Source organism: Populus trichocarpa, chromosome 1, assembly GCF_000002775.5.
Source record: "Populus trichocarpa isolate Nisqually-1 chromosome 1, P.trichocarpa_v4.1, whole genome shotgun sequence".
NCBI classification, from domain to species: Eukaryota; Viridiplantae; Streptophyta; class Magnoliopsida; order Malpighiales; family Salicaceae; genus Populus; species Populus trichocarpa.
The window spans coordinates 21,878,089-22,020,054 of NC_037285.2; the positions used below are offsets into that span (position 1 = coordinate 21,878,089).

A 141,966-nucleotide genomic window follows, 5' to 3' on the forward strand; every position below is an offset into this window, starting at 1 on the left:
CTTCAATATTAAGATGATTTTAAATCGAACTTCATAATTTTTTTTGATTTACTTTTTGTTAAGGTACTCTAGTCAAGTTACTCTAGTCTCATAACCCTGGTCATGAGTTTGACAAATTAACATGAGTTGTCCTGAGTTGATCTACTATGCAATCTTCTTGATATTTTTTTTAAAAAAAGATGTTCAACATTTCTCCATCTCAATATTTACAAAAAGGTGTCACCCTAAGGTTTTTTTTTTTTTGTCATACTATGTTTTTAACGATCATTTTTGTTGTCTTTGGACTTTTTAAGTTGATCGAGTTATATCGAGTCAACCCTTCACGGTTTAATTTAAGAATCGAGCTTCATGATTTGTTCTTTATGAGGTTATCATGGTCTCAAAAAAATATCTTGATGTTGGGTTGATGCTCCATTTATTCAAACACAGGTCTAAGAAAAAAAACCCAAACAGTCAACCACTCCTTGTTAACCAAATCGTATGCAATTAAAGAATCAATGCCATCCCTACAGGCTGACAATAAAAGATGTCATCAGCGAAATAAAAAGGGAGATGAAATCATAACCACAATTAGTTTTTATGTTGTATATGTAAAAGCATTAAGTCAATTTCATCCATACCCTGACTTGTTTAATTTAGTTGTAATGAGGCAAATAAATAACATATAATTAAATAGGCATTCTATATATGTAAGTTTCTTTGCTTAGACATTCCCAGGAGAAGTGTATGGTTCAAATTCCTAAGTCTTTATTTTGTGGCTGATTATCCAAAAAACTAATCTCTCTAACGATATTATTGTGTCCTAAAACACAAATTACTATTTATTATAATAGTGAATTACTATATTGTCCCTTGATTATTTTATCTTTTATCTTTGCTTTGAGGGTAAGGTGATCTTTTCACTATAACATAAAATATCTTTTGAGGATTGTGCGAGGTTATTTTGGTAATTGTGTTTTTAAAACACGGTAAAATTACCAATGTAACCCTTAAATAAAATAATAACAAACAAACCGTGATAAAATTACAACCAAACCCTCAAAGCTAAGGCTATAAAATTTGAATGGTAAGGGTAATGTAATAATTCTATTATTCAATCAAATATGAAAATACAAAAAAGTCATTGTGCAGAAGACATTTGATTATTTTATTCAAGGTTCACAAACAAACTTATCCTTTAAATAACTCAATCAGAGTTCAACGCAACAGTAACAACAAAACTAACTTCATAATATAATTTGATTATCTTAATACAAGAGTTAATAGAAATTCATAGTTATGGAGCACTAACTAGACATAAATAAAAAGTACAAATTACAACCAAAAGAGCAGGTTCTGAAGATCTAACAAAAGTGACATGCTAACAAGTTATAAGCATGAAAAGATAAATAATGAGTAGGTGAGTTCAACAACTCAGTGAGTAGATAATGTTTAATATACATACACGAGGTAATACAACAATAAGGTGTGTGTGTGTGTGTGTGTGTATGTGTGTGTGTATATATATGGCTTTAGGTTTCCATAGGAAAGTTTTTCAAATAGATCATAACAATAATATCATAAGGTAAAGCTCATCAAAAAATCAAAACGCAATGAGTATGAGGCTCCGTGTTGTGAGATGATCAGTTCACACAGGTTGGTGACTCCCCCGACCACCTAGAGTTCAGATACGATGTGCACAAAGACTAACATTACCCTGTTAGCATAAGTATTCTGACTCGCATACCATAGGTTCATATCATAATCAAACATATAGATTCATATCTCAAGGTTCAACTCATGACATCAATCAAATGAAGAGCTATCAATTCAGAAATAAATTAAAAAGTATGTATTGGCTCACATCAAGAATTCAGATTTAATAATTGATCATATTTTATCGTAACAAAGATAATAATCAACATATATATTATCAAGAAGCATGATCCAATCCATATTAACAATTCAAATATTTATACTATTTCTCATGTATATAGAAAATTATCCACTCACTTGACTCAAAAGCGAACATAACTCAAAGGCAAATACCGAAGAAAATCCTAATGATGTCCCGCGGGTAGAATTTCAGGATTATCTGAATACAAAAGGAGACATACTAAAAAACAACTCGAAAAGAACATATAACCTATTTAATACACTTAACTAAGGGTCTAACTTATAACCCTATATGTTTATGAACCAAACTAGTTATTTTTTTCAAAAACCAAAAAATTAAACGGTTTTTCCAAAATTTAATTCATAAGGAAATAAATTATAAAACTTGATAATAATTTCAAACAACCCTTGATTATTCATCAAACCAATCTGAAAAGGCTAATATTACAGCTAGGGACCAATCTTGAATTTTATCATATTTTTAGGGGTTAAATTGGAGGACCAAATTAAAAATATCATAAATTCATGACTATACTGGAATTTTTCCCATGATCCATCCTCAATTTTGTCCAGAATCTCGAATTTTCTCTAGGGACCATTCTAGAATTTTATCAAATTTTTAGGGGTCAAATTGTAATTTTGTCAAATTGGAGGGCCAAACCGAAAATATCAAAAATTCATAACTATACTAGAATTTTAGCCATAATTCATCCTCAATTCTATCCAGAATCTCGAATTATGCTCCAAGGACCATTATGTAATTTTTTCAAAGTTTGGAGACTAAACTGTAATTTTCCCAAATTAAGGGACCAAACTGAAATTTCATCATCTTCAACTTCAACCTCAAACTCAGATTTTTCCATAGATTATTTAAACATTAGTTTCCCAACCTACTGTTTTATCAAAATCTCTAACTCAAATTCATTATTTAAACAAACCATAACTCAAATCATCATCCTTACCTACAATCTTTCAAAATCAACTAAATAACTCATTATCCATAAGAATTAACCTATAATATTCAAATTAATTCACCAATTAAACCCAAAACAAAATCTTCAAAACCCTAATCTTCAACAAAACAGAAAATCAAAGGGAAAAAAAACACATTTATACACATCAAAATATAAATCTTACCATTTAAATTTATTTTCTCTAACTCTCTTCTCCTCCCTTTATCTTCTCCTTTTTTCTCTTCTTTTTCTTCCCCTTTTTCTTCTCTCCCGTTTCTCACTCTCAATTTTAGATCCCTCTTTCCTTTCCTTTTATCCTATTTATACTTATCAAGTTTATTCAATTATTACAATACCCCTTATTTATTTATATCTACTTTAAGCATTCAAGGGCCTTGTTGCCTTTTCCTATTTATTTTTCAAAACATCATAAATTTGTCTCAGCATCCTCTTCCTCTTTAGGTGGCACGTGTGTGGTGGTTCAACATAGTTTAGTCCAAAATTGTTTTTTTCTTTCTTTCTTTTCCTTCTTTTTTGTAATATCCCTATAATTATGGCATATTTTTTTAAAAAAAATAGCAGAGTTTCCCTGTATTTTTAGATATCAAGTTATCAACTTTTCATCCACATTTTTCATTTATCAAATATCACATAAGTCTTATCATCGATGACTTTCTTATCTTATCACAATACCATTCCTCAATAATCAATTCACATACACACATATAAAGTTAGGTAATTTAATATTACACATTATATTTAAATGTAATCAATGAACTACTCTACTAATTACAATTTAATTACATTACACAATCAAGAGTTTTGCAAATAGGAACAATGAAAGAAATCATTAATAAAATAAATACATAATTAAAGAAAAATTCATAATTTAAAATTTTGTTACAACATTAGAATTCCATAAACTATTAAAACATTGAATTTGAAATTTATTTTACATAACAAAATAACAAATCCATTAATTACAAGATGGTTTCCAAAAAAATGTAAAGAACTATTCTACTGCTCAACCTGGTGCAGAAATGTGTCGGAAAGTTTGTTTAACGCATAATTCAATTAGTCTAATAAAACATAATATCAATTAATTCTTTCTTTCCTTTTTATTATAAATGCTCATAAAACCATTAAATTAATTCATCCATCTCACAGCATATCTTAATTAAAACTTTGATATAATACTCAATAAAAAATAATCAAGATATCAATTTTCAAGTAAGAAGAAATTATATTCTAAACGTTACACATTAATAAAAAACATAATTATTTTTAATACTCATTAACCACGACACTAATTTCACTCATAAAAAATATTTGCATACGCACCCATTCAACAGAACACTAATTTCATTAACCTAGGAATTAGCCTATCAACTTGCCCATTCACTCATATAAAAAATATTTTCATACCCACTCATTCAACAGAGCACTAATTTCATTAATCCAGAAATAAGTTTCTCCTTGTGCTTATTCAACAGGGTACTAATTCCACTAATTTAGGAATTAGTTCATCACATCGCATATTTGTTTTCCTCAAGAAACAATATAAATAATTGTTAATTAATTAACCACAACTCATAAAAATTAAAATAAAAATACAACTTAACCATTAATAAATTCAAGGCTTCACGTATATATCTGATACCTGAGCTCGTGCTGAAGTCTCCTATTGCAGTAACGGTCTGGCAATCTTTCCTACATCCGCATGAACATCACATCATTTCTTCTTCTTCTTTTACAAGAAATCTCTAATTTAACTTTTTTTTATTCAAGTTCAACTTTTATTATCGTTATTTTCAAATCACAATTCTCCACGAACCTATTTTATATACATTAAATTTCCAATTTCCTTATTTACTCTTCATTTTACCGAGAATAAAAACTAAATAGATAACATAGAAGTTTCTTATTCCAATCATCAATTTAATATTATTTCATTACTTTTCTATCAATTTCCTTTCATTACATCAAAATTCCTAATTTCCTAATTTTCCCTCTCTTGATCGAAATTATTTAATAAATGGAGGGAAAAATTGTATTTTTCTTTCATTCTCTAATTAATCATTTCTTCAATTAACCAATATTAATGCAACCTCGTGCTTATGAATTCATCATTTAACAACATTTATTCACAAATAAATTCCCTAAAATCTCCCATCATTGGCCGACCACCAACTCTATTTAATTATCAACATTTTTACTTTAATTACAACAATTTAATAACTTTTCTCTAGTTTCCACATTATAACCAAAACAAATTACAATAATTTTTATTTTCCTCAAATTTGTTTAAGAACCCTAACAAGTAATTAAATCAATTAAGGACTTTAAGCCATCAAAAATTAGATCAAGACTATTTAGAATGCCTTGCCAAGCAAGTAATTAAACTCTAAACACTTTCCAAATCAAAGCTTCCAACTCCTATTCTTCTTGGCCAAACTTCTTCTCTCCCTCTCTACTCACCCACACTTCCTTCCAATTAATGCCTCATAAGCTTGTTTAATATTCCCTCAAGATATCTTCTTAAGATTTTATGTTTCCCTTAAAATTTTCCACCTCTTTCACATGTAAATGGTAGGTTTTTTTTTTCTTGTTGCTCGGGCACACATATACACACTTACACACACACACACAAAAACTTTTTACCAAATTCCTTCCGTATCCTAAATAGTAAATCTCATATTTTTGGATAAAATTCTTGGATGTCGACCCTACCTATATGAAATTTTTTACTAATAATTCTCGGATCCCAGATTCTGATGAATTCAAATTTCATTAAGTTACATACTGATAATTTTATTAACAGGTAATTCACTCCCAATAAAATTTTATTTACATTTATTTTTTTCGAGTATTTTATGTATTTTATTTTGACACTTCCACAAAACATTTTACTTTGAATTCTCAATCCATCATCATTCTTGTAATTTAATTATCATTTCCCCCATTTTTCATAATATTTTCTTCTATTATCATCAAAGATTTTACTCAGGGTTTTACATCTTTTTTCTTGGATTGCGTGTTGGCCATACAATAAATCATACCTACCATTCAATTTATTTATTTTCACTTGATTCAGTTTTTCTTCTCGTATTTGTAATTGTTTAATTTACATTTATTATTTCTAATTAAATTTTATTTTTGATTTCATCCCTTGTCATTTGATTTTTTTAATTTGTTTTCAAATCTAGTCGTTATTCTTTAAATTGCTATTTGTTTTGTTTTGAATCATTTTCCTTGATTGATATGTTTTTTTTATTTTCAATTCCACCCCTAGGTATTCATTTTCATTTAATTTTTATGACAGATTTGGTCCTAATTCTTTTAATTACTATTTGTTTTTTTTTATCATTTTCTTAATGTATTTATTTTTTTACAATTTCATCCATAAACATTTAATTTCATTTAATTTTTAAGTTGAATTTAGTTCTAATCCCTTTAATTGCTATTTCTTTTTTTTTTCTTTTTTTTTATTTATTTGTTTCTCAATTTCATCCCTTAATATTTGTTTGATTAAGAATCTTGCTTTTTTGTTTTTTCAGGTTTGTCTTTAATGGAGTCACTCTGGTCTCATGACTCGGGTAATGGATATGAAGGATTACCCCCAAGTCGACTTCCGTCTTTTTTAAAGTATTTTTTCGCTTTTCTATTTATAGGGTCATCCCATTTTTTGTCCTAGGTCATGTGTTTGATTTTCTTACTCAAGTTGGTTGCCGGGTTCGCTAGAGGCTTTTTTTGTTATTTTTTTTGTTTATTTGACGAGTTTTTAAAATTTATATTTTTAAATTGGCTTATAATAAACCTCTTGATAGGACCTGGATCCAGGTTTTTATAGGTTATAAGCTTTTTAAGATTTGATCATGTTTAAGATATTTGTCCGGGTTTGCTTGATTTTTACAGATGTTTTTAATTTTACCCCTTATGATTTTTTTAATCTTTAAAATTTAGTCTTTATTCTTTTAATTAATATTAATTTTATTTGGGATTATTTTTTTTATTTTTTTCATTAAATTGCATCCTCCTTAGCTTTTTTTCTATCAGATTTTACCTCAATTCTTTTTGTTGCTTTTGCAGGATCTTTTATTAATATTTTTCTACCAATCTCATTCTTCAAAATTAAATTGGTTGATAATTATGCTTCTTGATTGAATTTGGGTCAAAACTTTCACGGGATACGAGTTTCAAAGATTATACTATGTTTTTGTTGCTTTTGCTGGTTTTTTTATTAGTATTTTTCTACCAATCTCATCTTTCAAAATTAAATTGGTTGATAATTATGCTTTTTAATTGAATATGGATAAAAGATTTCACAGTGATGCACGGGCAACATATCTATTATTTAATTATTTTTGTTCCTGTAATTAGATGACTTCCTTGAACTGAAAAAATTTTGTTTTATAATTTTGGTGAATTATTGTAACTATTTTGGGGTATGATTCTTTAGCAGTATGGTACTTGTAGTGGAAAATAAACCAGAGATTGTTCTCTTATATTATGATTCTAAAGCTTACTTGAATATTTTAGTTGCTACTATTTAAATAAGTGTAAAATTGTGTGGAATGATGTTGCCACTATCAATATCATTTTTTGATTACTAGTTTATTTGTCCGCGCTCCACCGCGGGCTAAACTATGTTCTTAAGAACATAAAAAATATCAAGAGCGCGGAAATTTTTTTGCAATGCTATAAATCTGAGCAAGAGGATAAATCTTTAAATCTCTTATCTTAGATCTTTGCCTAGTGCAAGTTTCTAATAAAATATATAAGAGAAACCTAGATGACTATTTTTTATTTAAAAAAACTAATGTTGGACAATAAAATCATTTTAAAAAAAATAATAAGGCAAAAAATAAAAGAGAATGTCAAGCCACGTAAACTTTTTAAACTAATAACCTGGGATATTAGATTGGAAATACAATACATAAAAAAGTAATGAAACTTAATTCCCAATAAATCTAACATTGAATGATGAATTATCACTATTATTATTCTAACTACTATTACTAACACCACTATTACAACTATCACAACTACTACCACCATCACCACCACCACTACTACCAATACCATCACCACTACAATTACTACCAATATTACCCCCCACCACCACCACTATTGAAATAACAAAAATCATAAACTTGTTATTAGTATGACTTGCTATTGTGAGGAGAGCTGGTCAGAGGGCTGGCGGTTGTTTAAGAGAGACGAGAAGAAGATGAAAAATAATGGGAGCTAGGTTTTTTTTTTGTTTATATGATACTATATTGTGTTTTGAAAATAAAATTATTTTTAGTTATTATTTCAAATATAATATCAGTCTTGTAAATGAATATATATTTTTGTTGACCTTTTTTTCTAGCGTCAACTTCTAAGAATGTAAAGTTTTATCTGCTTTTAAATTTCAGATTGTAAAGTGAAAAAATGACCAAACTAAAGGATGCTCAGAGTAATTTACCAAAAAAAAAAATGATTGAGAATTGAGTTTCATAACTTGTTTAATTTTTTTTATAGGGTTATTATGGTCTAAAAAAATCCTAATATTAGGTTGATGCTTGATTTTACAAAAAGAAATTTTATTTTATTTTTTTGTAGGTGCTCTTTGAGGTCCTTAATTTTTTTTTTCATTTTCATCCTTCAACATCGCATTGATTGGAGATTGGATTTCATAATTTATCTCAATTTGCTTTTGATGCGGTTATTGCAATCTCAAAATAATATTTTTTAAAGTGTGGTAACGATTGTTTTTTAAAGTGTTTTTTACTCAGAAATGCATTAAAATAATATTTTTATTTATTTTAAAAAAATTATTTTAACATCAGTATATTAAAACGATCTAAAAATATAAAAAAAATAATTTATATTTTTTAAATACTTTTAAATACAAAAACAAACAAGTTTAAAAAGAGGAGGATTGAAAACAAACTCGACTACCCCTTTCGCTTACTGCCATTGAAATTCTCCCAAATAAATCAAACAAGGCTTTGCATCCAATATAGGCACGGGTGATAGGTATTTTTCTTTTCTTCAATTCTTATAGACATTACAACCTTAAGAACGAACCATGACTCGGGTGGCAGTCATGATAGAGGTAGAGGGACAACACCAGGTTCAGCCTCCTATCTATCTGGACTTCGATGACCTTAAGTTTTGGATGAAATGAAATTCCTTGGATTTGGCTACTATTTAGGGTTTTATTTTAGTCTATTTATGATCAATTTATTTCAACCATAACTAGATAGGTTCTCTGGTTTATATTTTTTTTTTATCACGCGAGTATTTAAAAATCATTTTGGCAAAATAATCTACGAATGGTAAAAGGTGTTAATCAATTTTAATACATATTTGGTATTACAATTCTACTTTTTAAAATGTTTTTTATTTAAAAATATATTAAAATAATATTTTTTTAATTTTTAATATCAACAAATAAAATTATTAAAAAATACTTTTAAAAAATATATAAAAACAAAATCAACTTCACTCCTAAACATAATATGATATACACTTAACTTAAACTTATTACTATATGCAAATTACACAATTGATTTGGATGACCGGACATGAAAATCTTGTTTGAATGACAAATTAACATCTTGTTTGGCATGTAATCCATCCGTGTTTTTGAAAATTTATTTTTTAACTTTAAATTATTTTTTTAATAATTTTTTATTATTTTGATTTGTTGATATCAAAAATAAATTTAAAAAATAAAAAAATTATTATTTTAATATATTTTCAAATAAAAATATTTTTAAAAAACAACCTACTTCCAACCCTAAGAACTTAATTAATATATAATATTAAAATAACTCAATTAGGAATATAAGGACATGTTGGAAAAATACCCATCATATGACAATAAATCAAGCCATTAACCCGAGGGTTAATAAAAAATAATTTATTCTAAAAGCGTATTAAACAAAGACCAATTTAATTAGTATCAGTTTGACATGATTTATAAAAAAGTAACTCTTGACTTTAAGTTTTAATTTAAGAGTTCTTTTTATTTAGAAATAGCTTATAATAAAAACAGGTTAAAAATAATTTAACTTGGAAGTATACCAGGTAAAAACGAATCAAATCCAGTTTTTTTTAAGAAAAAGATATAGTATAAATTATTAAAATTTATTTTTAATTAAATATATTTATAAATCAAAACATATTAGAAATTTTTATAAATAAAAAGTTAAAAACACTTTAACAAAACATATTTATGAATTCTGTACAAGTCAAAACTAAAACAAATAAATTAAATCAATTTATAAAATTCATATCAAATGTAACTTCAATTAACTCTCGCACAACCAAGCAAATTAAAGAAAAACCCCAAATAAATCATGATTCAATGGTAGAAGTTTAAGATTAAGGAGTTTATTTTTCTGTAGTCTCAGATTCGAGCCCTGTGATTGCTAATATAATAGCCACTAGAAACTTATATGGTCATTAACTTCAGAACTCATGAGATTAATTAAGATTCATACAACCTAGTTAAAACACCTATATTATTAATAATAATAATAATAATATAAGAAATCCGCGAAGGAATATTTTTATTCCAAACAGAAACGACCCTAGTCCGAGCTGAGTTGATAAAAAAGTAAAACAATAGACAGGTGGCATCCATAAGTCGTCATCACTTTTTTGTTGCCTTGTCAATTAATAATTAAACTAGAGTAAATTATAACCTAGTCTTTTAGTTTTATTAAACTAACAATTTAGTCCTTCTAGTTTTAAAAGTAATTGATCAGTCATTTGACTATGTTTGACTTCAAGCTAGGATGTAGGAAAGGAAAACGGTGCCAAACTCGGTATTTCCAGTGTTTGTTTTTAAAATAGCTATTTTTATTATGGTTTAATTTTTTTTTTAAATATAGTTATGTGTGGTTAGTTAAATTTAGATACGTGTTTGGTAAAAATTATGGTTGATGTTTATGTACAGTAAAAAACATATATAAAATGTTTGGTTGTGGTTGCTTTTCAAAAGTGTTTTTTACTTGGAAATACATCAAAATAATTTTTTTTATTTTTAAAAATTATTTTTTATATCAGCGAATCAAAATGATCTGAAAATACAAAAAAAATAATTTGAAGTAAAGAAAAATAAAAAGTTTTAAAATTTTAAAAAAAGTGCTTTTGAAACGCAAAAATAAACAGAGTTTTACGAAACTCAGTTAAAAAACGTGTAAAAACTGCTTCATAAAAACTGCGTTTCAAACTCAATTTTTTGATGAATTCCACAGTATAAAATGCAGTTTAGTGTATTGTCAAATACCTAATTGTGTTTTTTACACCGCAAATACAAAAACTAAGACTAAACAAAAACACTAGAGGTACAAAGAGTCATATGTTTTCAAAAAATAATTTCTCATATTTAACAAGTTTTGCAAAAAATAGTCAATATAAAATCACTTATAATCGAACTATAACAATCATCATGCTCCAACATTTTACAAGGACTGCATCAATAAACTAATTAAAAAATACTTTTTAGTAATTTTTTAGCATTTTATATCTAAATAAAAAAAACATAGCAAAATTTATATTTAAAGAACTCAAAACCAAAATATATTTATCATATAATTATAATTATTATTCCTTCGTAGTATCTAATATAATCTTGTGTTGATTTTTAATTTAAATTTGTTTGTATTTTTATTTAATATTTGAAAAAGATTAGATATTAAACACTTGATAACTTCCATCTACATATCATTTTATAGAAAATTATTTTCCAAATAAAGGTTAATTAATCAAGGGATATATTAATTACTTGTTAAAATAAAGGGACTAATTATCTGTGTTTCAAGAGTTTAGTGACTATGTTAAATTCACCTCTCAAACTCCAACTGTTATAACCAAAAAGATAAACAGCATCACCATCTTCGACACAACGCAAACACACAGATCTCTATCTCAATCATTGCTTCTTTCCTTTCTTTTCTCTTCAACACCAGCCCTAAAATCCTCCAAATGACTCCAATTACGTCGGAGAATGGTGTCGATGGCGACGACGAGCGAGAAGAAGAAGAGGAAGATGATGATGATGAAGAAGAAGAAGAAGAAGAAGAAGAAGAAGAGGAGGAGGAGGAGGAACCAAGACTCAAGTACCAAAGAATGGGAGGTAGCATACCTTCTCTTTTATCCAATGATGCGGCGTCGTGTATTGCTGTAGCCGAACGCATGATTGCACTCGGCACTCTAGACGGCACCGTTCACATCCTCGATTTCCTCGGCAACCAGGTCAGACCTCACTCCCGCCCTCTCTCCCTTGCTCTCTCTCGATTATTCATTAATTCTCAAATTTTTGCGTTTCAGGTTAAGGAATTTGCGGCGCATACAGCGGCGGTTAATGATCTTAGCTTTGATATAGAAGGAGAATATATAGGAAGTTGTTCAGACGATGGCACTGTTGTAATTAATAGTCTTTTCACCGACGAGAAAGTTTTGAAGTTTGAATATCATCGGCCGATGAAGGCAATTGCTTTAGACCCTGAATATTCTAGAAAAATGTCTAAAAGATTTGTTGCTGGTGGTTTAGCTGGTCAATTGTATTTTAACTCCAAGAAATGGCTAGGTTACCGTGACCAGGTATGTACTAGAATGGGTATGGTGTAGGTGCTTGAGTTCCCGGATTTTGTTATTGAATGCTGTAAATTATTTTGTTTGATTAGGTTTTGCACTCTGGGGAAGGTCCGATACATGCTGTGAAGTGGAGAACGAGTCTCATTGCGTGGGCTAATGATGCGGGTGTGAAAGTTTATGATGCTGCTAATGATCGAAGAATAACTTTTATTGAAAGACCGCGAGGGAGTCCGCGTCCGGAGCTTTTGCTCCCGCATTTAGTTTGGCAGGTTAGTTAAAGAGTTGATCCCATCATTTGATTGAATAGCTTCAACTGTCATTTTTGTCATTGTTATTAGATTTTTTAATGTTGCTGTCTTTGAAATCTATGGCTTTGTAACATTCCATCACGTTCAGGATGATACTCTCTTGGTTATTGGGTGGGGAATGTCTGTAAAAATAGCATCGATAAGAGCAAATCAGCAAAAGGGAGCTAATGGGACATATAGGGATGTTCCGGTGTCTAGTATGAACCAGGTGGATATTGTGGCTTCTTTTCAAACCAGCTATTATATTTCAGGAATTGCTCCATTTGGTGATTCTTTGGTTGTTCTAGCTTATATTCCTGTGGAAGAAGATGGAGAGAAGGAATTCAGTAGCACCATTTCATCAAGACTGGTATCTTCTCTTTCATACTATCCGGACTTTGTTGAAATATAAACTTTTGACCTGCCTCTTGCTACTTTTGAAGTTAATCTGATTTGAATTGAAAATGAATTTTTATATATATTTATTATGAAATTAGGTGTTCACCTGTTCAGTGCCATGATAACAGGAAAAACATTTATTAGAGGAGTAAATTCGAAGTTAGTATTCTATTTGTTGAAAATGCTAGCAATAGCCCTTTTTTATGTCATAGAATTCTTTTCTTCCATGGGCTCAAGGGTTATGCTCTTTTTGGATCCTTCCTTTTTTCTTCTGAAAAATATTTGTTTTCAGGAAGAGACTTATTGTGTTTTCTACAGATATTTTATCACTTGAACAAGTTTTTTTTTTTTTTGAATTGATCTTGTTCTCCTCTGCTCCTAACGTTTGCTTTTCTGTGCCTGTCTCCATTTTTGTTACATTTCATTTATGTTTTCAGCATGCTTATGATTGGATGTTGATTAAAACATGGTTCTTCTCAGTGTGATCGAGCTGCTTTCTGCCAATATTTTTATTTTTAAAAGATGAAAACATGCTTGCAAGTCTCTTTAGTGGAAATAAATAGATACTGTAGTTGCTGAATTATCTATTTTAATCAGGGCAATGCACAGAGACCAGAAGTACGAGTAGTTACATGGAATAATGATGAACTTGCAACAGATGCCCTACCTGTGCATGGTTTTGAGCATTACAAGGCGAAAGACTATTCCCTTGCGCATGCTCCTTTCTCAGGTTAACATGTTGGATTATTTGAAATTCATGGTCTTTTGGACTTGAGAACTACATTTAAATAGCTTGATACTTTTTCCATGTGAATACAGGTAGCAGCTATGCTGGTGGTCAATGGGCTGCTGGTGATGAACCATTATACTATATCGTTTCCCCGAAGGATGTGGTGATTGCAAAGCCTAGGTTATTATTGATTCTTACTTGTATTTTAGCTTTTAAATAGAGTCGTTTTATTTCTTTGCTTGCATTATGAACTCCCCGATATTGGTGGTTCGGATGATGTTCTGAATTAATTTTAGAGCACCTTCTAGTTTGAAGCTTGAAACATTATTTTTTTTAAAAAGGGCTGCTTGAAGAATAATTCTCTTCTCTAATGTATCAACACTGTTTAAGTGCCTACTTCGTTCATTTAACACTGCAAACTCAGTCACCCCTCCAAGTTGACACCTTATGACATGAGAACTTCAAAAGCACGAACTTATCATGGACATTATGTATTAAGCATCTGATTTTGCATGTATCAAAACAATTAAAGTTTTACATCTCTCCCCTGTTCACCAGCCTGGGCATGCACTTGTTTATGTATTCTCTATTGGTTTTCCAGAGAAATTAATGTAGTGGGCATGCGTTTGTTTATGTATTCTCCATTGGTTTTCCAGAGAAATTAATGTATTTATCTCTGTTAGGGATGCTGAAGATCATATTGCGTGGCTTCTAGAACATGGTTGGCATGAAAAAGCGTTGGCAGCAGTTGAAGCAGGCCAGGGTAGGAGTGAACTCGTTGATGAGGTATTTTGGTTTGTTTATCTGGTATACAGCTTTAAAAGATGCAGAGGTGTGCCATGTCTCGCACAACAACTGCAACATTGAACTTCTGTTATACTTAAATAATGACAATGTTCTGTCTGAACATGATTGTTGAGGAACATGTTTTTGCTACAGTAAAGAAGCTAAATTTTTTCCAGGTTCCTTTTCGTTAAGTATTCCTTTATGAATTAGTAATTTCTGCATATAATTTGGTGTTTCTTTTTAAAAATACTGCTCCCCCCCCCCCCACTCCTTTTCTCCCTTGTCAGCGTACAAATGATCAAATGAGTTTTGTTTCATTTATCTAGTATATAAAGACTTAAGCATTGTTGTGCTCCTGTCTTACTCATCCAATTCTTTTCCTCAATGTGTTATTTCAATTTATGGCTATGAAGTTTCATGCTGCAGTTACATATAATGATCATTTTCCATTTTAGCAAAAAAGAAAAAGTATGCTTAAGTGGTCCTCCTTTGAGATCCATGTTATTTTAAATTAAGTAACGGCTTAACTTTTTATGCTATAACCACAGGTGGGATCCAGATATCTTGATCATTTGATCGTGGAAAGGAAATATGCTGAAGCTGCATCTTTGTGTTCCAAATTGCTGCGAGGGTCTGCTCCAGCATGGGAAAGGTAAGAAAAGCAACTATTTTGATATCTTCTCTGCATTCCTTGTTAATACTGACCAGATGCTTTCTTTTGCAGATGGGTTTTCCATTTTGCTCATTTGCGTCAGCTTCCTGTGTTGGTCCCTTACATGCCAACAGAAAACCCTAGACTTCGTGATACTGCTTATGAGGTTAGCGGATTGAAAATGTTTTCATGCAGTTTTCCTTTCATAACTTTTCTATTGTAGTGGCTCATGATCAAGGCATCTTGTTTGTTTTTGATTCACAGGTTGCTCTTGTAGCTCTGGCAACAAATCCATCTTTTCATAAAGATCTCTTGTCAACTGTTAAATCTTGGCCACCTTTGATTTATTCTGCATTGCCTGTTATATCTGCTATAGAACCTCAGCTAAATACTTCTTCTATGACGGATGCACTCAAGGAGGTTAGTCAAAGAACTGGTGTGTGCTGTTTGATTTCTGAAATTTGATGGCACATGTCACTAATCGGAACTCCTTTCTATATCAGGCACTAGCAGAGTTATATGTAATTGATGGGCAATATGAGAAAGCCTTTTCACTTTTTGCTGATGTGAGTATTTTCTGGTACACCATGTTCAAGTGAATCTGCACACAAAGAAAAGCACTGTTTGTTTAAAATGATTCAGGAAACAAGTTGCTGTATTAATTTTATTTGACATATCTTTCTTATTTGTTTTCGTTGTTGGTTTTTACCTTTCAGCTCATGAAGCCAGAGATATTTGATTTCATTGAAAAGCACAGCTTACATGATACCATACGTGAAAAGGTATGACTGCAGGATAAGGTGAAATAGTTGTATGTTAGTTGCCTTTTTGTGGTTTTCTTTCTCTTTTGCCATTGTTACTTAAGATCAGATTTGTATCTCCATTTGAAATGTTAAGTTTCAACCGAAATTTGGTCTTTGAAAACAACATTTTAGATATTTGCTATTTTCCAGTAGTTCTGCTGACATTTAGACACTCTCACGAATATGTATTGCAAGTAAATTGACCTCAAAGGATCCCCAGTATTGATATTTGGAATCTGAAATTTCATGCTTTGTGCATATTATTGCAAAATATAGATGGTTTTTCTTTTTGCTTCAAGGTTCTGTACTATTTAGGCAGTTCCATTTCATCATATGATTGGCCCACTCTTAATTCTGTTGCTTGTGCTTGTTCAATTACAGGTTGTCCAACTGATGTTGCTTGATTGCAAACGCACAGTTCCTCTATTGATCCAGAACAAAGACTTAATTTCTCCACCTGAAGTTGTCTCGCAACTGTTGACTGCCAGCAATAAGTGTGATTCAAGATATTTCCTACACTTGTATCTTCATGCATTATTTGAAGCAAATCCACATGCAGGAAAGGATTTTCATGATATGCAAGTATGGAGAAGGCTGACTACATATTTTTTTTCTCTGTTTCTTTTTCTATCTACAATTTGTTAAATTCACGGGCAGTTCCTTCTGTAAAGGTTTTGGTTTCCTTTGCTAGTAGTAGTAGATAAGGACATAATTACACTGTGACCTGGAGTGTCAAAATTGAAGTGACATGAACATAGATTTACTTTTACTCTCATTAAAGTGGTTTTTACATCCAACATGCCAAGAAAATGTGTTTTGGATGCCATGGATGCATGTAAGCTGCACACACCCATTTTCACAATATCATTGCTGTCTTAGCTGTTTTTGTCAACTAATTTGAATTTACCTGCCATCATGATCAAGTCACTCATCTAAAAGGAGCCACTTGTTATGCCTATTGTTTCGAAGCTTCAGTTTAGTAAAGGTTATATTTTATTCTTTCTACTATAAGATCCATTTTTAACTGCTGAGAGGAACCATAACCGGGGTTTCTCCCCAATGATCCATCCTGTTCACCTTGCTGACAATTATTTTGGTCGCAAGCTGCTCAATAGCTCATGTCTGGTTTTTGCCTGTGTGCATGTCTCTGCAGTCTTCAATATATAATGATTGCTGTGAGCTTTATTTTCATTGAGACAGGTAGAGCTTTATGCAGATTATGATCTGAAAATGCTACTACCTTTTCTCCGGAGCAGCCAACATTACACCCTTGAGAAGGTTTGAACAGTCAATAAATGGTCAATTATGACGTTTCAAGTCAATGTATGTCAACTCTTCCTTCAGTAATTCACTAATGAATTGATCAGTTGAACTCTTACATCTCAGGCATATGACATTTGTGTCAAAAGAGATCTTTTAAGAGAGCAAGTCTTCATACTTGGAAGAATGGGAAACTCAAAAAAGGCGCTAGCTATCATCATAAATAAATTAGGGGACATTGAAGAGGTATTTATCATATTTGGTTGAAACCATCAGATTTATTTTTTATTTATTTTTATGTTGGGAGTATTGGCAGAAATAAGAAAAGTTTTATTGTGGGTGCAGGCTGTTGAATTTGTAACCATGCAGCATGATGATGAGCTATGGGAAGAATTAATTAAGCAATGTCTTCACAAACCTGAAATGGTACATTTTGGACTCGTTCTACTGATTGCTGTTCTTCTTCAAACATCCTGTGATTCAACATATCCATATGTTCATTGAGTTTCCTTCTCTTTTCTGCAACATGGCAGGTGGGGGTATTGTTGGAGCACACTGTTGGCAATCTTGATCCTTTATACATTGTAAATATGGTGCCCAATGGCTTGGAAATACCCCGGTTAGTATGTCTGATAACTTGTTTTGTTTAATTCCTTATTAATCCTCCCCTGTTCTTAAATGAAGGTTTTGCAATCTAGTTGTTTTGAAAAACACAACGACAACATTTAATAATCCAAGGTATTTGAAAGTAATTTATCCATGGCTTAGAATCCATGAGATTAGTTTGCAAATAACCTTGTTAGGAAGAAATAAGAAGGGGTATAATTGAAGTCCGAATTTTTTTTGTCTGAAGTTGGTCACCAAAAACATATTTTACAGTATGTGGGATACATGACTAAACTGCAAACATGTTATTACTGTGTCTCCTAGTGAAAACCGATTCCAATAGACCTTCCTAATAAAATCCAATGTGAAACAGCCCACCCCAAGATTGCCAGTTCTCTTAAGTAGAATTTAAGGAACCACAGTCCTAATCAAATTAGAATACTATCTATTCTCCTTTTTTGGATGCGAAATTCGTTATAATTTAATCAGTGTTACATATGAAGTAGCCTAGATACATTCTAGACCGCAATGTTTTTTTTTTTAGCATTAACCACCAAGCTCTGAGTGACTACCAATAAGTAAGATATACTACTTCCTAGCTTCCTTATAGTCTGTCCTGGTATGGAGATGCTACTTTTTCTGTAAATGCTAATTAGATTATGCTTCAAGATGACATTTTCCCTGAGTTGCAGAAAAGTTGCAAATGTAACTTATGAATTGGTTATTGTTCGTTGTGTAATTTCTTACCTTTATACAATGTTATTTCAGACTTAGGGATCGACTAGTAAAAATTATCACCGATTACAGAACTGAAACATCTCTGAGACATGGGTGCAATGATATTCTTAAGGTATCATGCTTCATGTGCCCTTTCTTTTCATCTAAATAGAGACAATATTTGCTAGTTGTTAACATTCTGATGCTGTTTTGAGACACACAGGCTGATTGTGTAAATCTCTTGGTCAAATACTACAAAGAAGCGAGAAGGGCAATTTGCTTAAGCAACGAAGAAGATGCTCGAGCAAAAAGGGATGGCAGTAGGGATTCACAAGCAGCTGGGAGAACAGCAAGTGCAAGAACCATGGAGGTTAAGTCAAAAACCAGGGGAGAAACAAGATGTTGCATGTGTTTTGATCCCTTCTCTATACGAGATGTATCAGTTGTCGCATTCTTTTGCTGTCATGCTTATCACATGTCTTGTCTTATGGATTCTATGCACACTGTTAGTAGCGGAAAAGGGAGTGGAGCCACTTCTGGGATATCGGAATACGATAGCAATGACGAGGATGAGGAAACCGTTTCTGGTGTTCCTCGGCTGAGATGTATCTTATGTACTACTGCTGCTAGTTGAGATAGTGATTTTTCCTTTTCTCAATATATTTTTTTTTCTCTCGGTGGGTGGTGGGGGGCTGGGGTGTTTTGATGATATTGTGCGAGTCTTAGCTTTCTTTTTTCGAGGCGGTTGTTTCTTGTTTTATTTTCTCTTGTTCATTCATTTATCATATAATGTGGCTGTTCATCAATTTTTCATTTTTGGCTGAGCTTCGTTTGTCAACAGATGTATCATATGGATCACAATTATATCGGAAAAGGTTAAATTATTTTTTTGGCCGTTTTGTGGAGATTTGCTTCTTCCTTTTCCAAGTACATTATTATTATTATTATTATTATTATTATTATTATTGAACTTACATACAAAAATGAAATCGGATAAATTCATTTGTTCTTTAAAATTTTATCAGCAATTTTACTCCATCATGTTTGAAAATCCTCTAGTTATGCTTAACTTTTATTGTAATCTGTGAATTGTTGATGAAAGATTCTGTGGGGGTGGCAGGGAAAATTATAGCATTAATGCTAAATATTTTTTTTAAAAAATATACAACCTTTTTTAAACTTTTCGATCATATGAATTAAAGAGTGAGATTTATTATTAACTCTACTAATATATTTTTGATTTTTTTTTTCATATTTTATTGATATTTAATACTACTATTTTTATAGAACTAGCAAAGGCCTGTTTTACTCTCTCTCTCTCTCTCTCTCATTTTAGACAGATCTTGTTGGTGTGATAGCAAAATAAAAAATCAATTAACTAATTTTTCTTAAAACTCTAACCTGATAAGGTGTGATTGACGTTGTTTTTTTTTTATTTTTTTTGGGATGAATCATTGCACGATTTTACTTCTACTGCAGGTTTTAAAAGAAGAGAGAAAAAAAAAAGAGGAATTGTATCCTTGACCTTGGTTAGAATTAGAATTCTGATTTGAGTAGTTCTTATTTTAATCTTCATTTGGGAAATTTTTGTTAAACAGATGATTGGTGTATATTAACTTTGGGTGCTTTTGAAGCATGGCTGTTTTAGCCGGCTGCCTTGTAACACAATCTCCTACCTGTTTCAACATCGCTATTATGGAGAATCATTTTCATTTGGATCTGAAGATCAAGCATTCCAAAATGCTTGTGCCCTGGGATATCTGAGTTCGGAACAAGCTTTGGCAGATTATGCACAGTTGATCACAAATATCAAGAAGAACCCGTCGGCAGAAAACTGCCCAGTTATTGTGGTTGGAGAATCTTATGGTGGGAGTAAGTCAAACTTCAAGGTTAACATTAAAACAATGTTGAATTCTTACTAACCTTTTCCTGATAATTTTTTTGGTGCTTGCCTCGTGGTTTCGTCTAAAATATCCTCATGTTACCATCGGTGCTCTGGCATCGTCGGCTCCACAGATGCATACCATGTTGTGGTGACCAGAGATTTTCAGGTAAGAATTGCTTAGAGTTTAATTTTTTTTTTTTTGGTCTGATCACTTGAAGAACGTAGTTTAATGCTACCCTGGTGGTGCAGGAAACTAGTGAGAGTTGTTACAATACTATAAGAAATTCTTGGTCAGAAATTAATAGAATTGCATCTGAAACCAATGGTCTTGTTTCCCTTGGCAATATCTTCAGTTCTTGCAAGTAATTCACTATAACAGCTTCTTTATTCTTTCAAACTTCAATTTCCCAGCTTTACATGTCCCATGCATAACAAATTGTTTTTGTTTCTGGTCTCTTTCGATGATTAGGCCCTTTGAACTCATCGCAAGAGCTTAAGGACTACCTAGAATTGATGTTTATGATCTCAGCTCAATTCGACAATCCTCCAGATTTTTTTTTCGAAAATATGTGCAATGCCATTGATGGAGCCCCTGAAGGAACCAGTATTCTTGTCAGAACTGCTGCTGGTCTCAATGCCAGTATTTTTGGAAATCAGTCATGTCATGATGTACATCAATTTTAAAAAGGGAAACTAGCATGGCCACGGCAGGTATTCTTAAAGCATAGTGTTCTCTTATGTAAATGGATTCTTCATCACCATGTTCAAGTTTATTAACCATTCAATTTCGATGTCTTCTCTAAAATGCATTAGCTTTTAAGTTACAATAATGTCTTATTTTGGAGGATAATTTCTTGTCGTGAATATGGCCAGTATGTCTTTCAGACACGCACAGAGATTGTAATACCAATGGGGACTGGCGGTAATGATACAATGTTTCAAGCATCTCCTTTTAATCTCACTGAATATACGGAAACATGCATAGAAGTTTTTGGTGGCCATGTAAGTTCCCCTTAATATTTGTTCTTTCTGTCTTTTCTTTTTGGATAAACTCTTTGTTCCTTCTTCCTGTCATTCAGAGAAGAACTATGGCTGATTCAAGATATGCAACCTATTTGGTTTGTTATCTTTACTTTTTCGAAGAGAAAGCTTATGTTCTATTATGCAGGACAAAAATCTGCACTCAGAAATTTTGCAAGCAACATCATCTTCTCCAATGGACTTCGGGATCCATACGGTGCTGGAGGTTAAAGACCATGATTTCCGGATCTCTTTTACTGATGTTAATTTCCTCATATGAACATTTTATTTTTCTACTTCATTAATTTTCTTTCTTGTATTTCCTCGACTTGCAGTGTTTTGGAGGACATATCAGACACTGTTGTTGCTGTACATACCGAACAAGGTACTTCTGTTGATTGAAATCGTTCGAATTCTAAGCTTAGTTTTTCAAGATTCTAAGGTAATTAAGTGCCCATTTCTTGGATCTTGTAACTGCAACACCAAATGATCCTGACTGGTTGGTTGCACAGCGAGACAAAGAGATAAAAATCATTGCCTCTTGGATCGCCGAGTACAATGCTAAACTGGCCACTAGAACTGGCAACAGCATTGGCTAACAGTCTAAATTTTGATTTTTCTTCAAGGGACCAATATATAGATGAACCAACACATTGGAACTGTAATAATACAAATAACAGAATCAAAATTCACAGTTACTTCAAACTCCATGAGTTCTACTGGGACGTTCCTAAACTCAGTTGGCGCAAAACAGTAGCCTAAAACTAGATGCTTTTCTTCTGTTGTTGAAAGTGGAAACTATATTACACGTTCCTAAACTCTGGGACGTTTTGTCTAAGACTTAATTACACGTTGCGTTTCAGTGTTTGCTTTGTTTTTCTTTAATTCTGTTTAGTTGACACGTGTGGCCAAGACACATTAGCTGAGATGTATTCTCTGGAAACTGTGCTGCTAGTATTTAACTTGGCAGAGTAACAAAATGCAAAAAACATGAGAGAATAATGATTGTCTAATGAGGAGGTAGTTAGAAGAGATGCTCATCACGCCTTGTTACTTCTTAATGTTCATTGTCTATTAAGTTGTTGTTCATGAATTTTTGGAAATTCTTCTCTTTCTCTACTGGCTTTTCTGTGTGTGGGAGCTTTACAAATTGATCTTGTATCACATTCTTTCAACAAATCAGCAGACAATCATCTGTTCCCTCTATTTTAATCGACTGCAGAGTTCTAGAGGACATATCAGACAGTGTCGTTGCTTTATATACTGAACAAGGTACTCATTCCGTTTCTTGGAAAGCGTTTGAATTTCGAAGCTAGTTTGATAGAGTAATTTTATTAGCAATTCTTTTGGTAATTAGGAGCCCACTTCTTGGATCTTTATCCTTCCAGTTTGAGCGGTCCTGACTGGCTGGTTGCTTTGCGAGAAAAAGACAAACAAATCTTGCATATTGGCTTGCTGAGTAGTATGCCAAACATGATTAATAACAGCTAGGCCTGGCGATAAAGGTGGCCAAAAAGATATGCGTTTAACTGTTTTGTTTTGTTTTTTTTTCCCCTTAAAAATCCATCGATCACTATGCTAAATTGTGCTTGAATTCTCCGAAGTTTGTAGCGAGAAGATTTATATCTTGGTGATATATGATTAGTCCTTAATGAAAAGTAACCTTTTGCCATAATAATTAATTTGGATAGGTTGTTTAAATTCCAAGTCTTCTTCATCCATATACATAATTGGATATTATTCATTAATCACTGTTCTAATCTGCACAATTATTTATACTATTAGGATTTGGCTCCTAACTGTGATTCCATCTATCCTTTAGCTTCCTGCATTGCTGAGTGCACCATGAGAGGTTGTTATGTTAAGAATCTACAGAAACAGGATTCTGGGTCTTCAATCCAAACGAATTCTCGAATAATTTGTGGGCATATGGACCCAGGAGCCATGAAATTGGCCATCTTTTCATAGACATTGTATAAAGTATATGATTTTTGTATAATAACTTTTTAATCCTTAGAGAATAGTTTTTTGATTTTTTTTTGATTCACGTGGGATGTTCGGGTCAGCTTGCACACACCTCGATTAATCCCCACAGACCCTGAAGTTAACGACCAGGTAAGCTTTCAGTGGCCATTAATATTAGCAATCTTAGAGCTCGAACCTGAGATTACAGGGGGATAAACTTTTTGGTTCAAAGTTCTTACCACTGAGCCACCTATTAGATGGTTAATTTTATGATTTTTATGTTTAGATTATAGATGTAATGATGCAAGAAAATCCTAGAATTTTCAATTGTATATCATTATTTAGAATGGAGAATAATATATAATTTGATATTTTTTATATATATCTTTTTTATTATCGGGGAAGAAAACTTATTTTCAAGCGCTTACAGTTTTTTCCATTATAGCAAAAGTTCTTAAGTTTTTAATTGATAGTTAATATGTTATCGAGAAATTAGGAAAAGAGATTGAATTTTTATGGAATGAAAAGTGTAAAGATGAACTTGTTGGTAAAAAAAAAAAATAATAATAATTCATTAAGACTTATTTGATTATTTTTCTTATTTCTCATATTGGATTTTGAAATAATAATAATTTTATTAAAATATTTTAAAAACATTAAATTGATATAACGGAGGAATTTGATTTTGATTAACACACAAACTAATTAAAACATACCACTAACTATTGAATCAAGAAAAAACATTTTCTCTGAACTAAGAGGTTTGCTTTTTCTATGATCTCAGCTTCGAGTCCTGTGGTTGCTAATATGATGGCCACTGGAAGGTTACATGGTCGTTAACTTTTGGGCCCGTGGAATTAGTCGAGGAGCGCGCAAACTGGCCCGGACACCCACATTAATAATAATAAAAAAAGAAAAAACAATTCCTAGGATAATTGAATAAGGAGATGCTAGAAAGGGTCCCGATTCAAATTCAATCACCCATGGTATACATATTTCGACTCTTTTTTATAAATCTTTTCCCCCAAAAACTTACTATAAAAGAGTAAAAATTGATTTGATGATTAAGAAAACATGTTTTTTTTTCTCAGTTTTCAAATTTTGAAATTAAAAGAAATTCCTGTGAATATATAAATAACGTGATGAGAAAATTTGATTCCAATTAAAACACAAAAAATCACCTCTAACTATTGAATCCAGAAAAATAAAAGTCTCCACGATAATTGAATAAGTTAATATTAGAGATGGTTTATGTTAAATTCAAGTGATAATAATTATTTTTATTTAAAAATATATTAAAATGAATTTTTTTATTTTTTAAAATTTATTATTGCTATCATCGTAACAATTCAATCTAAAAACAAATAAAAATTTAATTTAAAACAAAAATAATTAACCTTTTCCAGAAGCCACCAAAACAATCATTTCCTCGTGCAACCATGGTTACAGATGGCGTCCTTCTTTAATGAAAAGCTAAATTGGTCAATATTTATTATTATATATTGTGTATCGAATTGAAGACAACTTGGGTCCTTAGCTCAGTGGTAGAGCATTTGACTGCAGATCAAGAGGTCACCGGTTCGAACCCGGTAGGGCCCTTTTTTCTCTCCCCCTTTTTGATGAAAATGTTTTGAACCCCAATTTAGTCCTTGTATTTGTGTCAATAAATATGTTAAGTCATCCCCTGTAAAATATTTTTATTATCAAATTCACCCCATATTACTAACATCTCTTCAATTCAACCCAATTTAACTAAATTGTAAATAAGCTATGAAGAATTTACCCCGTATAGTAATCTGGTAACTTTCCTTTATTTATTTATTCATTTAATTTTTTGTTCCTTGCAGCCACAAACCTAACGAAACAGCTAGTGCCATATGAACATTTCGATCTTCACATATAGCCTTGGATTACGAGAGAAGTTGATTTTCATCTCTCTAGAATTCATGATAATTATTGTACGCTTGAAAAATAATTATTTGCTGCACATGTGATCCTCATATTTGCTGCACGAGTTTTTGCTGCATATGTTTTTGCTGCACATGTGGTCCTCATATTTGCTGCACATGTGGTCCTCATATTTGCTGTACCTGTTTTTGCTGCACATGTGGCCGTCCTCATATTTGCTGCACATGTTTTTGCTGCACATGTGGTCCTCAATAAAAAAAAGGAAAAGAATTATTTTCTGCACATGTTTTTGCTGAATTCGTAGATATAGTTTGTTTTTATGTTTTAAAAAAAATTTTAAAATTTTTTATTTGTTATAAATTAATATTTTTTAGTATTTTTAGATCATTTTGAAGTGCTGATGTCAAAAATAATTTTTAAAAAATAAAAAAAATATTATTTTAATATATTTCCGAGTGATAATCATTTTAAAAATCAATCACAACTATATTTTCAAACAAGCTCGTGATCCTCATATTTGCTGCACATGTTTTTGCTGCACGTGTGGTCCTCAATTAAAAAGGAAAAGAATTATTTGCTGCACATGTTTTTAAGGTATTAATGCAGTGGAAGAATATCATTTGTAGCTTATCCTTAAATATCTGGATAAGAGGTGCTTGTGTCTTTGGAATGGAATACATTGATTTACAATAAGCTTTATTTATTTTGGACCACACTTGAATTATGAGTGTGGATGTGCTGTAGCTCTTCCAGAAGGACTTGTAGTGCACACAGCCGAATAAAGCCATCATAATTTATGTGATTGACGACGAGAGTTCTTCCATACATATCATATGGTCCACAATTGCTATCATAATTCTTGGAAGAATTATTGATGCCATTCTTCATATGTAATTGAAATTAAAGAATTTATAAAAATCTACCAAATACTTCAACGAAGACTAAATTATTGCTTTAACAATTTTTTTTTATATATAAAAACACCCTTGTATTTATTTGGTGCATTTACAGAAATTAAATAAATTCTCTTATTACCATTATATATATATAACCAAAGAATAATAATTATGCTGCCTTCTATGACATATAACTAGATTTTTAGCATGTGCTACATTATGGTCCAATTAATTTTTTTTTAAAATATTTTTAAAAAGCATTCAAACATTGTTAACGTTTTTCTAATAATAATAAAATTTTAAACCATATACTGGTCAACCTGATATGACTCAATTAACTTGATGAGTCAAAAATCAACACGAATGACAGGTAAAAACATAGTTAGACTAATAAAAATTCAAAAAAACATATATTTTTTTTAAAAATATTGAAATGACCACACATTAGATATACTCGGGTCAACCGGGATTAACCTGTCAAATTTACAATCTGGATCATGATAACCCCAAATAAAGCAAATCGAAACAAATTATGAGTTCAATTCCCAATCAATTCGATTTTGAAAAATTAAATTAAAAAAATAACAAAACAAATGACATGAGTTAACCTACTCATGACTCGGGTCATAAGACCGGAATAACCCCATAGAAAGTAAACAAAAAAAAATGACCCGAGTCAACCCGAGTTAACTTGCCAAAACCGCGACCAAGATCATGAGACTGAGATGACGTCATATATAAAAAATAAAAATAAATTATGATGCTCAACTTTCAATAAACCCAGTGTTGAAGGATGAAATAAAAAAAAAATCAATCTAAAAACAGGACATAATAAAACGAATCAAGTTTTCCTGGCTTAACCCACAAAACACATGACCCGAGTTATGAGACCGAGATAACCTTATAGAAAACAAATTGAAAAAAATCATGAAACATAATTCCTAATCAATCCAATATTAAATGATGAAATTGAAAAAAAATATCAATTAAAAAAAAATCTCGAGTCAACCAGGTTAATCCTCCAAACTCGTGACACGGGTCATGTGACCGAGTTATCCACATAACAAACAAATTAAAATAAATTATGAAGCCCGATCTCTAAAACAACCATCATAAGACTCTTTTCACATAGTGGAACATGTTGACACCAATTTTAACCATTTTGTGGTCGGAATAGGTGTCTATGACGAACTTTCTCTCTTTATGCTGGAATCTGATGAATTCTCTCTCTCTCTCTAAAAAATAAAATTGAAAATGATGAAAATAAAATTTAGCATCAAAATTGATTTTTAGAAAATCTAAGGAACTGATCACCTATTAAGTTAAAAAGATGGAGGACTACACTAAATTTTTTTGATGACATTAGAATCTTCCACCTTTTTTGCTTGTGTTTTTCACTTTGATCCTTTATTTTTCAATTTCATTATCTCTTCAAAAAGGGAAACTGATTGGCTATTAATTTGGGCTTAAAAGGGTTTAATTGTGCAAAACAAAAGATTGAAGATCAAATTAAAAATTTTAAAAGATCACTATTTCAATCCACAATGATTTGTGAGAGAGTGAATAGTAAATAAGTGCACAGTAAAATTACCACCCCTTTTAGTTTCAAAAAATGTTTATTTTTTTCCATCCCGCCCTCTTTTCCATCATTCTTCTTTCATTTTCATTATTTAACATTTGATTGATTTTGAATTTGTTTTTATAAAATGTTTCGGTTTGCTTTCTATTATCATAGTTTCAAACATATATCCTGATATTTGGTTTGTGTTTGATTTTACAAGTATTTTAATTTTATTATTTTATAATTAAATAAAAAAGTTTTTAAAATCAGTGGATTTCATTATTCAGATCATGAATTTAACATGTTAAGACTCAAAACTCGGATCGATCTAATATGTCGGCGTTTCAATATTAAAAAAATATCTTCATTTTATTTTTTTAAAGCCAAACCACGCTTTTTTACTTGTTGTCCGAGTTACCTTTAAACTTGTCAAATCAATTGAGTTATATCAGAGCAACTCTCATATAATTTAATTTTAAACTCGAGATAAAAAAAAATTAAATCAAAAGATTTCAAGTTCTTAAATAAAATATAATAATAATATCAAATAATTTTTTTTATAATCTAAATAATTTTGTTATTTATGTTAAAAAACTTTGATTAGCACGACCAGTAAAATCAGCCGCCGGGTCTGCCTTGCGATAAGTTTAATTCAAAATTTTGTGAAAACAGAGAGAGGAGAAAGGCAAGGAGTAGAGTTCTGGAAAATATATCATATCCTTAATTGAATTCAACCGGCTATATAAATAGCCATTACAAATAACAAAAATAAAACAACTTAATACAATTAATTGCTGCAGAATGGAACTGTCGCTGGAGAATAGGAACCTCTTCATAACTGAAACAATTCCTCTGTATTATTGAATGAAAGTAACTAAAATGCTAATTGAATGAAAATAACTGAAATGCAATTAATCTGTGCCCTTGTCTGCACCCACGTTCAGTGCACCTCTGCCATGCATGCGTTGCATGCATGCATTGAGTGAAGAACGTAACAATCCTGCCCACTCACACTGTCCTTGTCCTCAAGGAAGAAAATGGGGGTAGGACTTGAAAAACCGCCACTCATTTTCTCAAGTGGCATCATCATCTAATGCACCAACCCATTTCACTAACACTTCTGCCTTGGGACGATATTTTCCCTTCTGAATTTCACGCCTGGCCAATATGGAAGCAAGTTGGGGAAGAATGGAAGAATCGTCTGCGAGAGGAGGAAGTTGGGCTGATAGAGGCGTGATTGATCCCAAATGTTTCCGTAACAAACTGACATGGAAAACAATATGAATTTGGCAGTCTTTGGGGAGGTCCAACTGGTATGCCACAATACCGACTTTGCTCAGTATCTGGAATGGTCCATAGAACTGAGGGGAGAGCTTTAAGGACCTTCTGAATGCAACTGTAGTCTGACGATAAGGTTGTAACTTCAAGTATACATAATCATCGACCTCAAATGAAACCTCTCGCCTCCGCTGATTAGCATGGCTCGTCATTCTCTCTTGAGCAAGACGAAGATTTCTACAAAGATCACGTAAGAGGGAGTCCCGGTCTTGGAGGTATTCCTCGACAGCTTGGACCTTGGCAGTTCCTGGAACATAGGTGAGCGGGTGTGGCGGTGGAATTCCATAGACAGCCTCAAAGGGAGTGATTTTGGTTGACGAATGGGTCGACGTATTGTAGCTAAACTCTGCCCAAGGTATCCAGTCCATCCATGTCTTTGGTTGTAGGCCGACAAAGCAGCGAAGGTATTGCTCCAAGATGCGATTGACGACCTCTGTCTGTCCATCGATCTGGGGATGATAGCTGGAACTCATACATAACTGTATCCCTTGTAACTGAAAGAGGGTCTGCCAGAAGGAGCTAATGAAGACCTTATATCTGTCACTCACAATGGAGGTGGGAATACCATGTAAACGAACTATATTTGCCACAAATATCTTAGCAACCGAAGCAGCTGTAAAGGGATGCTTCAGGGGAATAAAGTGAACATACCTACCATAATGACAGAATGACCGTTTGAAATGGGAAGGCCTTCAATGAAATCCATTGAAATATCTGTCTAGATTTGCGTGAGAATAGGTAGGGGCTGAAGCAACCCCGCAGGTTTCATGCAATCTGATTTGCATTGTTGGCAGACCGCACACATTTGCAGGTATTCCTTCACTGTCTGTCGTAGCTTTGGCCAAAAGAAGCTGTGGCTAATCCGAGAAAGGGTCTTATGGAACCCGAAATGTCCCCCCACAGGAGATGAGTGACTATCAGCTAGAATCAACGGAATTAGAGAGGAAGTAGGACTTAGAAAAACTCTATCATTGTGGAACCAAACCCCATCACGTAGGGTCATCAGTTGGGAGGTATTCTTGCTGGTATACGAAGCATAAAAGGGATCCTGTTTCACCTTCATTTGTAGTTGGGGCCACCAATCTGCGTGGGGAACTGAAATGGAGAGGAAGTACACCTCTCCTATACGTGATAAGGAGTCAGCAGCCTGATTCTCAACCCCCTTCTTATACTCAATAGTGTAATCGTATCCCAGAAGCTTGGGAAGCCACCGTGTCTGGGCAGGAGTGGCAATGCGCTGCTCTAGTAAGTACTTAAGGCTTTTATGGTCTGTACGCACGATAAATGGTTTCCCAAGTAGGTAATGTCGCCACTTCCAGATTGCTTTGACAATGGCTAGCATCTCCTTTTCATATGTAGAAAGAGTGAGGGACGTTCCTTTAAGGGCTGCACTAAAATAAGCCACGAGGTGGCTGTTTTGAGTAAGGACGACACCTATTCCCAACCTACTGGCATCACATTCAACTACAAAGGGCTGAGAAAAATCCGGAAGGCATAAGGTGGGTAGAGTCATGAGGGCCTGCTTGAGTTGATTGAATGCTGCCTCCGTTGTGTCAGTCCAATGGAACTTTTCTTTAGTCAAAAGTTTGGTTATAGGAGCTGCCATGCTGCCAAAGTGACGAATGAATTTCCTGTAATATCCGGCTAAGCCTAGGAATCCTCGAACTTCCCTGGCTGTAGTGGGTGTGGGCCAAGCCACCACTGTTTGTATTTTATCGGGGTCTATAGATACGCCATCTTTGTTGATCGAATGCCCCAAATACTTAACCTGTTGAACTCCAAAATGACATTTTGACTCTTTGGCAAACAACTGGTTAGCAACTAAAATTATAAGGACAAGTTGCAAGTGAGTTAGGTGATCTTCCCATGACTTGGAATAAACTAGGATGTAATCGAAGAATACCAAAATAAATTGCCGAATGTAGGGTCGAAAAAGGTCATTCATGAGGCTTTGGAAGGTTGCTGGGGCATTAGTTAGCCCAAAAGGCATGACAATGCACTTATAGTGTCTCTCGTGTGTTCGAAATGCCGTCTTCGGAATATCATCCTCCTTCACACGAATTTGGTGATAGCCCGACCGTAAATCCAATTTTGAAAAGAACTTAGCTCCATGGAGCTCATCTAATAACTCATCAATCACTGGTATATGATACATATCTTTTATGGTGATCTTGTTGAGAGCCCAGTAGTCAATGCAAAATCGTCAAGTGCCATCGTTTTTTTTCACTAACAAAACTGGTGAGGAAAAAGGGCTATTGCTTGGTCGTATGAGTCCCGATTCTAACAGCTCCTTCACCATGCGTTCAATCTCTGCCTTCTGATAGTATGGATATCTGTAAAGGTGCATGCTTACTGGACCTGTGCTAGGCTGGAGTGGAATCTTATGGTCATGTTGGCATTGAGGAGGGAGACTGGGGTTAGGGGTGAAGACCTCTGCAAACTCCTCCAAGAGACATTGGATCGTTGGAGGGTATGTATTTGTTGAAAACATGTTTTTAAGTGGTTGAATTTGAAAGAAGAACCCCACATTTGCAGACCCGAACACTCTTTATTGTGCAGAACCTCAATGCTGGATGCTTCAGCCTCCCGTCCAAGACCCTGCAAAGTATGCCTGACTCCGCCGATTCTGAAGGTCATGGTGAGCTGTTTGTAGTCTGTTTCCACTGGTCCCAGGGTCTCTAACCATTGCACCCCTAAAACGACCTGACAGGCTGCCACAGGCAGAACATAATAATCAGCCGTGATGGTAATTCCCTGGATGGATAACATGATTCCTTGGCAATGGCCTGCACATTCTACTCGTTCCCGATTAGCAACCACCACCTGAAGTTTCCTGTCTTTGACGATCGGCAGGCCAAACCGAGTTGCAATGGCTTGGTCAATGAAATTATGAGTGCTGCCCCCATCTATCAACACTATCAAGCTTTTGTTCTGTAGTTTTCCCAAGACTCGAATTGTTTGGGGATGCTCAGCACCAGTAATAGCATGGAAGGAAATCTCAGGTGTCATCTCTATAAGCTCTGCCTCCAGCTGGTCTTCCTCAGAGTTCTCATCGCAGGGAGAGTCCTTTATCATGAACAATTGTGGCCGTTTACAACGATGGCCTATAGAGTATTTCTCATCACAGTAATAACAAAGTCCCTTCCCTCGTCGTTCCTTAGCTTCCTGATTTGTAATTCTTCGGAACGGAGTAGTTGAAGGTGAGGATTCAATATTTGCTCATTGATTAGGAGATGAGCCTAGAATCCCAGGAGAAGGATTGGAGTGCCCTCTCTGAAATGTCGTTACTGATAGTAAACGATTATTCGAAAAAGGCTTGCGCTGCAATTGGTTGCGCTCTTCTACCAGTCGTGCCACTCCAATTGTGTCTGCCAAGGTTTTGGGTTGTTTAATCTTGACATCTAATCGAATTTCATCCCGTAATCCTGCAATAAAACAACCAATTAGGAATGTTTTGGGGAGGCCATCAACTCTATGGGTGAGCCTTTCAAAGGCTTCCTGGTACACAGCAACAATTGATGTTTGTTTCAATCGGGTTAAAGCTTCAAAGGGATCTTCATATTCGGTTGGACCAAATCTTAGTGAGATGGCCTGTGTAAGTTCATCCCAAGTGAGTGGCCCACGGAACTTTGTTAGCCAACGAAACCATTGTAACGCAATGCCTTCCAGGTGGAATGCAGCTAACTGTACGCGTTGTGCAGCTCTAATGTTCTGAAACTCAAAGTATTGTTCAGCTCTATAAAGCCAACCAATTGGGTCTTCTCCGTTGAACTTTGGGAAATGCAGCTTGAGTTGTAGTGGATGTGGGTGATCAAAACTAGCAACAGAAGGGGGGCCGGTTGCTCGATGGGAAGAAGATTCCTGTGCGAATGGGTTGATGTCAGGAGGAACGACTTGCGTACGTTGGGTGGTACGAATGGCCTGTAATTCAGTGAGAATAGTTTGTAAGGCTGCATTGAGTTGATCAAAGCTGGCCTCGTGCCTAACCAAAGTCTCATTGACTTTGTTGCGGAATTCAACATTAGTTTTCCCACGGGTGTCCATGGACCGAAACTGCTCTGATACCAAATGATAAGTTTAATTCAGAATTTTATGAAAACAGAGAGAGGAGAAAGGCAAGGAGTAGAGTTCTGGAAAATATATCATATCCTTAATTGAATTCAACCGGCTATATAAATAGCCATTACAAATAACAAAAATAAAACAACTTAATACAATTAATTGCTGCAGAATGGAACTGCCGCTGGAGAATAGGAACCTCTTCCTAACTGAAACAATTCCTCTGTATTATTGAATGAAAGTAACTAAAATGCTAATTGAATGAAAATAACTGAAATGCAGTTAATCTGTGTCCTTGTCTGCATTCACGTTCAATGCACCTCTGTCATGCATGCGTTGCATGCATGCATTGAGTGAAGCCTGGAACACCATGTTATGATGTTATCAAAGGTACTGAATAGTGATCACAAAATACCTTCATTGATGTGATACATCGATTTTCCAAAACGCTATCCATACTATCTTTGAACAAAAACACAGTTTTTTCGAAACATTTTTATTTTATTTTTCCAAACAAAATCCTGGCAACTCATTATTTATCAACGTGATGCTTGATTAATAATTCTTAGCCATGACCTGGTGTTGCTCAATATCTACAGCCATCCATCCATGGCCGCAAAATTAATGCCTTCTACAGCCATCCATCCTGTTATTGACTCTTCCAGAACGCATCAAGACCCCGTTAACATGTTTTACAAGTTCCTGCCAGGCGGGTCTAGCTGTGACTTGGTCAGGGTAAGTTTGTAAAAAAAACTTGTATGATGTAGACAATGGCATTCGGACTAGCGTGTTAAATGTGTCAAATAAATTTAATGATGTAGACAGACATCAATACAACAATGATATCCGATTAGTTGGTAACATTAAATATTAACAAAATATGATAAAAATAAACTTTAAAAATAGATATATATCATTGGATCAATGGGACCGATTTGTAGATCCACACTAATCCAACAATATACAAGAATGACTTGGGAATTAATTAATTAATTAGTAAAACTCGAAAGCAAACCTGGATTTTCATAAAGATATTGCGCCACACCCCTGAAGCCAGATTCTTGCAATTATTGTGATCCTCAAGTGCAATAAAGTGTGGGGGTGTAAAAGTCAAAGTCCTCCCAAAGTAAAGGGGGATCTTATTATTTAAGGATGGCTCTGACACAGGCTTTGGATCACCAGAGAAACCTCAAAACAACAACCTTGCTAGCCGCTGGACACATCTTGCCATGATGTTTCAAAGGCTATTTCTTCTCCAGTCTTTCTTACTGTTTTCCTTAACCACTGCCACTGCAACTGCAAAACGTCTTAATACTATTCCAAGGCATAGTCCAATAGGGCCAAGAGTTTGGCGAGACCAGCCTGATAAAACTACTTCGTGTGAAGTTGATGAAGAAGGTTTTGAAACCTGTTTTTACAACCAAACACTTGATCACTTCAACTATAGGCCTGAAAGCTATGACACATTTCCGCAACGATATGTGATCAATTCTAAGTATTGGGGTGGTGCGAATGCATCAATCTTAGTATATCTTGGTGCAGAAGCATCGATTGATGGATATCGTGACGCTGCTGGATTTCTAGATGATAACGCTGTTCAGTTTAAGTCTCTCTTGGTATTTATTGAGGTACGGATACAATTAGTTCACTTAATTTAATTAGGCTTGCCTATGCTTGTATTTGTATATATGTTGTTTTTGGTACGTTGAAAAAGAACCTAATGATTGGTGAAAATAATTTTATATATATATATTTATGTCATCGATCAGCACAGATATTATGGACACTCATTCCCACCTGGAGCATGGGGGAAACGAGGGTATTTCAGCTCAGCCCAGGCTTTAGCAGACTATGCAGCCATTATCATTGACATAAAGGAGAATCGAAGTGCTCAATATTCTCCAGTTATCGTCATTGGAGGATCATATGGTGGAAGTAGGTGGATACGTACTATAACGTTCTGCATGAATATTATTGATGAAGACTTTGATTCCTTAATTCTTTTTCTCTCCATGTTTGTTAGTGCTGGCTTCGTGGTTTCGGCTCAAGTACCCTCACATTGCCCTCGGAGCCTTGGCCTCATCAGCACCAATTCTTTATTTCGATGATATCACACCACAGGATGCATACTATTCTGTAGTCACCAAGGAATTTAGAGTAATATATAGAGTTTTCACCTTTAATTTTCTCATTTTAAATTAGTTTTCTTAATCGATCCAAAGTATATATATAAGATAAATAATATTGTTTTATACGTGGGAATCTTGCGAGTGCAGGAAGCTAGTGAGACTTGCTACCAGACTATAAAAACGTCATGGTCAGAAATTGATGAACTTGCTTCTAAACCCGATGGTCTCTCAATGCTTAGCACGAAATTCAATACTTGCAAGTAATATATATATTTTCATTTTCTTTAACATTGCTTGTTCAACTGAATATATATTCAATATAATCTTACATGCTAATATATAGCCTTGGTATATATTTTGATCTATTAACTATACTAAATTTTCCTTGCTGCAGAAACTTGACTGATGCCAGTGAGCTCAAGGATTACTTAAGGTTAATGTATGCTTATGCTGCCCAGAACAACAGTCCACCAACATATCCAGTTAACGAGGTCTGTAAGGGCATAGATGATGATGCTTCTGGAGATGATATTCTAAGCAGAATATTTCGTGGTGTTGTTGCTTATTATGGAAACCAGACGTCGTGCTATGTCAATAAAGTTGCCTACCAATCTGAAGCAACTCTGGGGTGGAGTTGGCAGGTAAAATAATTACTCTTTTGGTAAATTAATCCGCATGACAATTATTTCATTCTTCCCTCCATGATTTTTATTCTAATATATTACTCTATTATTATAAATGTTCATGAGACCTTTTCATGTTCTTTGTTTCTTCGCAAAACACAATCAACATACAATTAATAGCTTTTATTTAGTTACATAATTGCTTGAGGTTTTTCTTACAATTTAAGATAACGTAATATTTGATTTGTATTATATGTAGTTTGCTAAATTCTTCATTAAAATTGGGAACCACTATTCTTCACGCTGGTAGTATATAGCAACCACTATTTTTGCATCACCACCACCATCTATTTGCCGTAGTCCATCATTATTGCCAGTAATTAATCATTATAACCACTCTTCTACCACCACCACACCTTATGAACACCATTGCAATTACTATCTTGCCACTATTATAACCTATCATTATTATTATCATAGCAATCTTCATCACCCAACACAGCATTATTATCACTATAAATATTATGATTTATATATTCATACCAATATTCACAATCATAATTATTATCACTTTTCAGCTATTGTTATTATCATGAGTAACATCACTTATCTCATCTATTATTATTATTATTATTATTATTCCAACAACTATAAATGGAAATAAATATTTTGTTTTCTAAGAAAATATTTTCCTTATCATTTTCAAAAAAGTGTAAAAATAACTTATTTATTAAGAAAATGTTTTAAAAAATAGTTTTTTAGAAAAATATTTTCTTATAAAACAAACACAGCTCTAGATAATAAAAAAATAATTTTAATTAATATGGTTCATTTTTAATTAATATCAATTAGTGTTAGGACATTAATATTTTTTTTTGTTATTTTATTTATCATTTTTAATCATCGTGTCTTCAATTTATTCTTCTTATTTTATTGATAATAATTGAATATCTATTTTTATTCCATGATTAATTAATAATTAGTGTTGAAGATAGATATATATATATATATATATATATATATATATATATATATATATATATATATATAAAATGAATCGATGAGACCCTCTTAATTTATATACTCTTACAAGTTTAATCTTAAAAATTAAATGTTGTGTGTTTAGAGATGCAGTGAGATGGTGATACCTCTTGGTGTTGGGGATAATTCCATGTTCCAACCAAATCCATTTAATTTGACAGACCATATAGAGCGTTGCAAGAGTTTGTATGGTGTCCGACCTCGTCCTCATTGGGTCACTACCTATTACGGAGGTCATGTATGTTCTCTTTAATTTCTCCTTTTAACTCCTTTATCTTCTATTAATGCATTTTTTCACTTCCTTTTTTATTTTTTCTTTCATTGTATATTTATTTATTTTGTTGATCTTGATCTCGATTTGATATTTATGTACTTATTATGGAGGACATGTATGTGTTTCTATTTGATATTTTGTCCCTTTTTTTTTTTATCACAGGATTCAGTGTATCTTGAACTATATAATAAAGGGCCGTGCTCTTTTATTACATGATTATTAAATAAATTTAAATTATTAGAATTGGGGTTTGTTTTATATATTAAAGAAACCTACTATATACACACAACTGTTAAACTTAGGCTGTTCAACATTATGTTTTTGGTCTTCTTGGTTTGTTTTCTGTTTTGCTAAGTGCTATGCTGATTTTAATTTCAAGCAGTTGATGAAGTTAAGAATTGTGGCAGGATATAAAATTGATTCTTCAAAGGTTTGGTAGCAACATTATCTTCTCAAATGGGCTGAGAGATCCTTACAGTAGTGGCGGGTAAAGAAAGAGAAAATCTTTTGTTTAATTTGTTCTTTTAGTAATCAGGAGGATGTTCATCTAATTTTATAATCATCTTCCTTCTTTCATTGCAGGGTATTGAATAACATATCAGATAGTATTGTTGCGGTTACTACAGTGAACGGTATTCATGATTAATTTAATTAACTGCATACCATGCAGGCATAAATAGAAAAACTTATTAAACCTGGTATAAATGGTTAAATTGAAACTCGACTGACCTACTAATCAAGTGTTTTAAAAAAAAACTAACACTTATATTTTGATAAAAAAGTATTAAAAAAAACAAAATTTAATTTCGATCAAGTTATCATGTTGTGGATTGACATATCGAGCCAATCGAATCAAGTAAGATTAACTTATTGTTTCCATCTTTTTAAAAATAAATAAATAATAAAACAATGTTATTTTAAATTGACCTAGATATATATAACCTATCTAATCTATGATCTGAAATTTAAACTAGATCATAAACTAAACCGGTTTAATAACTTCATACTAGCTAAATTTTGTTGGAATATCTGATTTAATAAAATGTCCTTAATTATTTTCTTGGATGTCCCTATCGACAGGATCTCATTGCTTGGACATACAACGAGCGAATCCAAGTACTGATCCCGATTGGCTGGTGATGCAACGTAAAAAAGAGGTGGAGATAATTGAAGGGTGGATTACCCAATATTACGAAGATCTTTATGAGTTCAAAGATCCCTTTTTAATCATAAGAGGGGGAACAAAAGTAGATGCTGCTGTTTCAGGTTAATTATAAAATTAACTGCAGTTGAATAAGAAATTATTGCAAGTATATATGATTGCTGGGCCACTTTGCCAGCTTTAAATAAGGAACTTGATATGTATGGTTATGTGTACTCCTTCTACAATTCCACTACGTTTCATGTAATAATAAGATGGCCAATTCCTCTTCAATTCTAGTTTTTATTTTATTTTTTTGATAATAAAGATTTATGAGTTTTGAATTACATAAGATGGGTAGCCATGGTAAGTCTAATACACAGTAAGGGGTATTTGAGAGTGTGATAGTGATTGTGGAAATACATCAAAATAATATTTTTTTACTTTTTAAAAATTATTTTTGACATCAGTACCATCAAAACGATATATAAAAACATAAAAAAATAATTTTAAAACAAAAAAAAATTTGAATTTTTTTAAAAACACAGTTTCAACCGCGTTCCCGAACACTGCTTAACATAAATCAAGATTCTTGACCATTGGTGCTTATTTTTTAGAAAAACATTTTACTTGATTTCCTTTGGAAAAGTTTCGTATTGCCATCTGCATGAACTAACACTAAAATCTAACATGACTCGACTTCGTATTATAGTGGGTGAAAGTTGAAGATGAAGAACATGGAATCCAATTAATTTGTTGAGTGGTGTCATAACCTATTTTTGGGTTATTTCTCGATTCACATTTTTTCTCTCTTAAAAAAAAATATACAAAAAAATAAAAAATATTATCAAAAAAATATAACAGTGAAAAGAGGATGCAGAACGCACATAAAATGGTCAAAAATTGGTTAAGGAGGTTCAAAAATACAAAGATTGAAATTTGACAGTTTATCTTTGACCGATGAGAGCCCTATTGATGAAGAAAATTCAATTTAAGAAAGAAAAGTCTAAAATCAGATGTTTATGGACTCAATTAAATTTTATTGAAGGTTTAATTGAATTTATGGAGGGTTTGATTGCAAGAAAAATTGATTTTGGAGTTAATTTGGGCTTTAATTGGAAGAAATTTAAGTTCTGGGGTCAATTTATAATTTTTGAGAGTTAATTTGGTCAACTCAGGGGCTTAATTGCATAAATATTGAAGTTTGATGGCCAATTAGGGACTTAATTGAAGAAATTTGAAACTAAGGACCAAACTAGAAAAGGCACATAAATAGAGGGGCTGTAATTAAAACCGAATCAGGGGCCAAATTAAAGAAATTAAAAGTTTATTGATCAATTCAGGGTCAAATTGTATAAATCAGAGACCAAGGATCAATTTGGAAAAGGCGTCCAACTTTAGGGCTGAGGATTAAATTTGGCAGGGATGCAATTGAATTGATATTTAAAATCAAAATTGCAACTGAGGACTTGATTGAACAAATCACAAATTGAAGACTGATTTGGATTTTGACACGTTTTTGCAGCCCTTTTCTTTAAATGAAACGGCGCGTTTTGTCCAAAACAGCGCCGTTTCATCCACTGTTCATTAAAAAAAAAGACCCAAAACGGTGCCGTTTTGAACGACACCGTACGTCTTCTTCTTCCCCTGGACGTGCAGAAAACAGGGGAGGGAGCTTTTGTTCCCCTGTTTTCATCGACTTCTTTCCACCGCCATCTCTCTCTCAAAAAGACGCCGACCAACCTTGCCCAAAGCTTTCCACGTGTTGGAGAAAAGGGAGAAGATGTGTTCCTCGGGTAGTTTTTGGGGCGACAACACAGTGGCCGCCCCTGCCTTTCTCTCCCCTATTTTACCTATAAATACAGAGGGGGAGAGCACAACAAGAAGAGACGAAGGGAGTAGAGAAGGGAGAGGCAAGAGGACCGAAAGAAAAGAAAAAAAGAAGAAGAAGAGGGAGAATGGTCTGAAGACTAAAACAATAAAGAAAAAAAACAGAGAGAGAGAGAAGAGGTTGCAGCCACCGCGAACCACCAGCGCTGCCGCTTGTCGCCTCCAACAGTACAGCCAATGGTTGCAGCCACCGCAGGTCAGCCCTTCCCTCTTCCTTTTTTTTTCTTTTGCTTCGTCTCACCTCCTTGCTCTCTTGCTCTCCACTGTTCACGTAGTCTGTGAATAGTGGAGAGCACTGTTCATGGCTGGGCCAATTATGGCCCAGCCGAATATTTGGGCCTAGCCAAGTCCAAAGAAAATAATTGGGTCGGGTCCGGCCCAATTCAAAATTTTTTTCTCAAAAATGCTTTTGAAAAATTGTAATTTTTTCGTGTATTTTTGTACTTTGTTTTGTTTAATCTCAATCTGTTTTTTGGCATTTCAAAAAATATGAATCCAGTATTAAAATACCAGGTTTTTGTCAAAACTTTCAAAAAAATACAAAAAAAATTAAAATTTTGAAAAACTGTTTTTGTGCATACGGTCAAGTGTCTCAAAGCTAAAAAATCATAGTGTTTTTTATACACCAAAAAACAATGTTTTAACATGCATTTTTTACTTTAATAACCTGTTTATTGAAGTAAAGAGAACATTGGCCAAAATATCAAAAACAATTTTTTTTTTTTATTTTGTGTTGTTTTAGTATCAGGGATTACGAATTTATACGTAAAATGTATTCCCGATATTAAAAAAGTATTTTCTTTTGACGACATAGAACAATTAGGTTTTTACCCGATAAGAAAAGGATCTCCTTACAGAGGAGGACTTTTCTTAAACCGTAGATAGACCGACAATTAGAAACCACTACAAGACTTTAGATTTTATCAGACAACAAAACAATGCAGCTTACCTTAGGTAGGACGTAGTTGGGGTGCTAATACCTTCCCTTTACGCAACCAGTTTCCGTACCCGATCTTTAAGACCAGTTAGGGTTCCTAGTGACCAGAATACTAGGTGGCGACTCCTAATCAAATTTTTCACTTATAAAAGACAAGAATTCCTTGTCTCCTCATATTTGCCAGATAGACCATTTCATTTTCCTTGAATAGTGGACGATCGCCGCGACGCCGTACACGTGCGACAAGTGGCATGCCACCCCATTAGCCGACCGCTTTCAATTTGGGAGGCCATTAAAAAACACCTATATATATATAGTATTTTGTTTCTGAGTGTCGCACCCGACATCGCGGCGGCCCTAAAACATTTACAAGGAAAGAACTTTTTTCTGGCATCTTGTTCTTTTAGGGGAAAATGTCTTGTTTAAGGAGTCGCCACCTAGTATTATGGTCACTAGGAACCCTGACTGGTCAACATAGATTTTATGGTACGGGACTGGTTATGTAAAAGAGAAGATATTATCAACCCTTAAACGTTCTGCCTGAGGCAGACTGCATTGCTGATTTTGTTTTAAATTGCTAAAAATTTATTAGTTTATGCTATGATGATTTGCTTATAATATTCCTGACTCTGACGTCAGTGAATATTCAACTACGGATACTTCCAACTCTGGCGTTGGTAAGTATTACCTAACCCAAAACAAAAATGAATGGTGTTGCTGACTCTAACTCTTTAAATAAACCAATAAAAATAAATTTAAATATATGCATGTATATTTTTTTATTTTTTTATTATTTTTTTTTGGGCTATGCAAAACGAAAAGCACGCGTGAAGTGGCTTCACGCGTGCATGAGCAGTGCGAAGGTAATTAAATTACCTTCGCACATCTCTTGTAACAATTCAATTTGAAATGAAGATGCAAAATGGGATGAAGGGCGTACCTGCTTCTGGAAACGGCGAAGATGGTTGCAGCGTGATGGTGCCTATTGTCTGTGTTGTAACCCATTTTTGGGTCCCCGCACAAAATACAAAAAAAAAAAATTCAAAATATTATAAAAAATCATAGCAGTGAAAAGAGGATGTCAAAGCGCCCAGAAAATGGTCAAAAATTAGTTGAGGAGGTTCAAAAATACAAAGATTGAAATTTGACAGTATATCATTGACCGGTGAGAGTCCTATTGATAAAGAAAATTTTATTTGAGGAAGAAATGTACAAAATTAGATGTTTATGGACTCAATTAAATTTTATTGAAGGTTTAATTGAATTTATGGAGGGTTTGATCGCAAGAAAATTGATTTTTAAGTCAATTTGGGTTTTAATTGGAAGAAATTAAAGTTCTGGGGTCAAATTATAATTTTTGAGAGTTGATTTGGTCAAATCAGGGGCTTAATTGCATATATATTGAAGTCTGGTGGCCAATTAGGGACTCGATTGAAGAAATCCAAAACCAAGGACCATAGTGAAAAAGCGCGCAAAGTGAAGGGCTGATTTGAAATTGAACCCTTTTTAGGCGCCATTTTTCGTTTAAATGAAACGGCGCGTTTTGGTCAAAACGGCGCCGTTTCATGCGTTTCAATGAAAAAAGAAAACGAAAAAGAAAAAGAAGAGGAAGCAAACGGTGTCGTTTTGAACGGCACCATAAGCCTTCTTCTTCCCCTGGACACGCAGAGAACAGGGAAGAAGAAGCATTTTCCCTCCCATTTTTTTATCCTTTCTCTGTCTCCCAAAACCCAAAAAAACCAACGCCCCGACTTGTCCCTTTACTGACACCATCACGCCCTCACGCCAAAAGACCCATGCCCTACAGAGGTAGGGGCGGTTGTGCAGTAGCCGCCCCCATGCCACCATGCCCTGCACCATGGTAGGACAGGGCATGGTGGCCCTCTCTCCCTCTGCCTATAAATACAGAGGGAGTGCAGGAGGTTAGGGGGGTTTGTCATTTGAAAGAGAAAGTGAGGAAGACCGAGAGAGAGACCGACAGTTATTAGAGAGAAAGAGAGGTGAGACCAAAGGAGTGAAACACCATGGAAGAGCAAGGGACCGAAAGTAGAAACTAGAGGAAAGAAAAAACAGAGGAGATGTTGAGAGGGAAGAAAGGTTTAGAGAGAAACAATCGCCACCACCAGCAAACTTAAACAGAAAAAAAACGAAAAGGAAGCACGGGAGAATAGAGGAAGGAAGGGAAGGAGAAGAGGGGAGCTGAAAGTTAACGGGAAAACTGAGACCAGAAGAGGAAGACACAGACGTTAGTGTCTCTGCACCGCGGAGAGGAAGCACAGCCGCAGTCATCGGGCTTCCCAGTAGCTGCCACCGCCATCAACGCTGCCCAACGCCAGCAGAACTGAAGAGGAAGAAAAGGAGCATAACCGAGAGAGGGAACAACGGAAGACAGAGAAGGGATTGAGGAGAGAAACAGAGGAGAGAAGGAAAGAGAACAGCCGCCGCCTACACCACCACCCCTGCCGCATCCGCTGCCACCGCCATCCTGCCACCATCAACGCTGCCCAACGCCAGCAGAACTGAAGAGGAAGAAGAGGAGCAGAACCGAGAGAGGAAACAACGGAAGACAGAGAAGGGATTGAGGAGAGAAACAGAGGAGAGAAGGAAAGAGAACAGCCGCCGCCTACACCACCACCCCTGCCGCATCCGCTGCAACCAGCATCGCCACCGCTCCAGGTAACTTTCTCCCCTCCCCTGTCGTTTTTCGCTTCAGCTTCATTTGCATGCAGAACGTTTAAGTTCTGCAGCAAATGAAGATTAATTAGCTAGTTACTGTGCTGTGCACAGTAACTAGCTAATTATATTTTGCTGGTTACTGTGCGCAGCACAGTAACCAGCCCCTTTTATTGGTTACGGGCTGGAACATCAGCCCAGCCCACGTGGCTGGGCTGAGTCCAGCCCATAGTATATGGGCCGGGTCAGGCCCAGCCCAGGATGGTTGGGCCAGATCCGGCCCAGTTTTTTTTGTTTTTTTTTTACTTTTTTTTTGTTAAAAGAAAAATTCAAAAATATTTGTTTGTAATTTTACAAGTTTCCCGCGTATTTTTTTTATGTCATTTTGATTAATATCAAGCAATATTTTTTATGTTGCTAAAAATACAAAATTCGATATTAAAATACCTGGTTTTCGTCAAAACTTCTAAAAAATACAAAAAAATTATAAAAAAAGAAAAAATGTTTTTGTGCATACGACCAAGTGTCTCAAAGTTAAAAAATCATATTGTGTTTTTTTTATACACCAAAAAAACAATGTTTTAGCATGCATTTTGGCTTTAATAACTAGTTTATTAAAGTCAAGAGAACATTGGCCAAAATTTCAAAAACAACAAAAATTTTATTTTGTTTATCTTTTAGTATCCGGGATACGATATTACATGTAATACGTATTCCTGATCTTAAAACAATAGTGCTTTTATAGATATTAGAACGGTTAGGTTTTACCCCTTAAAGATAAGAACCTCCTTATTGAGGAGGGCTTTTCTTGAATCTTAGATAAACAAGACCAACAAGTAGAAAACACGACCAAACCTTAGATTTTGATCGGACAAATAAAACAATGCAGCTTACCTTAGGTAGGGCGTATTTGGGGTGCTAATACCTTCCCTTTACGCAACCAGTCTTCGTACCTGATCTCTGAGACCAGTTAGGGTTCCTAGTGACCATAATACTAGGTGGCGACTCCCATTCCATCTTTTTACCGCTAAGAGACAAAGAATTCCTTGTCTCCCCACATTTACCAGATATATATCCATACATGAGGGTGGACGATCGCCGCGACGCCGCACACGTGCGACAGTCTGCTTAAGACCTTTCCTCCTGCTTTCTTTTGCTTTCTCTCCTGGTTCTGGAAACGCCGAAGGCAGTAGCAACGATCTCGGTGACTTTCCTCTGCTTCTTTGCGTTCTGTCTCCTCTAGTTTTGAGATGAAGGAAAGTAAACAATGGTGATGCCGGTTGTCAATAGTCTTTGGTTCAGTGTCGTTTTTTTATTTTTTTGCAGGGACGAAGACAATGGCAGAGCTGATCTGTGAATCTCCTCTGCCTTTCCTTTTTTTTTTTCTGGGTCTCTTCTCTGTGTTCCCGCGGTTCCCCCTCTGTTTTTTTTTCTCTCCGTCTCCCTCCCTGTTCAGCCTCGGTTCTGCCTTTTTTCTCCCCCTGGCTTTTTTTCGGGCATGGCCTTTCTCTAGCTTTTATAGAGCCAGAGAATGCCATGCGGTCACCTCTAAATAATGAGGTGACCGACCGTTTGCAGGAGTAATGAGGGACTGAGGATCGTGCAGTGTCCGTTTCTAGTTTGAAGAAGATGAATAGTGTCCCTTGAAACGGCGCCGTTTTGAGATGTGAAATGACCATTTGCATTTTGGCCCTTGAATTTTTGAAAGTTTTGCAACTAAGCCCCTAGTTAAATTGTAATTGAACCCCTGCATTTTGGCGCCTTTTACAAGCTAGTCCTTGGACTCTAATCTGTTGCAATTTGGCGCCCAATTAACCCCAAACTTTGATATTTCTTCAATTAAGTCCCTGATTTCATTAATTAAATTAATTCCAAGCTCAATTAAGTCTCAAAACTTATCAATTCTCCAATTAAACCCTTGATTTGATTAATTAAACTAGTCAAGAGTTTAATTAATCTCTAAACTTCCAATCATGCTGTCCTTAACTCAAATTTTAATTTATTCTTCATTTATTTCATTTTTTATTTGTTTTTCATCATCATTTTTCATCATTTCTTTTAATTATCATTTTTCATTCATTTTTTTCGTTCTTCATTTTTCAGTAAATAAAATAATAGTAATAATAGTAATAATAATAAAAATAAAAGGGTTAAAATTTGGGTTATGACAGTTGCCCCCTCTTTATAATATTTACTATGCAAAGATATTAAAATTTTTTATTTTCTTTTAGCTTTGTGTAGTAAATTTATAAAGAAAAGTAGATACAGAAAGAACTTTTGCTTCTCTTTGTTTTTTGTTAGAGTCTTGAAAACTTCGAAAATAGTAGATTGACATATGACTTTTACAGGGAGATGTAGAAATCAAGAAACAAGTCATTTGAAAGACGAACCACTTTTTTTTTTTGTTTTGTTTTTGTTTTTATTTTTTTTTTAAATAGATCAAATTGTTTTGGGCAACCTGCACAATGATAAAAGAACGCGAAAAGGGTTTAGCCACTTTTTTGTTTTTTTTTTGTTTTTGTTTTTTTTTTGAAATGGATCAAATTGTTTTGGGCAACCTGCCCAATGATAAAAGAACGCGAAAAGGGTTTCACGAGTGGTCTAATTGTTCCAGACGACCTGCCCGATAGGAAGAATAAAACGCGAAAAGGGTTTCGCGAGTGGTCTAATTGTTCTAGGCGACCTGCCCGATAGCAAGAAGAAACGCGAAAAGGATTTCACGAGTGGTCTAATTGTTCCAGGCGACCTGCCCCGATGAAGAATAAAACGCGAAAAGGGTTTCGCGAGTGGTCTAATTGTTCCAGGCAACCTGCCCGATAGGAAGAATAAAACACGAAAAGGGTTTCGCGAGTGGTCTAATTGTTCCAGGCGACCTGCCCGATAGAAAGAAGAAACGCGAAGGATTTTGCAAGTGGTCAAATTGTTCCAGGCGACCTGCCCGATGTTGAAAATACAGAGAGAGATTTTTTTTTTTAGAAGTGGTCTCATTGTAATGGGTGACCTATCCAAGTAAAAAAAGAAAGGGTTTCATTGTGATGGGTGACCTACCCAAGTAAAAAAAAGAAAGGAAAATGAGGGCTCGAAGGCGCACTCAAAAGGATGGTCGAGGGCTCGAAGGGAAGCGAGGGCTCAAAGGCGCTCGAAGAGGAAGCGAGGGCTCAAAGGCGCGCTCGAGAAGAAATGAGGGCTCAAAGGCGCGCTCGAAAAAGAAGCGAGAGCTCAAAGGCGCTCGAAGAGAAGCGAGGGCTCAAAGGCGCTTGAAGAGAAAGCGAGGGCTCAAAGGCGCGCACGAAAAAAGAAAGCGAGGGCTCAAAGGTACTCGAAGAGGAGGCGAGGGCTCAAAGGCGCGTTCGAAAGGAAAGCGAGGGCTCAAAGGCGTGTTTGAAGGGAAGCGAGGGCTCAAAGGCGCGCTCGAAAAGGAAATAAGGGCTTGAAAGCACCTTAAAAATGATGATCAAAGGCTCGAGGGCGCATTTGAAGGGAGGTAAGGCTCGAAGGTGTTCTCGAAAAGGGAGGTAGGGTTAGGAAACGCAATACCTTGGATGGTCAAGGGCTCGAAGGCGCACTTGAAAGGAGATAAGGGCTTGAAAGCACCCTAAAAATGATGATAAAAGGCTTGAAGGCGCATTTGAAGGGAGATGAGGCTCGAACGCGCACTTGAAAGGAGATAAGGGCTTGAAAGCGCCCTAAAAATGATGATCAAACGCTCGAAGGCGCATTCGAAGGAGGTGGAAAAACATAGAGATTTTTCAAATGGCCTATTTCTCATGGGCGGCTGGCCCAGGTTGAAAAATTCTCAAAAATGAAAAAATTTTCAACATCAATTTCGATCTTTGGCCATTTCAAATTGGCCTTCCACTTGATGGATTCCGTTGGAATTTTCTCATATGAAATTTACAAAACTCATTGTCCAATGTCTCAAAGTTTAGATGATATGCATGCATCTTTACCTGATTTGAAATATAGGCCCCCATTTCTTCTTAGTCTTCTTGTTGCTTGATTGATGAGGACTTGCTACCTCTGATTTGGGTCCTCTTTGTCGCTTGGCTTTTAGCCCAGTCGTGTTGGGCCATGTAAGTCTATTTCCAGATTTGTTTGCACAACTCAGCCTTTGTGGTGCCCATCGTGACCCACTTGCTTGCTAGAGATTTTTTGTCTCATCAAATAATTAGAGAGGATCATTCCTTACTCCTCGTCTCAATGCTAAAAACATTCGGTGTCATTTGCTGAAAGGATCAAACTGTCTTTCATAAACCAAAATGCCCCCTTGTCTTGTTGAAGGAAATTACCATTTTTTTTCTAGAATTTTTCTTTCTAAACACAATGTTGCCCCTTGTATTGGTCATTGCCCCTAAGTGTGCTCTGTCAGAGACTTAGACAAATAATGTTTTTAAGAGACCAATCTCTCATTTCTCTTCTTTTCATTTTGGTGAAGGAATATGGGTCGAGAATAAAGCTTTGAAATCTTGATCTTGCATTTTGAAAACAAAAATTGTTTCGATGTGAGCCTAAAACAATTTGCTTTTGAAATCTTGCAACTCCTTGGTTATTTTCTTTCTTGGAAAATAGATTATATGCTTTTATGTTTGGCAATGAGGTCTTCGGTGAAAATACATCATGAGGTGACCTTTTGTTGCTTTTTTTTTTTAAGTTTTCAAAGTGAAGGGCTCGAGAAAAAGCTTGAGGTTTTATTTAAGAAAAACTTGTCTTTTTTTTAACACCCATTTTTATCAACATGAATAATAATGAGTAGTTTGTTCTTGATGTCATGAATCTTATGAAAAAGTATTCTTTGCATTTTGAAAGCATTGTTTATTGTTCTAGATTGCTTGCTTGCTTGATTAGAAAGGACTTCTACAGGCACGTAACGTAGGCTGTGGTTTTTGGCTATGAAAGAAAAGAATTCATAAGGCTCAAAGAGTGTTTCAGGGTTTCAAAAATTGAGGATCACTATCAGCAGTTCGACTCTTGACGTCATTCATATTTTTTTTGCCGCTCTTCTTTGATTTGCTGCTTCTTCTTTTTTATTGCTTTGCTAGGGCATACTCATTTTATCTTGGATGTCACTTTTTTTTCTAGTGATTTGGGCATGCCCCCTAGCATTTGAGTTTCTTGAGCTTTTATGCCTTTTTTGGCTTTCTCACGGCTTTTTCTCTTTTCTCATTGAAATTTTCTTTTGCCCCCCAGTGTGGGGTGTGATTCTAGTCGGGATTTTTTTCATGAAAGAAAAATTATTTAAGCTCAAAAAAGGATCGCAAGGGATGTACGTATTTCAGAACGTGAAAGGAATAACAAAGATCGGCTTTCCTCATTTCAAGCACCAGCAGCTATGATCAATAAACTTTGACCTCATCCAGTGTAATGGTTTGGTCTTTGCAAAGATGCATTTTATGAGTCATGAGCAATGAGTTCACTACATATCATTATTCATACATTTAAAAACACATGTTTCAAGAGTCATAAGGTAAGGGTGTTTATTCAATTTTTTTTCTTCTTTTTTTTTATCCAATATTCCTTGGTTTATAATTTAGTCACCTCAATGATGGAGTTGCTTGATTCATGCGTCATTCTACAAGTAGAATGTCAAAATTATTGTTTTGAACAAATATCAAATTATTTTTGAAATCAAAATGCAAGTTCAATTTTTCAAAACTCCAATAGGAAAAGAGATGAATGGCGTCTATGAGATCACACAAGGCTTCAAATGTGTATTTGTGAGTTCTTATAAGAAAACTCTCTCAGGAAAATGAATAATGCTTGGTCGTAAATACGATTGAATGACAAACTCATTATTTCATTGAAGTTTTGGAAGAGAAGTTCAACAACAAAGAACTTATGAGAACATCTTGGGCTATGAATACTGGCATGGTAACACATAAAGAGGCTAAACATTTAATGATCATTGATTGGAATTTCCAGAATTTTTCAATCACTCACTTTTCTCGACAATGGCATTTTTTCAACAGTTTGTTAAAGTCATATACAGACCATTCTTGGCCTAATATCACCATAACTTTTTCTTCAAGGTAGTTGATTTTTGGGAGTCAGTGTGAAGAAATTAGCTACAGGAAGGGTAGGTGCCTTCACAACCAACTTCAGTGTCCTTCCCTTTTCCAACCAAAACCGTTCTTCTCAGTCAGGTAAGTAATTTTACCTAACCCAATAGCTTGTTCAATCCTCTCGGCTATAACAACCAGGTCAGTGAAATGTTGCGCAGAGCTTCAACCAGTTATTCAAAGTACGGGGCCTTGAAAGTGATGACAAACAAGTTGATCATCTCCTTTTCCAACAAAGAAGGGTTAACAAACTGCGGCAGCCTCACACCACCTTTGAATGTATTCTCTTATGGACTCCTTGTTGTCCTTTTCCATAGCTTGCAAGCTTGACCGATCAGGGCCTACGTCTATATTGAACTTATATTGCCTCATGAAGGCATCAACTAAATCCTTCCATTTTATAACCTTGGTATTGTCCAACCACATATACCAAGTGAGGGTAGCGTCACTCAAACTGTCTTGAAAGAAATGAATTAATAGTTTCTCATCATCAACCACCTCAGCCATTTTGTTGCAATATGCTTTGAGATGAGTTATAGGGCATTGAGTTCCCGTATATTTGACAAATTCTGGCACTCTAAACTTTTTAGGAATGACAACGTTGGGCACCAAACACATCTCACTAGCCTTTATAGGATCATATAGGCGAATTCCCTCCACTGCCCTCAACCGTTGCTCTAGGGCAACTAATTTGTTCAGACCATCTTCTTTTACCATCTTGCCTTTTTTAGATTCCTTCTCTATAGAATCAATGGTAAACGATATTCTCGTGGGGTATGCTGGTTGAAAATACATGGTTTGTTGAAAGTCAGATGACAACCTATTTGCCCCCAGATTATATGGATTGAAGGGATTTACGAGCATAGGTTCAGTCTGAGCTATATGTGTTGCTTTTCCGGATTTGTCTCTCAAGGCCTGTTCGAGTAGACTAGTAAGCCTTACGACTTCTTCTTTAAGATTGTCCACCTCTTTTTGGTGTTGGGCTTCCAACTGGGCTCTTTCTTCGTTTTCCATTTGTCTTTTTCTTGAACGAGTGTTATAGATGGGTTTCAATGGGGAACTTATATTTCAACTTGCTAAATGTAAATCATGCTATTATGCAAAAATATTGATTCAATTAAAAGTATGAAATACAAACTTGCCCTTCACGGGGTGACAACCTAGTAGGAAAATCCTAATTGTTGAGTGCATCAACGGGTTGGTCATTATCTAGTTTTAAAGGGTCTCTCGCATGCTCAGTGATAATCCTTGAAAGGTCGATATGAGGCTTACAAGTAGTGTGAAGATAGAGGCCCTGAGTAATATCAGTTTGGCATATCAACCACTTTCAAGTAAACAATCAAGCGAGAGTTGGATGGTTTCACGAGTCTTTCCCAGGCTAAAGTCATTGGGGTACCGTTACTCCCCCACTTATTCTAGGTTGTAAAGTGTGTGCTCTCAAAGTGATGCATGACAACATAAACAAGGATGCATGCTAAAGCAGTAAATGCAGGAAAAATAAACAAATAAACACAACAAACAAAATAGCAATAATAAGACAAAATACAAAGCTTAATCCTAAAGTCCCTAGTGGAGTCACCATTCTGTCGCACCCGACAACGCGGCGGCCCTAAAAAATTTACAAGGAAAGAACTTTTTTCTGGCATCTTGTTCTTTTAGGGGAAAATGTCTTGTTTAAGGAGTCGCCACCTAGTATTATGATTACTAGGAACCCTTACTGGTCAACAGAGATTCTATGGTACGGGACTGGTTATGTAAAAGAGAAGATATTATCACCCTTAAACGTTCTGCCTGAGGCAGACTGCATTGCTGGTTTTGTCTTAAATTGCTAAACGTTTATTAGTTTAGGCTATGATGATTTGTTTATAATATTCATGACTCTGACATCAGTGAATATTCGACTACAGATACTTCCAACTCTGGCGTCGGTAAGTATTACGTAACCCGAAACAAAAATGAATGGTGTTGCTGACTCTAACTCTTTAAATAAACCAATAAAAATAAATTTAAATATATGCATGCATATTTTTTTATTTTTTATATATATATTTTTTTATTATTTTTTATTTTTTGGACTAGGCAAAACGAAAAGCACGCGTGAAGTGGCTTCACGCGTGCATGAGCAGTGCGAAGGTAATTAAATTACCTTCGCACAGCTCTTGTAACAATTCAATTTGAAATGAAGATGCAAAATGGGATGAAGGGCGTACCTGCTTCTGGAAACGGCGAAGATGGTTGCAGCGTGATGGTGCCTGTTGTCTGCTTACGACCTTTCCTCCTGCTTTCTTTTGCTTTCTCTCCTGGTTCTGGAAACGCCGAAGGCAGTAGCAACGATCTCGGTGACTTTCCTCTGCTTCTTTGCGTTCTGTCTCCTCTAGTTTTGAGATGAAGGAAAGTAAACAATGGTGATGCCGGTTGTCAATAGTCTTTGGTTCAGTGTCGTTCTTTTATTTTTTTGCAGGGACGAAGACAATGGCAGAGCTGATCTGTGACTCTCCTCTGCCTTTCCTTTTTTTTTTTTTTTCTGGGTCTCTTCTCTGTGTTCCCGCGGTTCCCCTCTTTTTTTTTTCCATAAATATTAAGTAACTATAAAAATAAAATAAAATTTTTTTATATTACACATATTATTTAATTATTTTTTTATTTTTTTTATAACTGAACCCAACTAAGCTCATATAAATTGGGCTAAACCCAATCAATCCAACCCGGTCAATTGCTAAAGCCAGTGACCTGAGCAAGTAGCAGGCGTGAAAGCGCACGCCTGCTACAGGAACAAATGACTTATAAAGTGAATTATAATTCACAGCTACAGTAACAAGTGAATTATAATGTTGCGGAAAGCGGGGAATGAGAAAGAACTTACCTGATGTGGGGAGACGAAGTCGAAGACGATGGTAATGGCGTGCTCTGGACAACGCTTCTGTTTTTCTTCTCGGTCTGTCTGCGTGTTACTGGGTTTTTCTGTTCTCTCTAGTTTTCTTGCTTTTTTGTTCGCTCGTTCTTGGCGTTGTCCTCTGTCTTGTGTGATTCTTGGTTCCGTGGCCTTTCTCTCTGTATTCTTTCTTGTCACCCTTTTTTTTCTTTTCTCCCTCTTTGTTATTCATTCTTCCCCCTTTTTCTCGTGGCCTTCTCTGGATTTTATAAAGACAGAGAATGGCTTCTGTTCGTGCATTCGTGCCTCACGATCATGAGGCACGTTCATCTCTGTTTCTTTGAGAAGAAACAGAAGAGCATCAGTCCTGCAATCAGCTTCGTGGCCCCGGAAATAGCAACGTGGGGATAGTGGGCAGTGATCAAAACAGTTTTGGTCCATTTCCTGTTGAATCGGTCTCTGGTCTGGAGACAAAGTGGCGAAGATGATGAATAGTATTCCTAGAAACGGCGTCGTTTTCCTGAAAAATGGCTATTTTCAACTTGGCCCTTGAACTTCTGACATTTAACAATTGGGTCCCTGATTTCATTAATTAAACAATTCCAAGTTCAATTAAGTCCCCAAACTTCCAATTTATGTTGTCTTGGCCCACATTTCAATTTATTCCTATTTTTTTCATTTTTTTCTCATTTCATATTTTTTAGTTGTTTTTTTTTTATAAAATAAAATAAGAAAAAATAAGAAGAGTAAAAAATTGGGTTATGACAATATATATTAAATATTATTTAAAAGTTAATCTACATTGACTCGGATTTTTTTTTTGTATGGAGTTAGTCTTGGATTCATGACTAATGTCACCAATTTCAAAGGTTAACGCGGGATGATTTTTTTTTAAATTATCTATTTTAATTTCATCTTTTAATATTTGATTTATTGAAAATTAATCTTCGTGCTTTTTTTCATTTTCATTCTATTGGGTTATCTTGATCATGTGTCCATAGTCGCGAGGTTTACAAGTTAACATGAGTTGACTCGTATTTTTTTATTACTTTTTAAAATTAAATTTTTTTTATCCTTCAACAATGCGTTGTTCGATAATTGAGCTTCATGATTTTCTTCAAATTTTTTTAACACAATCACTTTGGTATAAAGACTAGGTCAGATATTTTGCATCTTGACCCGAGTGGGATTCGATTAAGGTTTTTCAACCTTTTTAATTATATTTCTTTCTTAATTTTTATCATTCAACATTTTATTTGCTAGAGATTGAGTTTCAATTTCTTTTTCTTTTTATGGAGTTATAATGATCTCATTTGATTTATTAAGAATTGATCTTTGAATATTTTTTCCTGTATTTGTTTTTATGAGATTATCTCAATCTTATGTTTATAATCGCAAAGTTTACGAGTAAATCTGGTTTAACTAGGGGGTTTTTTGTTTTTTTAATTTTTTTGAGTTTCGCTCTTCAATATTGAGTTGTTTGATAATCCATGTAGGCTCGGGTTAGGTTCTTTTTACCTTTTTTTGTTGTCAATTTTTTTTATTAGGTTATTTATTGTTGTTGTATGTTTTTAATCATATTATTTGAATTACCATTTGAACCAATTACTCAAGTCTCATATTCTTTTTCCTTAGCATTCTTTTTTATGTCGAAAAAAAATGTCTAGCCCGCAGCCACAAATCTATTATCATCCTATTTACCCATACTAGAAAACATAATTCTTGTTTTGTTTATTTATTTATTTATTTTACAACTATGGTTATTGTTTGTTTGTTTTAATGTTGATGTTGTGGTTAAATATAATTATAATAGTTTATAGATCTACGCTACGTTGTAGGTTGGATCAAAACTTTTTTGAAGATAAGAAAAAATATTCAGATTGTAAAGAACTATTTGATATTTTTATTAAACATGGTTTAAAGGGTCAGTTTTGAAACGTCCTGGTATGACTCATTGTCTGGCTTGGGTTTAAAATTAAAACATGTGGGGGTTGTCTTAATATGACCTAGTCAACTTGGCTAGTTCGAAAGCATCCCAACTTACATGTAAGAAAAACATTGAGGATGAAATTGAGGGAAAAAAGACGATGAAATTGAGGGAAAAAAGATGATGAAATTGATTGAGAGTTAAATTGATGAAAAAAACTCTTAACCTAACTTCTTATTTAGCTCAAGTTTAAAATTAAATTGAGAGTTGTCCCAACATGACCCATTTAACTTGGTATGTCCGAAGATAAACTGAATGATTGTGGAAAAAAAAATCTGAGGATGAAATTAAGAAGAAAAAAAATGATGAGATTGACAAGGAAAAAAAAACCTTTTAATCTAGCTTTTTACTTAATCAAGTTTAAAATTAAATCGAGTCGGAGTTGGTCGGACTTGATCCTGTTGATTCGGTTAGTTTAAAAAAAACCCATACGACAGTTTGAAAGAAATTTTAAGGATAAAATTGTGATCCATATTTACTTATAACCATGATTATTTTTTTTTGTTTATCTTGAATTGATAATATGGTAAATAAAGGTTACATATTGTCCTAGTTGTCGAACATGTGCGGCGTCGCGGCGATCGTTCACTCTCTCTGGTATTGTGTATCTATCTAGCAAAAAATATGGGGAGACAAGGAATTCTTGTCTTGTATCAGTGGAAAATGGAATGAGAGTTGCCACTTATTATTTTGGTCACTGGGAACCCTAACTAGTCTTAGAGATCAGGTACAGGGACTGGTTGCGTAAAGAGAAGGTATTAGCACCCCAAATACACCTTAACTAAGGTAGGTTGCATTATTTTATTGTTTGATATATGCTACGGTTTTATCGTATTTCTAATTGTTGGTCTGTTTATGGTTTAAGAAAAGCCTTTCTCGGTAAGGATGTTCTTATTTTTATGGGGTAAAAACCTAATCATTCTATGTCAACAAACAAATATCTTTGTTGTATGAAAATACAATATGATTTTTTTTAGTTTTGATAGACTTGGTCGTATGCAATGAAACAACGTGAAAACATTTTTTTTGGGATGGGCCGGATCGGGCCCCAATGGAAACCGGGCCAAGATCGACCCAAAAATGAAATCGGGCCAGGACCGGCCCAAAAACCTACTTCCCACAAGTCTGGGCTCGGCCCAGCCGTGCGGGCTGGACTGTCCAGTCCACGGGAACAAAAGGCTGGTTACTGTGCTGAGCACAGTAACCAGCTAATTATTTTCATTTGTTGTAGAACGTGAATTGCTCACGGTCTGCATGCAAATGAAGATAACAGAGAAGAGGGGGACAGAGAAAGGGAGAAGATTACCTGGAATGAGGGAGCGTGGTTGCTGGGCTGACGGTGGCGGCGGTTGGGAAGCCCGATGGAGCTGCTATATGCTTCTTCTTCTCGATGCAGAGACACCAATCTCGGTGTCTTCTCTCCTCCTCGTCGGTTTGCTCCTCTTTTCGTTTTCTTCCTTCTAGTCTTTGTTTTTTTTTTTGTATGCTTTCTACTCTCTCTTTATTTCTTTTTCTTTCTTTCTCCTTCCCTTTTCTCTCTCTGTTCTCCTCTGTTTTTTTTCCTTCCCTTTCGTTTTTCTGTTGTTTTCATCTTCTCGATGGTATTGTTTGTCTCTCTCGAAACCTCTCTTCCCTGTCAATATCTCCTCCTTCTCTGTAATATTTCTCTCCGGTCGTTCACTGTTTTCTCTTCTCTATTCTTTCCCCCGTTTTTTTTCTTTTCTCCTCCTTCTCTGTGTTTTCGTTCTTTTTTTTCTCCACCCGTTTCTCTCCAAAATTTCCCCCCTCGTGCTGCTCTCGTCCCCCGTATTTATAGACAGGAGGAGAGAGCAGCTACCCTGTCTCTCTGCCCAATCCTAGAGACAGGGTAGGGTGGCTGAGGCGTCTCTGTGTAGTCGTCTTAGCCGCCCGCAGGGTATGGCTTCTCTGTCCAATCTTCATTATGGTTGCAGGTGAGGGGCGTGGGCTGTGTCAGGATTTGTGCAAGTGGGGAGGGAGATAGTGACTAGTGGAAAACACAAGGGATTAATCTTCTTCTTCCCCTGTTCTTTGCGCATCCAGGGGAAGAAGAAGGCTTATGGTGCTGTTCAAAACGACACCGTTTGCTTCTCTCTCTCTCTTTTCAGTGAAATGCATGAAATGGAGCCGTTTTGACCAAAACACGCCGTTTCATTTAAACAGAAACTGGCGCCAAAACGCATCAGATTCCAAATAAGTCCTTCAATTTGCGCGTTTTTTTCCAGTTTGGTCCTTGGTCTCAAATTTCTTCAATTAAGTCCCTAATTGACCATCAAACTTCAATATTTATGCAATTAAGCCCCTGATTTGACCAAATCAACTCTAAAAAAATTATAATTTGACCCAAAACTTTAATTTCTTCCATTTAAAGCCCAAATTGACTTCAAAATCAATTTTTCTTGCAATCAAACCCTTCATAAATTCAATTAAACCTTCAATAAAATTTAATTGAGTCCATAAACATCTGATTTTAGACTTTTCTTCCTCAAATTGAATTTTCTTCATCAACATGGCTCTCATCAGTCAACGATATACTGTTAAATTTCAATCCTTGTATTTTTTAGCCTCCTCAACCAATTTTTTACCATTTTCTGGGCGCTCTAACATCCTCTTTTCACTGCTATTGTTTTTTTGATAAATTTTGATTGATATTTTTTCTTTTCTTCTTTTTTATGCAGGGATCCAAAAATGGGTTACAACACTAGTATAATGGACTGCTACGTAATCTTAAATCGTAAACCATTTCACTTGATAATTTCTCATCAACTTGAAAAATAAAAGTTTTTCCATTTATTAATTATGAATCCTTTTAATTGGATTATTTTGGTTTAGTTCATTTTAGTATTTGAGGATCAGGCTCAATTTCTACTAGAAAAAAATATTGATATTTTATAATGTTAATTGATGATAATTTTTAGATTTATATGGATATATTTTTAAAAACATATATTAGAATTGCCTCATGTTTATAAATAATCTTCAAATATAGCATTCACTCAATTTTTTAAATGTATTAAGGTATTTTAATATGAAAATGCTACCAAAAACGAAAATTCCCCATTATTTTCTAGTATTAAGAGCAATGACACCATCACCCAAAGAATCATGACCAAATTACCTTTTAACAAAAAACTAGAGTTGAACCTAAACTTGTTATTTTTATAAATCACTTCATGATATATCAATTGAGTTATTTTTATATTCTCTCTAATTAACTTATTTATAAATCACTTCATGATATATTATTTGATTATGATTATAGATTATTTCGCATGTTTAGATATATGTACATGCTGAACAAATTGCAACTACGATAGCATCCATGTTGTTTTCTACGCTACACTATTTGACTAGAAAAAATTATCATTATTTTTACCCTATTTTCATCAGTCTTCACTGTCCCTCAACTCTTACCTATCTCTCACTCCACTCTCCCCTCTTAGCCTATCACTCTCCATGTGCATATATATCTTTCTATTGTGCCTCCTAACACCATAACACGACCACACTAGACACTCACCGCGGCGGTGCAACCCTCTCCCTTCCTCCACTTCCCTTTATTGCTCCAGAAACACATAGTAATGGATCTATTATTTATAATTTTTTTTTTGTAAGTTTGGGTTGCAGCCAAATTTGGTGTAACCTTTGGGATTTTTGGATGTAGTTTTTAGTATTTATGGACTCTTTTTTTTTCTAGCCGAATTTGGTGAAAGTTTAAGCATATTTGTTTGTGCTTGATTTGAACTGGATTTTACAAGTATTTTTTATTATTATTGTATAATTAAATAGAAAGTAGTTTAAAAAAAGTTTTTAAATTCAATGGATTTCATTATTCAGATCATGAATTTGATAGGTTAAGCCGCAAAGCTCGGATTGATCTAATATATCGGCGTTTCAATATTAAAAAAATGTCATTTTTATTTTGTTTTTTAAAAATCAAACCATATTTTTTTACTGGTTGTCTGAGTTACCTTTAAACTTGCTAAGTCGACTGGGTTATATCAGAACAACTCTCATATGATTTAATTTTAAACTCAATCTAGAGAAAAAGTTAAATAAGAAGATTTCTAGATTAACCACTTAAATAAAATTTAATAATAATATTAAATAATTTTCTATAACCTATATAAAATTTTTTATCTATGTTAAAAAACTTTGTTTAGCACGACCAGTAAACTAGTAAAACCTGTAAAATCAGCCGCCGGGTCTACCATGTTCTGATGTTATCAAAGGTATTGAATATTGATCATAAACACAGTCTTTGGAATGGAATACATTGATTTACAATAAGCTTTATTTTGGACCACACTTGAATTATGAGTGTGGATGTGCTGTAGCTTTTCCAGAAGGATTTCTAGTGCACACAGCCGAATAAAGCCATCATAATTTATGTGATTGACGACGAGAGTTCTTCACTATATATCATATGGTCCCCAATTGCTATCAATAATTCTTGGAAGAATTATTGATGTCATTCTTCATATGTAATTGAAATTAAAGAATTTATAAAAATCTACCAAATACTTTGACGAAGACTAAATTATTGCTTAGACCATTTTTTTTATATTAAAAAAACACCCTTGTATTTATTTGGTGTAATTATAGAAATTCAATAAATTCTCTTGGAGAAAATATATCTTTTTTAATTATGGGACCATGCCTGATCGTGTGACACAATGTACTTCTAGGCTTCATGATTTATGTGACACTGACACCACTCTTGACTATCTAGTGCACTCTTTCCAACATTCGATGATTATTCTTCGGGCATGCTAGCTACTTCTATTACCATTATATATATATATATATATATATATATATATATATATATAACAAAAGAATAATAATTGTCACACCCGGATATCGAGGCGACCAATTAAAAATTAATCTAGATTGGAAAAATAACAGATATCTGACATCTTGTTCTTTTAGGGAAAAAATGTCTAGTTTAAGGAGTCGCCACCTAGTATTATGGTCACTAAGAACCCTAACTGGTCAACATAGATTCTATGGACGAGACTGGTTACGCAAAAGAGAAGATGATATCACCCCTTAAGCGTCCTACCTAAAGCAGGCTGCATAGCTGGTTCTGTCTAAAATTGCTAAGAATTTGTTCTCCTTTTTCCCTTTTTTATTCTTCCTTTCATGTTCCTGACTCTGGCGTCAGTGAACAATTCCAATGAATATTTCCAACTCTAGCGTTGGTAAATATCGCACAAATCCAAAAAATACGATACTCCTGACTCTGGCATCAGTGAATATTTTCGCAAAAATGAATTTGAAGAAGAAATTTTCCATGTCATTTTTTTCTTGTTTATCCTTTATTATTATTTGCCCTTTTTAGATGGAAGTAAAAACATTGCACGACATATTGACATTTAACAGTAATAGTCCATAGACTGATCACATCTACAAAAAATACAAACACAAAGAAAAAAATAAAACAAAGTGCGAGGGGCCCACAAATAAATCAACGAAGGCCCCAATATTTTTTGGAATTTTCTGTTATCGAAAAGGGGTTTGTTTGGTCAAATATCAAATTCGAATGGGCATAAAAATTATGGCCAAGGCATAAGGGTGTGTTTTGCCAAACACACCCTTAGCAAACACACTTTGGGCCGGCTGGGCCTAAAGCCCAGACCCGGCCTACTCCTTTTTTCTTCTTTTTTTTTGGGGGCTGAGTCCAGCCCAGCCCGCATGGGCTGGGTTAGACTCAACCAGCCAGCCCAGCCCGGTCACTGGCCCAAGCTAGTGACCCGGCTGGGCAGCAGGCACGCGTGGTTCAAACCATGCGTGCGCTGCACAGGGCGAAGGTAATTACCTTTGCCCTGTTTTCTTATTTTGCAGCAAGAGATGCAGAAACAAAAGGAAAATGAAGGCCTTACCTGGCGATGACGAAGACGAAGGCAGAGATGAAGATGGCAGAGATGGTTTTCTCTGGAGAACGTTCTTCTTTTCCCTGCTTTTGTGTTTTTTTTGTTATGGGTTCTCTTTTTCTTTGGTTTTTTTGTTCCCCTGTTTTCTGCTCTCTTTTTTTTTCGATCTCTCCCCTGCCTTTTCTCTGTCTCTCCTCTCCTCTCTCTTTTTCTCGTCTCCAGAGCTTTGTATTTATAGGGGACATGCCAGGTCTTTTCTTCGCGCACGGCTTGCCTTTGGATAAGCACGGCTGGGAGGGATGCGTTGGTGTTTCATTAGGATTCGAATACCTGAGCTCGATCCTTATCTCCCCGGGGCATTTATCTTCATGAGGATAGGGATTAGTCTTTGTGTTTTAGCAGGACTGGGACGCTGTCATTTCACATTTTGCTCTTCTTTGCAAGTGGGTTTGCAAAGCCAGAGGAAGAAGAAGAAGAAACTGTGCATGGCTAAAACAACGTCGTTTTGGACCGAAATTGACCATTTCTCAATTTGGTCCTTGCAGTTTCCAAATTTTGCATATAAACCTCTAATCTTTTCAATTTCAAATTTTAAACCCCTTAAAATTAGATTAAAAGGAAAATGGGTCAAAATTCGGGTATAACAATAATTATGCTGCCCTCTACAGCATATAACTAGATTTTTAGCATGTGATATATTGCAGGTCAATTAATTTTTAAAAAAATATTTTAAAAAAACATTTAGGCATTGTTAATGTTTTTCTCATAGTAAAAAAAAATTAAACCATATAGAGGTCAATTTGATATAACCTATTAAGTTGATGGGCCACAAAACAACATGAATGACCAATAAAAACATAGTTTGACTAATAAAAATTCAAGAAAACATCTTTTTTTAGAAAAAAATATTGAAACAATCACATATAGATAGACTCGGGTCAACTAGGATTAACCTGTCAAATTTACGATCCGGATTATAAGATCATGATAACCCCAAATAAAACAAATCGAAACAAATTATGAGCTCAATTCCCAATTAATTTGATTTTGAAAAATGAAATTAAAAAAATAACAAAAAAATGACATGAGTTAACCTTACAAACCCATGACTCGGGTTAAGAGACCAGAATAACCCTATAAAAATTAAATAAAAATAAATGACTTGAGTCAACCCGGTTTAACTTATCAAAACCACAACCGGGATCATGAGACTAAAATGACCTCATAAAAAGAAAATAAAAACAAATTATGAAGCTCAACTTTTAATAAACTCAGTGTTGAAAGATGAAATTAAAAAAAACAGATCAATCTAAAAACAGGACATAATAAAACGAATCAAGTTTTCCTGGCTTAACCCGTAAAATACGTGACCCGAGTCATGAGATCGAGATAACCTTATAGAAAGCAAATCGAAACAAATCATGAAACCTAATTCATAATCAATTCAATATTGAATGATGAAATTAAAAAAATTATAAATTAAAAAAAACAAAAAAATCTCGAGTCAACCAGGTTAATCCTCTAAACTCGTGACACGGGTCATGTGACCGAGTTAGCCACATAAAAAGCAAATCAAAATAAATTATGAAGTCCGATCTCTAATAAATTAAATATTGAATAATAAAATTAAGGAAAAAATATAGATTTTGAAAAAAAAATACAAAGGTAAAAAAAACTATTAAAATGAATAGTATTTTGTGATGTAGTAAACAGTAAATACAATTTTTAATTTAACACACTAGCATTTTAATTATGTGGGATTATATATAAACCTCCCACTCCCTATCAATTAATTATCTCCCCAGCGAGGTTAGTATTTATTTATATTTTATAGTTTGTGATAGATCAAGCTTATCTATATATTATTCATCATTAAGGGCAAGGTCTTGAAGGAAAAAAAAATTAAGTCCTTTCTCACTAGAGGAATGTCTCAATAATTTCGTGGACAGCTTCTATACAATTGAGTAACATTACATTTGTTTTTATCATGAATTATATATAGCAATTTCATTGAATCAAAATTAAATCAACATACATCACTATTTTTAAAATTCATTGGCTGTGTAAATTACAACTTAATCAATGAAAATATATTAAGAAAAATAACCAACAAAAATAGTGAAGTATGGCCTTTAGGTCACCGCTAGTCTTTTTGTTGACGGTAAATCGGAACTTTTAACCTCTTTTATCCATATCTTTTTTGGCTAAAAAAAATGATTATCATTACAACATCAAGTCATGCACACCATTGAATTTAATATTTTTTTTATGACAGTAAATTGCATGTTAATTTTTTTGTATGAATATTTTTTATTAGAAAAAGTATGATAGGCGCGTGAATGAAATTGCATTATTTTATTTTAAGTTAATAAAAAATAGTTTATTTATAACAAATAGAAAAATTGTATCTTTTTTTAAATTAATGAACAAAAAAATGCATTTGAAAGGAAAAGCCCAGGCGTGTGGGCTTCGCTCTTGGGTCTGTTAAGATTTTTTTATTTTAAGGTCGCTCGCCCCTATTTTTCTTGAAAAAACAATCGATGACATGTTGTTTGCCGTTGCAGACAATATGTCATCTGCCAATCCATATTACGTCCACCACCGTAGTGGCTAGAAAATTAGAGCGATAGAGTTTTCACCTAGAAAACTTGTTTTTGAACCCATTTCAATCCAAAACACCCCTACAAACACACTTAGAATATTAAGAAACTAACTTATCAACCTAATAAATAAAAAAAGGGTACAAACCACAAATTAAATTGAATAAAATATCACATCCTCGACTTAAATCTGGTTTTAGGCTATATTGAGGCTTAAAACAACCATCATAAGATTCTTCTTACATAGTGGAACATGTTGACACCAATTTTAACCATTTTGTGGTCGGAATAGGTGTCAATGATGAACTTTCTCTCTTTATGCTGGAATCTGATGAATTCTCTCTCTCTCTCTCTCTCTCCCCTATAAAAAATAGAATTGAAAATGATGAAAATAAAATTTAGCATCAAAATAGAATTTTAGAAAATCTAAGGAACTGATCACTTATTAAGTTAAAAAGATGGAGGACTACACTAAATTTTTTTTGGATGACATTAGAATCTTCCACCTATTGTGCTTGCGTTTTTCACTTTGATCCTTTATTTTTCAATTTCATTATCTCTTCAAAAAAGGAAACTGATTGGCTATTAATTTGGGCTTAAAAGGGTTTAATTGTGCAAAACAAAAGATTGAAGATTAAATTGAAAATTTTAAAAGATCACTATTTTAATCCACAATGATTTGTGAGAGAGTGAATAGTAAATAATTGCATAGTAAAATCACCACCTCTTTTAGTTTCTTTTAATAGTCTTTATTTTTTAAATTCTTGTAATAAGTTTTTTTTTCATCCCCCCTCTTTTTCATCATTCTTCTTTCATTTTTATTATTTAACATTTGGTTGATTTTGAATTTGTTTTTATAAAATGTTTCGGTTTGCTTTCTATTATCGTAGTCTCAAACATATATCATGATATTTGGTTTGTGTTTGATTTTACAAGCATTTATTTTTATTATTGTATATTAAATAAAAAAGTTTTTAAATTTAGTGGATTAATCCATTATCCAGATCATGAATTTAACATGTTAAGCTGCAAAACTCGGATCGATCTAATATGTCGGCGTCTCAATATTAAAAAAAATCATCTTCATTTTATTTTTTTAAAGCCAAACCACGCTTTTTTACTTGTTGTCCGAGTTACCTTTAAACTTGTCAAATCGATTGAGTTATATCAAAGTAACTCTCATATAATTTAATTTTAAACTTGAAATAAAAAAAATTAAATTAAAAAATTTCAAGTTCTTAAATAAAACATAATAATAATATCAGATAATTTTTTATAATCTAAATAATTTTGTTATTTATGTTAAAAAACTTTGATTAGCACGACCAGTAAAATCAGCCGCCGGGTCTTCCATGTTTTGATGTTATCGAAGGTACTGAATAATGATCACAAAATACCTTCATTGATGTGATACATCGATTTTTCCAAAACGGTATCCAAACATTTGAACAAAAACACAGTTTTTTAACCATCTAAGTGGTGGTCCAGTGGTAAGAGCTTGGGACCAAGAGGTTTGCTCCCTCTTTGGCCTCAGGTTCGAGCCTTGTGGTTGCTCATATGATGGCCACTGGAGGCTTAAATGGTCGTTAACTTCAGGGCCCGTGGGATTAGTCGAGGTGCGCGCAAGCTGGCCCGGACACCCACGTTAAACTAAAAAAAAAATAACACAGTTTTTTCGAAACATTTTTATTTTATTTTTCCAAACAAAATCCTGGCAACTCATTATTTATCAACTTGATGCTTGATTAGTAATTCTTAGCCATGACCTGGTGTTGCTCAATATCTACAGCCATCCATCCATGGCCGCAAAATTAATGCCTTCTACAGCCATCCATCCTGTTATTGACTCTTCCAGAACGCATCAAGACCCCGTTAACATGTTTTACAAGTTCCTGCCAGGCGGGTCTAGCTGTGACTTGGTCAGGGTAAGTTTGTAAAAAAAACTTGTATGATGTAGACAATGGCATTCGGACTAGCGTGTTAAATGTGTCAAATAAATTTAATGATGTAGACAGACATCAATACAACAATGATATCCGATTAGTTGGTAACATTAAATATTAACAAAATATGATAAAAATAAACTTTAAAAATAGATATATATCATTGGATCAATGGGACCGATTTGTAGATCCACACTAATCCAACAATATACAAGAATGACTTGGGAATTAATTAATTAATTAGTAAAACTCGAAAGCAAACCTGGATTTTCATAAAGATATTGCGCCACACCCCTGAAGCCAGATTCTTGCAATTATTGTGATCCTCAAGTGCAATAAAGTGTGGGGGTGTAAAAGTCAAAGTCCTCCCAAAGTAAAGGGGGATCTTATTATTTAAGGATGGCTCTGACACAGGCTTTGGATCACCAGAGAAACCTCAAAACAACAACCTTGCTAGCCGCTGGACACATCTTGCCATGATGTTTCAAAGGCTATTTCTTCTCCAGTCTTTCTTACTGTTTTCCTTAACCACTGCCACTGCAACTGCAAAACGTCTTAATACTATTCCAAGGCATAGTCCAATAGGGCCAAGAGTTTGGCGAGACCAGCCTGATAAAACTACTTCGTGTGAAGTTGATGAAGAAGGTTTTGAAACCTGTTTTTACAACCAAACACTTGATCACTTCAACTATAGGCCTGAAAGCTATGACACATTTCCGCAACGATATGTGATCAATTCTAAGTATTGGGGTGGTGCGAATGCATCAATCTTAGTATATCTTGGTGCAGAAGCATCGATTGATGGATATCGTGACGCTGCTGGATTTCTAGATGATAACGCTGTTCAGTTTAAGTCTCTCTTGGTATTTATTGAGGTACGGATACAATTAGTTCACTTAATTTAATTAGGCTTGCCTATGCTTGTATTTGTATATATGTTGTTTTTGGTACGTTGAAAAAGAACCTAATGATTGGTGAAAATAATTTTATATATATATATTTATGTCATCGATCAGCACAGATATTATGGACACTCATTCCCACCTGGAGCATGGGGGAAACGAGGGTATTTCAGCTCAGCCCAGGCTTTAGCAGACTATGCAGCCATTATCATTGACATAAAGGAGAATCGAAGTGCTCAATATTCTCCAGTTATCGTCATTGGAGGATCATATGGTGGAAGTAGGTGGATACGTACTATAACGTTCTGCATGAATATTATTGATGAAGACTTTGATTCCTTAATTCTTTTTCTCTCCATGTTTGTTAGTGCTGGCTTCGTGGTTTCGGCTCAAGTACCCTCACATTGCCCTCGGAGCCTTGGCCTCATCAGCACCAATTCTTTATTTCGATGATATCACACCACAGGATGCATACTATTCTGTAGTCACCAAGGAATTTAGAGTAATATATAGAGTTTTCACCTTTAATTTTCTCATTTTAAATTAGTTTTCTTAATCGATCCAAAGTATATATATAAGATAAATAATATTGTTTTATACGTGGGAATCTTGCGAGTGCAGGAAGCTAGTGAGACTTGCTACCAGACTATAAAAACGTCATGGTCAGAAATTGATGAACTTGCTTCTAAACCCGATGGTCTCTCAATGCTTAGCACGAAATTCAATACTTGCAAGTAATATATATATTTTCATTTTCTTTAACATTGCTTGTTCAACTGAATATATATTCAATATAATCTTACATGCTAATATATAGCCTTGGTATATATTTTGATCTATTAACTATACTAAATTTTCCTTGCTGCAGAAACTTGACTGATGCCAGTGAGCTCAAGGATTACTTAAGGTTAATGTATGCTTATGCTGCCCAGAACAACAGTCCACCAACATATCCAGTTAACGAGGTCTGTAAGGGCATAGATGATGATGCTTCTGGAGATGATATTCTAAGCAGAATATTTCGTGGTGTTGTTGCTTATTATGGAAACCGGACGTGCTATTTCAATAATAATGCATACGCCTACCAATCTGAAGCAACTCTGGACTGGAGTTGGCAGGTAAAATAATTACTATTATATGTAGTTTGCTAAATTCTTCAGTAACCACTATTCTTCACGCTGGTAGTATAGCAACCACTATTTTTGCATCACCACCACCATCTATTTGCCGTAGTCCATCATTATTGCTAATAATTAATCATTATAACCGGTACTCTTCTACCACCACCACACCTTATGAACACCATTGCAATTACTATCTTGCCACTATTATCACCTATCATTATTATTATCATAGCAATCTTCATCACCCAACACAGCATTATTATCACTATAAATATTATCATTTTTTTTTGATGAAATCGAGAATAGATATATAATAATAAATAAATAAACATGAACAGTGTGAGCAGAGTTTAAGCTTTAGCTATATAGATTGTAGCCTAGGCATCAGCCTAATTACAATAAATAAATACAAGAAAACCTATAACCCTATTATTTGGCCAAGCAAAAACAAACCCACACTAAATCAGGAATTAAGCAGACCATGCCGAAATGCATTCATGATTCCTGTATAGATCAGCACCAGTATACCAAAAGGAAGAGTTGAGGTTCCTGATCCATCCTAGCAGCAAAGTAAAACAAAAGCCATAGGATATCCTTCCCATATTGGCTTTTGATCCTCAAATATCAAGTTGTTCCTAGCATTCCATATAGTCCAGATAATGCTAAACATAAAGCCCCCCCAAACAGATCTTTCAAACTTACAGTGGTTGCCCTGCAAAAGACCCAGCCATTGACATTGAAGGTCGTCAAGGCCATACGGCATTACCCAGCTCAAACCTCTCCAAGCTACAATTTTGTTCCATAGTTTCCAAACCACTTGGCAATGCAAGAGGATGTGGGATACAGTTTCTGAATGTTGCTCACAAAAAGGACACCTGTCCTCCTGAGGGCTTAGAACGTGCCTCTTCACCAGGAAGGCTCTTGTGCAAAGGCCTTCATTTAAGGCCAGCCATAAAGTCATTTCTGTTTTTGGAGGGCAAATGGATTTCCATACATTTGTGATATAAGTTGTAGAACCAGCATACCTGATTCTTTCAAGGGCAAGCATACAAGAGTTGACAGTATAGTCTCCATCTTTCCCCCACTCCCAAATCAACCTGTCTTCTTTCAATCGATGAGTTGACAGTATTATCATTTATATATATATTCATACCAATATTCACAATCATAATTATTATCACTTTTCAGCTATTGTTATTATCATGAGTAACATCACTTATCTCATCTATTATTATTATTATTATTATTATAATTCCAACAACTATAAATGAAAATAAATATTTTGTTTTCTAAGAAAATATTTTCCTTATCATTTTCAAAAAAGTGTAAAAATAACTTATTTATTAAGAAAATGTTTTACAAAATAGTTTTTTAGAAAATATTTTCTTATAAAACAAACACAGCTCTAGATAGTAAAAAAATAATTTTAATTAATATGGTTCGTTTTTAATTAATATCAATTAGTGTTAGGACATTAATATTTTTTTTGTTATTTTATTTATCATTTTTAATCATCGTGTCTTCAATTTATTCTTCTTATTTTATTGATAATAATTAAATATCTATTTTTATTCCATGATATATATATAAAATGAATCGATGAGACCCTCTTAATTTATATACTCTTACAAGTTTAATCTTAAAAATTAAATGTTGTGTGTTTAGAGATGCAGTGAGATGGTGATACCTCTTGGTGTTGGGGATAATTCCATGTTCCAACCAAATCCATTTAATTTGACAGACCATATAGAGCGTTGCAAGAGTTTGTATGGTGTCCGACCTCGTCCTCATTGGGTCACTACCTATTACGGAGGTCATGTATGTTCTCTTTAATTTCTCCTTTTAATTCCTTAATCTTCTATCAATGCGTTTTTTCACCTCCTTTTTTATTTTTTCTTTCATTGTATACTCCTTCTACAAATCCACTACGTTTCATGTAATAATAAGATGGCCAATTCCTCTTCAATTCTAGTTTTTATTTTATTTTTTTGATAATAAAGATTTATGAGTTTTGAATTACATAAGATGGGTAGCCATGGTAAGTCTAATACACAGTAAAGGGTGCTTGAGAGTGTGATAGTGATTGTGAAAATACATTAAAATAATATTTTTTACTTTTTAAAAATTATTTTTGACATCAGCACCATCAAAATGATATATAAAAACATAAAAAAAATATAATTTTAAAACAAAAAACAATTTGATTTTTTAAAAAAAACACAGTTTCAACCGCGTTCCCAAACACTACCTAACATAAATCAAGATTCTTGACCATTGGTGCTTATTTTTTAGAAAAACGTTTTACTTGATTTCCTTTGGAAAAGTTTCGTATTGCCATCTGCATGAACTAACACTAAAATCTTACATGACTCGACTTCGTATTATAGTGGGTGAAAGTTGAAGATGAAGAACATGGAATCCAATTAATTTGTTGAGTGGTGTCATAATCTATTTTTGGGTTATTTCTTGATTTATATTTTTTCTCTCTTAAAAAAAATATATACAAAAAAATAAAAAATATTATCAAAAAAATATAACAGTGAAAAGAGGATGCAGAACGCACAGAAAATGGTCAAAAATTGGTTAAGGAGGTTAAAAAATACAAAGATTGAAATTTGACAGTATATCTTTGACCGATGAGAGCCCTATTGATGAAGAAAATTCAATTTGAGGAAGAAAAGTCTAAAATCAGATGTTTATGGACTTAATTAAATTTTATTGAAGGTTTAATTGAATTTATGGAGGGTTTGATTACGAGAAAAATTAATTTTGGAGTTAATTTGGGCTTTAATTGGAAGAAATTAAAGTTCTGGGGTCAATTTATAATTTTATAGAGTTAATTTGGTCAACTCAAGGGCTTAATTGCATAAATATTGAAGTTTGATGGCCAATTAGGGACTTAATTGAAGAAATTTAAAACCAAGAGGGGCTGTAATTAAAACCGAATCAGGGGCCAAATTGAAGAAATTAAAAGTTTATTGATCAATTGAGGGTCAAATTGCATAAATCAGAGACCAAGGATCAATTTGGAAAAGGCGTTCAACTTTAGGGCTGAGGATTAAATTTGGCAAGGATGCAATTGAATTGATATTTAAAATCAAAATTGCAACTGAGAACTTGATTGAACAAATCACAAATTGAAGACTGATTTGGACTTTGACACGTTTTTGCCGCCCTTTTCTTTAAATGGAACGACGCGTTTTGTCCAAAACGGCACCGTTTCATCCACTGTTCATTAAAAAAAAAGGACAAAAAACGGTGCCGTTTTGAATGACACTGTACGTCTTCTTCTTCCCCTGGACGTGCAGAAAACAGGGGAGGGAGCTTTTGTCCCTTTTTTCATCGACTTCTTTCCACCGCCATCTCTCTCTCAAAAAGACGCCGACCAACCTGGCCCAAAGCTTTCCACGTGTTGGAGAAAAGGGAGGAGATGTGTTCCTCAGGTAGTTTTTGGGGCGACAACACAGTGGCCGCCCCTGCCTTTCTCTCCCCTATTTTACCTATAAATACAGAGGGGGAGAGCACAACAAGAAGAGACGAAGGGAGCAGAGAAGGGAGAGGCAAGAGGATCGAAAGAAAAAAAAAAAAAAAAAGAAGAAGAGGGAGAATGGTCTGAAGACTAAAAGAACAAAGAAAATAAAAACAGAGAGAGAGAGAGAGAAGAGGTTGCAGCCACTGCGAACCACCAGCGCCGCCGCTTGTCGCCTTTAACATTACAACCAATGGTTGCAGCCACCGTAGGTCAGCCCTTCCCTTTTCCTTTTTTTTTTCTTTTGCTTCGTCTCACCTCCTTGCTCTCCACTGTTCACGTAGTCTGTGAACAGTGGAGAGCACTGTTCATGGCTGGGCCAATTATGGCCCAGCCGAATATTTGGGCCTAGCCCAGTCCAAAGAAAAATAATTGGGTCGGGTCCGGCCCAATTCAAAATTTTTTTCTCAAAAATGCTTTTGAAAAATTGTAATTTTTTCGTGTATTTTTCTACTTTTTTTTGTTTAATCTCAATCTGTTTTTTGGCATTTCAAAAAATATGAATCCGGTATTAAAATACCAGGTTTTTGTCAAAACTTTCAAAAAAATACAAAAAAAAATTAAAATTTTGAAAAAATGTTTTTGTGCATACGGTCAAGTGTCTCAAAGCTAAAAAATTATATTGTGTTTTTCATACACCAAAAAACAATGTTTTAGCATGCATTTTTTACTTTAATAACCTGTTTATTGAAGTCAAGAGAACATTGGCCAAAATATCAAAAACAAAAAAAAAATTATTTTGTGTTGTTTTAGTATAAGGGATTACGAATTGATACGTAAAACGTATTCCCGATATTAAAAAAGTATTTTCTTTTGACGACATAGAACAATTAGGTTTTTACCCGATAAGAAAAAGATCTCCTTACAGAGGAGGACTTTTCTTAAACCGTAAACAGACCGACAATTAGAAACCACAACAAGACTTTAGATTTTATCAGACAACAAAACAATGCAGCTTACCTTAGGTAGGGCGTAGTTGGGGTGCTAATACCTTCCCTTTACGCAACCAGTTTCCGTACCCAATCTTTGAGACCAATTAGGATTCATAGTGACCAGAATACTAGGTGGCGACTCTCAATCAAATTTTTCACTGATAAAAGACAAAAATTACTTGTCTCCTCATATTTGCCAGATAGACCATTTCATTTTCCTTGAATAGTGGACGATCGCCGCGACGCCGTACACGTGCGACAAGTAGAATGCCACCCCATTAGCTGACCGCTTTCAATTTGGGAGGCCATTAAAAAACACCTATATATCCAATATATATATAGTATTTTGTTTCTGAGTGTTGCACCCGACATCGCGGCGGCCCTAAAACATTTACAAGGAAAGAACTTTTTTCTGGCATCTTGTTCTCTTAGGAGAAAATGTCTTGTTTAAGGAGTCGCCACCTAGTATTATGGTTACTAGGAACCCTAACTGGTCAACAGAGATTCTATGGTACGGGACTGGTTATGTAAAATAGAAGATATTATCACCCCTTAAACGTTTTGCCTGAGGCAGACTGCATTGCTGGTTTTGTCTTAAATTGCTAAACGTTTAATAGTTTATGATATGATGATTTGCTTATAATATTCCTGACTCTGACATCAGTGAATATTCGACTACAGATACTTCCAACTCTGGCGTTGATAAGTATTATGTAACCCAAAATAAAAATGAATGGTGTTGCTGACTCTAACTCTTTAAATAAACCAATAAAAATAAATTTAAATATATACATGCATATTTTTTTTTATTTTATATATATATATATATATATATATATATATATATATATATATATATATATATATATATATTTTGGGCTAGACAAAACGAAAATCACGCGGGAAGTGGCTTCACGCGTGCATGAGCAGTGCGAAGGTAATTAAATTACCTTCGCACAGCTCTTGTAACAATTCAATTTGAAATGAAGATGCAAAATGGGATGAAGGGCGTACCTGCTTCTGGAAACGGCGAAGATGGTTGCAGCGTGATGGTGCCTGTTGTCTGCTTAAGACCTTTCCTCCTGCTTTCTTTTGCTTTCTCTCCTGGTTCTGGAAACGCCGAAGGCAGTAGCAACGATCTCGGTGACTTTCCTCTGCTTCTTTCTTTGATTGCGTTCTGTCTCCTCTAGTTTTGAGATGAAGGAAAGTAAACAATGGTGATGCCGGTTGTCAATAGTCTTTGGTTCAGTGTCGTTCTTTTATTTTTTTGCAGGGACGAAGACAATGGCAGAGCTGATCTGTGACTCTCCTCTGCCTTTCCTTTTTTTTTTTTTTCTGGGTCTCTTCTCTCTGTTCCCGCGGTTCCCCCTCTGTTTTTTTTTTTTTCTCTCCGTCTCCCTCCCTGTTCAGCCTCGGTTCTGCCTTTTTTCTCCCCCTGGCTTTTTTTCGTGCATGGCCTTTCTCTAGCTTTTATAGAGCCAGAGAATGCCATGCGGTCACCTCTAATTAATGAGGTGACCGACCGTTTGCAGGAGTAATGAGGGACTGAGGATCGTGCAGTGTCCGTTTCTAGTTTGAAGAAGATGAACAGTGTCCATTGAAACGGCGCCGTTTTGAGATGTGAAATGACCATTTGCATTTTGGCCCTTGAATTTTTGACAGTTTTGCAACTAAGCCCCTAGTTAAATTGTAATTGAACCCCTGCATTTTGGCGCCTTTTACAAGCTAGTCCTTGGACTCTAATCTGTTGCAATTTGGCGCCCAATTAACCCCAAACTTTGATATTTCTTCAATTAAGTTCCTGATTTCATTAATTAAATTAATTTCAAGCTCAATTAAGTCTCAAAACTTATCAATTCTTCAATTAAACCCTTGATTTGATTAATTAAACTAGTCAAGAGTTTAATTAATCTCTAAACTTCCAATCATGTTGCCTTTAACCCAAATTTTAATTTATTTTTCATTTATTTTATTTTTATTTGTTTTTCATTATTATTTTTAATTAATATTTTTTATTCATTTTTTTTTGTTTTTCTTTTTTCAGTAAATAAAATAATAGTAATAATAATAATAAAAATAAAAAAGTCAAAATTTAGGTTATGACACTAAACGAGTGATATTCTCAATGTGAGAGCATACAACTTTTAGGAAGATTATGCAGTCGTGAATTCCTCAAAGTTTCCCGAATTATGTTGGCTCTGTTCATATTCATAAAGGTTTGTTGGTCCCTTGGGCTGCAAGGAATCCCATCATATTTTAGCAAGCTATGATGGGACCTTTAATATAATATATATATATATATTATTGTATTTTGTTCTCAATGTGCAAGCGTGGCCATCATTCTTTTTTAATCTTTTTGGAACCTTCTTGGTTCTCTTGACTAAATGGATCCATGATTTTCACAAGGCTCTCGTCAAGGATCATCATCATTTCAAGAAACACGAGTTACAAAAGCAAAAATTGGTCCCTTTTTTTTTCAGTTTAACCAAATGACTTGTAACAAAATTTCTAGGTCCCGAGTCTTGTTAAACACTCAGGCTATGAATCAATTAATTGCATAAAAAAATTAAATTAAAAAAAAAAAGTGAAGGTGAAGTTATTGTAGCCGAAGAGACATTTTAATGTTCATTGGAATATTTCCTTGACCAAAAAAAAAAACTATGAAGTGGGCATTAGGGGTAAGGTCATCTTTTTATCATGATACAATTATCTTTCACAAATTTTATGGAGCTAGATTGGTTATTTTATCTTTCTCACATTCAAATTACCAATTTAACCATAGAATAAAAAAAAATATAATGCATATTACTCGGTGGCTTTTCGATCTTTTTATTTTTTTCAAAATAGTGTAATTATTTTGATATCCTTAAAGATAAAATCAACATAACTCTCTCACGAGGGTTTTTTGCCATTTTACATTGGTTTCATTGTAGATTTAAAAGTTAATCAATGGCATTTTGTAATTGATATATATTAAATATTATTTAAAAGTTAACCTAAATTGACTCGGATTTTTTTTTGTATGGAGTTAGTCTTGGATTCATGACTAATGTCACCGATTTCAAAGGTTAACGCGGGATGATTTTTTTTTAAATTATCTATCTTTTAATATTTGATTTATTGAAAATTGATCTTCGTACTTTTTTTCATTTTCATTCTATTGGGTTATCTTGATCATGTGTCCATAGTCGCGAGGTTTACAAGTTAACATGAGTTGACTCGTATTTTTTTATTACTTTTTAAAATTAATTTTTTTTTATCCTTCAACAATGAGTTGTTCGATAATTGAGTTTCATGATTTTATTCAATTTTTTTTAACATAATCACCTTGGTATAAAGACTAGGTCAGATATTTTGCATCTTGACCCGAGTGGGATTCGATTAAGGTTTTTCAACCTTTTTAATTATATTTCTTTCTTAATTTTCATCATTCAACATTTTATTTGCTAGAGATTGAGTTTCAATTTCTTTTTCTTTTTGTGGAGTTATAATGATCTCATTTGATTTATTAAGAATTGATCTTTGAATATTTTTTCCTGTATTTGTTTTTATGAGATTATCTCAATCTTATGTTTATAGTCGCAAAGTTTACTAGTAAATCTGGTTTAACAAGGGGGTTTTTTGTTTTTTGTTTTTTAATTTTTTTGAGTTTCGCTCTTCAATATTGAGTTGTTTGATAATCCATGTAGGCTCGGGTTAGGTTCTTTTTACCTTTTTTCGTTGTCAATTTTTTTTTATTAGGTTATTTATTGTTGTTGTATGTTTTTAATCATATTATTTGAATTACCATTTGAACCAATTACTCAAGTCTCATATTCTTTTTCCTTAGCATTCTTTTTTACGTCGAAAAAAAAATTGTCTAACCCGCAGCCACAAATCTATTATCATCCTATTTACCCATACTAGAAAACATAATTCTTGTTTTGTTTATTTATTTTACAACTATGGTTATTGTTTGTTTGTTTTAATGTTGATGTTGTGGTTAAATAGAATTATAATAGTTTATAGATCTACGCTACGTTGTAGGTTGGATCAAAACTTTTTTGAAGATAAGAAAAAATATTCAGATTGTAAAGAACTATTTGATATTTTTATTAAACATGGCTTAAAGGGTCAGTTTTGAAACCTCCTGGTATGACTCATTGTCTGGCTTGGGTTTAAAATTAAAACATGTGGGAGTTGTCTTAATATGACCTAGTCAACTTGGCTAGTCTGAAAGCATCCCAACTTACATGTAAGAAAAACATTGAGGATGAAATTGAGGGAAAAAAGATGATGAAATTGATTAAAAAAAACTCTTAACCTAACTTCTTATCTAGCTCAAGTTTAAAATTAAATTGAGAGTTGCCCCAACATGACCCATTTAACTTGGTATGTCCGAAGATAAACTGAATGATTGTGAAAAAAAAATCTGAGGATGAAATTAAGAAAAAAAAATGATGAGATTGACAAGGAAAAAAAAACCTTTTAATCTAGCTTCTTACTTAATCAAGTTTAAAATTAAATCGTGTCGGAGTTGGTCGGACTTGATCCTGTTGATTCGGTTAGTTTAACAAAAACCCATACGACAGTTAGAAAGAAATTTTAAGGATAAAATTGTGATCCATATTTACTTATAACCATGGTTATTTTTTTGGTTTATCTTGAATTGATAATATGGTAAAGAAAGGTTACATATTGTCCTAGTTGTCGCACATGTGCGGCGTCGCGGTGATCGTCCACTCTCTCTGGTATTGTGTATCTATCTAGCAAAAAATATGGGGAGACAAGGAATTCTTGTCTCGTATCAGTGGAAAATGGAATGGGAGTTGCCACCTATTAATTTGATCACTGGGAACCTTAACTAGTCTCAGAGATCAGGTACGGGGACTGGTTGCGTAAAGAGAAGGTATTAACACCCCAAATACGCCTTACCTAAGGTAGGTTGCATTATTTTATTGTTTGATATATGCTACGGTTTTATCGTATTTCTAATTGTTGGTCTGTCTATGGTTTAAGAAAAGCCTTCCTCGGTAAGGAGGTTCTTATCTTTATGGGGTAAAAACCTAACCATTCTATGTCAACAAACAAATATCTTTTTAATATCAGAATATGTTTTACGTATAAATTCGTAATCCCTGATACTAAAACAAAACAATTTTTTTTTTTTTTAGTTTTTTGAAATATTGACCAAGTTCTCGTGACTTTAATAAATTAGTTATTAAAGTCAAAATGCATGCTAAAACATATTTTTTGAAGTTTTCTTTGTTGTATGAAAATACAATATGATTTTTTTTAGTTTTGATAGACTTGGCCGTATGCAATGAAACAACGTGAAAACATTTTTTTTTAGGATGGGCCGGATCGGGCCCCAATGGAAACCGGGCCGAGATCGACCCAAAAATGAAATTGGGCTAGGACCGGCCCAAAAACCTACTTTCCACAAGTCTGGGCTCGGCCCAGCCGTGCGGGCTGGACTGTCCAGTCCACGGGAACAAAAGGCTGGTTACTGTGCTGAGCATAGTAACCAGCTAATTATTTTCATTTGTTGTAGAACGTGAATTGCTCACGTTCTGCATGCAAATGAAGATAACAGAGAAGAGGGGGATAGAGAAAGGGAGAAGATTACCTGGAATGAGGGAGCGTGGTTGTTGGGCTGACGGTGGCGGCGGTTGGGAAGCTCGATGGAGCTGTTGTATGCTTCTTCTTCTCGGTGCAGAGACACCAATCTCGGTGTCTTCTCTCCTCCTCGTCGGTTTGCTCCTCTTGTCTTTTTCTTCCTTCCCCGCGTCTGTCTCTCCTTCTAGTCTCTGTTTTTTTTTTTGTATGCTTTCTACTCTCTCTTTATTTCTTTTTCTTTATTTCTCCTTCCCTTTTCTCCCTCTGTTCTCCCCTGTTTTTTTTTCTTCCCTTTTGTTTTTCTGTTGTTTTCATCTTCTCATTGGTATTGTTTGTCTCTCTCGAAACCTCTCTTCCCTATCAATATCTCCTCCTTCTCTATAATATTTCTCTTCGGTCGTTCACTGTTTTCTCTTCTCTATTCTTTCCCCTGTTTTTTTCTGTTCTCCTCCTTCTCTGTGTTTTCCTTCTTTTTTTTCTCCACCCCTTTCTCTCCAAAATTTCCCCCCTCGTGCTTCTCTCGTCCCCCGTATTTATAGACAGGAGGAGAGAGCAGCTACCCTGTCTCTGCCCAATCCTAGAGACAGGGTAGGGTGGCTGAGGCGTCTCTATGTAGTCGTCTCAGCCGCCCGCAGGGTATGGTTTCCCTGTCCAATCTTCATTATGGTTGCAGGTGAGGGGCGTGGGCTGTGTCAGGATTTGTGCAAGTGGGGAGGGAGATAGTGGCTAGTGGAAAACACAGGGGATTAATCTTCTTCTTCCCCTGTTCTCTGCGCATCCAGGGGAAGAAGAAGGCTTATGGTGCCGTTCAAAACAACACTGTTTGCTTCTCTCTCTCTCTCTCTCTCTCTCTCTCTCTTTTCAGTGAAATGCATGAAATGGTGTCGTTTTGACCAAAACACACCGTTTCATTTAAACAGAAACTGGCGCCAAAACGCATCAGATTCCAAATCAGTCCTTCAATTTGCGTGCTTTTTTCCAGTTTGGTCCTTGGTCTCAAATTTCTTCAATTAAGTCCCTAATTGACCATCAAACTTCAATTAAGTCACTAGTATAATGGACTGGTACGTAATCTTAAATCGTAAACCATTTCACTTGATAATTTCTCATCAACTTGAAAAATAAAAGTTTTTCCATTTATTAATTATGAATCCTTTTAATTGGATTATTTTGGTTTAGTTCATTTTAGTATTTGAGGATCAGGCTCAATTTCTACTAGAAAAAGATATTGATATTTTATAATGTTAATTGATGATATTTTTTAGATTTATATTGATATATTTTTTAAAACATATATTAGAATTGCCTCATGTTTATAAATAATCTTCAAATATAGCATTCACTCAATTTTTTAAATGTATTAAGGTATTTTACTATGAAAATGCTACCAAAAACGAAAATTCCCCATTATTTTCTAGTATTAAGAGCAATGACACCATCACCCAAAGTATCATGACCAAATTACCTTTTAACAAAAAACTAGAGTTGAACCTAAACTTGTTATTTTTATAAATCACTTCATGATATATCAATTGAGTTATTTTTATATTCTCTCTAATTAACTTATTTATAAATCACTCATGATATATTATCTGATTATGATTATAGATTATTTCGCATGTTTAGATATATGTACATGCTGAACAAATTGCAATTACCATATATAGCATCCATGTTGTTTTCTACGCTACACTATTTGACTAGAAAAAATTATCATTATTTTTACCCTATTTTCATCAGTCTTCACTGTCCCTCAACTCTTACCTATCTCTCACTCCACTCTCCCCTCTTAGCCTATCACTCTCCATGTGCATATATATCTTTCTATTGTGCCTCCTAACACCATAACACGACCACACTAGACTAGTGTTTTAAAACCCGGACCGGCCCGGCGGGTCGACCCGGGACCCGGCCGACTCGGGCCTGGGACCGGTCTGGGTGGAGGCAAAAACCCGCTCGGGAATTGGCCAAGCGAAACCCGGTCGACCCGGTGGGCCGACTCGGGACCCGGTCCACCCGGTCAAACCCGGGTGAGACCCGGTCAATTTTATTTTTTTTATTGCCAGTCATTAAACGACGTTGTTTTTATCCTTTTAAATGCCAAAACGCTGAAGACAATGTGAAGAACAGAAGAAGAACGAAGCAAAATCATTTACAATTAGCAAACCTAATTTAGTCCCGGCCAATTGCACTGGCTGCCTCCTCCTCTTCCTTTTCTTCGTCTGATTTTGCCTTCTCTCCTTCAACTCTTCTTTCTTCTGTCAGGTCTCCCCCCACTTGCCTTTCTCTTGGGGAGCTCTGCATCATGTCAAATAAAGAAGTCTTTGCTGACATACTCTCATCATTCCCTCTTATATTCTCCGCATCAATACTTCTCTCTGCTTTGTGCTCGAATCCTTGTGCATCAACGATTCCTGTAGCTTTTATAGGTTCCGATTCTCCTACTCCAGCACCCTGCGTGGCTTCAGCAATCGGCTCCTGCAGCAGCACTTGTGGAGCATCTTTCTTCCTCTCTGTGGTTTCTTGGGGTTCTGCTTCTATTGGAATTGGCTTTTCAGAAGTTGAATCAGAGTCTCTCTCTCCCTGATGAATGTTTTGTGTGGTTTCATTTGCTTTTGCAGGAGCTTGGAGGCTTTCTTTTTCTGATATCTCTGTGCCAAATTCTTGATAAGAAAAAAAAATCAAGCTGCAGGTAAGAATGAGAAATGCTAAGAAAACACTTAAGGATACATAGAAGCAGATTGTTTTCTTAATGTTTTTGTTCTTCTTTTCTTTTCCAAGATCCTAGTGAGGGTTCAAATCACATGTATTGTTGCTGTTCATAAAATCTCATTTCTATGCTGAAGCTTCTTTCTTTGTCTTGAACTAATTGCTAGAAACAAATCCATGACATTATATGATTCCTCATTGAAAAAGTTTATCATGTCTGCACAAGTCACAGAAAGAGTTGGAGGCTTGGAGCTCTTAAAAAAGCGCTGAACGTTTTTTTTTTGGTCTGATTTTCAATTTTGTCAGAAAAGTGTGTATGACAGGCTTCCACTACAGAGGGCTTTTTATTTTGGTTGATCAAAATTTTGTTGATCCAGCACCCTTATTAAATTGTTGATCAAATTTGTGGATTCTATTGTTGATCAAGCGCTGAACGTTTTTTTTTTGGGTTGACCCGGGTCAACCCATCTGACCCGGGTCAACCCATCTGACCCGTGACCTGATCACTTGACCGGGTCGATGACCGGGTCGGGTTTCAAAACTATACACTAGACACTCACCGCGGCGGTGCAACCCTCTCCCTTCCTCCACTTCCCTTTATTGCTCCAGAAACACATAGTAATGGATCTATTATTTATAATTTTTTTTTTTGTAAGTTTGGGTTGCAGCCAAATTTGGTGTAACCTTTGGGATTTTTGGATGTAGTTTTTAGTATTTATGGACTCTTTTGTTTTCTAGCCGAATTTGGTGAAAGTTTAAGCATATTTGTTTGTGCTTGATTTGTACTGAATTTTACAAGTATTTATTTTTATTATTGTATAATTAAATAGAAAGTAGTTTAAAAAAAGTTTTTAAATTCAATGGATTTCATTATCCAGATCATGAATTTGATAGGTTAAGCCGCAAAGCTCGGATTGATCTAATATATCGGCGTTTCAATATTAAAAAAATGTCATTTTTATTTTGTTTTTTAAAAATCAAACCATGTTTTTTTACTGGTTGTCTGAGTTACCTTTAAACTTGCTAAGTCGACAAGCCGGTTATATCAGAACAACTTTCATATGATTTAATTTTAAACCAGATCTAGAGAAAAAGTTAAATAAGAAGATTTCTAGATTAACCACTTAAATAAAATTTAATAATAATATTAAATAATTTTCTATAACCTAAATAAATTTTTTTATCTATGTTAAAAAACTTTGTTTAGCACGACCAGTAAACTAGTAAAACCTGTAAAATCAGCCGCCGGGTCTACCATGTTCTGATGTTATCAAAGGTATTGAATATTGATCATAAACACAGTCTTTGGAATGGAATACATTGATTTACAATAAGCTTTATTTTGGACCACACTTGAATTATGAGTGTGGATGTGCTGTAGCTTTTCCAGAAGGATTTCTAGTGCACACAGCCGAATAAAGCCATCATAATTTATGACGAGAGTTCTTCACTATATATCATATGGTCCCCAATTGCTATCAATAATTCTTGGAAGAATTATTGATGTCATTCTTCATATGTAATTGAAATTAAAGAATTTATAAAAATCTACCAAATACTTTGACGAAGACTAAATTATTGCTTAGACCATTTTTTTTTTATAAAAAAAAACACCCTTGTATTTATTTGGTGTAATTATAGAAATTCAATAAATTCTCTTGGAGAAAATATATCTTTTTTAATTATGGGACCATGCCTGATCGTGTGACACAATGTACTTCTAGGCTTCATGATTTATGTGACACTGACACCACTCTTGACTATCTAGTGCACTCTTTCCAACATTCAATGATTATTCTTCGGGCATGCTAGCTACTTCTATTATATATATATATATAACAAAAGAATAATAATTATGCTGCCCTCTACAGCATATAACTAGATTTTTAGCATATGATATACTGCGGGTCGAATTAAATTTTTTTAAAATATTTTAAGAATACATTTAGATATTATTAATGTTTTTCTCATAGTAAAAAGAAAAATAAACCATATAAAGGTCAATTTGATATAACCTATTAAGTTGATGGATCAAAAACAACATGAATGACCAATAAAAATATAGTTTAACTAATAAAAATTCAAGAAAACATTTTTTTTTTAGAAAAAAAATATTAAAACAATCACATATAGATGGACTCGGGTCAACCAGGATTAACTTGTCAAATTTACGATCCGGATTATAAGATCATGATAACCCCAAATAAAACAAATCGAAACAAATTATGAGCTCAATTTCCAATTAATTTGATTTTGAAAAATGAAATTAAAAAAATAACAAAAAAATAACATGAGTTAACCTGACAAACTCATGACTCGGGTTAAGAGACCAGAATAATCCTATAAAAAGTAAATAAAAATAAATGACTTGAGTCAACCCGGTTTAACTTGTCAAAACCACAACCAGGATCATGAGACTAAAATGACATCATAAAAAGAAAATAAAAACAAATTATGAAGCTCAACTTTCAATAAACTCAGTATTGAATGATGAAATTAAAAAAAACAAATCAATCTAAAAACAGGACATAATAAAACGAATTAAGTTTTCCTGGCTTAACCCGCAAAACACGTGACCCGAGTCATGAGATCGAGATAACCTTATAGAAAGCAAATCGAAACAAATCATGAAACATAATTCCTAATCAATCCAATATTGAATGATGAAATTAAAAAAAATTATAAATTAAAAAAATAAAAAAATCTCGAGTCAACCAGGTTAATCCTCTAAACTCGTGACACGGGTCATGCGACCGAGTTAGCCACATAAAAAGCAAATCAAAATAAATTATGAAGTCCGATCTCTAATAAATTAAATGTTGAATGATAAAATTAAGGAAAAAAATATAGATTTTGAAAAAAAAAATACAAAGGTAAAAAAAACTATTAAAATGAATAGTATTTTGTGATGTAGTAAACAGTAAATACAATCTTTAATTTAACACACTAGCATTTTAATTATGTGGGATTATATATAAACCTTCCACTCCCTATCAATTAATTATCTCCCCAGCGAGGTTAGTATTTATTTATATTTTATAGTTTGTGATAGATCAAGCTTATCTATATATTATTCATCATTAAGGGCAAGGTCTTGAAGGAAAAAAAAATTAAGTCCTTTCTCACTAGAGGAATGTCTCAATAATTTCGTGGACAGAATTCTATACAATTGAGTAACATGACATTTGTTTTTATCATGAATTATATATAGCAATTTCATTGAATCAAAATTAAAGCAACATACATCACTATTTTTAAAATTCATTGGCTGTGTAAATTACAACTTAATCAATGAAAATATATTAAGAAAAATAACCAACAAAAATAGTGAAGTATGGCCTTTAGGTCACCGCTAGTCTTTTTGTTGACGGTAAATCGGAACTTTTAACCTCTTTTATCCATATCTTTTTTTGCTAAAAAAAATGATTATCATTACAAAAAGCATAGTTTTGAAACTCGGCCGATCCGAGGCTGGAACTGGGCGGTTGAAGAAAAACTAGGAAAAGAAAAAGCCCGGTGTGACCCAGCGACCCGGCAAGACCCGGTCAAAAACCCGGTTGCAACCCGTTGATTTATTTTTTTACTAAAACAACGTCGTTTTGATTTTTTTAAAAAAAATTGACCTGGGCGACCCGGTCAAAACCCGGTGACCCGGTCAAAATCTGGAACCCGGGCCTTTGACCGGGCCAGGTCTAAAAATTATGACAAAAAGTCTCAAACTATTATTATTATTATTATTAATAAAAAATTGGAATAGGATCCTATAGGATCTCCCCCCTTCAAAATCGGACGTGAAAGTTTCCTTTCATCCGGCTTAAGTAGTTACACCAAATAAAGATAAAATTTAGGGTTCCTGCTTTCAAAATGGATAAAACCCCCCAAAAAAAGGAGCCACTCCTTACTCAAGTTCCCAAAGACCAAGTGAAAATTAGAGCGAGGGGGTTTTTACCTAGAAAACTTATTTTTGAACCCATTTCAACCCAAAACACCTTACAAACACACTTAGAACATCAAGAAACTAACTTATCCACCTAATAAACAAAAACAAAAGGTACAAACCATAAATTAAACTGAATAAAATATCTCATCCTCGACTTACATTTAGTATTTTAGGCTATATTGAGGCTTAAAACAACCATCATAAGACTCCCCTCACATAGTGAAACATGTTGACACCATTTTTAATTATTTTGTGATCAAAATAGGTGTCAATGACGAGCTTTCTCTTTTTATGCTGGAATCTGGCGATTCTCTCTCTCTCCTCTAAAAAAAAAAATTGAAAATGATGAAAATAAAATTTAGCACCAAAATTGAATTTTAGAAAATCTAAGGAACTGATCATCTATTAAGTTAAAAAAAATGGAGGACTATAGTAAATTTTTTTGATGACATTAAAATCTTCCACCTATTTTGCTTGTGTTTTTCAGTTTGATCCTTTATTTTCAATTTCATCATCTCTTTAAAAAAAAAAAAACCTGATTGGCTATTAATTTGTGCTTAAAAGGGTTTAATTGTGCAAAACAAAAGATTGAAGATCAAATTTAAAATTTAAAAAGATCATTATTTCAATTCACAGAGTAAATAGTAAATAAGTGCACAGTATAATCACCACCCCTTTAATTCTTTTAATAAGTTTTTTTTTTTCATTCCCCCCCTTTCCATCATTCTTCTTTCATTTTTATTATTTAACATTTCATTGATTTTAAAATTGTTTTTTAAAAAATTTTCGATTTGCTTTTTATTATTGTAGTTTCAAACAAACATCATGATATTTGATTTGTGCTTGATTTTAAAAGCATTTATTTTTATTATTGTATAATTAAATAAAAAGTAGTTTAAAAAAAGTTTTTAAATTCAATGGATTCCATTATCCAAATCATGAATTTGATAGGTTAAACCGCAGAGCTCGGATCGATCTAATATGTCGGTGTCTCAATATTAAAAAAAATATCATCTTTATTTTATTTTTTAAAGTCAAACCATGTTTTTTTACTGGTTGTCCGAGTTACCCTTAAACTTGCTAGGTCGACTAGGTTACATAAATAAAGCAACTCTCATGTGATTTAATTTTAAACCCGAGTTAGAAAAAAAATTAAATAAAAAGATTTCTAGATTAACTCCTTAAATAAAATTTAATAATAACATCAAATATTTTTTTTTATTTATGTTAAAAAAGTTTGATTAGCACGACCAGTAAACTAGTCAAACCTGTAAAATCAGCCGCCGGGTCTACCATGTTCTGATGTTATCAAAGGTATTGAATATTGATCACAAAATACATTAATTGATGTGATACATCGATTTTTCCAAAACGGTATCCGTAGAATAAAAGCACAGTTTTTTCGAAACATTTTTCAAAATATTGATCATAAATACCTTCATTATTTATCAACTTGATGCTTGATTAATAATTCTTAGCCATGACCTGGTGTTGCTCAATATCTACAGCCATCCATCCATGGCCGCAAAATTAATGCCTTCTACTGCGCAAAATTAATGACTTGGTCCAGGGTAAGTTTGTAAAAAAATAAAAATAAAAATAAAAATAAAAATAAATTTAATGTTACTTAATTGACCTGGTAAATCAAGACATCACTTGAACTGAATAAAATTATATTAATTTGATTAACTTGTAGCCCAAGAGCTTAGGTTATGGTTTCATTTCTATAGTTTTAGACAATGGCATTCGGACTAGTGTGTTAAATGTATCAAATAAATTTAATGATGTAGACAGACATCAATACAACAATGATATCCGATTAGTTGGTAACATTAAATATTAACAAAATATGATAAAATAAACTTTACAAATAGATATATATCATTGGATCAATGGGACCGATTTGTCATAGCTTGGGAATTAATTAATTAATTAGTAAAACTCGAAAGCGAACCTGGATTTTGATAAAGATATTGCGCCACTCCCCTAAAGCCAGATTCTCGCAATTATTGTGATCCTCAAGTGCAATAAAGTGAGTGTGTAAAAGTCAAAGTCCTCCCAAAGTAAAGGGGGATCTTATTATTTAAGGAGGGCTCTGATACAGGCCTTGGATCACCAGAGAAACCTCAAAACAACAAACCTAGCTAGCCGCTGGACACATCTTGCCATGATGTTTCAAAGGCTATTTCTTGTCCACTTTTTCTTACTGCTTTCCTTAACCACTGCAACTGCAAAACGTCTTAATACTATTCCAAGGCTTAGTCCAATAGGGCCAAGAGTTTGGCGAGACCAGCCTGATAAAACTACTTTGGGTGAATTTGATGGAGAAGATTTTGAAACCTTTTTTTACAACCAAACACTTGATCACTTCAACTATAGGCCTGAAAGCTATGACAAATTTCCGCAACGATATTTGATCAATTCTAAGTATTGGGGTGGTGCGAATGTTAGTGCCCCAATCTTAGTTTTTCTTGGTGCAGAAGAACCGATTGATGAAGATCTTGCCGCTGTTGGATTTCTAGTTGATAACGCTGTTCAGTTTAATTCTCTCTTGGTGTTTATTGAGGTACGGATACAATTAGTTCACTTAATTTAATTAGGCTTGCCTATGCTTGTATTTGTATATATGTTGTCTTTGGTACGTTGAAATAGAACCTAATGATTGGTGATAATAGTCTTTTTATATTTATATTTATGTCATCGATCAGCACAGATATTATGGAAAATCAATCCCATTTGGATCAAGGGAGGAAGCCTTGAAGGATGCAAGCAAACTAGGGTATTTCAACTCAGCCCAGGCTATAGCAGACTATGCAGCCATTATCATTCACATAAAGGAGACACTAAGGGCTCAATATTCTCCAGTTATCGTCATTGGAGGATCATATGGTGGAAGTAGGTGGATAAGTACTATATGTTCTCCATGAATAACTATTATTGAAGAAGACTTTGATTCCTTAATTCTTTTTCTCTCCATGTTTGTTAGTGCTGGCTTCGTGGTTTCGGCTCAAGTACCCTCACATTGCCCTCGGAGCCTTGGCCTCATCAGCACCAATTCTTTATTTTGATGATATCACACCACAGGATGGATACTATTCTATAGTCACCAAGGACTTTAGAGTAATATATTTTGAGTTTTCACCTTTAATTTTCTCATTTTAAATTAGTTTTCTTATATAATCGATCCAAAGTATATATAGAAGATAAATAATATTGTTTTATACGTGGGAATCTTGCGAGTGCAGGAAGCTAGTGAGACTTGCTACCAGACTATAAAAACGTCATGGTCAGAAATTGATGAACTTGCTTCCAAACCCGATGGTCTCTCAATGCTTAGCAAGAAATTCAAGACTTGCAAGTAATATATATATTTTCATTTTCTTTAACGTTGCTTCTTCAACTGAATATATATTCAATATAATCTTACATGCTAATATATAGCCTTGGTATATATTTTGATCTATTAACTATACTACGTAATTTTCCTTGCTGCAGTCCCTTGACTGATGCCAGTGAGCTCAAGGATCACTTAGACACAATGTATGCTAGTGCTGCTCAGTACAACAGGCCACCAACATATCCGGTTAACGAGGTCTGTAAGGGCATAGATGGCGGTGGTTTTGGGGATGATACTCTAAGCAGAATATTTGGTGGTCTTGTTGCTTATAATGGAAACCTCTCGTGCTATGTCAACGCACACACCGACCCATCTGAAACAACTGTGGGGTGGCAATGGCAGGTAAAATAATTACTCTTTTAGTAAATTAATCCGCATGACAATTATTTCTTCACTTTATTTCCATTCTTCCTTCCATAATTGCTTGAGGTTTTTTATATAATTTAAGATAACGTAATATTTGATTTCTATTATATGTAGTTTGCTAAATTCTTCATTAAAATTATGAACCACTATTCTTCACGCTGGTAGTATAGCAACCACTATTTTTGCATCAGCACCACCATCTATTTGCGCCGTCCATCCTTATTGCTAATAATTAATCATTATAACCACTCTTCTGCCACCACCACCACACCTTTGAACACCATTGCAATTACTATCTTGCCACTATTATCACCTATCATTATCATTATCGTAACAATCTTCATCACCCAACACAGCATTATTATCACTATAAATATTATCATTTATATATTCATATATACCAATCACAATCATAATTATTATTACTTTTCAGCTATTGTTATTATCATGAGTAACATCACTTCTCTCACCTTATTATTATAATTCCAACAACTATAAATGAAAATATTAAATATTTTGTTTTTCTAAGAAAATATTTTTCTTGTTATTTTCAAAAGGTGTAAAAATAAATTTTTTATTAAGAAAATGTCTTACAAAATAGTTTCTAGAAAAATATTTTTTTTTATAAAACAAACACAGCTCTAGATAGTAAAAAATATAATTTCAATTAATATGGTTCATTTTTAATTAATATCAATTACTGTTAGGACATTAATATTTTTTTTGTTATTTTATTTATCATTTTTAATCATCCTGTCTTCAATTTATTCTTCTTATTTTATTGATAATTTTCTCTTAAAAAAAACTATTTTCACACACACACACACACATATATATATATATAATCAACAGTTTAAACAAGTGACTGATATTTCAATCAGATATGAATATCATTTCATGGTAATTAGTGGTTCCACTAGTTTTATAACATGCACTTAAGAAAATTGATGCCACATGTCACGCTTTGAATAGCAACAACATTTAAAAGAGTTGAGTGACAATTAATAGTAGTGGTAGTGTAGACTTTGTTAATATTATATTAGTCCATGGTTTTACATTCACGAGAGAGATCTACAAAAAAAAAAAAACAAGAAGAAAGAAAATTAGAATTCAAAAGTTATTTGAACATTTTTTTCTAGACTCAGGAATAGATTATTGGGTAATTAGCTCTACTTATCTTTATATTCTAGATTTAATCTTTCTTTATTATATTCTTATATTTATTCTTATATTTTAAATCTTTCTTTATTATATTTTTCTAGTAGATATTTTCATAAAAAATAATGGAAATACAAATACTCGAGACGCTCAAACTCACCTGGTTTATTACAAAAATAAATTTGAAAAAGAAATTGAATTGTCATATAGTGTTAAAATTCATTTGTTCATAGTTATTTATGCTAATACATTATGTTAACTTTGAGTTCATAACAAAAAGAATATATTAAAAATTACATATAAAATATAAGGAAAAATTTAACTTATTTCCTAGTTTTTTTAATTCTCTCTCTCTCTCTCTTCTCTATATATCTATTTTTATTCCATGATTAATTAATAATTAGTGTTGAAGTAATATATATATATATATATATATATATATATATATATATATATATATATATATAATGAATCGATGAGACCCTCTTAATTTATATACTCTTACAAGTTTAATCTTAAAAATTGAATGTTGTGTGTTTAGAAATGCAGTGAGATGGCGATACCTATTGGTGTTGGGAATAATTCCATGTTCCCACCAGATCCTTTTGATTTGAAAGACTATATAGAGCATTGCAAGAGTTTGTATGGTGTCACAACTCGTCCTCATTGGGTCACGACCTATTACGGAGGTCATGTATGTTCTCTTTAATTAATTTCTCCTTTTAATTAACTCTTTAATCTTCTATTAATGCATGTTTTCACCTCTCTTTTTTTTTTAATTTTTTCTTTCATTGTATATTTATTTATTTTCTTGATCTTGACTTCGATCGGGAGGTCATATATATCACCACAAAAATTTAATCTTTATTACTTTTTACTATGTAGAGTATAAAACTGATTCTTCAAAGGTTTGCTAGCAATATCATCTTCTCCAACGGGCTAAGAGATCCTTATAGTAGTGGAGGGTAAGTAACTAACAACATTGAAAAAGACAATGATTTTTATGACTTCTGATTGTCACATTCACAGGTATAAAATACAGACCTAACCAAATTTAACATGTCCGATCATCTGTATTTCTAGGGTTTTGGAGAACATTTCAGACACTGTTGTAGCTGTCAAAACCGTCAATGGTAAGCACGCCCTTCCATTTAATCATCCTCACTTGAAACAACAAAATAGGATCAAAATTTGGCTGGGAAGCTCCATCAATGCCATAACCAAAGTGAAAACAGAGAAATCTGTACAAGGGAATTTTGTGGAAGTTCATGCTAATTAACAGTACAATATTCACTACATTAATTTCAGGGTCTCATTGCTTGGATATACTTTTTGCGGAGGAAAATGATCCAGAATGGTTGGTCACACAGCGAAAGATAGAGATCAAGATTATTAAAGAATGGATTAATAAGTACTATGCTGATCTAACCATGTTTTAGATTCATGCACACAAAAAGTTGTTACCAATAAAGGAAAAAAAGGCAGTGGAAATTGAAAATATATCATTTTCTTAATTTTCCCAGCTTAGATTTATTTGGTCATAATTCTTAATTAGCCATCTGCAATAAGACTTGTAGAAAATCTATAGGAAGTTGGTATTTATTTAAAGGGAAACTCTATGGAAGTTATTAGTTGCTCATAGCCCTGTAATTGACTTATTTTGCTATGAAACTTGGAGCTTCAAATAAATATATATAGACAACCCTTCATATCTTCAAGGATTAATGTATAAATTAAGTACTAGAGAAACCAGATATTATTGTTTACCTTTGAGATAAAAAGGATTACGTTAGCAGTGCTTAGTTACGGTTACAAGATAAAAGGGGAAAAAAATTATAAAGGTAGAAATGTGTTTGTTTAAAGAGTCAAATATACAAATATAAAAATAAATTTATTATTGAAATAATTTTAGACTGAATTTTTATATTTTCAAAACAGGAGGTACAGATGGAACATGTCTTTATAGATAATATTTTTTATTTCTAAAATATCGTTGTAAAAAAACCCTCAATTCAAAAATTATTTAACCAAGATATGTAAGGATAAAAATAGTTATTATTCTAGTTGAAAAACTCGAGTCAAGGGTTGAGGATAAAAATAGTTATTATCCTAGTTGAAAAACTCGAGTCAAGGGTTGACCAAGGGCAAGGCTCTGGTCACGAGTCGGGAAGGTCAATCCGAGTTGACCCGAGTCAACATATGAATAAGAATAATTATTATTATAGTTTTAAAACTCGACTTGAGAGTCGACCCGGGGTAAGGCCCAGGTCATGCGTCAGGTTAATCGTTGACCTGAGTTAATATAATGATAAAAATTGTTATCATTATAGTTTTAAAATCCAATCGAGGGTTGAGTCGGGTTAAAACCTAGGTCATGAGTTGGGAGGGTCAACATAAGAATAAAAATGATTATTATCATAATTTTAAAACCTGACTCGGGAGTCGACCCAAGGTAAGGCACATGAGAGTCAACTCGAGTTGACCCAAGTCAATGTAAAGATAAAAATATTTACTATTATAGTTTTAAAACTAGACTCGTGGGTCGATCCGAGGCAAGGCCCTGGGTCGGCTAGGTCCCGAGTCGACTCATCTGGTCAATCTCGGTTTTAGAACTATGATCATCATAATATTATTAATTTCAAAACTCAATATAAACCAAAGTGTGTGTGTGTGCGTGTATCTTTTTAATTTTTAAAATATGTAAGTTTGACAGTAATACATATTAGAGGTAACACACACACACACACAAAGACAATAACTTTTTCTTGTATGTTATAACCAAACATAATTATGTTTTTGTTTTTTTTTCTGTCTTGCCTTCTTTGTTCTCACTGTCTTTGTCTTTTCTATTTTAAGATAGTAACTAAATGCTACTTTAAAAAGCATTGAGATACACTAATTAAATATATCCACTATCCCAGGGGTGTAGAGTTTTTTGCATTCGACTAGCCAGTACATCAATGCTATGTTACAAATAAAATTTCAAGTTAATTTTTATCAAATAAAAAAGTTTCGACATTGTGGATGTATTATCTGGTATCATAAAACGTTTTAATTTGAAACTTGAAAGATGATGTTTGTGTTTAATAAAATAAATTAAAAAAAAACATATGAATTGATAAATCATCAAAAAAGTTGTTAACGCTAATAATGAAAAGCTACAACAAGAAGTTTATCTTTCTTGTAAGAAGTAAAAAAAATAGATTGCGCATGCAAATATTTGACCTTATGCCGCGAGGCACTTTTTAATTTATTTTATTTAATTATATGAGAATTCAAATATATATATTTGTAAGAAAGGAAATTATTTAAATTTTAGAGAGAAGAATTATTTTTAGACAAAATTCTCTTTTCTTATTTTTGTATTTTTTTATATAAAAACATAGTTTTTTTATTAGCAATAAGATTTATTAAATAAAAAGGATAATTGAAATAAATATCCAAAAAACCCTAATTTTTTGAAATAAGGACAAAAAATGCATCCCTTTCATCAAAATACTCTTTTCTTATTCATATGTTTATTTATTTTTTAATTTTTAAAAACAAAACATGTTTTTTTATATGACAATATATGTTCTTTACCAGAAAACTTATCATAATCTTAAAACAAGTTCAAATAAAAATAAAAGAAATCATGAATTGATAATTTTTATATGGATGTATCAAAAACTATAAGAGTAATAAATTAAAAAAAAATAAAAAAAAATACTTTATTCACGTTGAATATTCATGAGTAAAGTTTTTAAAAAGTTTTGCACATTATATATTATTATTCATAAAATAATTGTTAATATTACCATAAAAAGCTTTAATATTATTTGAAAACTATGGCATAATCAAATATGTTTTTAAATGGCATTCTAATAAAAAGTTTTTTAAAAAGAATTTTATTAAAAAATAAAAAAATTAATGACCATTTAAAAGAAAATATTGGATGTGCCTAAGCTGGAAGAATGAGCTTGGTTGACTGGCATAAAATTAAAAAGGCTAAGTGTTCTTGAGCCTAGATGGCTAGGCATGCTCACCAAGTTTTTTTTAATGAATGGATCAATATGTCCCTATTATTTTGTATTAAATGGAAAGGACTATGTGTTATCTTCCAACACTATTTTACAATCATCGAAGCTTGATCGAAAAATCAGGCTATAATATTTTGTACTAAAAAATCAAAGTTTCAATATATTTTTTAACCTAAAAATATGGAAAACAAAATATCATATGGACCTTTAAAATCCTATTTTAATCACCAAACATATTTAGATGAACTAAAATCTCAAAATCAAATCAAATAAAAAATTATTGAGCCTTAATCTATTTTTGATGCGAACCTCGTGAATATATTGATTCAAAAACCCACAACGAAGTAAATAAACCCACAACGAAGTAAATGACAAACTCAAAAGGCTAAAATTCAGATTTGAGATGGAACCTTGATTCAAAGATAATCATATATCAGAGAATCAAAGGTATTGAAATTGACTTAGACTTGTTGATTATAAAGAATCAGGAACCCAAAATATAGGAAGAACATAAAAAAAAAAACTGGTAATACTTTGGTAAGTTCTGTTGTTATTTGTTTAAACAAAGAGAAAAACATGTTGCTTCAAGTAAGGCACCAACTTTATTCAATAATCCATGGTTGCTTAAATTTGACAACAATAAATAACATAAATAGATTAAACAAACAATCCTAATAACACTAATGGATCATGCATTTGCATTTGCATTTGCATTTGCATTTGCTGCCCCTTTTAAAAAGAATGGGAAAGCTTTCAACTTAACATGTTCTTCGTCAACTCCATTGGTTTCATGCCAATGCAAACCATACGGAACTCCTTGAGATGAGTACGAGGATCTTCACCTGCAAGACCATTGAATGTTGGTAACAAATGTATAAAACCAGATTTGAGCTCAAAGTTTACATTATTGTCGATGTTGATGCACAATGGTTGATTTTCCACGTTAGGAGCAGCAAGCTCCTTGAGTGTTCGTTGTCGTTCAACAGCCATGGTGTTGACGCGAGCTTCCTTTCGTAACCTGCGTAAAGTATTTTCTATTTCGAGATCCACCCGCACTTGACTCTGATTAGTAGAATGGTTTACAGGCACAAAACATCAAGAAAACTTAAAATAAACCAACCACACAAGAGATCGAAAACAATGCAAATTGCACGAAAATCCTATGCTAGAAAACTAAAACTACCTAAAAACCATAGAAAACAGAAGAATTTGGCCTCGATAAGGTGGGGCTAGTGACCACTAGTCCTGTTCAGAACATCGTTTTCCTTGAGGACCCAAAAGACCAATACCTAATTCCACCAACATATCTGTTTTGAACAGTACCGCTGCCGTAAATGAACAGTACCGCAGCAAGCAAAAATTCTGTTTCTCTTTTTTTTTTTCAGAAAAATAAATAACAATCACAGCAAATAAAAATAATAGCACAAGAATAAACTAAAATTACTTCCCCGACAATGGCGCCAAAATTTGTTGCGATGTCGCGGTCGTACAAATTAATTACCCTAGCTTCAAACACAACACACAAGATAGTATAGAGTAAGCAAGGGGTCGATCCCACGAGGAAGGTTCAAGTAAGATTTTTATGCTAGATGATATGCAATTTTGGGGGTGTGGACGTTATCTAAGCTGAAGCAAAAGAAAACAGAAAACTATCAAACGAAATTTAATAAAATCAGAAAATTATCAAGAGAACACACCCTGGTCGCAAGCACATATCCACCTACAGAGATCAGAACTGATCATGAAAACGAACCATCAATTTATATTCTGAATATTTATCTCTTCTTAGCATTGGTTAGTTAACAGATCCGCCGTATAACTAACCATAACCATCAAACAACCACAGTGTCCGCACTAGTAATTTAATTCAATGGCAGCCTTAAGAACTAGATAGGTTGATTAATCAAGAAAACATAACTGCCCGCAGTCTATGTTTGAGTTGATTGAATGTTCTCCCTAAGATTAATAACGTAGATCCACCACAATTATTAAACTCAGTTGCTTCACAAGATCATATACCACAACTCCGGTTTTGATATCAAACTTAGCAATAGATTATCTACAATAATAACTTAGAGTCTGCTCTAGCAATTAAAATAAATAATCATAGGAAAAATAAGCATAGGAGAACAAACATATTCATCATATAAACTGAAAAGAAAATGTAAAATAAATCTCACAGTTCTTGAAATCGGAAGGTTTCCTGTTCAGAACATCGTTTTCCTTGAGGAAACAAAAAGCCAATACCTAATTCCACCAACATATTTGTTTTGAACAGTACCGCTGCCGTAAATGAACAGTACCGCAGCAAGCAAAAATTCTGTTTCTCTTTTTTTTCAGAAAAATAAATAACAATCACAGCAAATAAAAATAATAGCACAAGAATCAACTAAAATTACTTCCCCGACAATGGCGCCAAAATTTGTTGCGATGTCGCGGTCGTACAAATTAATTACCCTAGCTTCAAACACAACACACAAGATAGTATAGAGTAAGCAAGGGGTCGATCCCACGAGGAAGGTTCAAGTAAGATTTTTATGCTAGATGATATGCAATTTTGGGGGTGTGGACGTTATCTAAGCTGAAGCAAAAGAAAACAGAAAACTATCAAACGAAATTTAATAAAATCAGAAAATTATCAAGAGAACGCACCCTGGTCGCAAGCACATATCCACCTACAGAGATCAGAACTGATCATGAGAACGAACCATCAATTTATATTCTGAATATTTATCTCTTCTTAACATTGGTTAGTTAACAGATCCGCCGTATAACTAACCATAACCATCAAACAACCACAGTGTCCGCACTAGTAATTTAATTCAATGGCAGCCTTAAGAACTAGATAGGTTGATTAATCAAGAAAACATAACTGCCCGCAGTCTATGTTTGAGTTGATTGAATGTTCTCCCTAAGATTAATAACGTAGATCCACCACAATTATTAAACTCAGTTGCTTCACAAGATCATATACCACAACTCCGGTTTTGATATCAAACTTAGCAATAGATTATCTACAATAATAACTTAGAGTCTGCTCTAGCAATTAAAATAAATAATCATAGGAAAAATAAGCATAGGAGAACAAACATATTCATCATATAAACTGAAAAGAAAATGTAAAATAAATCTCACAGTTCTTGAAATCAGAAGGTTTCCTGTTCAGAACATCGTTTTCCTTGAGGAAACAAAAAGCCAATACCTAATTCCACCAACATATTTGTTTTGAACAGTACCGCTGCCGTAAATGAACAGTACCGCAGCAAGCAAAAATTCTGTTTCTCTTTTTTTTCAGAAAAATAAATAACAATCACAGCAAATAAAAATAATAGCACAAGAATCAACTAAAATTACTTCCCCGACAATGGCGCCAAAATTTGTTGCGATGTCGCGGTCGTACAAATTAATTACCCTAGCTTCAAACACAACACACAAGATAGTATAGAGTAAGCAAGGGGTCGATCCCACGAGGAAGGTTCAAGTAAGATTTTTATGCTAGATGATATGCAATTTTGGGGGTGTGGACGTTATCTAAGCTGAAGCAAAAGAAAACAGAAAACTATCAAACGAAATTTAATAAAATCAGAAAATTATCAAGAGAACACACCCTGGTCGCAAGCACATATCCACCTACAGAGATCAGAACTGATCATGAGAACGAACCATCAATTTATATTCTGAATATTTATCTCTTCTTAACATTGGTTAGTTAACAGATCCGCCGTATAACTAACCATAACCATCAAACAACCACAGTGTCCGCACTAGTAATTTAATTCAATGGCAGCCTTAAGAACTAGATAGGTTGATTAATCAAGAAAACATAACTGCCCGCAGTCTATGTTTGAGTTGATTGAATGTTCTCCCTAAGATTAATAACGTAGATCCGCCACAATTATTAAACTCAGTTGCTTCACAAGTTCATATACCACAACTCCGGTTTTGATATCAAACTTAGCAATAGATTGTCTACAATAATAACTTAGAGTCTGCTCTAGCAATTAAAATAAATAATCATAGGAAAAATAAGCATAGAAGAACAAACATATTCATCATATAAACTGAAAAGAAAATGTAAAATAAATCTCACAGTTCTTGAAATCGGAAGGTTTCCTGTTCAGAACATCGTTTTCCTTGAGGACCCAAAAGACCAATACCTAATTCCACCAACATATCTGTTTTGAACAGTACCGCTGCCGTAAATGAACAGTACCGCAGCAAGCAAAAATTCTGTTTCTCTTTTTTTTTCAGAAAAATAAATAACAATCACAGCAAATAAAAATAATAGCACAAGAATAAACTAAAATTACTTCCCCGACAATGGCGCCAAAATTTGTTGCGATGTCGCGGTCGTACAAATTAATTACCCTAGCTTCAAACACAACACACAAGATAGTATAGAGTAAGCAAGGGGTCGATCCCACGAGGAAGGTTCAAGTAAGATTTTTATGCTAGATGATATGCAATTTTGGGGGTGTGGACGTTATCTAAGCTGAAGCAAAAGAAAACAGAAAACTATCAAACGAAATTTAATAAAATCAGAAAATTATCAAGAGAACACACCCTGGTCGCAAGCACATATCCACCTACAGAGATCAGAACTGATCATGAAAACGAACCATCAATTTATATTCTGAATATTTATCTCTTCTTAACATTGGTTAGTTAACAGATCCGCCGTATAACTAACCATAACCATCAAACAACCACAGTGTCCGCACTAGTAATTTAATTCAATGGCAGCCTTAAGAACTAGATAGGTTGATTAATCAAGAAAACATAACTGCCCGCAGTCTATGTTTGAGTTGATTGAATGTTCTCCCTAAGATTAATAACGTAGATCCACCACAATTATTAAACTCAGTTGCTTCACAAGATCATATACCACAACTCCGGTTTTGATATCAAACTTAGCAATAGATTGTCTACAATAATAACTTAGAGTCTGCTCTAGCAATTAAAATAAATAATCATAGGAAAAATAAGCATAGGAGAACAAACATATTCATCATATAAACTGAAAAGAAAATGTAAAATAAATCTCACAGTTCTTGAAATCAGAAGGTTTCCTGTTCAGAACATCGTTTTCCTTGAGGAAACAAAAAGCCAATACCTAATTCCACCAACATATTTGTTTTGAACAGTACCGCTGCCGTAAATGAACAGTACCGCAGCAAGCAAAAATTCTGTTTCTCTTTTTTTTTCAGAAAAATAAATAACAATCACAGCAAATAAAAATAATAGCACAAGAATAAACTAAAATTACTTCCCCGACAATGGCGCCAAAATTTGTTGCGATGTCGCGGTCGTACAAATTAATTACCCTAGCTTCAAACACAACACACAAGATAGTATAGAGTAAGCAAGGGGTCGATCCCACGAGGAAGGTTCAAGTAAGATTTTTATGCTAGATGATATGCAATTTTGGGGGTGTGGACGTTATCTAAGCTGAAGCAAAAGAAAACAGAAAACTATCAAACGAAATTTAATAAAATCAGAAAATTATCAAGAGAACACACCCTGGTCGCAAGCACATATCCACCTACAGAGATCAGAACTGATCATGAGAACGAACCATCAATTTATATTCTGAATATTTATCTCTTCTTAACATTGGTTAGTTAACAGATCCGCCGTATAACTAACCATAACCATCAAACAACCACAGTGTCCGTACTAGTAATTTAATTCAATGGCAGCCTTAAGAACTAGATAGGTTGATTAATCAAGAAAACATAACTGCCCGCAGTCTATGTTTGAGTTGATTGAATGTTCTCCCTAAGATTAATAACGTAGATCCGCCACAATTATTAAACTCAGTTGCTTCACAAGTTCATATACCACAACTCCGGTTTTGATATCAAACTTAGCAATAGATTGTCTACAATAATAACTTAGAGTCCGCTCTAGCAATTAAAATAAATAATCATAGGAAAAATAAGCATAGGAGACCAAACATATTCATCATATAAACTGAAAAGAAAATGTAAAATAAATCTCACAGTTCTTGAAATCGGAAGGTTTCCTGTTCAGAACATCGTTTTCCTTGAGGAACCAAAAGACCAATACCTAATTCCACCAACATATCTGTTTTGAACAGTACCGCTGCCGTAAATGAACAGTACCGCAGCAAGCAAAAATTCTGTTTCTCTTTTTTTTTTCAGAAAAATAAATAACAATCACAGCAAATAAAAATAATAGCACAAGAATCAACTAAAATTACTTCCCCGACAATGGCGCCAAAATTTGTAGCGATGTCGCGGTCGTACAAATTAATTACCCTAGATTCAAACAAAACACACAAGATAGTATAGAGTAAGCAAGGGGTCGATCCCAGGAGGAAGGTTCAAGTAAGATTTTTATGCTAGATGATATGCAATTTTGGGGGTGTGGACGTTATCTAAGCTGAAGCAAAAGAAAACAGAAAACTATCAAACGAAATTTAATAAAATCAGAAAATTATCAAGAGAACACACCCTGGTCGCAAGCACATATCCACCTACAGAGATCAGAACTGATCATGAGAACGAACCATCAATTTATATTCTGAATATTTATCTCTTCTTAACATTGGTTAGTTAACAGATCCGCCGTATAACTAACCATAACCATCAAACAACCACAGTGTCCGCACTAGTAATTTAATTCAATGGCAGCCTTAAGAACTAGATAGGTTGATTAATCAAGAAAACATAACTGCCCGCAGTCTATGTTTGAGTTGATTGAATGTTCTCCCTAAGATTAATGACGTAGATCCACCACAATTATTAAACTCAGTTGCTTCACAAGATCATATACCACAACTCCGGTTTTGATATCAAACTTAGCAATAGATTGTCTACAATAATAACTTAGAGTCCGCTCTAGCAATTAAAATAAATAATCATAGGAAAAATAAGCATAGGAGAACAAACATATTCATCATATAAACTGAAAAGAAAATGTAAAATAAATCTCACAGTTCTTGAAATCGGAAAGGTTTCCTGTTCAGAACATCGTTTTCCTTGAGGAAACAAAAGCCAATACCTAATTCCACCAACATATTTGTTTTGAACAGTACCGCTGCCGTAAATGAACAGTACCGCAGCAAGCAAAAATTCTGTTTCTCTTTTTTTTCAGAAAAATAAATAACAATCACAGCAAATAAAAATAATAGCACAAGAATCAACTAAAATTACTTCCCCAACAATGGCGCCAAAATTTGTTGCGATGTCGCGGTCGTACAAATTAATTACCCTAGATTCAAACACAACACACAAGATAGTATAGAGTAAGCAAGGGGTCGATCCCACGAGGAAGGTTCAAGTAAGATTTTTATGCTAGATGATATGCAATTTTGGGGGTGTGGACGTTATCTAAGCTGAAGCAAAAGAAAACAGAAAACTATCAAACGAAATTTAATAAAATCAGAAAATTATCAAGAGAACACACCCTGGTCGCAAGCACATATCCACCTACAGAGATCAGAACTGATCATGAAAACGAACCATCAATTTATATTCTGAATATTTATCTCTTCTTAACATTTGTTAGTTAACAGATCCGCCGTATAACTAACCATAACCATCAAACAACCACAGTGTCCGCACTAGTAATTTAATTCAATGGCAGCCTTAAGAACTAGATAGGTTGATTAATCAAGAAAACATAACTGCCGCAGTCTATGTTTGAGTTGATTGAATGTTCTCCCTAAGATTAATAACGTAGATCCGCCACAATTATTAAACTCAGTTGCTTCACAAGTTCATATACCACAACTCCGGTTTTGATATCAAACTTAGCAATAGATTGTCTACAATAAAAACTTAGAGTCCGCTCTAGCAATTAAAATAAATAATCATAGGAAAAATAAGCATAGGAGAACAAACATATTCATCATATAAACTGAAAAGAAAATGTAAAATAAATCTCACAGTTCTTGAAATCAGAAGGTTTCCTGTTCAGAACATCGTTTTCCTTGAGGAAACAAAAAGCCAATACCTAATTCCACCAACATATCTGTTTTGAACAGTACCGCTGCCGTAAATGAACAGTACCGCAGCAAGCAAAAATTCTGTTTCTCTTTTTTTTTTCAGAAAAATAAATAACAATCACAGCAAATAAAAATAATAGCACAAGAATCAACTAAAATTACTTCCCCGACAATGGCGCCAAAATTTGTTGCGATGTCGCGGTCGTACAAATTAATTACCCTAGCTTCAAACACAACACACAAGATAGTATAGAGTAAGCAAGGGGTCGATCCCACGAGGAAGGTTCAAGTAAGATTTTTATGCTAGATGATATGCAATTTTGGGGGTGTGGACGTTATCTAAGCTGAAGCAAAAGAAAACAGAAAACTATCAAACGAAATTTAATAAAATCAGAAAATTATCAAGAGAACACACCCTGGTCGCAAGAACATATCCACCTACAGAGATCAGAACTGATCATGAGAACGAACCATCAATTTATATTCTGAATATTTATCTCTTCTTAACATTGGTTAGTTAACAGATCCGCCGTATAACTAACCATAACCATCAAACAACCACAGTGTCCGCACTAGTAATTTAATTCAATGGCAGCCTTAAGAACTAGATAGGTTGATTAATCAAGAAAACATAACTGCCCGCAGTCTATGTTTGAGTTGATTGAATGTTCTCCCTAAGATTAATAACGTAGATCCGCCACAATTATTAAACTCAGTTGCTTCACAAGTTCATATACCACAACTCCGGTTTTGATATCAAACTTAGCAATAGATTGTCTACAATAATAACTTAGAGTCCGCTCTAGCAATTAAAATAAATAATCATAGGAAAAATAAGCATAGGAGAACAAACATATTCATCATATAAACTGAAAAGAAAATGTAAAATAAATCTCACAGTTCTTGAAATCAGAAGGTTTCCTGTTCAGAACATCGTTTTCCTTGAGGAAACAAAAGCCAATACCTAATTCCACCAACATATCTGTTTTGAACAGTACCGCTGCCGTAAATGAACAGTACCGCAGCAAGCAAAAATTCTGTTTCTCTTTTTTTTTCAGAAAATTAAATAACAATCACAGCAAATAAAAATAATAGCACAAGAATCAACTAAAATTACTTCCCCGACAATGGCGCCAAAATTTGTTGCGATGTCACGGTCGTACAAATTAATTACCCTAGCTTCAAACACAACACACAAGATAGTATAGAGTAAGCAAGGGGTCGATCCCACGAGGAAGGTTCAAGTAAGATTTTTATGCTAGATGATATGCAATTTTGGGGGTGTGGACGTTATCTAAGCTGAAGCAAAAGAAAACAGAAAACTATCAAACGAAATTTAATAAAATCAGAAAATTATCAAGAGAACACACCCTGGTCGCAAGCACATATCCACCTACAGAGATCAGAACTGATCATGAGAACGAACCATCAATTTATATTCTGAATATTTATCTCTTCTTAACATTGGTTAGTTAACAGATCCGCCGTATAACTAACCATAACCATCAAACAACCACAGTGTCCGCACTAGTAATTTAATTCAATGGCAGCCTTAAGAACTAGATAGGTTGATTAATCAAGAAAACATAACTGCCCGCAGTCTATGTTTGAGTTGATTGAATGTTCTCCCTAAGATTAATAACGTAGATCCGCCACAATTATTAAACTCAGTTGCTTCACAAGATCATATACCACAACTCCGGTTTTGATATCAAACTTAGCAATAGATTGTCTACAATAATAACTTAGAGTCCGCTCTAGCAATTAAAATAAATAATCATAGGAAAAATAAGCATAGGAGAACAAACATATTCATCATATAAACTGAAAAGAAAATGTAAAATAAATCTCACAGTTCTTGAAATCGGAAGGTTTCCTGTTCAGAACATCGTTTTCCTTGAGGAAACAAAAGCCAATACCTAATTCCACCAACATATCTGTTTTGAACAGTACCGCTGCCGTAAATGAACAGTACCGCAGCAAGCAAAAATTATGTTTCTCTTTTTTTTTCAGAAAAATAAATAACAATCACAGCAAATAAAAATAATAGCACAAGAATCAACTAAAATTACTTCCCCGACAATGGCGCCAAAATTTGTTGCGATGTCGCGGTCGTACAAATTAATTACCCTAGATTCAAACACAACACACAAGATAGTATAGAGTAAGCAAGGGGTCGATCCCATGAGGAAGGTTCAAGTAAGATTTTTATGCTAGATGATATGCAATTTTGGGGGTGTGGACGTTATCTAAGCTGAAGCAAAAGAAAACAGAAAACTATCAAACGAAATTTAATAAAATCAGAAAATTATCAAGAGAACACACCCTGGTCGCAAGCACATATCCACCTACAGAGATCATAACTGATCATGAGAACGAACCATCAATTTATATTCTGAATATTTATCTCTTCTTAACATTGGTTAGTTAACAGATCCGCCTTATAACTAACCCTAACCATCAAACAACCACAGTGTCCCCACTAGTAATTTAATTCAATGGCAGCCTTAAGAACTAGATAGGTTGATTAATCAAGAAAACATAACTGTCCGCAGTCTATGTTTGAGTTGATTGAATGTTCTCCCTAAGATTAATAACGTAGATCCGCCATAATTATTAAACTCAGTTGCTTCACAAGTTCATATACCACAACTCCGGTTTTGATATCAAACTTAGCAATAGATTGTCTACAATAATAACTTAGAGTCCGCTCTAGCAATTAAAATAAATAATCATAGGAAAAATAAGCATAGAAGAACAAACATATTCATCATATAAACTGAAAAGAAAATGTAAAATAAATCTCACAGTTCTTGAAATCCAAAGGTTTCCGTGTCCTTGCAACCAAGAAAAAGAGTTTAGCTTTGCATGTTTGTTGAACAACTAATCAAAAAGATGGAGGAATGCATGATTTCGGGTTTCTTAGAGGAGGGGGCGTTTTTCTCCTCTTGGGTGGCTGCCCCCCTTCTCTTCTCTCATTCTTTTTATATCCTAGGAAACCTTAGTCTCTATTTTACAAAATAGTCCTCCCTTAAGTAGATAGTTTACATTTAAGTACTTCAATAACTATTTTCCTAAAAACTGAGAAATAGCCTTGCATGAAATCTTCATGCTTTGACTTAGAGGAGCTAAATTGCTGAAATAAAAACTTGGATATCCGTTGATGCTTCGGAACGTAATTTGGACTCATTTCTTCACGAAACCTGTTTGCTGGCAGAATTCAGTTGTTATCTTTGAAAACTCATATCTCCCTCATGTGACATCTTTTTTGGCTGACATTTGGAGAGTTTATATGCATTGTATTAAGGAATCCAACAAATTGAGTTTGCATCAATTGGACTTCTGTAGCTCTAGATATTCAAATCGGAATTGTCGAAGGTCAACACTGGCAGATTGCGAGGTTTGACTTTGGAAGCTGATATTTCCATGTTATTCCTTATTTTATTTTCTGGCCTTAGATTTTCAGAAAGGTATGGATGTTAGCTTTTTAATGCCACTGGAATCACTTCATTTCGACCCTTAGAGCTCACGCTCTACACAAAACATCGACTGAAGGTCAAATCTGTCAATTACCTCCAATATGCTCCTTTTTGCATCTTTCATCCAAAAGTGCCTTCAAAACATAAAACAAAGAATATCAAGGTATTTTATATATAAAACATAGGCAAAACACTAGTTAAATGTGGGTGAAACTATCGAATAATATGGTTGCATCAGGTAGTATAAATACTACTTAAACCACCTAAGTAAAAGGTTCAGAACTTTTTTTACTTTAAAAGCTTATATATTTCAGAGCATTAATCACACTTAAAAACAAGAACAAACACTCTTGTTTTTAGAATTTAAGGCTCTTTCTTTTATTTATTTTATTTTTCATTAAAAATTATTGACTTTATCATTGAATGGTCTTTAGATCTCACATATAACAACTGTTATTGCAGGTACTAAGGTTTTTACCAGTAATTTAGTACTTCATGGCCTAAGGAGAACAGAACCAAGTATCTGAACATCTTGATTAACCACTATCCAAACACCAAATAGCTTGTTCCTTGAACATATTGGATTTTGAAATATCATCATTATTTAAGAATCCATTATAGTTTCTTGGAAGAGCTTACACATTTTAATTTGGTGTTTCTCATTATCTTATATGGATTTCATGGATGTTTCCTCGTCATTACATAATTAGATAACCATTTTAGATAGTTAATTAATAAAGAGAGTGGAACATGAAGCTAATTGTTGGAAGGTTTAGTGAACTTTTCACATTATATTCATCCACTTGATGGCGGCCCTGTCTTGGCTCTCGAGTAGAGAAGATGGAGAGGCAGCCAGGAGATGGGTGGGGCGGCTGGTATGGGTAGAGATAGGTTTAGGTTTAGGGTTTATTGTGTTTCTCTTCTTTTTTAAAATTACTCCCCCACTTTTGTGTGTGATGTGAAGACCAGTATTTATAGGTAAAATATTGCTAGGTTTCCAAACTTGGTCCCTCAACTTCTTTCTTTTTTTGTAAATTTGATTTTTTTTTTCTTATCAACATCGACTCGAATGAGGAAAATCGGTGATTTTAAAAATAACGCATTAAAAGTCGAACGCGTTCCAAAGATCTTTGAAAATTTAAATTCTTTTGAGACGATGTTGGAAATGCTAAAAACGATGCAAATATATTAAAAAAACATATTTTTTGGATTTTTGCTGTTTTTCGCTATTTTTGGATTTTTCAAAAATTTTATCAAAAAAGTGGGTCAAAATTTGGGTAACAACACACTTGGATTCAGTTGTTAGGTGAACCGAAGGCAATGTGGGCTTCGCAAGATTCCAGATCAAATGCACTTGGGTTCAAACATCAACTAAACCCAAAGTGCTATGATTTTGATGAGAAACCATGCCCTTTTCATTTGAGTTTGGTTACATGCCAAGTCTAATTGGTCTTAGAAATCCAGGACTATAAAGCTCTATTTTTAGATTAATGACATGACCAACTCGTGTTAGAGATAATCATTTCCCTACATCTATAGATGTATAAAAGGTCTTTTAAAGGGCCTATCACATTTTCAATCTCATTAATGATATATAAGGGATGTTTGTTCCTCATTAATGATGTGTAAGAGATCTTTACCCTCTATTAATGTCACCAAATAGAGATGACTCTTCAAGCTCTCTTGACTTTATCAAAATGATAAGGTTCAGGGGGTATAAATACCCCTTAAACCACCCAAGTAAAAGGTTCAAACTTTTTTTACTCTAAAAGCTTATATATTTCAGAGCAATAATCACACCTAAAAACAAAAACAAACACTCTTGTTCTTGGAATTTAAAGCACTTTCTTTTATTTATTGCATTTTTCATTAAAAATTACTAACTTTATCATTGAAGAGTCTTTAAATCTCACCGATAAGAACTGTTATTGCAGGTATTAAGGTTTTTACCAGTAATTCGGTACTTCCTGAGCTAAGGAAAAAAGAACCAAGTACATGAATATCTTGATTAACCACTATCCAAACACCAAATAGCTTATTCTTTGAACATATTAGATTTTGAAAAATCTTTATTATTTAAGAATCCATTTTGGTTTCTTAGAAGAGCTTACACATTTTAATTTGGTGTTTCTCATTATCTTATATGGATTTCATGGATGTTCCCTCGTCATCACATAATTAGATAACCATTTTAGATAGTTAATTAATAAAGAGAGTGGAACACTAAGCTAATTGTTGGAAGGTTTAGTGAACTTTTCGCCCCATATTCATCCACTTGAATGGGAAATTCATCCACTTGAATGCGAAAGTGATTCTTCGTAATCACGCAACAAGTAGAGGCCCGCTAATTAGCATAGAGAGAAAAATAACACGAAGTCTCTTTAAGAATATATTAAATTTAATCCTTGTTTATCTTCTAGTTTTATAGTCCTTTTAGTTTAAAAATTATAAATTGGTCCCTTAAGTGGTTGGCTTGATTTTTTTCACATGTCCAATTGCGATTTTTAAATGCATTTTTAATTATATATGTAGTAGGTCTTATTCGAGAGTTTGATTAGAAATCAAGGATATTAAAAAAAATTATATTGTCATGGAAAATTAAAGGATTTAAGAAAAATTGTAAGAAATACAAGAATATTTTAATGTTGGATTTTTTAAATTAATAATATTAACAAACTATTTTGCTAAAAATATATATAGGAATTTTGAATGATAGTTTATTGGCTGTTTACATTGTTTCACTTGTTGGTCAAATTGTGATGTTTTGACTATTTAATATATGATAATACTACATCACTCATGATAAAATTAAGGGAAATGCAGAAATCGGAGGACTAATTAAACCTCATAAAGATACTTAAGTGACCATTTACCAAGTTTACTATATATATATATATATATATATATATGTCATGGGATCAAGTCATCGGGATCGAGTCATCTCCCTCTCGTCATACAAAGTTTTAGATATCATTAAAGATTCGTTGCTCTTTCTTTCACAGTAATAAATTAATGTTTTCAGATAAGAATATATTTTTTATATTGCTTTGTACTATATATATAGCGGTCCCAAGAGCAAGCCTCGGCACTCCAAAGTTCAACTGAGAAACTGGATAGGATCCAAAGATTTTGTATACATAATTCAAGGCGATGAGCTCCATCCAAATATTGCTTTCTGTGTTCTTCCTAATTATATTTTCTTCGTGCCTTCCTACAACACAATATAAGATCCCGAAGCTCGGTGCTTTTCAAAAAAATATCCATAGGACTGAACCCCAAACCTCATCTAAATCTTCCTCGAAAGATTTGGTAATGTTTTATTACACCCAAACACTTGATCACTTCAACTATAAGCCAGAAAGTTATACCACTTTCCGACAAAGATATGTAATAGACTTTAGATATTGGGGTGGTGCAAATACTAGTGCACCAATATTCGTCTTCTTTGGTGCGGAAGAGGATTTAGATGATGATTTAGACGCTATTGGATTCCTTTCTGACAACGCCCCTCATTTCAAAGCTCTCTTGATATACATAGAGGTAAGATATGTGGTACTATATACTCTCATCCTCGGAATATTCGTAATTAAATTCTTAATTTTTTTGAGCAGGCCAAGTGCCACTTTTTCTATAAGATTCACTCAGATTGATCCGAATACTGTTTGAGGATTAATATTTTCAAGGAACCTTTACATTATTTCTCATAGTATATAAGACTCATGATCGTGCACTGAGCATTCCATGTGTGGAGATTCACAGTGAGTCATATAAATCAAAGTTATTAAACTCAATCCATTTAAGTGAGTGTTTTTTTTTTTTTAAAAAAAAAAACAAGATCAGAGGTTGTCTTGTCATTAACAAGGTTTTATCAAATCAATTTTCATTCAATTTAATTTAAAAATTAACTCAGAGGAAAGATGTCGGGTTAGTACCAATTAAGTGAGTTAATAGTTGACCTGTATATTTGGCAGCATCGTTACTATGGGAGATCAATACCGTTTGGGTCAAGGAAGGAAGCTTTGAAAAATGCGGAAACTCTTGGTTATCTCAACTCAGCACAGGCAATGGCAGATTATGCTGCGGTGATTATGCATCTGAAGAAAAAGTATTCTGCCAAAAACTCTCCTGTAATTGTTATCGGAGGATCGTATGGTGGCAGTAAGTGAATACAAAATATTCAAACCTTCATTCATTCTAACAATATCATTTAATTTCTAGATTTTTCTTCGAATATTTATGATCTTAATGTTCTTGATAACTCTGTAGTGCTAACCTCATGGTTCCGGCTGAAGTATCCCCATATTGCTCTTGGTGCCCTTGCTTCATCGGCTCCAATTCTTTACTTCGATGATATTGCACCACAAGAAGGTTACTATTCTATTGTAACCAAGGATTTTAAAGTATGAAAACCAAATCCTTAATTATATTTGTTAAATCAACTTAATTAATTACTTGCTCTCTAGTAACCCTGAGTAATCATTATATATTATGATGGTATTAATTAATGCAGGAAACCAGTGAGAGTTGCTACAACACTATACGTAAATCGTGGGGTGAAATCGAAAAAATTGCTTCTAAGCCTAATGGTCTTTCAATCCTTAGCAAGAAATTTAAGACTTGCTTGTAAGTTGGACTTGCTATCTACAAAATTTATGATCGTTACAATTTGAAGTTTTACTATATTTTGTTGCTAATCTCCTAACGTTTTTCTTTCTCTCTCTTTTGTTTTTTCTTTTTTCTCTTTTCTTTCTGGTATTAGTCCTTTGAACAGAACATTTGAGCTAGAGGACTTCTTGGACTCGATTTATTTTGAAGCAGCACAATATGATTATCCACCTGAATTTCCAGTTAGTATTGTTTGCGGTGGCATAAACAAAGCATCAGCAGCGAGAACCGATATTCTCGACCGAATACTTGCCGTTGTTGTTGCTTACATGGGAAATAGATCATGCTACGACATGAATGCATTCAACTATCCAGATGCAATATACGAGTGGAGGTGGCAGGTGAATAACTTCGCCACCATTTTTCTTAATAAATCATTAACCTAGTTTAATCCATAAATTTAAAATGTTAAGTGAATCCTTAATAATAATTAATTTATATTAATTGATCTTATCTTTAGTTTTTATTAATATAGTTAGAGAATGAAAATCATAAAATTTAATTGTTTATCACTTCATCATTAAAACTATAATATCATACAGAAAATAATTTCATTTTAAATTATTAAATGAGAATTCAAGAATAATTTTTATATTAATTTTCTAACGCCATAAAATTTATAACTAGGCAGATCACAAGAAAATCAAATAACTAAAACTTATTGCCATTCATACATGACTTGATTTTGACTACTATATACACACACACACACACACACACACACACACACACACACACACACACACACACATGTGCAGACATGTAGTGAGATTGTGATGCCCATAGGCCATGAGAGCAATTCTATGTTCCCACCAGCACCTTTCAATCTAAATGACTACATCAAAGATTGCAAGAGCTTGTTTGGTGTCTTACCTCAGCCTCATTGGATCACTACTTATTATGGAGGACATGTATGTGTTTCTATTTGATATTTTGTCCCTTTTTTTATCACTGGATTCTTTGTATCTTGAACTATATAATAAAGGGCCGTGCTCTTTTATTACATGATTATTAAATAAATTTAAATTATTAGAATTCGGGTTTGTTTTATTAAAGAAACCTACTACTATATACATAACTGTTAAACTTAGGCTGTTCAACATTATGTTTTTTGTCTTCTTGGTTTGTTTTCTGTTTTGCTAAGTGCTATGCTGATTTTAATTTCAAGCAGTTGATGATGTTAAGAATTGTGGCAGGATATAAAATTGATTCTTCAAAGGTTTGGTAGCAACATTATCTTCTCAAATGGGCTGAGAGATCCTTACAGTAGTGGCGGGTAAAGAAAGAGAAAATCTTTTGTTTAATTTGTTCTTTTAGTAATCAGGAGGATGTTCATCTAATTTTATAATCATCTTCCTTCTTTCATCGCAGGGTATTGAATAACATATCAGATAGTATTGTTGCGGTTTCTACAGTGAACGGTATTCTTGATAAATTTAATTACCTGCATTCTATACATAGATAGATAGAGTTATTAACCTGATTTAATATGAACTGGAACTCGACTGACCTGGTCTTTGTTTAGAGTCGAGTATCAAAGAAAAGCCAAATTTAATTTTGATCAAATCATCAAGATTAACTTGTTGTTTTTATCTTTTGAAAAAAAAAAAAAAAACGATGTCGTTTTGATTGGCCTGGAATCTATCCAATCCATGACCTGAATTTTTGACTAGATGATAGACCGAACCGGGTTTAATAATTTCATACTAGCTAAATTTGTTGGAATATCTGATTTGATAAAATATCCTCAATTATTTTCTTGGATGTCCCTATCGACAGGATCTCATTGCTTGGACATACAACGAGCGAGTCCAAGTGATCCCCATTGGCTGGTGATGCAACGTAAAATAGAGGTGAAGATAATTGAAGGGTGGATTTCCAAATATTACACAGATCTTCTTGAGGTCAAAGATCAAACCCCTTTCTAATCAAGAGGGGGGGTAGATGCTGCTGTTTGATCAGGTCAATTATAAAATTAACTGCAGTTGAATAAGAAATTATTGCAAGGATATATAATTGCTGGGCCACTTTGCCAGCTTTAAATAAAGAACTTGATATGTATGGTTATGTGTACTCCTTCTACAAATCCACTACGTTTCATGTAATAATAAGATGGCCAATTCCTCTTCAATTCTAGTTTTTATTTTATTTTTTTGATAATAAAGATTTATGAGTTTTGAATTACATAAGATGGGTAGCCATGGTAAGTCTAATACACCGTAAAGGGTACTTGAGAGTGTGATAGTGATTGTGGAAATACATCAAAATAATATTTTTTACTTTTTAAAAATTATTTTTGACATCAGTACCATCAAAACGATATATAAAAACATATATAAAAAATAAATTTAAAACAAAAAACAAATTGAATTTTTTAAAAACACAGTTCAACCGCGTTTCCGAACACTGCCTAACATAAATCAAGATTCTTGACCATTGGTGCTTATTTTTTAGAAAAACATTTTACTTGATTTCCTTTGGAAAAGTTTCATATTGCCATCTGCATGAACTAACACTAAAATCTAACATGACTCGAATTCGTATTATAGTGGGTGGAAGTTGAAGATGAAGAACATGGAATCCAATTAATTTGTTGAGTGGTGTCATAACCTATTTTTGGGTTATTTCTCGATTCACATTTTTTCTCTCTTAAAAAAAATTATATACAAAAAAATCAAAAATATTATCAAAAAAATATAACAGTGAAAAGAGGATGCAGAACGCACAAAAAATGGTCAAAAATTGGTTAAGGAGGTTCAAAAATACAAAGATTGAAATTTGACAGTATATCTTTGACCGATGAGAGCTCTATTGATGAAGAAAATTCAATTTGAGGAAGAAAAGTCTAAAATCAGATGTTTATGGACTCAATTAAATTTTATTGAAGGTTTAATTGAATTTATAGAGGGTTTGATTGCAAGACAAATTGATTTTGGAGTTAATTTGGGCTTTAATTGGAAGAAATTAAAGTTCTGGGGTCAATTTATAATTTTTGAGAGTTAATTTGGTCAACTCAGGGGCTTAATTGAATAAATATTAAAGTTTGATGGCCAATTAAGGACTTAATTGAAGAAATTTGAAACCAAGGACCAAATTGAAAAAGGCGCATAAATAGAGGGGCTGCAATTAAAACTGAATCAGGGGCCAAATTGAAGAAATTAAAAGTTTATTGATCAATTGAGGGTCAAATTGCATAAATCAGAGACTAAGGATCAATTTGGAAAAGGCGTCCAACTTCAGGGCTGAGGATTAAATTTGGTAGGGATGCAATTGAATTGATATTTAAAATCAAAATTGCAACTGAGGACTTGATTGAACAAATCACAAATTGAAGACTGATTTGGACTTTGACACGTTTTTGCCGCCCTTTTCTTTAAATGAAACGGCGCGTTTTGTCCAAAACAGCGTCGTTTCATCCACTGTTCATTAAAAAAAAGACCCAAAACGGTGCCGTTTTGAACAACACCGTATGTCTTCTTCTTCCCCTGGACGTGCAGAAAACAGGGGAGGGAGCTTTTGTTCCCCTGTTTTCACCGACTTATTTCCACCGCCATCTCTCTCTCAAAAAGACGCCGACCAACCTAGCCCAAAGCTTTCCACGTGTTGGAGAAAAGGGAGGAGATGTGTTCCTCGGGTAGTTTTTGGGGCGACAACACAGTGGCCGCCCCTGCCTCTCTCTCCCCTATTTTACCTATAAATATAGAGGGGGAGAGCACAACGAGAAGAGACGAAGGGAGTAGAGAAGGGAGAGGCGAGAGGACCGAAAGAAAAGAAAAAAAAAAGAAGAAAAGGGAGAATGGTCTGAAGACTAAAAGAACAAAGAAAAAAAATAGAGAGAGAGAGAGAAGAGGTTGCAGCCACCGCGAACCACTAGCGTCGCCGCTTGTCGCCTCCAGCAGTACAGCCAATGGTTGCAACCACCGCAGGTCAGCCCTTCCCTCTTCCTTTTTTTTTCTTTTGCTTCGTCTCATCTCCTTGCTCTCCACTGTTCACGTAGTCAGTGAACAGTGGAGAGCACTGTTCATGGCTGGGCCAATTATGGCCCAGCCGAATATTTGGGCCCAGCCCAGTCCAAAGAAAAATAATTGAGTCGGGTCTGGCCCAATTCAAAATTGTAATTTTTTCGTGTATTTTTCTACTTTGTTTGGTTTAATCTCAGTCTGTTTTTTGGCATTTCAAAAAATAATAATCCAATATTAAAATACCAGGTTTTTGTCAAAACTTTCAAAAAAATACAAAAAAAATTAAAATTTTGAAAAAATATTTTTGTGCATACTATCAAGTGTCTCAAAGCTAAAAAATCATATTGTGTTTTTTATACACCAAAAAACAATGTTTTAGCATGTATTTTTTACTTTAATAACCTGTTTATTGAAGTCAAGAGAACATTGGCCAAAATATCAAAAACAAAAAAAAAATTATTTTACGTTATTTTAGTATCAGGGATTACGAATTTATACATAAAACATATTCCCGATATTAAAAAAGTATTTTCTTTTGACGACATAGAACAATTAGGTTTTTACCCGATAAGAAAAAGATCTCCTTATAGAGGAGGACTTTTCTTAAACCGTAGAAAGACCGACAATTAGAAACCACAACAAGACTTTAGATTTTATCAGACAACAAAACAATGCAGCTTATCTTAGGTAGGGCATAGTTGGGGTGCTAATACCTTCCCTTTACGCAACCAGTTTTCGTACCCGATCTTTGAGACCAGTTAGGGTTCCTAGTGACCAGAATACTAGGTGGCGACTCCCATTCAAATTTTTCACTGATAAAAGACAAGAATTCCTTGTCTCCTCATATTTTCCAGATAGACCATTTCATTTTCCTTGAATAGTGGACGATCTCCGTGACGCCGTACACATGCGACAAGTGGCATGCCACCCCATTAGCCGACTGCTTTCAATTTGGGAGGCCATTAAAAAACACCTATATATCCAATATATACCCCCAGCATCTCCACTAAAGCTTCAATCAACTAAGATATATATATATATAGTATTTTGTTTCTGAGCTTGAGAGTGATATTCTCAATGTGAAAGCATAAAACTTTTAGGAAGATTATTCAGTGGTGAATTCCTCAAAGTTTCCCGAATTATGTTGGCTCTGTTCATATTCATAAAGGTTTGTTGGTCCCTTGGGCTTCAGGGAATCCCATCATATTTTAGCAAGTGTGGCCAGCATTCTTTTTTAATCTTTTTGGAACCTTCTTGTTTCTTTTGATTAAATGGATCCATGATTTTCACAAGGCTCTCGTCATGGATCATCATCATTTCAAGAAACACGAGTTACAAAAGCAAAAACTGCACTACAAGATTTCACAGTTTTACCGACGGAAAAATTCCGTCGGTGTGTGATTAGAAGTTCGTCGGTGATTTGTTTACCGACGTCATCACCGACGGATTACGTCCGTCAGCTTTCCCTTCGTCGGTGATTCCCCATTCCGTCGCTATATCGGTCGGAAAAAACAAAAAAAACCATTTGCCGATGGTTTTACAGACGGAATTTGCGCGCCAAAAAAAAAAAGATTCCCGCTTGAAATATACCGACGGATTTTTAGTCCGTCGGGATATTGTGATTGACCGACGGAAACTATCCGTCGGTAAATCTGTCGGTGAGTGTATGAAATACCGACAGAATATGTCCATCTGTAAATTCGTCAGTGATTATGGAAGCTACTGTTAAATGCCGACGGATTAAGTCCGTCGGTAAGTTTGTCGGCGAGTGTTTAAAATACCGACCGAATTCATCCGTCGGTAAAATCCTTGGTAATAGTTTTTTTCTTAATTTGTTTTTAAAAAATTATTTAGGATATATAATATAAAACTATATAAATTAATTGTAATACAAACCAATTATGCAAATAAAATTTATATTAAACATAAAAAAAAAAAAACAAAGTTAAATAATATTCATTACAAACTGAATATGTTTCAAGAAAAATAATAAATGAAGTTTTAAAGGTAAATAATGTTGATTACAAATTAATATAAAGATGATGGAGCTTGAGGAGGAGGAGGAGGAGGAGATCCTGGCGGAGTCTGGTGGTTATACGGCTAAAAAGGATTAGGCGCACATGTTCCGCTATTTGACAATTTCATAATCATTTCGTAAAGCTGGTCATAAGCCGCTTTTTGCTGTTCCTGAGCCGCTTTTTGTTGTTCCTGAGCCGCTTCATACTCCGCTCTTTGTTGTGCATGAGACGCTTTGAGTTGTGCGTACTCCGCTTGTAGGTTATCGTATTTCTCAGTGAGTTGCTGCAAAGCCACGAACTCCTTAGATTGGGAGCTCGATATTGATTGGGAGCTCCCAACGGTTGAAACACTACGGGTCGACCGCAAGTTGTCGGCCGTAGTGTTGGAGAGCCCGTAAACCCGATTTTTATCGGGTCCACCTGACGAGCCAACCTCCATCCACAAATCCGGATCGAATTCCGGATGGGTCAAAGTATCGTCCCCGTATCTCTCCCTCAACCGATTATTATAGGTCTCCTGAAAATAAAATAAAAAGTAATCATCATATTCAATACAATAAACATAATAACTTACATAATAACTTACAAAATAAAATGGTTGAACAAACATACCACGAAATACTGAGCACGGTTATCAACGAACTGTTGCGCCCCCTTCTGGCGGTCTTGACTCCGCACGTGCGTCTCCACAAACAGTTCCATCGGGCTCGGCTCACGTCCAAGAGACGCAGCCTATAATGAAAAAAGATATATTAACAACAACTGAATTTAACGATATATTTCATTTAAATTAATCTTACCATCCGTTTCGCATGTGCAGCAAACGGAACAGGAGCCGCCAGTGTGAGTTGTCACCCCGCCATGAATTGGCCGATTCCGGTTGCCAGCACCGGACTGTAAGCGTCGTGTGAACCGCTCAGACGTCACGTGCTCAAGATAGTGCGGCCATATATCTTCCGGGATGTATATCGGTTTGAAATCCCTCCAAACCGCAACATCGTTCCAGCCTTGGAAACCCCTATCCCTCGCGGTTTTTTTTGCCTTTTTCTGTGCTTCATACCAAAAATCACGCAACCTGCTTCACGCAACCAAAAATTACATTTCGAAACATAAATTTTTGTCTAAAAAAAATCTTGTATTGTTTTCGATCTTACCTAGTTGCCGCGTGATTTTCCCACACCCTCCTCACAACAGTGTTATGCTCAATGTCCCAGCAGAATTTGTGCTTTGTATAAATAAACAAGTTTAAATAAAAATAATAATTTATTTACAATTATATTAATAAGCTGAAAATTATAAATTAATACCAACCTCAAACCTGTTAAACCATGCATTGATTTGAGGCATCCATTCAGGATGCTTGGATATCTAACTCCATTGAAACAATGGAATCTCCATCGACGATTTAAACGCCGATGATATTACTCGGGCGGCTTCAATGTTTGTGAACCTGAAAATAAATGAAATAAATTCAATAGTGATTACTTGATAAATTATGTTGTAATTTTTTTAAAAAAAAAACTAAAACCTTAACAAACTTACATTGAAAGGTCGTCCTTCCACTAGTGCCTCGTACTTGCGGGTAAATTGATTCCGCTGCGAAGGCACGCCGCCTCTGCGCTGTGAAGTACCAGCTGGAAGCGGCAGCATCGGTTGACTGGCGCAGGTGGTGTAGGATGCCTCTTCTTGAGAGGCACCTAAGGAAATATCATCCTCGCTGCTAGACGAACTAGCTGCGACCGCACCTGAGCGACCAGCTCTGGTTTTCGTTCTACGCATCTATACAATTTGATACAAATAATTATATAATTAAATTCAAATGTAAAAAAAAAATTTGACAGCACCTCCCCTATACCGGATACTACCCAAATCCACAAACCTGCACATATTAACAATAGCCACAACCAATTTACCCAATCTATACTAATTATTCCAACATATTCAATTACTAATCCTAAGGTAAATTCAACATTAAGAATTACAATTCAAGTAATTATTCAATAATTATGCCAATACAACAAAACAATAAATAAATAAAAAACTCTAGAATAACAATCAAAATAAATGGAAAAAATTAAACACAAAGCATGCAATAATAGAGTAAAACTAATAATTATTCCAACATATTCAATTACTAATTCTACGGTAAATTCAACATTAACAATTACAATTCAAGTAATTATTCAATAATTATGCCAATACAACAAAACAATAAATTAAAAAAAAAACTTTAGAATAACAATCAAAATAAATGGAAAAAATTAAACACAAATCATGCAATAATAAAGTAAAATTAATAATTATTCCAACATATTCAATTACTAATTCTATGGTAAATTCAACATTAACAATAAAAATTCAACAAATTAACTAATAATAATTATGTCAATACAACAATAAAAAATATTCAATAAATTCAAAAAAAAAACTATATACTTTAGCAATGAATTATGCAAAAAAAACTATAGACTTTATCTACATTACAAAAAATACACCAAAACAAAAAAAATAACCAAAAAAATAGCAAAAAAAAACTATTAAAGTAAAATGAAATAGAGGAAACACTAACCTTTTAAACTGATGAAGATGATGACGAAAACTTGCTAGAGATTGGAGGTGAAAGCTTTGAAGAATGGAGAGGAAAAAAATCAAAAGCTTAAGGTGAGAAACGAAGGAGAAGAAAAAATGAACTGAACGGGCGGTCACTTGAACTTATATGGCAGTTTTACCGACGGATTCACCGACGGATATAAAATTAATTATTATTTTAATTTATTCCGTCGGTGATGTGTTAAAAATCCGTCGGTAAATTTTGAATTTCGCACCAAAATTTTTAATGACCCTCCATATTTTTCGTGGTCCGTCGGTAATTCCGTCGGCAAGATTACGCGGTCAGAGGCGCATTTAATGCGCAACCCTTTGAAATTCGCGCGGTCCATCGGTAATGTTGTCGGTAAAATTGAACCGCCGACAACTTACCGACGGATTTAAATTCGTCGGTGTGGCCGTCGGTGATCGGGTGGCATTTCAAGTAATTATTTTCGAACTCTCTGTGAAATACCGATGGACGTAAGTCCGTCGGTGTGGCCGTCGGTGATTGGGGCATTTCAAGTAATTATTTTTGAACTCTCTGTGAAATGCCGATGGACGTAAGTCCGTCGGTGTGGCCGTCGGTGATTGGATGGCATGTCAAGTAATTATTTTCGAACTCTCTGTGAAATGTCGACGGATTAAGTCCGTCAGTGTGGCCGTCGGTGATTGGGTGGCATGCCAAGTAATTATTTTCGAACTCTCTGTGAAATGCCGACGGACTAAGTCCGTCGGTGTGGCCGTCGGTGATGTGGTGGCATTTCAAGTAATTATGTCATGTCACAAAATATATCATCCATTATCAATAATTATTTCAAGTAATTATCTCATAATTATGGCATTTCAACTAATTATTTCAAGTAATAAATATTTTGTGTTTCAAAATATATATATATATCATTCATAATCTAAATTACATGAAAAAAAGGGTTTTACATAGGGCTTCATTTTTGTAGTTAGTCAGAATTTTCTTCTTCTTCGTCATCAATTGAATTGTCATCACCTTCATCGCAATCTTCAATATGAATATCATCTTCTTCATCGATATTTGGTTGTCCGCTAGAGCTCAAAACAAAATTTAACTCATCTGTGTCAACATCAACAAGACTATCATCGAAAACACGAAAATTTGAATTTTCTTCCAATTCAATCCTTACATTAGGTTCTTCTTCTACGATTGGACATTGACTGCCATTACCTTGATTCATTCTCATTGCATCCATAACCATATTTCTGTAAGGATTAGTGTTGTCATTTGCCGTTTCATGCACGTTGCTAGCACTAGAAGTAGACCCAACCACCGTTTCTTCCATTCTCCTCTCACTCTCGCTAACAAATACTTCTCCATGTGCATACCAACACTGGTAATTCTCCATAAACCCTTTGTGTAGAAGATGCATCATTACAACATCTGGATGCAGATACTTTTTATTTTCACACTTCCTGCATGGACACCTAATACCGCCTCCAGTAAAATTTCTGGGAATAGATGTTACGAAATTAATAAAACCCTGAACCCCATTACAATAATCCATCCTCCGCAATCCTTGGGGTGAATCTCGATACATCCATGAACGATCATCCATGACTTATATCGAACCTCTATAAAATTATGATGACATCATGTATTAATTAACTAAGTTAGGTAAATAAACTTGTAAAAATATTACTTTAACTCGAGATTATCCAACAAACCAATCACAACTTCTCATAAATATTAAATATTCATTATCATTTATCAACGTCCATACGAATTAAAATATATAAATTTACAGAAATTATCACTCCGCAATACCATTGATAAAACTTTAAACGGGCCCATTAAGCAAGCTATTAATTATTTCAAAATAGCACATGTAATTCGGTAATTCCATAAAGAAATAACAATTTACAAACAAATACAATCTTACAAAATCTAAAACAAACCATAACAGGTACAAAATTATACATTCATATACTACAAGTTTGTTTGAGAAATAACAATAAAACATGTACATCTACTAACAAAATACATATACTAAAAAAACAATAAAATTGACATTTAATTAAATGTTAAAATTTAACAAGATATAATTACTTACAAAAATTGATAAAATCCGTCGGTAAATCAGAACACGCGCGGATGCTGTGACCACAAAACTTCAAGAAATATAACTTGTTGTGCTGATATGAGGAAGATTTTTTTTTGGGGGGGGGAGGGGGGGCTGGTTGTTTGCAGATGGGGAGAGTTGGGATGAGGAAGAAGAAGGAGAAATAGGGGATGAGAGGGTCGGCAGAGTTGTCATATATTAACTTTTTCCGACGGTTTTACCGACGGACACTTCGTCGGTTATTACGTCGGTGATTCTGACAGAAACATAGACATGTCACCGTACGGATCTGCCATTTCAAATCCCTCGGTGAGTCCGTCGGCAATTTAAACGGCGAACCGGTCACATCACTGTACGGGCACTGTACGGGCTGTCGTTTTGAATCCGTCGGTGATTCCATTGGAAAAAAATAACCCGCCAAAACCTCCACGTCAGCGACCCGCCTTTTTTTTTAATTCAGAAACTTTTCCGTTCGTAATTCAGTCGGTAAATACCGACGGAAAATTTCCGTCGGTATTTACCGACTGAATTACGGATGGAAAAGTTTTCATCGGTTTTTACCGACTGAATTACGGACGGAAAGTGGCCGTCGGTAATTTTGACCTCAAAATACCGACAGAAAATATTCCGTCGGTAAATCCGTTGGTATTTAGCGAATTTCTGGTAGTGTTGGTCCTTTTTTTTTCAGTTTAACCAAATGACTTGTAACAAAATTTCTAGGTGATCCCGAGTCTGGTTAAACACTCAGGCTATGAATCAATTAATTGCATAAAAAAATTAAATTAAAAAAAAAGTGACGGTGAAGTTATTGTAGCTGAAGAGACATTTTAATGTTCATTGAAATAGTTCCATGACCCAAAAAAAAAAACTATGAAGCGGGTATTAGGTGTAATGTCATCTTTTTATCATTGACACAATTATCTTTTACAAATTTTATGGGGTTAGATTGATTATTTTATCTTTCTCACATTAAAATTATTAATTTAACCATAGAATAAAAAAATATAATGCATATTACTCGGGGTTTTTTTGGTCTTTTTATTTTTTTTCAAAATAATGTAATACTTTGATATCCTTAAAGATAAAATCAACATAACTCTATCACGAGTTTTTTTTTTATCATTTTACATTGATTTCATTGTAGATTTAAAGGTTAATCATGGGCATTTTGTAATTGATATATGTCGCATCCGATATCGCGGCGGCCTTAAGAAAAATTCAATGAAAAGAAAATATTTCTAGCATCCTATTCTTTGATGGGGAATGGTCTTGTTTAAAGAGTCGCCACCTAATATTATGATCACTAGGAACCTTAACTGGTCAACAGAGATTTTATGGTACGAGACTGATTACGCTAAAGGAAATATATTATCACCCCTTAAGTGTCCTGCCTGAAGCAGGCTGCATTGCTGATTTTATTATAAATTGCTAATATTTTGTTGGTTTATGCTATGATGGTGATGCAAATTCTGGAGACCAAAGTGGCAGCACTCTAGTCCAAGGCAAACAGAAGTCCAAAATATTTGACAGCAATCAAACTAGTTCGTAAAGGAGTATATTTTATGGAGCTCCAATTCCAATGGAACACGTGGACAAGAAGGAAGAAGTTACAAACCATAACTGAAGAATAAATGAAGATAATCTTATAATTCCAAGTGGCAGGAAAAGTTAATTGTAACTGTCATTGTTCTTATCTTAGTTGGTTATTATCTAGTAAATAACTGTATTATATATTTCTATTTAATGTGGAATGTATATCTGAATTGGATAGATTGTAATACAGTTCTTGTCTTTGTTGTGATTCCAAAATGAGAGTGATTCTCTTGAGTGGTGTGAGGCTACTTGTTCTATCTTTCTTGTAATCTTCATTTTCTGCAATAAAATATCAGCTTTTTTTCTCTTTGTCAATTCTTTCTTCAGTTATCTTCTGCTGGAACCGAAATTAGTGAATATTGGTTCTGTCTTGATATCGTTCGGCATTAATTAGTATCAGAGCTGCTGATTTTATTATAAATTGCTAATATTTTGTTGGTTTATGCTAGGATGGTTTGCGTGTAATAAGTCTGACTCTAGCACCAGTGAATATTCAACTACGGATACTTCCAACTGTGGCGTTAGTAAATATTACATAGCTATAAAAACAAAATAAATTTAAATCAGTATTTGTATTCCTGACTCTAGGGTCAATGAATAAACAAATAAAATAATTTTTTTTACATGTACACATTATTTAATTATTTATTTATTTTTTAGAGCTGAGCCCAACTCAGCTCATATGAATTGGACTAGACCCAGCCAACCCGGCCCGGTCATTTGCTCAAGCCAGTGACCTGAGCAAGTAGAGGCGTGAAAGCGCCAGTGAATATTCAACTACGGATACTTCCAACTCTGACGTTGGTAAATATTACGTAGCTATAAAAACAAAATAAATTTAAATCAGTATTTGTATTTCTAATCCTAGTGTCAATGAACAAACAAATAAAATAATTTTTTTTATATATACACATATTATTTAATTATTTATTTAATTTCTAGAGCTGAGCCCAACTCATCTTATATAAATTAAACTAGACCTAGCAAACCCGGCCCAGTCATTTGCTCAAGCCAGTGACCTGAGCAAGTAGAGGCGTGAAAGCGCACGCCTGCTACAGGAACAAATGACTTATAAAGTGAATTATAATTCACAGCTTCAGTACCAAGTGAATTATAATGTTGCGGAAAGCGGGGAATGAGAAAGAACTTACCTGATGTGGGGAGACGAAGTCGAAGACGATGGTAATGGCGTGCACTGGACAAGGCTTCTGTTTTTCTTCTCTGTCTGTCTGCGTGTTACTGGGTTTTTCTGTTCTCTCTAGTTTTCTTGCTTTTTTGTTCGCTCGTTCTTGGCGTTGTCCTCTGTCTTGTGTGATTCTTGGTTCCGTGGCCTTTCTCTCTGTATTCTTTCTTGTCACCCCTTTTTTTCTTTTCTCTCTCTTTGTTATTCATTCTTCCCTCTTTTTCTCGTGGCCTTCTCTGGATTTTATAAAGACAGAGAATGGCTTTTGTTCGTGCATTCGTGCCTCACGATCATGAGGCACGTTCATCTCTGTTTCTTTGAGAAGAAACAGAGGAGCATCAATCCTGCAATGAACTTCGAGGCCCCGGAATAGCAACGTGGGGATAGTGGGCAGGAGACGTGATCAAAACAGTTTTGGTCCATTTCCTGTTGAATCGGTCTCTGGTCTGGAGACAAAGTGGCGAAGATGATGAATAGTATTCCTAGAAACGGCGTCGTTTTCTTGAAAAATGGCTATTTTCAACTTGGCCCCTGAACTTCTGAAATTTAACAATTGGGTCCCTGATTTCATTAATTAAACAATTCCAAGTTCAATTAAGTCCCCAAACTTCCAATTTATGTTGTCTTGGCCCACATTTCAATTTATTCCTATTTTTTTCATTTTTTCTCATTTCATATTTTTTTGTTGTTTTTTTTATAAAATAAAATAAGATAAAATAAGAAGAGTAAAAAATATTGAGTTGTTTGATAATCCAACTAGGGGGTTATCAATTAAGTCCCCAAAATATCTCTGTTTTGTTTGATAAAAAAGAACTCAAAAAAATAAGATAAAATATTGAGTAAAAAATATTGGTTTAACTAGGGGGTTTTTTGTTTTTTTTTTAATTTTTTTTAGTTTCGCTCTTCAATATTGAGTTGTTTGATAATCCATGTAGGCTCGGGTTAGGTTCGTTTTACCTTTTTTTGTTGTCAATTTTTTTTATCAGGTTATTTATTGTTGTTGTATGTTTTTAATCATATTATTTGAATTACCAATTGAACCAATTACTCGAGTCTCAGATTCTTTTTCCTTAGCATTCTTTTTTACGTCGAAAAAAAAATTATCTAGCCTGCAACCACAAATCTATTATCATCCTATTTACCCATACTAGAAAACATAATTCTTGTTTTGTTTTTATTTATTTATTTATTTTACAACTATGGTTATTGTTTGTTTGTTTTAATGTTGATGTTGTGGTTAAATAGAATTATAATAGTTTATAGATCTACGCTACGTTGTAGGTTGGATCAAAACTTTTTTGAAGATAAGAAAAAATATTCAAATTGTAAAGAACTATTTGATGTTTTTATTAAACATGGCTTAGATGGTCAGTTTTGAAACCTCCTAGTATGACTCATTGTCTGGCTTGGGTTTAAAATTAAAACGTGTGGGAGTTGTCTTAATATGACCTAGTCAACTTGGTTAGTCCAAAAGCATCCCAACTTACGTGTAAGAAAAACATTGAGGATGAAATTGAGGGAAAAAAAGACGATGAAATTGATTAAAACAAACTCTTGACCTAACTTCTTATCTAGCTTAAGTTTAAAATTAAACTGAGAGTTGTCCCAACATGACCCATTTAACTTGGTATGTCCGAAGATAAACTGAATGATTGTTAAAAAAAAATCTGAGGATGAAATTAAAAAAAAATTGAGGAGATTGACAAGGAAAAAAGAACCTTTTAATCTAGCTTCTTACTTAGTCAAGTTTAAAATTAAATCGTGTCGGAGTTGGTAGGACTTGATCCTGTTGATTCGGTTAGTTTAAAAAAAACCCATATGATAGTTAGAAAGAAATTTTAAGGATAAAATTGTGATCCATATTTACTTATAACCATGGTTTTTTTTTTTTGTTTATCTTGAATTGATAATATGGTAAAGAAAGGTTACATATTGTCCTAGTTGTCGCACGTGTGCGGCGTCGCGGCGATCGTCCACTCTCTCTGGTATTGTGTATCTGTCTAGCAAAAAATATGGGGAGACAAGGAATTCTTGTTTCATATCAGTGGAAAATAGCATGAGAGTTGCCACCATTTGGTCACCGGGAACCCTAAATGGTCTAAAAGATCAGGTACGGGGATTGGTTGCGTAAAGAGAAGGTATTAGCACCCCAAATACGCCTTACCTAAGGTAGGTTGCATTATTTTATTGTTTGATATATGCTACGGTTTTATCTTATTTTTAATTGTTGGTCTGTCTATGGTTTAAGAAAAGCCTTCCTCGGTAAAGAGGTTCTTATCTTTATCGGGTAAAAACCTAACCATTCTATGTCAACAAACAAATATCTTTTTAATATCAGAAATACATTTTACGTATAAATTCATAATCCCTGATACTAAAACAAAACAAATTTTTTTTTTAGATTTTTGAAATATTGGCCAAGTTCTCGTGACTTTAATAAACTAGTTATTAAAGCTAAAATGCATGCTAAAATATATTTTTTGAAGTTTTCTTTGTTGTATGAAAATACAATATGATTTTTTTAGTTTTGAGAGACTTGGCCGTATGCAATGAAACAACGTGAAAACATTTTTTTTTGGGATGGGCCGGATCGGGCCCCAATGGAAACCGGGCCGAGATTGACCCAAAAATGAAATCGAGCTAGGACCGGCCCAAAAACCTACTTTCCACAAGTCTGGGCTCTGCCCAGCCGTGCGGGCTGGACTGTCCATTCCACGGGAACAAAAGGCTGGTTACTGTGCTGAGCACAGTAACGAGCTAATTATTTTCATTTGTTGTAGAACGTGAATTGCTCACGTTCTGCATGCAAATGAAGATAATAGAGAAGAGGGGGGACAGAGAAAGGGAGAAGATTACCTGGAATGAGGGAGCGTGGTTGTTGGGCTGACGGTGGCGGCGGTTGGGAAGCCCGATGGAGCTGCTGTATGCTTCTTCTTCTCGGTGCAGAGACACCAATCTCGGTGTCTTCTCTCCTCCTCTTCAGTTTGCTCCTCTTGTCTTTTTCTTCCTTCCCCGCATCTGTCTCTCCTTCTGGTCTCTGTTTTTTTGTCTGCTTTCTACTCTCTCTTTATTTCTTTTTCTTTCTTTCTCCTTCCTTTTTCTCCCTCTGTTCTCCCCTGTTTTTTTTCTTCCCTTTTGTTTTTCTGCTATTTTAATCTTCTCGATGGTATTGTTTGTCTCTCTCGAAACCTCTCTTCCCTGTCAATATCTCCTCCTTCTCTGTAATATTTCTCTTCGGTCGTTCACTGTTTTCTCTTCTCTATTCTTTCCCCTGTTTTTTTTCTTTTCTCCTCCTTCTCTATGTTTTCGTTCCTTTTTTTCTCCACCCCTTTCTCTCCAAAATTTCCGCCCTCGTGCTGCTCTCGTCCCCCGTATTTATAGACAGGAGGAGAGAGCAGCTACCCTGTCTCTACCCAATCCTAGAGACAGGGTAGGGTGCTAAGGCGTCTCTGTGTAGTCGTCTTAGCCGCCCGCAGGGTATGGTTTCCCTGTCCAATCTTCATTATGGTTGCAGGTGAGGGGCGTGGGCTATGTCAGGGTTTGTGCAAGTGGGGAGGGAGATAGTGGCTAGTGCAAAACACAGGGGATTAATCTTCTTCTTCCCCTATTCTCTACGCATCCAAGGGAAGAAGAAGGCTTATGATGCCGTTCAAAACGACACTGTTTGCTTCTCTCTCTCTCTTTCTCTCTCTCTTTTCAGTGAAATGCATGAAATGGTGCTGTTTTGACCAAAACGCGCCGTTTCATTTTAAACAGAAACTGACGCCAAAACACATCAGATTCCAAATCAGTCCTTCAATTTGCGCGTTGTTTTCCAGTTTGGTCCTTGGTCTCAAATTTCTTCAATTAAGTCCCTAATTGACCATCAAACTTCAATATTTATGCAATTAAGCCCCTGATTTGACCAAATCAACTCTAAAAAATTATAATTTGACCCAAAACTATAATTTCTTCCATTTAAAGTCCAAATTGACTTCAAAATCAATTTTTTTTGCAATCAAACCCTTCATAAATTCAATTAAACCTTCAATAAAATTTAATGGAGTCTATAAACATCTGATTTTGGACTTTTCTTCCTCAAATTGAATTTTCTTCATCAACAGAGCTTTCATTAGTCAACGATATACTGTCAAATTCCAATCCTTGTATTTTTTAGCATCCTCAACCAATTTTTTACTATTTTCTAGGCGCTTTGAGATCCTCTTTTCACTACTATTGTTTTTTTGATATATTTTGATTGATTTTTTTTCTTTTCTTCTTTTTTGTGCGAGGACCCAAAAATGGGTTACAACACTAGTATAATGGACTAGTACGTAATCTTAAATCGTAAACCATTTCACTTGATAATTTCTCATCAACTTGAAAAATAAAAGTTTTTCCATTTATTAATTATGAATCCTTTTAATTGGATTATTTTGGTTTAGTTCATTTTAGTATTTGAGGATCAGGCTCAATTTCTACTAGAAAAAGATATTGATATTTTATAATGTTAATTGATGATATTTTTTAAAACAGATATTAGAATTGCCTAATGTTTATAAATAATCTTCAAATATAGCATTCACTCAATTTTTTAAAAGTATTAAGGTATTTTAATATGAAAATGCTACCTAATACGAAAATTCCCCATTATTTTCTAGTATTAAGAGCAATGACACCATCACCCAAAGGATCATGACCAAATTACCTTTTAACAAAACACTAGAGTTGAACCTAAACTTGTTATTTTTATAAATCACTTTATGATATATCAATTGAGTTATTTTTATATTCTCTCTAATTAACTTATTTATAAATCACTTCATGATATATTATCTGATTATGATTATAGATTATTTCGCATGGTTAGATATATGTACATGCTGAACAAATTGCAATTACGATAGCATCCATGTTGTTTTCTACGCTACACTATTTGACTAGAAAAAATTATCATTATTTTTACCCTATTTTCATCAGTCTTCACTGTCCCTCAACTCTTACCTATCTCTCACTCCACTCTCCCCTCTTAGCCTATCACTCTCCATGTGCATATATATCTTTCTATTGTGCCTCCTAACACCATAACACGACCACACTAGACACTCACCGCGGCGGTGCAACCCTCTCCCTTCCTCCACTACCCTTTATTGCTCCAGAAACACATAGTAATGGATCTATTATTTATAAAAATTTTTTTGTAAGTTTGGGTTGCAGCCAAATTTGGTGTAACCTTTGGGATTTTTGGATGTAGTTTTTAGTATTTATGGACTCTTTTTTTTCTAGCCGAATATGGTGAAAGTTTAAGCATATTTGGTTGTGCTTGATTTCTACTGGATTTTACAAGTATTTATTTTTATTATTGTATAATTAAATAGAAAATAGTTTAAAAAAAGTTTTTAAATTCAGTGAATTTCATTATCCAGATCATGAATTTGATAGGTTAAGCCGCAAAGCTCGGATTGATCTAATATATCGACGTTTCAATATTAAAAAAATGTCATTTTTATTTTGTTTTTTAAAAATCAAACCACGTTTTTTTACTAGTTGTCTGAGTTACCTTTAAACTTGCTAAGTCGACTGGGTTATATCAGAACAACTCTCATATAATTTAATTTTAAACCCGATCTAGAAAAAAAGTTAAATAAGAAGATTTCTAGATTAACCACTTAAATAAAATTTAATAATAATATTAAATAATTTTCTATAACCTAAATAAAATTTTTTATCTATGTTAAAAAACTTTGTTTAGCACGACCAGTAAACTAGTGAAACCTGTAAAATCAGCTGCCGGGTCTACCATGTTCTGATGTTATCAAAGGTACTGAATAGTTATCACAAAATACATTCATTGACGTGATACATGGATTTTTCCAAAACGGTATCATACTATCTTTGAACAAAAACACAGTTTTTTCGAAACATTTTTCGAAATATTGATCATAAACAGTCTTTGGAATGGAATACATTGATTTACAATAAGCTTTATTTATTTTGGACCACACTTGAATTATGCGTGTGGATGTGCTGTAGCTTTTCCAGAAGGACTTCTAGTGCACACAGCCGAATAAAGCCATCATAATTTATGTGATTGACGACGAGAGTTCTTCCATTCATATCATATGGTCCACAATTGCTATCATAATTCTTGGAAGAATTAGTGATGCCATTCTTCATATGTAATTGAAATTAAAGAATTTATAAAAATCTACCAAATACTTTGACGAAGACTAAATTATTGCTTAGACCATTTTTTTTTATTAAAAAAACACCCTTGTATTTATTTGGTGTATTTATAGAAATTCAATAAATTCTCTTGGAGAAAATATATCTTTTTTAATTATGGGACCATGCCTGATCGTGTGACACAATGTACTTCTAGGCTTCATGATTTATGTGACACTGACACCACTCTTGACTACATAGTGCACTCTTTCCAACATTCGATGATTATTCTTGCGCATGCTAGCTACTTTTATTACCATTATACTAGATGACATGCAAAGCTCTACCATAGATTTTTCCATGAATCAAATATATTTCATGTATTATATTACATTATATAATTAACAGTATATTATTGACAAAGTTTAATTAGTATTGCACATATATACACTTACTGAATAAAAGGTCTCAACTCATCACAGTTAAATAGAACATAATTGTGTGCTTGTTTGAACTCTATTTCTGAAAAATATCTTCCTCTTACGGTATTTTTATGTGTGGGTCATCCAGGATTGGAGAATATTGACAAGTTCCCACTGGAAGACACTTCACTGCCATCATCATGACGTGGAACGCGATTGATTCTCGTTCTCAGATGAGGTTCGAAATAGTACGAGATAAATATTGAGATCTCCTCAACAATATAGGTCTTACATATCGAAGCCTCAACATGCGCCTTGTTCTTAACCTTTTTCTTGAGATTGAACAAGTACCTGCATTGAATTAATCAAATATTTTCAATTAAGAAAAACAAATAAAATACTTTTATATATGAATTACATTGCAACTATAATATCTAACCGTTCGAATGGGTACATCCATCTATACTGGACCGGTCCTCCAACTTTTGCCTCGAATGGTAGATGTATGGGGAGATGCTCCATTGAGTCAAAAAAATGATGGAGGGAATATCATCTCAAGTTTGCATAGTGTCTCGACGATATTAGTTTCAAGCCTCTCAATGTGATCAACATTCAACTTGATGGAATATATATCTCTAAAGAAATGACTGATCTCCGTGAGTGCATCCCATATCCTCTTTGGCAACAAATCACGAAAAGCTAATGGGATAAGTGTTTGCATAAACACGTGGCAGTCATGACTCTTCATTCCATACAATCTGCATTCCTCCATATTAACCAGTCTTGATATGTTCGAGGCATGTCCATCCAGAAAACGTAGACTCTTAAGTCATTTGTAGACTAGTAGTTGTGCGTTTTTCTCTAACACGAAGCTTGCTCTTGGTTTTGCGACCCATGACTCATCCCAAACCAACTCCATGTTTTTACGGTTACAGAACAAAGCTACATCCAATCTAGCCTTGATGTTGTCCTTTGTCTTCCCCTTCACATCCATGACGGTGTTGAAAATGTTCTTAAACACGTTTTTTTCAATGTGCATGACGTCAAGGTTATGGCGGAGAAGATTGGTTTTCCAATAAGGAAGCTCCCAAAAGATACTTCGCTTTACCCAATTATGGGTCAAACCAAAACCAGGAAACTTCTGCTTACCTAATTGGAGACCAAACACAATGCCACCATACTCTGATACAACATCATGCAATTCTTCACTAGAAAGACGCGAGGGTGCAACATCCTTTTCAACTCTGCCAACAAAGAAATCTTTTCTTTTCTTTCTGTACCTATGATTATATGGCAAGAAATGATGGTGACAGTAAAAAAAAAAAAGCTTTACCTCTGTTTGTTAGCGTGAATGTCTTGTTGTTTTCCATGCAATATGGACATGCTAGTTTCTCATGCGTGCTCCAACCAGAAAGCATTCCATAAGCTGGAAAATCATTGATAGTCCACATCAAAGCCGCCCTCATAAGGAAATTTTGTTTGCTCGATATATCATAAGTCAAAGCTCTGGAGGACCACAACTGCGCCAACTCATCAATCAACGGTCGAAGACAAACATCTATATTCCATACCAGGCTGCTCTGACCTCGTATGACCATAGATAAAAACATGAACTCCGGCCTCATACACATCCCCGGTGGCAAGTTATAAACCGTTAGTATGACCAGCCAACAAGAATAAGGAGCAGCAAATGACCCGAATGGGTTGAATCCGTCTGTACACAACCCAAGATGCACGTTTATTGATTCAGCTGAAAAGTGAGGATGCACACTGTTAAAGTGTTTCCACGCTTCGCTGTCAGAAGGATGCACCATCACTCCATCAACCGCATCATGTGATTGGTGCCATGTAATGTGCTCAGCAGTCCTTGGTGACATGAATAACCTCTGCAGTCTAGATGTGATTGGAAAGTATCTAAGTTTTTTATATGCCACTAGAGTCTTTCCCCTACCAGTTCTGGGTTTGTAACGGGAATGCCCGCATGTCATGCACTCGGTCATCTCAGCATTTTCAAGGTAGTATAACATGCAGAAGTTAGGGCACATGTCAATTTTATGGTATCCTAAACCGAGGGGTTTCATTATGGACTTCGCAGCATAGAAGTTCTCTTTCAGCCTGTTCCTTTCAGGTAAAATGCTTCTCGTCCATTCAATAATCTTGTCATACCTGGCCTCACTCAACCCGTGATCTAACTTGATGGTGAACACCTGTGCTACGGCCGATAATTTATTGTGGTTCATGCAGCCATCCCATAATGGTTCGTCATAATCTTTCAACAAATCAAAAAACCTAGCTGCATCTGCATTAGGTTCTTCTTCTACAATTGGACATTGACTGACATTACCTTGATTCATTCTCATTGTATCCATAACCATATTCCTGTAAGGATTAGTGTTGTCATTTTCCGCTTCATGCACGTTGCTAGCACTAGAAGTTGACCTAACCACCCTTTCTTCCATTCTCCTCTTATTAACAAATACTTCTCCGTGTGCATACCAACACTGGTAATTCTCCATAAACCCTTTGTGTAGAAGATGCATCGTTACAACATCTGGATACATATACTTTTTATTTTGACACTTCCTGCATGGACACCTTATACCGTCTCCAGTAAAATTTCTGGGAATAGATGTTGCGAAATTAATAAAACCCTGAACCTCGTTACAATAATCCATCCTCCGCAATCCTTGGGGTGAATCTCGATACATCTGAACGATCATCCATGACTTCTATCGAACCTCTATAAAATTATGATGACAACATGTATTAATTAACTATGTTAGGTAAATAAATTTGCAAAAATATTGGTTTACCTCGAGATTATCCAACAAACCAATTACAGCTTCTCATAAATATTAAATATTCATTATCAATTATCAACGTCCATACAAATTAATACATATATATATATCAATTTACAGAAATTACAACTCCGCAATACCATTGATGATAAAAATTAAAACGGACCCACTAAACAAGCTATTAATTATTTCAAAACAACACATGTAATTCGGTAATTCAATAAAGTTTCAACAATTTACAAACAAATACAATCTTACAAAATCTAAAACAAACCATAACAAGTACAAAATTATACATTCATATACTACAAGTTTGTTTGAGAAATAACAATAAAACATGTACATCTACTAACAAAATACATATACTAAAAAAACAATAAAATTCACATTTAAATGTTAAAATTTAAAAAGATAGAATTACTTAAAAAAACTGATAAAAATCTGTCGGTAAATCAGAATTACTTAAAAAAACTGATAAAAATCTGTCGGTAAATCAGAACACGGATGCTGTGACAAGAAGACTTCAAGATATATGACTTGTTGTGTTGAGAAGAGGGAGATTTTTTTTTGGGGCGCTGGGTGTTTGCAGTTGGGGAGAGTTGAGATGAGGAAGAAGGAGAAATAGGGGAGGAGAGGGTTGATTGAGAGGGGATATATTAACTTTTACCGACGGCTTCACCGACGGACCTATTCCGTCTGTGATTCTGTCGGCTCGTCTCACGGCAAACAGGGCACGTCACCGTATGGAGCTGCCGTTTTGAATCCCTCGGTGATTCCGTCGGCATTTTCATCGGTGAATCGGTCACGTCACCGTACGAAGTTGGCGTTTTGAATCCCTCGGTGATTCCATCGGTAAAAAATACCCGCAATAACCTCCACATCAGCGAACCGCCATTTTTTTTTAATTCTCAACATTTCGTCCGTAATTCCATCGATATATACCGACGGAATTTGTCCGTCGGTATCTACCGACGAAATTACCAACAGAGTAAATTCGGTCGGTAATGGCGACCTCAAATTACCGACAGAATTATTCTGTCGGCAATTCCGTTGGTATTAAGCGAATTTCTGGTAGTGATTAAAGATTTAGAGTTTGTTTGTTTTTTAAGATTCTCCACAAGTTTTGCATGTCAAACCATATTTATTCAAGTAAATCTAATGTATTTTCATCTTAATATTATATAAAAATATTGTTTACTATATAGTTAATTTTAAATTCATTATTAAAATCTATTTCATTTTCAAATAAATATGTTAACAATATCTAAATTTTTTTTCACACTTTAAAAAAAAATATTTACTCTGATTTGTGACATAGCGTGTAGCAGTGTGTTAGTTCTAATTAAAAAGGTAAAAAATTAATCTCACCCGTTATTCCAAGTTGATTCTTGTACTGCTTGAAGAATATTAACATCAGTGTCATTCCTTTCTTAAAAAACAATGATTAAATTCTACAAAAAAAAAAACTTATATTCGATTTTTTGTTTTTTTTTTAAAGGAGTATATCAACATTGATTTAATAAATGTTACGTTCCTACGAGATGTTTTGGGCACACTGTGTCTTGTTTGTGACCGGTGATTTTCTCACTATGCCCGTGGCAGTCCTTTTCGCCTCTCTTTCTCTTTCCTTTAATATTAAATAAATTTAGATTTAATTTCTTATAAATCAAAATACAATATTGTTCTTTGTTTATTTTCTCTACCAATATTTTAGTTTAAATAAATGTTTGATAATTATATCTTATAATTGAGAGAAAAAAATTATTCTCTGATAATCATGGAAAGATGAGATTTTTTGTTAATAATAATAATAATTTGAGACTTTTTGTAATGATAATCTTTTTTTAGAAAAAACAAAGATACAGATAAAAGAGGTTAGAAGTTTCGATTTAACGTCCATAAAAAGACTAGCAATGACCTAAAGGCCATACTTCATTATTTTTGTTGGTTATTTTTCTTAAGCTATTTTCATTGATTAAGTTGTAATTTACACAGCCAATGAATTTTAAAAATAGTGATGTATGTTGCTTTAATTTTGATTCAATGAAATTGCTATAATTCATGATAAAAAAAATTTCATGTTACTCGATTGTTATTTTTTTTAATTTCATTCTTCAAAATTGAATTGATTGTGAATGGAGCTCATAACGTATTTCGATTTGCTTTATTTTGGGTTATCATTATCTCATGTTCCAGGCCGTAAATTTGACAGGTTGCCCCGAGTCTATCCAATATGTGGTCGTTTCAATAATTTTTTTTCTAAAAAAAGATGTTTTCTTGAATTTTTATTCGTCAAACTATGTTTTTACCAGTCATTCATGTTGTTTTTTGACTCATCAAGTTAATCAGGTTACATCAAGTCGACCTTTATATGGTTTAAATTTTTTTTACTATTAGAAAAATGTTAACAACGCCTGGATACTTTTTAAAATGTTTTTAAAAAATTAATCGGACCTGCAACGTAAACGTGTGCTAAAAATCTATAAAGATATGTTATAGAGGGCAGCATAATTATTATTCTTTTGTTATATATATTACAATATAGCTAAAACATGTGTGGAAAGCGGTGTAGCTTTCCTCACATGTTATTGTGGATTGCTACAGTGCTTTTTTTTTTCAAAATTATTTTTGTCGATTTTATTTTTTAATTTTGAGCTGGTTAAAAATTTAGCTTTGTAATTGTTTTTCCTTAAAACACTGTGAATTGCTATAGTGTTTCTCTACATAGTTTTTTTTGTTAAATTTTTAAAAAAAATTGTTTGTCGATTTTTTTTTAATATGGAGCTGGTTGAGAATTACAGCTGTAGCTTTTCTCACAAAACACCGTGGATTGTTATTGTATTTCTCCACATGATTTTTTTTTATTTTTTTATGATTTTTTTCAAAATTGTATTTGTCGATTTTATTTTTTTAATATTGAGCTGGTTGAGAATCTAGCATTGTAATTTTTTTCTTTAAAATATTGTTGATTGCTACAGTATTTCCCTACATGGTTTCTTTTTTTTATGATTTTTTCCAAAATTACCTTTGTCGATTTTATTTTTTAATATTGAACTGGTTGAGAATTACAATTACAATATGTGGGGAAAGCACTGTAGCTTTCCTCACAAATTACTGTGGATTGCTACAGTGTTTTTCCCAAATGGTTTTTTTATGTTTTTTTTCTAAAATTATCTTTGTTGATTTTATTTTTTATAATATTGAGCTGGTTAAGAATTACAATTATAAGTAATACAAGTAAGGCTAAATCATACGGGGAAAGCACTGTAGCTTTCCTTACAAAACACTGTGGATTGCTACAGTGCTTTCCAACATGGTTTTTTTTCTTTTTTTTGTTTTCTTTTTTTGTCATGATTTTTTCCAAAATTATCTTTGTCGATTTTATTTTTTTAATATTGAACTGGTTGGAATTTAGCTTTGTAATTTTTTTCTTTAAAACACTGTGGATTGTTACAGGGTTTTCCCACATGGTTTTTTTGTTGTTTTGTTTTGTTTTTTTTGTTATGATTTTTTCCAAAATTTATTTGTCAATATTATTTTTTAATATTGAGTTGGTTGAGAATTACAATTACTGTCATAACTCATTTTTGGTTTATTCCCCAAATTCATTTTTTCTCTTCCAAAAAATCAAAAATATTTTTAGACTAAAAACAAAAAAAATTCAAAAAATAATAACAGTGAGAGAAGGATGCCGGAGCGCCTAGAAAATGGCTAGAATTTGGCTGAGGAGGTTCAAAAATACAAAGATTAAAATTTTATAGTATATCGTTGACTGGTGGGAGCCCTGTTGATAAAGAAAAATTCAATTTGAGGAAGAAATGTTCAAAATCAGATGTTTATAGACTCAATTAAATTTTATTGGAGGTTTAATTGAATTAATAGAGGATTTGATTTCAAGAAAATTTGATTTTTTAAGTCAATTTGGGCTTTAATCGGAAGAAATTAAAGTTTAGGGGTCAATTACAATTTTTAAGAGTTGAATTGGTCACATCTAATTAAAGCTCTACCTTTTTTTTCATGTAATATATATTATGGATGATATATTTTGTAACATGAAATATTTATTTTATAAGTTTATGTATTGTTTAAGCACTGTTGTTATTGTTTTGTGCAATGGATAATTTAGCAATCAAAATAATTACTTGAAAATGCCACTATCACCGACGTCCATACCGACGGACAAACGTCCGTCGGCATTTCACAGAGAGTTGAAAAATAATTACTTGAAATGCCACTATCACCGACGTCCATACCGATGGAAAAACTTCCGTCGACATTTCACAGAGAGTTGGAAAATAATTACTGGAAAATGCCACAATCACCGACATCCATACCGACGGAATAAGGTCCGTCGGCATTTCACAGAGAGGTGAAAAATAATTACTTGAAATGTCACTATCATCGACGTCCATACCAACAGATTCCAGTCCGTCGTTATGTTGTAGGCGAGTCACTATTACTGACAACATCACCGACGGACTGTGCGAATTCCAAAGAGCGGTGCATTAAATGCATCTTTGACCGCGTCATTTTGCCGACGGAATTACCGACGAACCGCGAAAATTATGGAGGGAAATACAAAACGTTGGTGCGAAATTCAAAAATTACTGACGGATTTTTGAAACTTCACCGACAGAATAAATTAAAATAATATTATTTTTAATTTTCCTCGGTGAATCCGTCTGTAAAACTGCCCTATAAATGTCAGCAACCGCCCATTCAGTTCATTTTTTCATCTCCTCCGTTCTTAATTTCCCCTCTTCTTCAATTTGTTTCCTCTCATTTCCTTCAAGATTTCTGCAAAGGTTACTAGTTTTATTTTTGAATCTTCATCAAATTAAAAGGTAAGTGTTTCCTCTATTTCATTCAACTTTAAGGATTTTTTTTTAGCTATTTTTTTTTGTTATGTTTTTTGTTTTGGTGTATTTTTATAATGTAGATAAAGTCTTGAAATAAACACATTATTAAGGTAAGCATATTTCATTCCTAAAGTCTATAGTTTTTTTTTTAATTTATTGAATATATTTTATTGTTGTATTGACATAATTATTGAATAATTTGTTGAATTATAATTGTTAATGTTGAATTTGCCTTAGAATAAGTAATTGAATATGTTGGAATAATTAGTAATTTTACTACATTATTGCATGATTTGTGTTTAATTTTTTGTATTAATTTTAATTGTTAGTCTAGAGTTTTGTTTGAATTTTTTGAATATTTTTTATTGTTAGTCTAGAGGTTTTTTTTTAATTTATTGAATATTTTTTATTGTTTGTATTTATATAATGATTGAATAATTTGTTGAATTGTAATTGTTAATGTTGAATTTACCTTAGAATAAGTAATTGAATATGTTGGAATAATTAGTAATTTTACTACATTATTGCATGATTTGTGTTTAATTATTTGCATTAATTTTAATTGTTAGTCTAGAGTTTTTTTAGAATTTATTGAATATTTTTTATTTTTTGTATTTATATAATGATTGAATATGTTGTTAATGTTGAATTTACCTTGTAATTAGTATGAATGTTATATGTATAGATGTTATGTTATATACAATATTAGTATAGATGGAGTCAATTGGTTGTGGCTTTTGTCAATATTTGCAGGTTTGTGGATTTGGGTAGTATCTAGTATAGGGGAAGTGTTGTCGAATTTTTTTTAACATTCGAATTTAATTATATAATTCTTCGTATACAATTGTGTAGATGCGTAGAACGAAAACCACAGCTCGTTGCTCACGTATGGTCGCAGCTAGTTGTTCTAGCAGTGAGGATGACGTATCCTTAGGTGCCTCTAAAGAAGAGGCACCTACGCCACCTGCGCCATCAACCGATGCTGCCTCTTCCAGCGCGGGTTCACAGCGCAAAGGTGGCGTGCCTTCGCAGCGGAATCAATTCACCCGCAAGTATGAGGCATAGTGGAAGGACGACCTTTCAATGTAAGTTTGTTAAGGTTTTAGTTTTTTCTTTTAAAGTATAACATAATTTATGAACAACTAATCAATATTTCATTAATTTAATATTTTCAGGTTCACAAACATTGAGGCCGCCCGAGTAATATCATCAGCGTTTAAATCATCGATGGAGATTCCATTATTTCAATGGAGTCAGGTATCCAGACATCCTGAATGGATACCTCAAATCAATGCATGGTTTAACAGATTTGAGGTTGGTGTTAATTTCTAATTTCCAGCTTATTTCTAATAATTTATTAATATAATTGTAAATAAATTATTATTTTTATTTATCTAATTATTTATACACAGCACAAATTCGCCTAGGACAAGGGCGCATGACTAAGTTGTGAGGAGGGTGTGGGAAAATCACGCGGCAACTAGGTAACATCTTAAACAATACAATATTTTTTTACAAAAAAAATTATGTTTCAACTTCTAATTTGTCGCTATGGAAGTAGGTTGCGTGATTTTTGGTATGAATCACAAAAAAAGGCAAAAAAAACGGCGAGAGATAGGGGTCTCCAAAGCTGGAACAACGTGGCGGTTTGGAGGGATTTCAAACCGATATACATCCCGGAAAATATATGGCCGCGCTATCTTGAGCACGTGACGTCTAAGTGGTTCACACGACGCTCACAGTCCGGTGCTGGCAACCGGAATCGACCAATTCATGACTCGGTGACAACGCACACTGGCGGCTCCGTTCCGTTTGCTGCACATGTGAAACGGATAGTAAGATTAATTTAAATGAAATATATCATTAAATTAATTTGTTGTTAATTAATCTTTTTTCATTATAGACTACGTCTCTTGAACGTGAGCCGAGTCCGATGGAGCTGTTTGTGGCGACGCACGTGCGGAGTCAAGACCGCCAAAAGGGGGCGCAACAGTTCGTTAACAACCGTTCTCAACACTTCGTGGTATGTTTGTTCAACCATTTTATTTTGTAAGTTATTATTTTTATTGAATTGAATATGATGATTACTTTTTTTTTCAGGAGACCTATAATAGCCGGTTGAGGGAGAGATATGGGGACGATTCTTTGACCCATCCGGAATTTGATCCAGATTTGTGGATGGAGGTTGGATCGTCTAATGGACCCGATAAAAATTGGGTTTACGGGCTCTCCAATACTACGACCGAGAACTTGCGGGCGGCCCGTAGTGTTTCAACCGTTAGGAGCTCCCAATCAGTATCGAGCACCCAATCTAAGGAGTTCGTGGCCTTGCAGCAACACACGGCTCAGCTCACCGAAAAATACGACCACCTATCAGCGGAGTATGCACAACACAAAGTCGAGCATGCACAACAAAAAGCAGAGTATGCACAACACAAAGTCGAGCATGCACAACAAAAAGCAGAGTATGCACAACAAAAAGCGGATCATGAACATGGCATCACAGAGTGGTGATACATGTGTGCCTCCTTCTTTTTTGTCGTATAACAACCAGCCTCCTCCTCCTCTTCCAACTCCACCCTTATGTTAATTTGTAATGAATATTATTTAACTTTAATAGTTAATTTAATATTTTTTTTAAACACATTCAGTTTGTAATGAATATTATTTAACTTTATTTTTTTGTTTTTGATGTTTAATAAAAAATTTATTTGCATAATTGATTTTTATTACCATTAATTTATATAATTTTATATTATGTATTCTAAATAATTTTTTAAAAACATATTTAAAAATAATCACAGAGGGTTTTACCGACGGAATATATCCGTCAGCATTTGACAATAGCTGCCACAGTCACTGATGAATTTACAGACGGATATATTCGGTCGGTATTATACACTCACCGACAAATTTACCGACGGACTTAATCCATCGGTATTTGACTGTACCTGTCATAATGACCAATGAATGTACAGACGGATATCTTTGGTCGGTATTCCAAACACTCACCGATAAATTTACCGACGGTATGTATCCGTCGGTATGTCACACTCCGTCTGTAAAACCATCGGCAAATATTTTTTTTATTTTGCCGACAGATATAGCGATGGACACTGGTATCACTGATGAAAGGAAAGCCGACGGATGTATTCTATCGGTTACGACGTCGGTAAATAAATTACTGACGAACTCTTAATCACATACCGACGGAATATTTCCGTCGGTAAACTGTAAAATCTTATGGTGAATTATCTCAATGTTCAATGACCTAAATGGTAAAAAAAAAACAACATTTAATTAAAAAAATCATGCAAATTCAAGTGAATCAACAAAACTTGCGATGCAAGTCATGCACGCCATCGAATTCAATAGGTTTTTTATGACAATAAATTGCATGTTAATTTTTTTGTATGAATTTTTTAAAAAAAAAAAAAACATGACAGACGTGTGAATGAAATTGCATTATTTTAGTTTTAAGTTAAATAAAAAATAGTTCATTTATAAAAAAGGGAGAAATTGTATTTTTTTTAAAAATTGATAGACAAAAAAATGCATAAAAAATAAAAAATACCCCAAGTGATATAGCTTAACTTGTTAAAGTTGTGATTTCGGTCATAGACTTAATCGGGCTTAATTGTTTTTATATAAATTTATATATAACTTAAATATACTAAAAAGGGCTGAAAAGGAGCCTAGTAACGCGACCCAATGACTCAACACCATGGGCATTTGAAAGGAAAAAGCCCAGGCGTGTGGGCTTCGCTCTTGGGCCTGTTAAGATTTTTTTATTTTAAGGTTGCTCACCCCTATTTTTCTTGAAAAAGAAATCGATGACATGTTGTCTACTGTTACAGACAATGTGTCATCTGTCAATCCATATTCCGACCACCACCATGGTGACTAGAAAATTAGAGCGAAGGGGTTTTTACTTAGAAAACTTGTTTTTGAACCCATTTTAACCCAAAACACCTTACAAACACACTTAGAACATCAAAAAACTAACTTATCAACCCAATAAACAAAAACAAAAGGTACAAACCATAAATTAAACTGAATAAAATATCTCATCCTCGACTTACATCTGGTATTTCAGGCTATATTGAGGCTTAAAACAACCATTATAAGACTCCCTTCACATAGTGGAACCTGTTGACACCAATTTTAACCATTTTGTGGTCAGAATAGGTGTCAATGACGAACTTTCTCTCTTTATGTTGGAATCTGGCGAGTTCTCTCTCTCTCCTCTAAAAAAAAATTGAAAATGATGAAAATAAAATTTAGCACCAAAATTGAATTTTAGGAAACCTAAGGAATTGATCATCTATTAAGTTAAAAAAATAGAGGACTATAGTAAAAAAAAATTTATGACATTAGAATCTTCCACCTATTTTGCTTGTGTTTTTCACTTTGATCCTTTATTCAATTTCATCATCTCTTCAAAAAAAGAAACTGATTGGCTATTAATTTGGGCTTAAAAGGGTTTAATTGTGCAAACCAAAAGATTGAAGATCAAATTGAAAATTTTAAAAGATCACTATTTCAATTCACAATAAATTTTGAGAGAGTGAATAGTAAATAAGTGCACAGTACAATCACCACCCCTTTAATTCTTTTAATAAATTTTTTTTCATTCCCCCCCTTCCATCATTCTTCTTTCATTTTTATTATTTAACATTTGGTTGATTTTAAAATTGTTTTTATAAAATATTTCGGTTTGCTTTCTATTATTGTAGTTTCAAAAAAATATCATGATATTTGATTTGTGCTTGATTTTACAAGCATTTTTTTTATTATTGTATAATTAAATAAAAAGTAGTAAAAAAAAAGTTTTTAAATTCAATGGATTCCATTATCAAAATCATGAATTTGATAGGTTAAGCTGCAGGGCTCGGATCAATCTAATATGTCGGTGTCTCAATATTAAAAAAATATCATCTTCATTTTATTTTTTAAAGTCAAACCATGTTTTTTTATTGGTTGTCCGAGTTACCTTTAAACTTGCTAAGTCGACTGGGTTATATTAATAGAGCAACTCTCATATAATTTAATTTTAAACCCGAGCCAGAAAAAAAATTAAATAAGAAGATTTCTAGATTAACTCCTTAAATAAAATTTAATAATAACATCAAATAATTTTTTTTTTTATTTATGTTAA

General features: G+C 33.8%; 5 protein-coding genes and 1 non-coding gene across 17 annotated transcripts; all 6 read left to right on the forward strand.

Moving 5' to 3' along the window:
* The first annotated feature begins 11,715 nt into the window (after positions 1-11,715).
* On the forward strand, positions 11,716-19,570 carry LOC7473001 (vacuolar protein sorting-associated protein 41 homolog). The gene is made up of 19 exons (XM_002299627.4): positions 11,716-12,083; positions 12,159-12,431; positions 12,515-12,694; positions 12,822-13,082; positions 13,709-13,841; positions 13,931-14,021; positions 14,525-14,627; positions 15,176-15,279; positions 15,352-15,445; positions 15,544-15,699; positions 15,783-15,845; positions 15,996-16,061; positions 16,464-16,664; positions 17,283-17,360; positions 17,469-17,588; positions 17,688-17,768; positions 17,876-17,961; positions 18,717-18,798; positions 18,889-19,570. Exons 1-19 carry the CDS (start codon positions 11,814-11,816, stop codon positions 19,297-19,299), a joined length of 2,853 nt encoding a protein of 950 aa, XP_002299663.3. The 5' UTR covers positions 11,716-11,813; the 3' UTR covers positions 19,300-19,570.
* A 417-nt stretch (positions 19,571-19,987) lies between these two features.
* Positions 19,988-23,931, forward strand: LOC18094909 (uncharacterized). 10 transcript variants are annotated; one of them, XM_052452761.1, is made up of 7 exons: positions 19,990-20,716; positions 20,800-21,261; positions 21,436-21,552; positions 21,719-21,796; positions 21,906-21,955; positions 22,757-22,842; positions 23,393-23,931. In XM_052452761.1, exons 3-7 carry the CDS (start codon positions 21,460-21,462, stop codon positions 23,536-23,538), a joined length of 453 nt encoding a protein of 150 aa, XP_052308721.1. In that variant the 5' UTR covers positions 19,990-20,716; positions 20,800-21,261; positions 21,436-21,459; the 3' UTR covers positions 23,539-23,931. The 10 variants fall into 10 exon arrangements, with proteins under 10 accessions (XP_052308727.1, XP_052308722.1, XP_052308721.1 ...); XM_052452759.1 differs by having other exon boundaries at positions 20,800-20,912; positions 21,020-21,552; XM_052452757.1 differs by having other exon boundaries at positions 19,991-20,716; positions 21,424-21,552.
* Positions 23,932-25,062: 1,131 nt separating this feature from the next.
* On the forward strand, positions 25,063-25,134 carry TRNAC-GCA (transfer RNA cysteine (anticodon GCA)). The gene has a single exon. It is a non-coding gene; the product is annotated as a tRNA-Cys (tRNA).
* Positions 25,135-34,464: 9,330 nt separating this feature from the next.
* LOC18094910 (uncharacterized) lies at positions 34,465-111,278 on the forward strand. The gene is made up of 10 exons (XM_024581830.2): positions 34,465-34,925; positions 35,067-35,232; positions 35,321-35,454; positions 35,574-35,686; positions 35,821-36,067; positions 37,176-37,328; positions 37,772-37,851; positions 37,947-37,996; positions 38,445-38,630; positions 111,110-111,278. Exons 1-10 carry the CDS (start codon positions 34,527-34,529, stop codon positions 111,118-111,120), a joined length of 1,539 nt encoding a protein of 512 aa, XP_024437598.2. The 5' UTR covers positions 34,465-34,526; the 3' UTR covers positions 111,121-111,278.
* LOC18094912 (uncharacterized) lies at positions 65,769-90,730 on the forward strand. 2 transcript variants are annotated; one of them, XM_052453777.1, is made up of 9 exons: positions 65,769-66,232; positions 66,374-66,539; positions 66,628-66,761; positions 66,881-66,993; positions 67,128-67,377; positions 69,049-69,201; positions 89,898-89,977; positions 90,096-90,145; positions 90,321-90,730. In XM_052453777.1, exons 1-9 carry the CDS (start codon positions 65,834-65,836, stop codon positions 90,449-90,451), a joined length of 1,476 nt encoding a protein of 491 aa, XP_052309737.1. In that variant the 5' UTR covers positions 65,769-65,833; the 3' UTR covers positions 90,452-90,730. The 2 variants fall into 2 exon arrangements, with proteins under 2 accessions (XP_052309737.1, XP_024453624.2); XM_024597856.2 differs by lacking the exons at positions 65,769-66,232; positions 66,374-66,539; positions 66,628-66,761; ... (1 more) ...; positions 67,128-67,377; positions 69,049-69,201 and adding exons at positions 86,186-86,657; positions 86,800-86,986; positions 87,078-87,211; ... (1 more) ...; positions 87,587-87,830; positions 89,554-89,706.
* On the forward strand, positions 107,572-111,278 carry LOC7472998 (uncharacterized). Of its 2 annotated transcripts, XM_006388560.3 has the most exons (9): positions 107,572-108,022; positions 108,454-108,640; positions 108,749-108,882; positions 108,993-109,105; positions 109,242-109,488; positions 109,906-110,058; positions 110,344-110,423; positions 110,519-110,568; positions 110,927-111,278. In XM_006388560.3, exons 1-9 carry the CDS (start codon positions 107,633-107,635, stop codon positions 111,073-111,075), a joined length of 1,503 nt encoding a protein of 500 aa, XP_006388622.3. In that variant the 5' UTR covers positions 107,572-107,632; the 3' UTR covers positions 111,076-111,278. The 2 variants fall into 2 exon arrangements, with proteins under 2 accessions (XP_006388622.3, XP_052309730.1); XM_052453770.1 differs by lacking the exon at positions 109,906-110,058.
* Positions 111,279-141,966: the final 30,688 nt, after the last annotated feature.

Excerpts from the sequence above, each read along its gene's own strand:
- LOC7473001 (XM_002299627.4), top strand. The coding sequence starts at position 11,814 with ATGACTCCAATTACGTCGGAGAATGGTGTCGATGGCGACGACGAGCGA. Across the intron at positions 12,084-12,158 it reads TCGATTTCCTCGGCAACCAG|GTTAAGGAATTTGCGGCGCA; the intron begins GTCAGACCTCAC and ends TTTGCGTTTCAG. Across the intron at positions 12,432-12,514 it reads GGCTAGGTTACCGTGACCAG|GTTTTGCACTCTGGGGAAGG; the intron begins GTATGTACTAGA and ends TTGTTTGATTAG.
- LOC18094909 (XM_052452767.1), top strand. The coding sequence starts at position 21,460 with ATGGGGACTGGCGGTAATGATACAATGTTTCAAGCATCTCCTTTTAAT. Across the intron at positions 21,553-21,718 it reads TAGAAGTTTTTGGTGGCCAT|GACAAAAATCTGCACTCAGA; the intron begins GTAAGTTCCCCT and ends TCTATTATGCAG. Across the intron at positions 21,956-22,756 it reads TGCTGTACATACCGAACAAG|ACAATCATCTGTTCCCTCTA; the intron begins GTACTTCTGTTG and ends ACAAATCAGCAG.
- LOC18094910 (XM_024581830.2), top strand. The coding sequence starts at position 34,527 with ATGATGTTTCAAAGGCTATTTCTTCTCCAGTCTTTCTTACTGTTTTCC. Across the intron at positions 35,687-35,820 it reads ACGAAATTCAATACTTGCAA|AAACTTGACTGATGCCAGTG; the intron begins GTAATATATATA and ends TCCTTGCTGCAG. Across the intron at positions 36,068-37,175 it reads CTCTGGGGTGGAGTTGGCAG|AGATGCAGTGAGATGGTGAT; the intron begins GTAAAATAATTA and ends TTGTGTGTTTAG.
- LOC18094912 (XM_024597856.2), top strand. The coding sequence starts at position 86,259 with ATGATGTTTCAAAGGCTATTTCTTGTCCACTTTTTCTTACTGCTTTCC. Across the intron at positions 87,831-89,553 it reads CTGTGGGGTGGCAATGGCAG|AAATGCAGTGAGATGGCGAT; the intron begins GTAAAATAATTA and ends TTGTGTGTTTAG. Across the intron at positions 90,146-90,320 it reads AGCTGTCAAAACCGTCAATG|GGTCTCATTGCTTGGATATA; the intron begins GTAAGCACGCCC and ends CATTAATTTCAG.
- LOC7472998 (XM_006388560.3), top strand. The coding sequence starts at position 107,633 with ATGAGCTCCATCCAAATATTGCTTTCTGTGTTCTTCCTAATTATATTT. Across the intron at positions 108,883-108,992 it reads TTGTAACCAAGGATTTTAAA|GAAACCAGTGAGAGTTGCTA; the intron begins GTATGAAAACCA and ends TAATTAATGCAG. Across the intron at positions 109,489-109,905 it reads TATACGAGTGGAGGTGGCAG|ACATGTAGTGAGATTGTGAT; the intron begins GTGAATAACTTC and ends ACACATGTGCAG.